Raw genomic sequence first — 127,780 nt, 5'->3', positions numbered from 1 at the left:
TAGTCTCAATCTCGAGCAATCCTTATCCTTATTAGCGGACGGCTCAATTGACTAGGAACTGTTTAGAATATACAGTGATTATAAGATGTGTTTCATGATATTCATTCAATTCTACTATCACATCTTACATGCACTCTAGTATATTCAAGGTCTTTATCTAAACATCGTATAGTACGTCACAACATAATATGATAAAAGATAAAGTAAATGCCAATATAAAAGTGTAAATTATATTAAATAAAGATTGTTTACACATAGAGTCACAAAAGCCCTTAGCCACAAGTTTGCTAACCGGGCACCCACTCTTTCAATCTTCCACTTACCCTAAAGCCAACTAGTCATACTACGTAGTCTCATTGCTTCGCGATGTTTGTCAAATAATGGTCCTGGCAAGGGCTTAGTAAGTGGATCAGCGATATTGTCTGCAGAGGTCACTCTCTCGACAATGATGTCTCCTCTTTCCACGATCTCCCGAATGATGTGGTATTTCCTCAGTATGTGTTTGGATCTTTGATGAGACCTTGGTTCATTTGCCTGAGCAACGGCACCAGTGTTGTCACAGTACACCGGGACTGGACCAACAGCTTCAGGAATGACCCCCAACTCTTGGACGAAATTCCTCATCCAAACGACCTCTTTAGCAGCAGCTGATGCTGCAATGTATTCTGCCTCAGTGGTGGAATCCGCTGTGGTATATTGCTTGGAACTCTTCCAAGAGACAGCACCGCCATTGAGCATGAATACAAATCCAGAGGTTGATTTTGAGTCATCCACGTTGCTTTGGAAGCTAGAGTCGGTATAGCTTTTCAATTTCAATTCTTTTCCCCCATAAATCATGAATACATTCTTAGTCCTTCTTAAGTACTTAAGAATGTCCTTCATAGCTTTCCAATGCATTTGACCGAAATTGGCTTGGTATCTGCTCGTGACACTCAGAGCATAGGCCACATCCGGTTTGGTAAATATCATCCTATACATGATACTCTCTATGGCTGACGCATATGGTATGTGTGTCATTTTCTCTATCTCTTCGTCAGTCTTGGGAGACATAGGCTTGGATAGAGATACTCCATGGCACATAGGTAGATGTCCTCTTTTGGACTCATCCATAGAAAACCTTTTCAATATGGTGTCGATGTAGGTTGCTTGAGTGAGTCCTATCATTCTCTTAGATCTATCTCTATAGATCTGTATTCCTATAATATAGGACGCCTCACCCAAGTCCTTCATCGAGAATCTACCTGATAACCATATCTTTGTTGACTGCAACATCTCTACATCATTTCCAATGAGTAGGATGTCATCAACGTAAAGTACTAAGAATGTCACAACATCCTTAACTACTTTCTTGTATATGCACGGTTTCTCCGGGTTCTTGATAAAACCAAAGTCCTTTATTGTTTCATCAAATTTTTGGTTCCAACTTCTTGATGCCTGTTTGAGACCATAAATTGATCTCTGAAGCTTGCATACCTTATGCTCGCTTTCCATGGATGTGAATCCCTCGGGCTGCATCATATAGATCTCTTCTTTAATGTTTCCATTAAGAAATGCAGTTTTCACATCCATTTGCTATATCTTATAGTCATACCAAGCTGCTATGACAATAAGGATTCTTATGGATTTGAACATTGCGACTGGTGAAAAAGTTTTATCATAGTCAACACCTTGTCTTTGAGTATAACCTTTTGCGATCAATCGTGCCTTGTAGGTCAGTACCTTACCATCAGGCCCAAGTTTTCTCTTGTAGATCCATTTACACCCTATTGGAACAATTTCATCGGGAGGATCTACTAAAGACGAAACTTGGTTTGTATGCATCGAGTCTATTTCCAACTGCATTGAAACGACCCTAACTCTCTAATATAAATAAATATGCGGAATTTTTTTTTTTTTATACTTACTAAGTAAAAGTATGTACATACATGCCCATACATATATGCACAGAATAAATATATTTAAAAATAAATAAACTAAATAAAAATGCAACCTTTAATAAATTAAATATCTGAGTCAAACATTTAATAAAATACTGACATAAGCAAAAATAAATAAAATTTGCATGCACTGAAAATATTTAAATAAAATATTCCATATTGTCAACCACTGAAAATAAATAAATAAATATATAACATGCTAAAATATTCAAAACATGCATAAAGACTCAGACGACTATCACGGTCACGGGGTCACTGCATGTCCGCTCATACGTCCTCGCCGCCGGTGGGTACCACATCCTCCTCTACGTACTCATCTGCACCATACCAGTGTAGTGAGCCTAGAGGCCCAACATGCTAACATAACCAGGGTTTAAAATAATTTAAATCACTTTAATAATAATACATAACATATACATGAATGAGCATGCTTAAAAAAAATATCATGACATAACATAACTTAAATTAACTTAAATATCATAATCATACATAATACATAAACATTGTTGAGCAAAGTATTTTCTAACATCGCATGGTTGTATCCATAGTGTAACCTTAAATCATACATTAAATACTGATCAGCGTGAAAACCAACGTACGTGGCGGTGACGAATCACCTCTTAAATTGGCAGTAAACTGCCCTTCAATAGTTCACATATGGGGACGAATCCCCCTCAAATTGTCACACTACTTCAACTTCCAACATAAAAATTATTTTTCTTTTGCTCAACCTTAAACATTAAATCATGCATAAAAATTATTTCATGAATGCATGTACTTAAATAAAATGTGTGTCCTTCATATATATTTAATTTAATTTTTATACTAACATATAAATACTAAAATAACATTCATGCATAAAATAATTAAATATATATTTAGGACACATGCAATTTCTCATGGTTTGTACTGAACTGCTGGCCCTAACACTCAAACCCATTTTCTTAAATTCTGGCCCACTAATACTGAGACTGACTCATTAACATACTTAAACCCAATAATTAATTATTCTAAGCCCACTTAATTAATTAAAGCCCATTAATTTAATTAATCTAATTAGCCCAATAAAACACTTAAACTTAATAATTAACTTAAAATTAAAAATACCCGAGCCCAATTAACTTAACCCGGACCCGGACCCAACTAACTTAACCCATGACCCACGGACTTGACCCGGACCACTAACCCGACCCGGAACCCACCTGGAACCCTAGAACCCGTCGCCCTATTCCTGTCTCGGATGCGGCCGTGAGCAGCAGCCACTCCTTGGCTGCTGCCGGCCTGCTTCAGCCGCCCCTGGCCGGAGCGCCGCCGCCCAGACGTAGCCCACGTCTGGGCGGACCTAACCTGCACCAGCCCCCAGCCCCATGCAGCCTGGACCCCCATCACCGAACCTCCTTCTCAAAACCCTAAACCTGCGCACTCCTGGAACCCGATCAAACCTAGCTTGCCTCCTGGGCTCTTTTGGCTCGAACCACTCGAGCCACTCGAGTCCAGACCACCCTCACACCACCTAGGAATCCTTGGCCAGCAGCTAGATGCACCCATGTCTTAAAAACGTGAGCATGATTCCACAAAACATGAATAAAGCGCATACATCCAACCAATTTCAATTATTTTCTGAAAGTCCTTGAATAAAACTGATGTATACACACACATACACATGAACACTGATATAGTACAATAAAGCGAAAGGAAACATGTCTTGCATCGATAAAAGAAGAGGTAGGAGCGTGTAGAACGAATTCGGGACGACTGGGCGATGAAAATCAACTTGGAAACTTCAAAAACGTGGCTATGGAGTCCTTGGGGATGGCTGGTCGATGAAGAAGGTGATGAACAAAGGAGGGGGTGGCGGCCAAGGCTTGAAAACGTGGGGTTTAGGGTAGATTTAGGGTGTAAATTAAATAAAATAGGGGTTTGGTTAATTAAAATATTAATAAGGATTTTTAAATATAAAATATATAACTTAAAAACTCTTAATAAGAAGTAAAATCTGATAACTAAATTAAAATCCCGAAATATTAATTAAGGGAATTTTAAAAATACTAAAAAGTCATTATTTTGGCTTATTTTGAATAAAAACGGACTCCTAAAATTATATAAATTAAATACTAAAAATATTGAGGAAATAAAACTCAAAATAATATTTTTGGGCTCTAAAAATGCTCATGAAATAAATTGGATAGAAAGTTGTCATCTCGTCCGTCCACGGTCCCGTCTACGCAATCAAAAACAATTAATTTCCATAAATCGTGAAAATCACTAATTATGGGTTAAATGCTTAAAAATAACTTAAAACATGCACAAATAATTTCACATAATTATTTAACCCATAAATCTAAAATTTTAAATAAATAAATTTCTTAATTATGCATGCGAATTTACGTATTTAAAAATACCGGGTGTTACATGCATAACTTCAAGCCATAAGTTCGAATCAGCATCCAATGTCGGGTTCACTTTGATCCCCTTCAAGAAGAAGACCATGTAGAATAGGAGGTCTAGAAGTCCTCTCGGATCTTCTAGGAAGAGGCGTGACAATTATTGGTTCCAGAGGTGCAGGATCGTTATTTTGTATCTCGGGTTCTTCTCGTATTTCTTCGAGTTCCATCATCTTTCCTTTCTTATCAAGTAAGAATTCCTTCTCCATGAAGGTGGCATTCCTCGAAACAAACACTTTTGTTTCGGTATGATGATAGAAATAATATCCGATTGAATTCTTCGGATATCCTACAAAATAACATAAGGTGGATTGACTATCCAACTTATCTCCCACTATATGCTTCACGTAAGCAGGACATCCCCAAATTCTTAAGTACGAATACTTAGGAGCTTTGCCATTCCATAATTCATATGGAGTTTTGTTCACTGCTTTAGTGTGGACATTGTTTAACAAAAATACCGCCGTTTCAAGTGCATAGCCCCAAAACAAAGGCGGGAGCTCAGTGAAGCTCATCATAGATCAAACCATGTCCAACAAAGTTCGATTGCGACGCTCCGAAACGCCATTTAGCTGAGGTGTCATAGGAGGAGTCCACTGAGAGAAAATCCCATTCTTTTTTAGATAGCCCAAAACCTCGGTACTCAAGTATTCTCCACCTCGATCTGATCAAAGTGCTTTAATACTCCTACCTAGTTTGTTTTCTACTTCATCCTTGAATTCTTTGAACTTTTCAAATGATTCAGACTTATATTTCATCAAATATAAATACCCGTACCTAGAATAATCATCAGTAAAGGTAATGAAGTAGGTGTGACCATATTTAGTACCAATACTAAATGGGCCGCAAACATCTGTATGGATCAAATCCAACAGATTTTGACTACGCTCAGGTTTTCATTTGAAATGAGTTTTAGTCATTTTTCCTTTTAGGCAGGACTCACAAGTTGGTAGAGAGTTAATATCAGACATATCAAACATGCCCTCTCCCACTAGCTTGTTCATCCTCCTTGAGGAAATATGACCTAGCCTAGCATGCCACAGGTTTGCCGGGTTTTTACTATCATTTTTTCTTTTATTTGTTGTTACCGGTTTATCAACATAATTAATTGGTACGTCTTTTAATTTTAAGTTATATAAATCGTTTTCAAGTTGTCCACATCCAATCAAACATTCATTCTTGTAAATATTGCAAATCTCGTTCACAAAATTGCAAGAAAAACCATCTCTATCAAGCATAGAAACAGAAATAATGTTTTTAACCAAATCTGGCACAAATAAAACATCTCTCAAAAATAACTTAAAATCGTTCTGCAAAACTAAATAAACGTCTCCCACAGCTTTGGCTTCAACTCTAGAACCATTTCCGAGCCTCAACTGGGTCTCACCCATCCTAAGCTTACGACTTCTTGTCATCACCTGCAAATCATTGCAAATGTGAGATCCACATCCGGTATCCAATACCCAAGAAGTAGTACTAAGTGAAACATTTATTTCAATATAAAACATACCCTTTGCAGTTCGCAACTGCTCGAGATATTATTTGCAGTTACGTTTCCAATGATCGGGTTTCTTACAGTGATGACAAACATCTTCATATTTGATCACGTTTGAAGCCTTTGTCTTGTTCTTCTTCTTGGGTCCAGTTTTCTTGGGTGGGGCAGAATGTTTCTTACCCTTTGCACTTGGTCCCTTCTTAGAGTTAGAATAGGAGCCTACCAAGAGTACCGGTTTATCCTTCTTTAATGTGGCCTCATATGTGACAAGCATATTGACCATCTCTTCAAGGGTGACCTCTGTCTTGTTCATATTGAAGTTCATCACAAAATCGTCAAACGACGAAGGAAGAGATAAAAGTAACAAGTCCGCATTCAGTTCGTGCTCCAATGTCAGATCGAGTGTTACCAACTTTTTAATGAGCCCAATCATGTGTACCCCATGCTCACGGACCGAAGTCCCATCTCGCATGCGGCATGTCATGAGCTCTTTGACAGTCGCATACCTCTCGGATCTCAACTGAGCTCCAAAAATATCCTTAAGGGCCTTGTGAATGTCAGCAGCATTCACTGCATCCTCAAATCGCCTCTGAAGTTCATCAGACATCGAAGCCTGCATGTAGCTTTTTGCCTTGATATCATGGTCCCACCATTTATCAAGTTTAGCCAACTCTTCCGGACTCACATCAGCCGGGGCTTCTTTCGGAGGAGACTTTTCTAACACGTAGAAAGCCTTTTCCGAACTTAGAACAATCTTTAACTTACAGAACCATTCCGTATAGTTTGCGCCAGTCAATTTGTTTTGTTCGAAAATAGAATATAGTGGATTTCGCGAATTCATCATAATGAAATACTGAAAAGAAACAGACAATAATCAGTGATTGCTTAATTAATTTACTAAGACATAAAATAAAGCGATGTTAATTTTATGAATCACACTCCCACTATTTTAACGATTTCACTACCCTCTAGTAAAAACGAAAAACTGGTTTCCTTAGTGGGAACATGGAGTCCAATTGACAAATCATAGTCCCGAATAATATCAGCCAACCATAATTTTCAAAAGGTAAAGCCCAATTGCTTCCAAAGCAACCCCCATGTTTTTACCTCATGTCCAATAAGGACCCAATAATATGACGATGTTTATTGTGACATGTCAAGATGACCCATCAATATTAAGTTGTGATGGACGGTCGCCATGTGGATCCCCAATAATATGAGCCAATCCCATGGGAGTTCCACCCAACTTACAACGTGTGTCGATCTAATGTACAACTTTCCGACGAACAGGCCCCCCCAATAATATGAGTCGGACAATGCCTGTAGTGACCCTTACCCGGATCACCAACTAAACAGAACTTAGGCATGCAATTAACTTAATAAAATAGATATCAGAATAAAACTGCGGAAACCATAAACGTTATACAATCCCAAGTAAAGGAATCTGTAATTTATCCAAATAATATACAACCAAATCGAATAGCTGTATCAACCCAAACAACAGTAATAAAACCTAGACGAAGCTCCAGCTAGCCAACCACTGACTAGCCCCTCCTGGATCCACCCTCCTCGTCCAATCGCAAACCTGCCCCATGGAATAGGGTGTCCAGAAACACAGAGTACGAGACGTGAGCATAAAACGCTCAGTACGAGAGTATGAGTAAACATGCATGCAAAGTGAACTCCCTATAAACTTGAGGTCAAGGATCAGATAACAGAGACAGACCGGGCCCTGGTATGTAGCACGTTGTGCCGTCGCTTCAGGAGGTGGCTCCCATACCATAATACCAGTGGATATGCCGGACCCAAATCGATGGAAGTCCAACCACTAACATGATAGGGAAAAACCCTACTAACAGACATCTCGAAGGAGATAGCTCAGTATGCAAATGAATGCAGCATAAATCGATGAGATATAAACCATGCAGTCACATAATACATGCATACTCAGTCAGGATATCTCGAACAGTACTTCCGTACCTCAAAACAGTGCAAGCTCACGCCTATAGTCTGCTCTACACTGCCAAATGATACTACTGTCATTAAAGTGCTCTAAAAGCCTTAACTAAGCTATTGCATACTCCTAAATATTTATAGGAAGCAAAAGCTATACCTTCGTTCGTCGTTAGTCCTTTGATGTCGATGCCTCCAGAACTTGGGCACAACTCCGCTACGACTACCGAACGCCTCGCCGACCTCCAGGTCAAGCCTAGGAAGGCTAGTATCATTTGAACAACTCGAATAGACTAGAAAGGAGAGGGAAATACTCGGAATTGGCAATTGGAAATGAAGCCTCGGCCCTCTATTTATAGACAATGATCGGAACTTCCGATCCTCGATCGGAACGTCCGAACCTCGATCGGAACGTCCGATCCTACCATCGGAGCTTTCGAAGATCCTGATCTGCCACGTGTCAAAATATCACTTGTTGACTCCGGATAGGGGTGATCGGAGCTTCCGATCTAACCATACGTCATGCCTGACGTAATATTATCGGTGCCTCCGATCGCTCATCGAAGCTTCCGATCCTGTTCGGAGCTTTCGATCGTGCCTTCGGAGCTTCCAATCCGTCCGATACCCAATTTATTTAATTAGCATTAATCCTTTAATTACTCAATTAGGGTACGGGCTACTACATTCTCCCTCACTTAAGATATTTCGTCCTCGAAATCAGATCTTAAGTACCGAATGCAATACAGAAATCAGAAACATTCTTTATTCAAATCAAACGTTTATAGAGTTTGCAACTGAATACAACTTAAAGAATGAAATCAAAACAACTCAGGATGGTCTTCACGCATCCTGTCCTCAAGCTCCCAAGTATCTTCCTCAGTTCCTCGGCGCTGCCACTGAACTAAAACCAAAGGAATGACTTTGTTCCGTAAAACCTTATCCTTATAATCCAGGATACGAATAGGTTTCTCAACATAGGTCAAATCCTTGTTCACCTGAACCTCAGAACGCTGCAGAATATGAGATTCATCCGCCACATACCGTCGCAACAGAGATACGTGGAACACGTCGTGAATACTGGATAGATGCGGTGGTAAAGCTAGTCGATAAGCCAAATCACCAATGCTCTCCAAGATCTCAAACGGACCGATAAACCTGGGAGACAACTTGCCCTTAAGGCCAAATCTGAGAATCTTGTGGAAAGGTGACACTCTCAGAAACACTTTCTTCCCGACATCGAACTGCAAAGGCCTACGCTTGATATTAGCATAGCTGGCCTGACGATCCTGTGCAGTCTTAATCCGTTTCTTGATCTGATCAACAATGTCTATCACCTGCTGGATAAACTCCGGTCCCTCAGCCTGTCTCTCCCCCACTTCTTCCCAGAAGAGTGGAGTACGACAACGTCGCCCGTAGAACGCCTCAAAAGGTACCATCCCAATACTAGTGTGATAGCTGTTGTTGTACGCGAACTCGATCAACGGCAAATGATCCTGCCAGGCTGAACCAAAATCCATGACGCACGCTCTAAGCATATCCTCCAAAGTACGGATAGTGCGCTCTGACTGACCATCTGTCTCCGGATGATAGGCAGTACTCAAACTGAGAGTAGTACCCATCGCACACTGAACACTCCCCCAGAATCTAGAAGTGAACCTGGGGTTCCGATCGCTGACAATGCTCACAGGCACTCCATGAAGTCGAACGATCTCCTGAATGTACATCCGTGCCATGCGATCCACAGAGTACTCTCGGCTATAGGCAATGAAATGCGCTGACTTGGTGAGTCGGTCCACCACAACCCAGATAGCATCACAGTTCCTCGGGGATACCGGCAAATGGGTCACAAAGTCCATTGTGATAAACTCCCATTTCCATTCAGGAATAGATAGACTGTGAAGCAATCCTCCAGGTCGTCGGTGCTCTACTTTGACCTGTTGACACACCAAACATCTCGAAACAAACTGATAAACACTGTGTTTCATTCCCTTCCACCAAAAACGAGTACGTAGATCCTTGTACATCTTGTTGCTCCCAGGATGAATACTCAACTTAGTGCGATGTGCCTGAGACAAAATCTCCTCTCGCAACTCTTCATCCTGCGGAATCACAAGCTTACCAGACAAACACAGAAAGTCATTTGACTGATAATGAAATCCAGACGAGCTACCCTCGTTAGCTAGACGAGCTAAACGTTGGGTCTTCGAATCAGACATCTGAGCATCTCGGATCCGCGAATACAAGGTTGGCTCAGATAATATTGCAAACATCTGGATATTCTGCATACCTTTCTTATGCTTGAAGGTATAACCTGAAGTACAACAGTCACTGATCGCACTAGACATCGAACAAGTCTGAAGTGCGGATAGTCGCACCTTACGACTCAAAGCATCAGCGGTGAGATTAGCAGCTCCCGGATGGTACTTTATCTCGCAATCATAATCCTTAAGCAAGTCCATCCAACGTCTCTGCCTCATGTTCAACTCAGCCTGAGTGAACAAATACTTAAGACTCTTATGGTCGGTGAAGATCTCAAATTTTTCGTCATACAGATAATGACGCCAGATCTTCAAAGCGAACACAATGGCTGCCAATTCCAAATCATGGACTGGATAGTTGTCCTCGTGAAGCTTTAGCTGTCTAGAAGCGTATGCGATCACATGCCCATTCTGAGTCAGGACACAACCTAACCCCTGAAGAGAAGCATCCGTGTAAACCACATACCCTCCAGATCCTGACGGTAATGCCAACACCGACGCAGAAGTCAACCGCCGTCGAAGCTCACATAAATTCTCCTCACACTCGGAGGACCACTCGAAATCCACACCCTTGCGGGTAAGCTGCGTCAAAGGTCGAGCTAGTTGAGAGAAGTTCAGAATGAAGCGACGATAATACCCTACTAGACCCAGAAAACTACGGATCTCAGCAACTGTCGTCGGACGCGACCAATTAAGTACCGCTTCAATCTTGCTTGGATCAACAGAAATCCCCTCCCTGGATATGATATGGCCAAGAAAGACCACTCTATCCATCCAGAACTCACACTTGCTCAGTTTGGCGTACAACTGCTCATCTCGAAGAGTCTGCAGTACCAACCGCAAGTGAGAAACATGTTCTTCCGTATTACGCGAATACACCAAGATATCGTCAATGAAGACCACGACAAACTTGTCCAAATACTCCTTGAATACACGGTTCATCAGATCCATGAATATAGCCGGCGCATTAGTCAAACCAAATGGCATTACTAGAAACTCGTAATGCCCATAGCGAGTACGGAATGCAGTCTTGGCTACGTCCTGATCACGGACTCTCAACTGATGATACCCAGATCTCAAGTCAATCTTGGAGTAAACTGACGTGTCCTGCAGCTGATCAAACAAGTCATCAATACGAGGCAACGGATACTTGTTCTTCACAGTGACTCGATTCAGCTGCCGATAGTCAATGCACAGCCGCATCGACCCATCCTTCTTATTTACAAAAAGAACAGGAGCTCCCCAAGGAGATACACTAGGACGAATGTACCCCTTGTCCAAAAGATCCTGTAGCTGATTCTTCAACTCACGCATCTCTGACGGAGCCAAACGATACGGTGCTCTAGAAATAGGCGAAGTACCTGGCATCAACTCTATGCCAAACTCGACTTCCCTAGCAGGAGGAAAACCCGGAATCTCATCAGGAAAAACATCTGGAAATTCATCCACAACAGGAATGCTATCTATCCCAATACTCTCAGCGGACAAATCAACTGCATAGATAAGGTAGCCTTCCCCGCCAGACTCTAGAGCTCGACTGGCTCTCAAAGCTGATACCAAAGGCATCGGGGGTCGCGCTCCCTCACCATAGAAAAACCAGCTCTCACTCCCCTCTGGATGAAAGCGTACTAATCTCTGATAGCAGTCCACTGAAGCTCGATAGGTAGTCAACATATCTATTCCCAGAATGCAATCAAAGTCGTCCATCGCCAGGACCATGAGATTCACTAACAGAATGTTCCCTTCGAACTCTAAAGGGCAACCCATCACTAGACGCTTAGCCAAAGCAGATTGTCCCGTCGGAGTAGAAACAGACATCACTACGTCTAGTGCAATGCATGGTAACTTATGTCTCTTAACAAAACGTGCAGAAATGAAGGAATGAGATGCACCAGTGTCAATAAGTACAAGAGCAGGTATACCATAAAGCAAAAATGTACCTGCGATGACTTTCTCATTCTCCTCCACTGCCTGATCATGCCTCAAGGCAAACACCTGGCCAGAAGCTCGTGGCCTCAAATGAGAACCCCCAGCAGGCTGTCCCTGCGACCTTTGCTGAACGGTGGCCTAAGAACCCGATCCTGAACCAAAACCAAAACCGCCTCCCCCAGACAGTGGACAATCCCTCCGGATATGACCAGTCTCTCCACAACGGAAACAAGCTCCAGAAGCTCTACGGCACTTGTCGGATGGATGGTTCTTCCCACAGTGATCACACTTGTCCTTCTTACCGTAACGGACAACACCAGCAGAGCCAGAGGAAGAAGAAGTAGATCCAGACTTCTTGAAAGTTTGGGCACGGGGACCCAAAGAACTAGCAGGCCTCGACTGAGGGAAAGACCTGTTCCGCCGAATGCTGTCCTCCGCCTGGTGACAACGACTCACCAAACCCTCGTAGGACATGTCGTCGCCAACCGCCACACGGTCATGAATCTCAGGGTTAAGGCCCTGAAGGAACAGATTATACTTCATCTCTGAGCTATCAGCAATCTTGGGGCAATAGGATAGCAGATCAAAGAACCTCTGCTGATACTCATCAATAGACATGGCTCTCTGTCGCAGACTCAGTAGCTCGCCTGCCTTCGACTGACGGAGTGCAGGAGCAAAATACCGCTTTTGGAAAGCTGTGCGGAACTCGGCCCAGGTGGCCACTCCTCTCGCCGCAACAAAAGGTGCAGAAGTAAACCTCCACCACCTGCGCTCACGTCCATCCAGAAGATAGCCAAGGGTCTCCATCTTCTGCTCCTCGGTGTAGTGAAAAGTCTGAAAAGTTGTCTCCATGCGGTCTAACCAATTCTCCGCATCCTTCGGAGACTCACCTCCAACTAAGGGCTTAGGACCCATAGCTAAGAATTGACGCACAGTGAAACGCTCATCGTCATGATGACGATGACGCCGTTCTCGACGAGGCTCCCGGTCGGCATCACCCCAACGCCCACCAATACTGCCATGAGAACTCCGGTCGTCACGATCTGCCATCTACAAAAATACCTCACGGTTACCTTATGCAGAGTCTAAATCCCAAGAATACTATGCATGCTCTGATACCATAAATGTAGTGACCTTTACCCGGATCACCTACTAAACAGAACTTAGGCATGCAATTAACTTAATAAAACAGATATCAGAATAAAACTGTGGAAACCATAAACGTTATACAATCCCAAGTAAAAAAATCTGTAATTTATCCAAATAATATACAACCAAATCGAATAGCTGTATCAACCCAAACAACAGTAATAAAACCTAGACGAAGCTCCAGCTAGCTAACCACTGACTAGCCCCTCCTGGATCCACCCTCCTCGTCCAATCGCAAACCTGCCCCATGGAATAGGGTGTCCAGAAACACAGAGTACGAGACGTGAGCATAAAACGCTCAGTACGAGAGTATGAGTAAACATGCATGCAAAGTGAACTCCCTATAAACTCGAGGTCAAGGATCAGATAACAGAGACAGACCGGGCCCTGGTATGTAGCACGCTGTGCCGTCACTTCAGGAGGTGGCTCCCATACCATAATACCAGTGGATATGCCGGACCCAAATCGATGGAAGTCCAACCACTAACAGGATAGGGAAAAACCCTACTAACAGACATCTCGAAGGAGATAGCTCAGTATGCAAATGAATGCAGCATAAATCGATGACATATAAACCATGCAGTCACATAATACATGCATACTCAGTCAGGATATCTCGAACAGTACTTCCGTACCTCAAAACAGTGCAAGCTCTACCAACTCTAGGTCCACGCCTATAGTCTGCTCTACACTGCCAAATGATACTATTATCATTAAAGTGCTCTAAAAACCTTAACTAAGCTATTGCATACTCCTAAATATTTATAGGAAGCAAAAGTTATACATTCGTCCGTCGTTAGCCCTTTGATGTCGATGCCTCCAGAACTTGGGCACAACTCCGCTACGACTACCGAACGCCTCGCCGACCGCCAGGTCAAGCCTAGGAAGGCTAGAACAACTCGAATAAACTAGAAAGGAGAGGGAAATACTCGGAATTGGCAATTGGAAATGAAGTCTCGGCCCTCTATTTATAGACAACGATCGGAACTTCCGATCCTCGATCGGAACGTCCGAACCTCGATCGGAACGTCCGAACCTCGATCGGAACGTCCGATCCTACCATCGGATCTTCCGAAGATCCTGATCTGCCACGTGTCAAAATATCACTTGTTGACTCCGGATAGGGGTGATCGGAGCTTTCGATCCAACCACACGTCATGCCTGACGTAATATTATCGGTGCCTCCGATCGCTCATCGGAGCTTCCGATCGTGCCTTCGGAGCTTCCGATCCGTCCGATACCCAATTTATTTAATTAGCATTAATCCTTTAATTACTCAATTAGGGTACGGGCTACTACAATGCCCGCGGGTAGCATCTCATACATTGATCGTTGATAGAAGGTAGGAACATTTAAACAATATTTAAATTCCCTTTTGTTAATTTTGATATCAATTTTAAATCATATTTAAAATGAGGGATTTTAATTTTGAAAAATTGTCTCATCATTTAATAATTTGTATGCTTGCGGGATTCATGCAATTTAGTCTAAACATGCATACAATAATAATATCAAATATTATATAAAGGATGATCGATGCCTAGATCTTATCGACCCGTGGTTGCCAATCACGAGTCTAAGTCCAATCCTAGGTGATATGTAAGTATGCAATGCAATCCTATTACATTGAACTTCCAATTTACATTTCTTCGGTCTTTATTGTCTGTTGGGCCCACCATTGTCTTCAAATCTTTATCTCCCAATAAGTCTAATAAATTTACAATAAATTTCGATGACAAGTAGGGGATACATGTTTAAGGGTGGGAACGGGCCATAAATCAGGCCCACTTTTATTACAAATGATAAATCAATTTGGGCTATAAACCAAGCTCATTAATAAAACCCAACAACAATAATAAAAACCAAATGTAAACAACCTAACATACACCTACAAAATTGATCATGACAATTGATCATCATCTTATTCAATAATTAATTCAATAATTAAATCATTGGATAACATGCAATGGCAACATAATTAAAAAAATAAAATCAAATTTTATCTAATATAATCATAAGATCATATATATCTTATCATCAATTGTACCAAAATAATTAATTTTTTAAAATCTAATTTAACGGATAAAATTTATAAATTTTCCAAAAATTTAAATTTATCCAAAAATCAATTTTAAAAATTTCGGACTCAAACAATTTGACCCGATGCCTCGTGATCTAATCAAAAACAATTTTTAATCGGACCAAAAACTAAAATTTCAAAATTTTAAAACTCTAAACACAATTTTTAATTTTCCGGGCTGCCCGGGAAGTTCCCGGGCAGCCCCGCCCCCACGTGGGGCCTGGGCAGCGGTGATCGCTGCCCGTGTTGCCCTTAAAATTTAATTTAAAAATTTTGTTTTGTTTTTCCAAAAACCGAGGCCAAAATTTTGTACAATCGATAAATTTTAATCGTTTGATCTGATAACAACCTGTCTCTGACGCCACTGCTGGAACACGTTTTCAGATCAGTCAGATCTGATACCCGGAGCAGCGGAAGTTTAAAATTTTTTCTTTTCTGATATGGAACGATTCCATATCATGGGTATCAAATCCTTACGATTAAAATAAACAAGTAAAATAATAATAACAATTAATATTTTACCTTTTCAAGCTATGGCTTGATTAATGGACTCGAACAAATTAAATCTACTCTTCTTGTAAATCCCAGTAACTGATGACTTGCTCGATCAACTCCTGAATTAGGTCCACGAATAGAAAAAAGAAACCCTCTGATTGATTGCACTATAAATCAATCAGATGTTTATCGAAGAGATTTACAGATTTGATCTGTCAATTCAGAATGTAATTTTTCAGGAAAAATCACAGACCGAATTCTCTCACAAAAGGGAGAAGGAATTCGAAAATTCCAACTTAGAATAATATGAGATTTTCGAAAATTGCAAGATAAGCAATGTTGTGTTTTTCGAAAATCCCTATGTATGATATATATAATTTCTGTACTGGACTAAATTATATGTCTAATAAGACACTAACTTCTTAGGGCCCATTAGTCATAACTTAAGCCCAACAAGTCAAGCCTGTTATTATAGAAATTAATATAAAATTCATCATGACTCCGATTGATAAACTGATTTCACCAATGTGCACAGAAACCATTTCTGCACCTTTTAAAGTCAAGATAATTTTTCTGAATCCGAATTCAGTGATTTTCAAAAATGTCCATCCCTATGTCATTTTAGGAAATTCCACTCCCTTTACTCAAGAAGTACAACTTCTCTTTCCTAAATTCAACTCTTTAAATTTAACTATCTCAACGGGAATTAGTAATTCATTACGTGTGTAACCCTCAATGGTTCAGGGATACAGCTAGCCGTGGGCTCACAACTCCTTGTGACTCGGAACAATAATTTCCGACTTACCCATCGAATCATGGTAAGAGTGCCTAGCAACATCGCCCCATGATTCCCTAGGTATCACTGATAGTGCCTGCAAGAACTAGTAGGTTTTGGTTAGCGTACAGTACGGTCCCTTCATCCATATATCCCGATCGAATCAACAACCATTGGTACATCGAGAGTCGTTTGAGATTCGATAACTATGCAATGCATCTTGAAGATCAAATAGTGACATCGCATGTGCTAATAGGAAACCAAGTAACCTAAAGCACATCATGTACTCTGGCCAGATATTTGTCACAACTCCTCAGATCGCATAGGATATCCACACTCACAAGCGTGTGGTGAATCCTTGACAACAAAGTATTGACTCCTATATGTGTCGTAACTGTATCCAATCTCGACACCTAATGACCCTCATAGAGTCGGTAAATGAGTCAAAGTACAGTACTAACATATAGAGTCTCCATGATGTTTCAAGTAGTAAGGACTAATGGTGTACAACGAAAACCGCAGACTTATCCACTCAATTAATGATAACCACTTGGAAAGTCCGAATATGGTAGTTCGATCATCCATCATATGAATATCCATTTGCATGCTTCGAACATCTCTATGTTCTATACCAATGAAACGTGGTACTAGGCATCGCAAATGCTAGTCTTAATCTCGAGCGATCCTTATTAGCGGACAGCTCAGTTGACTAGGAACTGTTTAGAATATACAGTGATTATAAGATGTGTTTCATGATAGTCATTCAATTCTACTATCACATCTTACATGCACTCTAGTATATTCAAGGTCTTTATCTAAACATCGTATAGTACGTACAACATAATAATGTGATAAAAGATAAAGTAAATGCCAATATAAAACTGTAAATTATATTAAACAAAGATTGTTTACACATATAGTCACAAAAGCCCTTAGCCACAAGTTGGCTAACCGGGCACCCACTCTTTCAGACATTCCATCCAAAAATGCTTGCATAGTGGGTGGTATAACCCCATAGGTTTATAATTCAATCGTTATCAGTTTTGATATTTTTCGTGAGACAATTATCACATATATTGTTTTCAAAACTAAGATGTCAGTTTATTTTTATTTTAAAAACATATATAATTATTGTTGTTGATGCCAAAAGATACTGAAATGATTAGATGAAAGTTATAATCCTATGTCCTATAGTTTCCACCAGAACACAATCAAGTGAGGCTCGATGACGATGCGATATTTGACTTACGTACCAACAGATAATGTGGTGGTAGTTATTCATAACAACCTTGGCATGGTGGTGGGAGCAAAAGTTAGAGTGATTTGGCATAAGGGATCAGTAGAAAGGACGTGACTTGAAGCTATTAGATTTGGTATGAAATTCTGCTTAAATCTGGATGTGACAAATGTTTGTGTGTTCTCGAATTTGCTTTTGACGGTTCAAACAATCTCCAAACCTAATGAGGATATCGGGACATATGATATCATTGCTGTGGATATCCGAGATCTTCTGAATTCTCGTAGGTTCACATTGATTCGACATATGGGGCGTCTGGAAAATTCGACAACCCACTGCTATGCTAAACGAGCTTTGATCTCGCGATCGATTTTGGAATGGGTCAATGGTGGCTATCCACCTTAGTTGTACAATGTTGTATTGAACGATTGTTCGCATTCTCATTAATGTATTTGGTTATTCTTAACAAAAGAATTTGATCATCCGACCCACAATTTTAGCCCTTGTTTATGTTGAAATGTTTAAGTGACACTTAATATATAAAAATCATGTCAACTACGGATAACTATGGGTTGGGTATGAGTTAAGTCTACCATAACTCAAAACTCGACCGGTCAAAATTTCGAAGAATCAATACCGATTGAACCCGCTAAAATTTAAATGTACATTATACTAGACTCATGTCCAAAATTCAATCGTCCAGTAAAAAAAAATAAACATAAACAAAACAACTAAATAAATACCATACCACACAATTAATTAAGTGAAAGTAGTAACTCAAATATAGCAGGAGAAGCTGATATATTTTTCATGTTCGAATAATCAACAACAAATAATCAATAATATTAATTTTTTCCAAAGATCTAACTTTTATATATGTATATTGTTATAAGTCATCGTTTGATTTGATGGACGTAACTCATCATCAGGGACGGATCTAGGAATTGGAGTAAGGGTAGGCTTGAACTTAAAGTAATAAATTATATATTATGTTAAAATGCATAATAAATTTTATTCATTATATATTTTGAAACTCATCTAAAAATTTCATGAATTTAGAGTAATGCTACAATAAATAAGACTCAAAATTTTCATTTTTTCCAACCACTACAATTTATTTTGATGCAACAATGAATAATTTCATTATTCAAATAATATATTTTGCTCTCAAATCATGAAAAATATCACTTTTCAATACATTCATATCACACAACTATTATAATTTTAGAAATTAATATGAAAAAATATATTTCATTTGTATCTGTATTTGAGACTTGAGAGACCGAAGTCATAAACTAAATTTTATAAAAAAATATAAAAAACAAGCATACAAAATTTAAATTTACTATATTAATAATTATTTTGAAATGATATATATATATATATATATATATATATATATAAAACCAAAAAAGGGCAGTGCTATATGTGGATTCATCCATGCTGATCATATTTGTATCACCTCATGTTTTATTTAAATATTGTAATAATTCAATTTTAAAACACAATTATCTTATATGTATTTTATAATTTATTATCAAATCATAAAACAACATCTAAAAAAAATATAGGCAAAACTCAAAAACATGTTTATCGCATGCATTATTACACAAATAATGACGAACACAACATGACCAAAAACATAAACACGTAGTGATTGATATATACAGACATCGATATTTAAAAATATATAAATGGATTCGATATGAATCGGATACTATAATGCTCGTACCTCGACATGTATTCATACATGTTCAATATTCAACACACATACTCGACCGAACACCCCAACATGCAACTGTACACGTTCAATATTTAACACGCATATCCAACCGAACACCCATTTTAGCATACGTATGCTTGACGAAAAAAAGGTTCATGTACGTGTTGAACTCACTGTACATTCATGAATCATCATCAACGCAAACTCCATATCACCGTCATCACGCGAGAAAAGACTAAAATGGAAGAAAAAAATCAGATCAAGCTTGAAATCTCACAAAATACACAACCAAAAATCAACATGAACTGATAAAATGGCCAAATGGTTCTAAATCTGAAGTTGTTTTCACATTTTTTCTTATACAAAATACAAATATTATCATCGATTTTTTTTTTGGATGCAATATTATAATCCATTTTGGTCACTAAAAGCGAAAAGGAGCCCGTTTGTGTGTCGTCCGAGACTAAGGAGACCTCGTCCTCTCTCCTCCGCACCTGTGTCTGTCAACCAAGACAGTATCCCCAAGTCTCCAATCAGCCTCAAACCCAAAACCCTATTTTTTATTTTTTTTAATTCATCTCAATTTCCCAAGTCTTCCTGACCCACCTGGTACGTTGATCATTTCGGTGTATTTCTTACGTCTGTAGTCATCATAGCCTCTATTTCTTTATTTTCAAAATCATCATAGCATTGCATGTTCATTGGGCTTTTCTTGATCTGAAGTATATCGGCCGCTGTTCAATCGGAATCGAATAGGCTGTCAAGGATATACAATATCGGGCTGCCAGGGCGAGGAAGTTACGCAACGAGGAGCAGGAACCATTTTCGAGAAACTGGTGATTTGATCGAGGGGAGGCAGACCCAGGTGGGTTTTTTTTGCTCCGGTAATCTGTAGTATCTCTTCGTTTAGTTCCTCTGAATTTGAGCTTTTACTGAACTATTTTGTTTTTCTCACATGTTAAGTTGAGAGCGAGATGGAGAATGGGGATGGTGATTTGGAAACTAGATTTTCTGGGTTGGGGATGAACGATCACAGAAATGTCAATGGCAACGATGGGTTGTTTCAGGTGATGAAAGCTGTTGAAGCTGCTGAGGCCACCATTAAACAGCAGGTTTTTTTCCCATTACACATCTCTCATCCCATTCAGTTGAAAAATAACCATTTTATGTGTAGCTTGTTATTTTAAGCCATAGAACAGTTTAATCAGATATAGATGGAAAATTTGCTTGACCCCGGAACAAAGTATCTGTTGGTAACTCTATCGTGACTCTGCACTACTTAGAAAGGCTCCAATTCCGTGTCTGCAATTCAATCAGCCTTGAATGATTAGTGTACCGTTCCATGAGTATATAAGTTACCAATACGAGCTAAACCGTGTAGTTATTTATAGTAGTTTTATATGAGAAAGTTACGTTTGAAAATACGGCCGATATGAAAGTATTATGTCATGGAAACTTGGGGCAAATACTCTTGGCATTCTCTTCTGAGTTCTTATCTTGTTCTTACATGCGGATATGCGCTGTCTTAATTCCAATCGTACAGTTCTTCTATACTTGGAATTACAAAATACAATGCCTCAACTTTTAAGCACAACAAGGTTGAAAGTGAAAACGATAAGATTGTGAGGAGGAAGGAACGTTCTTTAACATATGCGGCATCAATTAGGAGGAAGGAACGTTCTTTAACATATGCGGCATCAATTCTATTATAAACCAAATTGCGAAGGAGCAAACCCTTATGCGGGTGCCGTCATTTGTATTGAACTTTATCCCGGTAACTTGGTACCTGTTTATTTTAAACTGCAATAAGAAAGAAGGATTCCCGTAATCTGAAGGTGATCGTACTTAAATGTCTCTTTTTATTAGTTTGTAGCGGCTACCATCTCAATCACATAGACAGATTTAGACACTCTAAAAAGGTATATCTTCTATATATTATATAACTAGTAACTAGTAATTACGACTTCAGATTCTATTTCATTTATGCCTATTCTTTATCATGCCCACCCCCTTTTCTTTTGACAATCCTTTTATGCCTCCATGCAAGCACCTAGAGAACGTGTTATTTTTGTCCATTTGTCTTTGTTGATTTTATTTTGGAATTTCCTGTAAAAAGAAACTATTAAAAGTGGTAACGAAAGGAAACTCCCTGTAAATGGATATATTTTTCCATGTTTTCCGTGCTTGCATCAATATTTTTCAGATCTCATAATAGAATAGCAATGGATTAAAGACGTTTAGTATAAAAGGATTGCAAGATGAATATTATTGTTGCTGTAGGGAAAGTGAACTCCTGGAGAATGTCGTCGGTGGTTCATTGTTCTGGCCGTCACTTCCTTTTATTCATGTTCTCACTATTTTATTATTAGGTCTCTAAATCATGAGATTGAGCGAGATACTCGAGTGGAATACTTTTCAATTGTAGACTTGTAGTTTGTGAAAAAGCTTCATGCAATCGATATCGTCATCAGTCGTCGGGGTTATCATAGGTTCGCTGTAAGCTTCTTCCGGGAATGATATCATCTCAAGATGATCCTCGCCCATCCCTGGACCTGGGAAAAAGAATAGAGCCTCTTAGTGCCATGAACTTTATGGTTAATTGGATCCGTTGAAGTTATCTGATATTAGTGTACTCCAGACAACTTTGATTTTCTCTACAACACATTATGCTTCTCCACCATGTTCCTGTGTAAACTGGCATAGTTCTGAGGACTTTGAGGGCTGCCTGCTCATATCTGTAAAAACCTTAAACTACCTTTTTATTTTGTGTGGTTGAAAGGCAAGTTTTTGTGGCAGCATAAGCTAACGTAGTTCTCAGGATTACGAAAACTGCCCACTGACAACTTTTAAAGCCTTGAATTGCTGTTCCTTATCTTTTGTGTGGTTAAATGGCAAGTTTTTTTGTGGCACCACTGGATTGCTGGTCCGAGCATATCCCAGGTACAACCTTTGTTGGTTAGTGCAGTTTGGTCATTTATGCAAGCATGATAGCCTCAAATGTTCAGATTCAATCAAAATTTGAAGCGAACTGAAAAGGAACCACAGTCTGCCAAGTTATCGTCACTTCAATTTTGGCCAGAGTGCAAGCTTTATTTGGTCCCTACTTATTGTTCCCATTAAACCGTCCTATCTGTAGTTGTTACTCATTTGTTATCTCTGTAAAATGGAGTCACACTTCTTTAAAAATAAACGAACCATACAAATGATTATCTTGAATGGCCAAAAATAAGTTTTATTGGGATTTTAGTGGAGGTGCTTAAACTCCTCCATCATTTGACCTAGGCAAGGTAGACCTGTCACTAAGATAAGATTATCTGACTCTGATGAAGCTACTTGCTATGGCATTCCTTATCATGGTTTGAATTGTGAATTCCTGCTCTCTGATGAGTTTTTATCTACTCGCATGAGTTCATGATAATTACTGAAACAGACGATCGATGATTCCCCTTATTATTTGTAGGTGGAAGAGAACAATCGCCTGAGATCTGAACTCCAGAGAAAAAACGAGGAACTTGAGAAATTTGTGAGAGTTCTTGCTGTCATATGCTTCCTGTTTCAATTTTTTACTACAATTTGACGGCAAAATTCTTCTGCTCCAGATCCGCTATAATATGCATGATTATAGTTTTTTAGATTTTGGTTTGATTGGTGTGTATGGAAACATACCTGACTGGTTATTTGTGTAAAAAAGAAACCATCTCAAGTATCTACAGTGCCTACATATTTCAGAATCTTGCCTTATCTATTGTTCTCCGTGCAGAACTTAGGCTATCCAAGAGATCAAAATTCACAATCAGGTGATCAATTGGTTGAACATGTTGAGGAACCTCACAGAACTAATCAGATAAATCCGGGGCCTCACAATCAAATGAGTGGAATAAGAACTATGGATATTAATTCTGGACGTGATTTATCAAATCCTGCTCTTCAAAAGGATTTGAATCAAAATGATATGGACCAGACAACACACACTTATATGGAAAACCATTTTGATTATAGCATAAATGGATCATCAAAGTATATCCGGGGCGGTGAGAGAGCATCAGATAATTTCGGTGCTTCACAGATTGTGTCACCATTGAATACATCATTTTCCCCCATCAAGTATGTCATATGCAAATAATCTAGAGAAATAACATGAACTGAATATTATTAGTTGTCTTGATATGTTTTTTTTTTCCATTGCCTGCTTTTACAGGTACCAGCTAGAAGGCAGTTCAGATTCACAGCTAAAAGTATCTGGACAGGGTTTGATTTCAATGGGTGAAGTTAATATTGGTAGTCAAAAGCAGGTAACTCTTCTAATTATGCTTTGGTAAGTATCATTTCCTAAATCTACTAATATGGGCAGGCTATAAGTATCAATGTGTGTTGAAATCAAACAATAACTCAAACCTGTAACGTAGAATCAAATTTCAAAATTTGCTTTGTGTGAGCATTGTTCCTAAAATTCGGCAACTGAGGTTGTTGAAAATAAATAAGAGTTCATAGCTATAAGTTGCTTTTATTCATCTTTCCTTTTTAGCATCTTATGTTTATATGTGTGTAGGATCTCGTTGCAAAGGTCCGGGAACATGAAGAGGAGATTTTGCAATTAAAAAAACATCTTGCAGAGTACTCCATAAAGGTGCGGTAGAAAGTTGTATATTGAGATCTTAATGGCTGTGTAAAAGTACTTATATGTTCTTATTGGTGTTGTGGCTTTTGTTTTTTAGGAAACACAAATCCGGAATGAGACATACGTTCTGGAGAAGCGCATATCATATATGCGTATGGTAGGCAGTATTTGCTCTACCACTTATTAAGATAGTCATTTTGTTCTGAATCTTGATGTGAATTCTATGTTTTTTCACTTTCCGAAGGCCTTTGATCAGCAACAACAAGAACTTGTTGATGCAGCATCTAAAGCGATTTCCTACAGGCAAGACATTATGGAGGAGAATGTGCGGCTTACATATGCATTGCAGGTACTTCGACATAACAATATCCCTTGAGTGCCTCATGTATCAAACCAGTTTTGATCCTTTTGGCTTGATAATGGCTGCTTTTGAATGCGTGCAACTTCAATTTACCTACCCTGATGCGAATTAAACTTGTTGAGAAAAAGATAAAATTTTAGTGTAATGAAATCTCATCACTGAACATGCTATGCTTTTCCCTTGTGCTTTCACAAGTTGGTCTGTCTGATATTTGAGGAAATTGGATTTGGTTTTTTCTTGCCCATAGATGTTCATGTGATCTTGATACAATTTTTTTTGACATTTGCAGACGAAATTTATTATCTTGATCATATGCAAATAAACGTTGTGTTTCCAGCATTAATTCTAAACATCTTATTTGCATCTACCAATCACTTTATTTATCTTTTAGTCATACTTTATATGCGATGATGATTTATGTGGACGAATGATATATAAGACATTATTTATCTAACCAATTATTTAGTAAGGTGTATGCTGAAGCTATGGAGTTGCTCTTTCAGGCTGCACAACTAGAAAGATCAATGTTTGTATCTTCTTTGATGCCTCTTCTTGCTGAATATTCTCTTCAGCCACCTGTTGCTGATGCCCAATCGATTGTCAGTAACATCAAGGTTACTAAGCACTATTATACCCTCTTTGATTCTTGCAACATATAAGATATTATCTAGACGTGGTAATTTATGTTGCTTGCTGCAGTTTACATTGAGTAGTTGTGGGTGGTTTTATTCAGATTGGGGTTGGCGGAGTTGCGAATTTGAGGTTATGTTAGTATTCGGAGTTAAAATTAGTAAGAAAGGCTTATGAAAATGAAACAAAACCTTAAATTTAAACTGGTTACTCATACGAGATTCAATAGTGTAAAAATTTGACTTTTCCACTATCTAATATATTGACCTTGTTGAATGATCAGTACCATTGCCTACCAAAAAGATGATGAGCCACTATCATATCTAGATGTGGGTGGGATGAATACAGTCATGTCTCTAGGGGTTTTGTGTTTATAGTTGTCCCATTAAATTTTATTTTTTTTGGGATTTCAGGTTTTATTTAGACATCTGCGGGAGCAGCTTCTTGTGACTGAGGTATGTTGTAGAAACTTTAAAAAAGCGAATAAAATAAAAGTAGAGAGGGATTTTTTTTTTGAATTTCTTTTCAGTAGAGAGGGATTTATATTCAAGTGACATCAACTGATGCTGCAATTGGGCTTTATTTTTCAAATTCTTGCATCACGTGTTAGTCAGTTGTTTTCCAGGGAAAGCTCAAGGAGTCACAGTACCAACTAGCTCCCTGGCGCTCTGATGTGAATCCTTCAAACTTGAGTCAATCGCCATTTCATCCTATTGAGGTCGGGTTGATCTATACTTCTTCGTTTTAGATACTTAAATTTACTGCTTCCAGCTTTTGGTTTCATCTCTCTTTATTATGCCAATTAAATAGTAAAAAAGTTAAAATTGGTTTGGTGATATAGGATTATGTTTAAAATATATAAATATAACGGTAGCAGAAATGCAGTTTTCTCTTTGATGAAAGAGCTAACATTAACTTTCTTTGAGAGTTGGATGGAATTCAGCGACAGTTATAAATTTACAGTGACCTGAAGCTTGGAAATCAGCTTAAACTTTTGTGAAAAATTACTGTACCAACTCTTTTCTTGTGGATTTTGGCTTCTAAATGTATAATTCATTTGAATACTGGCCTCATGTGAAATATATTGATTCTGTCAGATGAAAAATGGGCTGGAACTGGTGCAGCAACCCACATTTTCTAATGGAAGTATGCCATCTTCAGATCCTCGAACAACACTTGATGAAGATCCACTGGGTCGACCTCAAAGAGGTCTGAATGATGCTGTGAAGAACTCGGAGCACAATGAATTAGGGAGGTATCCACATTTTGCTAACAGGTGAGTCTGGTCGAATGGAGACTCTGAAGTTGATGATGAAATGAAATGCACTCTACCCGGTACCTTTTTGTTGCAGCTCTCGATTTCTTAATGTGTCAACAGGAATCATTTACTGATGGCATTTCCAGCTTGTTATTTAGCCAGTATGAAAGAAAACTGATCTCTTGCATTCTTGAATAGTTTGATCGACTTCTTTTTGGTTTTCACTTATTGTATAATCTTGTTTGCTTCAGGTTCAGGCTGTTAACCAAGTTATTTCAATTTGTTTATTTATTGAATTTCTTGTTAGTGATGTTTTGTTTGTTGCATGGTTGTAATTCAAATGACAGATTTGAAGAATTTCAAAATACTAGGATGAGTCAGTTTTAAAAAAAAAATTACTAGGCTGAGTTTGTATTAGGACTGGGTTAATGTTATGGACTTTATCATTATAGACCATAATATGTTGGACATAGGCCCAACAGTCTTAAGCCCATGGAAGAATTTAGATGTGTGAGGGAAGGAGAATAAAATGTTGAGCCGTAGCTTGTTAGAGGCATTCGGTTAATTGTTTACTAGCTTAGCTAGGGTAAGGTGGAGAGAACACCTGTACGGAGGAAACTCTGGGCTATATCCTTTTATAGTTCAATACAGATTCAACTTACAGTTTAATGGCTTCTTTTTGCACTGTTCATTCGCATTTCAATGACAAATTATTTGAGGAGTGCAACAGTTAATAGTGCTTGTACAGTTAATTGGTCTCCCACTCACTACAGATATTACGAAGTGAGTATATCTGAAGTCCACTTTTCACTGACTAACACCGGTTTATCTGGTACGTGGAAGATATTTTTTCATTGCACACTGTCGGTGTGCATCTGTTGTGGTGGTCAGTGGCCTTGTAAAGCACTGGGAGCGGTGATTTTTTTAGCTTTCTCAATGCTTCTGAATGAATATCAACACAAAAAAAGAAAAGAAAGAAAAAGGAAATGTCATTAGCTAGTGCATTTTACTGCTGAAAGGGCACTACCTTGATTTGGATATAGTAATTGATGTGCAATGAGTTTCAGTCGGTATAACTCATTGTTAGCTACTTCTCAACGCATATCCTTCTTGCTCTTTAGGAGTGCTGCATCCCAGGAAGTACCTGCACAGTTCGCTGTCAACCAGGCTGATTCAAATTTTGTTCGAAATAACGAAGAAACTGTGAGTAAAAAGGTCACATTTGGTGATCTGGTTCGAAGTAGTGGTGTTGATGAACCTGACATTCAAGGAAACCAAAGTGATAGAGAGCCTTCAGTTAATTGGACTTCTAAAGCTTCTGCGTACAGCACAACTCTTGATGACCCTAACTCCTCATATTCTCCTTATCTAGCACCAGTTCTTGAGGAACCATCATCCTCTTTCTCTGATGGTCAAAATTCTTGTCAACATTTTTCACTGCTTTAAGCATAATTATGGTGTACAAAATTCTAAATCTTGTAAACTTGACCAGCTGCAGATGATGATCCACTACCTGCAATAGAGGGTCTCCAAATATCAGGCGACGCTTATCCCGGACAGCAACTCCGAGCTAGTGGATATTCTATTAATGGAACTACCAGTTGTAATTTTGGGGTTATTATCTCTGGTTTCTCCTATTTTGTTACAGTTTTATTGTGAATACTTAATATCTGTCACTTTCCTTGTTGTTGACTAGTTTTTTTCCCTCCACAGTGGTTACGGCATATGGAAGATGGATCTTTTAATTATATCGACGGTATTTTTTTATTAGTTGTTTTCGTATTAAATTTTCTGGTGTTATTATTTCTTATTTCTGGTAATTTTCATATTGCTGATTACAGGTGCAAAGCAACCAGATTATCTTGTTTCCGCTGATGATGTTGATACATATCTTGCCATTGAAGTACAGCCGCTTGATGACCGAAAACGGAAGGTATCCACAGATGTGTGGGTTGATGCGTGCTTACTTGTATATGCGCCGCATACAGCTCATGTTTGTTGTGCTTTTATGTTTGCTATTTAACTTCAGCTAACAAGGACAGCACTAAAAAGGATGGTAATGCGGGAACTATGATGATGACACTCTTAATTATCTGCTGTGAATGCCTGTTTTGACTCACTTATTTTGCATATTTTAGAGTTGAAGTGATATTAATTTTGAAGTCATTAGATTTAGCTTAGATCAGATTTTCAGTTGAATTAATGAGAAATGAGGTATTCTGTGCTACATTAACATAGTAGTTCTAAAGCATCATGAAATCATAATTTTTACTCCTTTGTATGTACTTCTCTATCTTCAGCAGACAGAGAGCAATGGAAGGACACTGATAAAGTGGAGTCTACTAATGGACTGGTCATTTTTGTGCATAGCTCACTTGATAATTACTTATTTGAGCTGTTTTCATACTATCCTCGATCAAAGATGTTTAGAAAATATCTTTCATATCCTGCGATGCGAAATTGTCTTTTCAAAATTACCCTGAAACTTGGACACTCTCTAACTAAACAACTACTTGTTGGCGCAAATATAAAGCATGTTCAAATCACAAATTTAACTTTCATTCTGAACTCCAAGTTTTAAACCTAACCAGCGAGAGGAAGTATTAGATTATGAACGATTGGATCCTTGCCAGCAACTTTTTACGATCAAGGATATCATGCTGCCAGTGCGTGTACATTTTCGTCAAGATAAAACTAATGAGCCTGTCATCTTGTGTGGCCTTAATATGATTTTATTTTGATTTTAATATGCTAATCGAAAATTTAACAGGTTGATAAGCAAAATAATGACAACTACATGATTGTAATGTGGATAGAAGGCTGCATGGCTTGGATTTGTCTGAAAAGCACATTGCATGTGTTGAATGATTGAGAAAGAATGAGGAAGAAAAAGTTGATGTTTTCTAAAAAATATAACATTCACTGATGATTACTTCAAAAGTATTGACAATATATATTTCTTTTTGCATCTTTAAGACTTCCCTGCTTTGCTAAGCAAAGATGAGCTTGGATGGGTCTATAAAATTTCAATTATTTTGTGATGTACAACAATTTGTGTGGCAACAGCATGGATATATTTTCTCTATCTACTCATCAAAACCTCAGTTACCTTCGGGATCCTCAGTCCCTGGAAGTACATGGCTCAATTGCATTTGCACCATTATTAGCGATGACGTGCTTATTATCTGTTACTGAAAGCAGAATATGGTTTAAGGCATGTTTATCTGATCATCGTCTCTCAATGTCTTATTTACCGTATATAATTCACGCACCATTGAAAAATTACTTAGTCCTTTTACGTGTGCTGTGCATGTACGGAGACATGCTGCGCTTGAAATTTTATCCACACCTTTAAACCTTTAGATTTAGATTAGTTTAGTATATAGCTAGTTGAGCGTGATTGAAATTCTAATACTTTGGGTTATGTATGTATTTGGACAATATACATAAGCTTTGTACATTGTATGAAACAACATACTTCATATATGTATATTAGGATTGCCACTGGGTTTTAGATGAAAATTGAGCAAATTAAGAGTTTGAAATTTAACTTTTTTTTAATCCTTAAATCGTGGTCTTGATTGGTGGATGTCACATCATGCATTCATGTAGTAGTACTTATGTAAAGAAATTTATATTTCCTATAACAGGATGGGAGCATCCATTTTTTTTTATAATTGTTGTGTTTATACCATGTCCTTTATTTTTTAAAAAAATGTCCCATGACACGATCATCACGATGTCAGCAAGAATTGCTCTCTTGCAGTTTCTGAATATTGTGTTTCGTTTGTTTCAGGGTGACCTTGTGAAGGTCTTTGCCAATGAGCATAGGAAAATCACATTAGGTAACAAATTCATAATTATGACATATGGTGTATCTTCGTCACAATATTCAGTTATCTTTATCATACAACACCTTCAATCTACATACTACTTGTTCTACATTTGTAGAGACAATCCTAGTGGGAATTTTCACATAGATTTCTTCTTCAAGATCACTTTTTAGAATGCATTATTGACATTATATTGTTGCAGTTTCCATATCAAATTTGGCAACCAATATTTCCTTAGACTGTACTTCAGCAATATGAGCTTCAGCCTATCTCCTTCTCTCATTCTCCTTTTGCCTTGCAGATCCAGAAATGCAAAATTGCATAGAGAAGACTCTTTATAGTGGTCATGCTTCATATAAATTATCACTGTCGGTGAGATGGCTCCTTAGAAATGATATTTTCTTCAACCTCGTTATTTATTGCAGAACAACACTTTTAACTCATATCTTGAAACTGTGGCATTGATTTACCTCGTGCTTACTTTTTCTCATTGACAATGAAGACTGCTTATCTTGATATATGGGAATCAGCTACATTGACCATTAAAAGGGATGGTTACAGCATAAAGTACAGTGGCCCTAGTGGTGATGTAATAACTGAGAAGTTTTCCCCCTCCACAATTGTGAGTTCTATGTCCATTTTCACCTTTGTCTTTTATAGTTTTATATAATGATCGAACTCTACTCTGTCCTACTCAAAAGCTCCAAAAAATAGCAACTGCCAGAAACATATGTTCAACTGTATGTCTATTTTTTGTCCATATCTGAATTATCAAGTATTTATCCTCTCCAGATTTATCTAACAAGTCATTGTTTATTTGATATTGATATTCTGTCTAAATCATTTAGGTCTCGATTCCTTCTGGAAGTGTGAGCGAATTTTCTATTAGTGATTCGAGCGGGACTGAACGACTTTTGAGGGCAGAGAATAGCTCGACGGATGTAAGTGGGTAAGTTGAAATTACTTCATTTGCTGTGTCTTACCTGGTGTGATTGCTGCTGTCAAATGTGAGATAATCTGAATGCTATCTCCTTCATTATGGTATGATACGAAGAAGTTAGAGAATACAGCTAGCAAAACTTGTTCAAAGTTCAAACTAAATAATGAAACTGCATCGCATGGATATGATCACGGATTCACAAGAGTTTGGTTGAATGGGTCAATGGGCTATTCCTCTCTATAAGAAAACATTTGGGTCTCATGAACCAAATGGGGCCTCAAATGTTTCTACAGGCCATACTAGTGTTACAAATTGGATTCAACCGACATCTCAGGCTGTTCCTTTCTATAGACTAGCGTTTGCTAAACAATCCGTTTTTTTATAATAAAATTATATTCCAATTAAAATTGTCAAATAAAATGATTGTACTATTTATTAAATACAAAAATTGGGAGGAAAAATGGGAGAAACAGTTAAATGAAAAAAAGAAAAGAAATTGAGATAGTGGAGGGAAGCGGTTTATGTGTGTGTTTTTCTTCTTATTCTATATTTTTGTGGGCATACCAAGAGATCAACCAAAAGTCTCTTACCTAATAGTAGTAATAGATAATAGATCTGCTTTGTTAGGTTCCATTGGTTTATGGACATTCTGGAAGGAAATGCCTTCCATTCTGAATCAAGTTAGAACTTAGAAGTAGAATCCTAGTTCTATTGTTTGTTGCCAATTATGAAAGGCACATGTCCGTGGCATTGAAAATTTTCTTTGAAGAACAATTTTGTTTAGATTTCTTATAATTGCAAAACATTTTATCTGACACCCACACCCCACAAATTCACTTTAACTTAAAGACTGAATAAGAAACAAACATTTCAATTTCTACCCGTAAAAATTTTCGACCAAGCTTAAAAATCAAAACCATCCCAAGCTTCATTCTTTTCCAAAGTACCAGTTGTGACGGGGTACGATGGACTTCAGGGGATGGTATACTAGAGGATTCGAACTGATCTGTGATGATGCTAATATTTTTGAACGAAAACTTTTGACGTAGACTTGTAGGTTGCCTATTTGGTAATGAGTAACAGAAGTTGCCGAAAATGTTGGATATTGGTGAACTTTCAAGTTGAGCCGTGCGTGTTTTGATTGCATTGAGTGAAATTTTGTTGAACAAACGGAGCCTCAGTTGTGCAATTTTACTGTTGGTAGTAGTGAAATTAGATGCGTGCAGGAGAAGTGAGATGAGTCTGGGAATAAAAAGAGGAGAAGATTTGGGGAGAATGGTGATGAATATAATTGGAGAGCTGATTGATGATATTTATGGTGGTGATAGTCAGAAGATTGTATTTGCGACAGGAGAAGTGGATGAATTGTGGACTTTATGGAGATGGGCAGTTGTTTTGGTGTGAATCTGAATGAGTGAAAGCTCTCTTTCTGAGAGAGCCAATTCATTTTGGGATGATGTTATGCTGATCTTTGACTTATATTCAGTTCATAGATTTGGAGGAGCGGTGTTTTCGGGGTAGATGATTTATTATGACTCTGATATGTTTTTACCCTTACACACAAGTAAATATTTGTGTCTTCTTTTACATATCTTGGACTTGATCACAATGTTACTATTCTCACTGTATTTACAAAGTGTGTTTTTTATGCTAGTCTAATTTTATCGGAGGAACACCTCCGAATCAGTTTCTTTCAGTACTTTCTCGTAACTATGTAATTTGCTTTTATTTTTACAGTTGGAGGGATACAATCGTACTTACCCTAAGGTTATTCATTGTGAAGGTAAACTTTAATATCATGCAAATGTTATGCATAAATCAAGTGCAATAAAGGTGTGCATTATCCTCGCTAAATTCTTCGATCTCAAATTGAATAATTGATTTCCTATATTACTAGTCAAGGAATTTTTGATGTAAAAATAAAGCTATTCTTCGTTGGATTTCGAAATTTCAGTCTTTGTACATCTACACCATTCATCTCCCATTCAGCTTATGCATAGCTATTCTTCCCTTTTTCGGAACAACTTCTAGTGTTGCGCCTATGCAGGACTCTCACTCATTATGCAAAAAATACTAGACACGAAAATCTATCAAAACATCTGTGTATGATATAGCATGCAAAGAAATTCCAAAACAGCCTTGAGATTTGATCATATTGACTTGGTGTGCGGAGGTTTTGTTAGTATGCATGAATTGCAAGAGCCACGCATCCGATTAAATATGAAGCTTATGTTTGTATCTTCTGCAGGCTAATGAAAAGAAGAAGGGGAAGAAAAAAGGTCTGTTTTTCAACAAGTAAAGAATCACATAAACCTTTCCAATTGCACACCCCACCCCTCAAATCAAAAGACGGGTTTTATGTACATTTTGTTAAATTTTGCTTCAAGGGTTTTGTTCTAGGTTGTACAAAATCAGGATTCTTTAGTTAACTTGTATAAAGTTGGAGCTATTTTTTTTCTCCTTTTTTTATAATTTTTTTTTGACAAACCAATCTCCTTCAAAAGCTCCGGCGAACAGGGAAAAGTAGTACACTTGTGTTGATGCCGTCTGGAACACATAATTTGTACTTTGCAGTGTATTTCTTTCTGGGATTTTGGTGAGTGTGTGAGAAAATGGTGCATTCAATCAACGATTAACATTAATTTTATTCTATTCTTTGAATTTAATTGGACCCATAGGCCATAACCCATTGGGTTTAAACAAAGATAGATGGACAATTGCATATACTTTGCAATCGATTCATGTATCAATGAATTGGATTATATGAAAATTAATTTATCACATAAATGTCAAATTTTTACCCCCCCAAAAAGAGGAACATATGGAGCCAAATATGTTACAAAAAGAATCTCAATCTTATCAATCCTCATGTCTTTCGTGAGATGAAATCAACCATCGGATAATAACTATTTTCGAATCTCGCGTTTTTTTCGTCATATTATTTATTTATTCATTTATTAATTATTAATTTTATATCAATCAAATCATTAATAATTTATTTTGCATCAATCAAATCGTTTAATGTAAATTATTATTTTGTCCCTTATAAATAGTATTATTCATATTTTATTTATTATTAAAAAATAAAATGATAATTTATCATTTTTATATAAAATTTAATCAATCAAATTAAATAAACTATAATCTATCAATCAAATCAAATAATATATTAACTATCATTATTTATTTATTTTATTACATTGTATTATTTATCTATGTATTACTTATATCATCACTCAAACCAAACAGAGAAATATAATAGTTAACCGAAGTAACTATCTTGATAATTTAATTGATGGACAAATATACCATGTATTTCATCCAATAAAAGATGTTAGAACAAACATATTTTAAAAATTTAGAAAATAAATTATTTGTTAATGGTAATCAAGATTTTCTTTAAAAAAAAACCTTAAAAGATTTTAAAAGCAAATCTGTCTATGCAAATTATCGTGGTTGGCTAGAATATATATATATATATATATATATATATATATATATATTAATTTTCAGCTGCCCAACCATTTCAGCCCAACTCGTTCCCGACTACTAAAACCCGCTACCGTTTTTTAGTTGTTTTTTTTTTAAAAAAACTACGTATCACTACCGGATTTTAGTTGAAGGGGATGAGTTGAACATCATTGGTTGGGCAGCTGAAAATTTATATATATATATATATATAAATATAAATTTAAGTTGAAAATTGAACATATATAAAATCACATACATACACGATACACAGCAGTACCCACCCAGCCTGTGGTGTTGTACGATGAAGATGAAACGAGCTTCCTTCGCTTTTGCGTCCCTCAATATTCGCGGATCCGCAACCTCAAACGCCTTTTTCTCTGTTTCTCTCTCTTTTCGTTCTCACACCCTCATTGCATTGCAGCAACACGAAAAAGATTCAGAAAATTTAATTAAATGGAGGAAAAGTTCTTCGCCCTCTGGTGGAGTTATTGATTCTATCCCAAGGTACATCATTTTTCTAATCGATGTCAGACTAATGTATTTTGTTAATTTCAGATTGATGAAAATTTCTGGTAGAAATCACTTCCGATGGATCTCATTATCAAAGGAATAATGGAGAACGTATGCATGCATCTTATGATCATAAATTTAATCATAATAGCATGTTTGTTGTTCTTGTTTGGATTTACAATATGCGGAATCGCTGTTGCAAAGATGTGTAGCTAGATAGCCATCGTGTAGAGATATTGTGATGGGAATAGAGATAGAATGCTGTGGCAGCCAATATAACATCTACGCAAACCATGGAGACATAATTGCATGTTAATGTTCTTGTTCTGAATTGACGTGCTACAGTTTGGTTTTGTGCTTTGAGTTATATGTTTTGGTTATATTCTCCAGGGAATATTGACAAGTACAGGGGAAAATGTCAAGTTTTGTGGGCGTTGTTATTTCTGATCCTTGGCTTCAGAGTCAATTCGCTCAAGTCGAGCTGCACAACCTCAATTCCAAAGTATGCATGGGCTATTTATGTTTTAGTGGTGTTGTGTCACTTGTGGTTTTTATTATAATGAGGTCACGGATGTCATACCTACAGTTTCTCTCGGCGAGGAAGCAACATGGGAAGGTTACATTGGAAGTTTTACCACCAGTGATGGTTAAGCTGAAGGCTGTTGCATCAACCTTGACACGGGATGAAATTAAGGACATCTTAAGTGAGTCCTCTTCTGATTTGGGAGATGAAATTGATTTTGAAACATTCCTTCGGGTACGTAATAGAATTTTAGATTTAGAAAACATCCATATACTAGTTGTATCCTAACTAACCAAAAACTAAAGCATTTTTGTAGGCATGCTTATCTAATATCTATCGTGTTTGTTTGCACTGTTTCACGGACGATGGATTGAATTTATGATTCAGGTATATCTGAACCTACAAGCTCGAGCCACAGAGAAAAAGGGTCATTCCAAGACTCCGTCTCCATTTTTTAAAACTTCATCTTCATTCCTCAAAGCTCCAACAACTACTCTTCGTCATACAATCAGTGAATCAGAGAAGTCCTCTTACGTTAGCCACATCAATAGCTATCTCAAAGAAGATCGATTCTTGAAGAAATATCTTCCAATTGATCCATCTACCAATGCTCTCTTTGACCTTGCTAAGGATGGTGTTCTGCTATGGTACTTATAGAGGATCCACCTAGTATTTTTTGCAGGAATAGTATCTTTCTAAATGCATCCATACTTGGAGATGCACCCAAATAAGCCGATAAGAATGGCTTCTGATTTTTTTTAACCCATTTATGCAGTAAGCTCATTAATGTGGCTGTTCCTGGTACTATTGACGAGCGAGCTATTAATACCAAGAGTGATTTAAATCCATGGGAGAGGAATGAGAACCATACATTGTGCCTCAATTCTGCAAAAGCAATTGGATGCACTGTCGTAAATATTGGCACACAAGACCTTGTTGAAGCAAGGGTAAGCAAGCTACTGCTAATTACTTTTAGGAATTTCAGCAAATGTTACTCATTTGTGCAGTAAAATTTGATTACCATAATCTTCTCATTTATAATGCAGCCCCATCTAGTTCTTGGGTTGATAACTCAAATAGTCAAGGTAAATCAAATGATCTCATTAACACTAATCATGAATTACACAAAAAATATCCAGACATTGCATATCAAATTCCATTGCTTTAATGTTGTAAATAACATCAGATACAACTGTTAGCTGATCTTAATTTGAAGAAGACTCCTCAACTTGTTGAGCTGGTGGAGGATAGCAAGGTAAAAAGCTGACCACGTGTTTTGACTTTATTAACCCATCACCTGATGCCCAAACCACGCTATTATTTTGTGTGTCTCAAAGTTGGTGTTGCAATGTGTAGGATGTGGAAGAGCTTATTAGCTTGTCGCCGGAGAAAGTGCTGTTGAAATGGATGAATTTTCATCTGAAAAAAGCAGGATACAAGAAGGCGGTTACTAATTTTTCATCTGATTTAAAGGTAGTGAATGATTACTGATCCATTTTTCTTATTATATATCTTCTTTTTGGTTCTTTGCACAAAAAAAAAACACTAAATCTGCATTGCCTGGCAAAGCCTTATCACTTTGAGGACATATACATAGATTGGAATAGAATTCTGTTAGTGACTTGTGCAGGGTCTTCCTCTCTGCCCTATGAGCTACCGAGCTGCCCATTCCTGAAGCACCTGAAGGATAGAATAGCAGCTCTTGGTTTTGGAATTAGTTTTTCCAACTTATAGTTCATAAATAGCCTATAGATCGAAGAGAATGTGTGGGGATGGCGGGGAGAAGGCCCAATTTAACAATCACTCTAGTGTCTTAAGAAGTTCCTTATGTATTAACATTGCCGACAATGCCAAGAAACTGCATGATCTGCTGAAAAATATGCACATATTAGTGATTATTACTGGAAATTGAATGATTATATGCAATTTGCAAGTGTAGATACTTACATCTTTATGGTAAATTTAACATCAAGACTTTAGATTCCTCGATATGGTAAATAGAACAGCTAACCATTAGCATGCAAAATTCTCACGAAACTCTGTTTTGGCGATGACATACTAAAGGGTAACTGGATTCCTGAAAATTAAAGATACCGGAGGTTGTACTAGACAATATTCAATGAGTTTGATTCCCACCAAATTTAGTACAACTATTACTAAATATTGAAACTCAAATAACAAATCTATTTGATCTAAATATCATTCAGCATCAGATTATATTCTCACTTGTTAGAGATTGCATGTATTTTATAGATACGTCTGCAAGTAGCATTTGTTGCTTTTTAATCACATAAAAATTTATAGGCCACATCTTCTTCTGTGGATGCAAATGTACACTCATTTGGTTATCACTTACATTAAAGGGCTCCTATCGGCTATTATCGCATATTAAATAATTTTGATACTTTCTGTCTAAGATGGTATCAGTCTCATTTTATTTTTAGGATGGAGAAGCGTATGCACACTTGCTCAATGCTCTTGCCCCAGAACTTGACACTACCAAGGCACTGGAAGCAAAGAATCCTAAAGAAAGAGCAAGCTTGATACTTGAGCAAGCAGAGAAACTGGACTGTAAACGATATGTTACCCCAAAGGACATTGTTGAGGGCTCGCCAAACTTAAATCTTGCCTTTGTGGCTCAATTATTTCAACACAGGTTAGACTAGAGGTTAATAAATGGTACAACGTGGAAATTTTGCTCCTATTTGTATTTCCAGTTATTTTGGGCAATGTCATTTATTTTTAATATACCATGTACGCTTTTGTTTGAGAAGAACCCCTTCCAAGATTCAACATTAACCACAACAATCTTCACAAATTATCTGTCACAATAAGTACAATGGAACCGTATAACGTATGGTTCACACTTGTTTTAGCATGCAGAAATGCTTGTGCCAAAATTTTCTATTTTCAGTACAAATTCCTGCTCCAAATTTCTTGTAACATTCTCTTTCATGTGCCTGATGATTATATGTTTAACATGCAAGCACATACGTATTTAAGACCAATTGTTTTTTTTTTGCTGCTCATTGTATTTTTGTTAAAGAAATGGGCTCTCTGTGGACACCAAAAAGATTTCATATGCGGAGATGATGGCAGATGATGCTCAAACTTCTCGGGAAGAGAGATGCTTTCGGCTGTGGATCAACAGCCTTGGAATTGACACATATGTCAACAATGTATTTGAGGATGTCAGGACGGGGTAATGCTTACATTTTGCTGTTGAGATGCTGGTATTTTGCCATTTTGCTTTATGTTCATTCCTCTTGCGTGCAGATGGGTTCTTTTGGAAGTGCTTGACAAAATTTCTCCTGGAACCGTAAATTGGAAACAGGCTACAAAACCCCCTATTCTGATGCCCTTTAGGAAAGTTGAAAACTGCAACCAAGTAATAAGCATTGGGAAGGAATTGCGCTTCTCCCTCGTGAATGTAGCCGGAAATGACATTGTGCAGGGAAACAAGAAACTCATATTAGGTAGGCTGCTTGAACTTGCTATGTTGTTCGAAGTGGTGGAAATTTTAGAATGTCTGTAGCTTTTATTTTTCCTGGATATACTTAGCTTGATTTGAAGGGGTTCGGGATGCTGCATACACTTAAAACTTCTGATAGAAATGAAGAACATGAGGACTGATTGATACTTCGTGTCTTCTCATTTCTATTTGGGAAACTTTTTTTGGAAACATGCCTTTGTTCAGTTCATTTATCAGAAAACTTGATAAAATGCAGTTCTCAGGTCGTGGTTCGATCTCATGGTACTTTTTGTTTTTTGATAAATATTGAACACCTTGTGTAACAACGCAAAGAAGTAAGCTTTGAGACCTGCTCCTCACTACACTCTTCACGAGCTTTCAGTATCGAAGTTAAAATGGACACATCCAACCTTTATGAATGTCATTTTGGATTTCATCAAACGAAGGGAATGACTAAATAACGTACAAAGACCAAAATTTTGAAAGCGTGCTTGATTCTGTAAGAAAGTCACTTGGCATAACCAATCTACTAATTTTAGCCTTTTTAACACCTGATTTGCACCAACAAAAATTAATATGTTCTCTTTCTGCTAGCTTTTCTATGGCAGTTAATGAGATTCACTATGCTCCAATTGTTGAAAAATTTGAGATCTCATTCCCAAGGAAAGGAGATTACAGATGGTGACATACTTTATTGGGCAAACGGCAAAGTGAAGAAATCCTGTAGAGAATCACAAATTGACAGCTTCAAGGTAACGAGTCTAATGACAAAACACCAATCAGAGAAATGGTATCAGTTCTCTTTACAACAACACCTTTATGTAAATCTTTTTGTCAATACTGTCAGGATAAATCCCTTGCAAACGGGATTTTCTTTCTTGAGCTGTTACGTGCTGTGGAGCCTAGGGTCGTTAACTGGAGCCTTGTAACAAAAGGGGAAACCGGTGAGCAATTTCTTTTCCATCGTCCTTGTAACACAAGGCAAAAAGTGTATAACTGAAATTGTTTCATGGATCTGAAAGTGGATATCATTGCAATGCAGACGAGGATAAGAAGTTAAATGCAACATATATAATCAGTGTTGCTCGAAAGCTTGGATGCTCCATATTTTTATTGCCTGAGGACATTATGGAGGTTATTATATGTGCTATACAGCCTTTATGTGCAATTAGTTCAGTTATTCCAAATGACACAACCTATGCATACCAAAGTTTTATGGCAGAAACAATATATTTTTGTGATATGCAGGTGAACCAGAAAATGATATTAACTTTGACAGCAAGCATCATGTACTGGAGCCTGCAACGAAAGGTTGATGGATCTGATCCCTCAAACCCCACCAGTGGAAGTGACAAAACTCCAGATGCATCCATAGGTGGTGATAACCAAGACACACCGACGAGTTAACATTTGTAATTCAGCATCATCTAGAGAAGATACAATTTCTCAACGAAGTGCAGCCCTTTTTTGCACTATAAGATCGTGTTAGGTATATTTGTCCCAGCAGAGCTAACGGGGCAAAAAGAATGAAATCCAGCAAATTTAATCATATGTGACTATATATTCTTTACCACTTTTAGAAACAGATCAGATTTAATCCATTACTTCCGTATAAACACTCTATGCAAAAGAGAATCAGATGCTATTCACAGTGTTATGTGAAATTTATTTGCTATATGTCGATAAAATATATCAGATTATTCCACATTTCAAACGAAATATTTCATTTATAATTATATTTGTCTATATTTTTTCCTAAGCAAAGTATCTATGGACTATGAAAGAATATAGTCATTAATTCTCAACCGTTTCTATCAAGCAGATTAAAACAAAAGTTCCAAGTATTTTTTTACAAACATAAAATATCATTTGAACTTATTCACTTGATTTCTTTCCTACAACAGAATCTATAGTTTATCCATGAATATAATAAAAACTTGGGAATAAGTACATCACAGTTTGTATACTTACATTTCCCGGGCTTAACGATAACCCATGATTTTGTCAAAAAATTTAACTGGACAACCCAGGTTCACCAATTTTCTCATTCTCTGCCATAAGCATCAGCATCTCGAGTCGCTTGTCGAAAAGCAATGCACTTTCGTCCCTCTTGTCAAGTTCAGCACCTTCAGACTCGAGCCATTTCTCTCGCAAATCATCGAGAAGATTTCCTTCAACTGTGTTCACCTCAGCTCCTGGAGCACTTGGAGCTGTCGTTCGAAGTGTAGAATCTCCAGACGGAGCTGGAAGAGTGAGGAGCATTGCACGAAACTCCGGAGTCTCAGCAAATGTCTCAAAGTTGTTCGCCATGGCATCTAGACAATATTCACGAATCTTTGACACTCCATACCTTCATAAGAAATAAAATTTGCTTCAGAAATATCAAGATTAGATGCATGATTAATAATTTCATATGCTGCATATAATAAAAGAAATTGGGTCTAAAAATGAGATTAGACATGATTGGTGGACATAGAAGTTTTCGGCATATCCTGATGATAACCATGGCATGCATCCCCAACGAACGAATAACCCATGTGGTTAGCTTTTCAACACAAGAGTCTTCCCGAGGGAACTCAAACTTAGGATGATGTTTAAAGGATCTTTGGTTAAATTCTGATAGTGTCAGGCACAGCTGGGAAGAGAGTGCGATCAGCCCTCTTGATACGAAAAAAGTCGATATTTTATATCTAGCTCATAAAAGTAGTGTTCTACCAGCCAAAAGCAGAAAATCAACCCACATTTTGCCTCCACCAATTTGTGGGTCTTTGTCATTCAATTAATGGATTTAAATTCATAAATGCATTCTATGCCAATCATATATTATTTGATCTGTTTACTGAATGCTGCTGACACATATTTGTGTCCAAGAAATATATTAAGGTCCATGGGGGTACAAGGAATGACTTTATGTCGACACTTCTGTGATGTATAAATATAAAGTCAGTCCAGTGTGAATTGTACCGTGAAATAGACACCTGCTTGTATCTTGGAATATTTTTCCAGTTCATGACCTAAATTCTTCATTCAACATTAGCAATAGAAATGGTGTCCCAGTGTCTTTTACTACATTTATTTTTGTTCTTGAATCCTTAAGAAACAGATTGGTATTTATCGATGTATATTTCATTATTTTGTCCAATGATGATTAAAAAGGAGAAGAGAGACAAAAACAACCTCACGCAGTATATGCATCAAGAAACTTAGAGAAAGAAAAGAAAAACGAGGAAACATACATCTCAGATAATATCAACCAATGGCACAATTCTGCTGGTGAAACCATTTCTAGTTGTGGGAGCAACACATCAGCTACCACACGTTTAAGAGGAAATAGCAGATATCTCGAGGCAGCATCAAGAATTTCTTCAGCCTGCAAAATTAAATATTAAAATAACATGGTCGAAACATAAAAGGTCCAGCAACTAGAAGTTATGATTAGCTTATTTTGTCCTTTTATTTTCTTTGAGAGGTGTAGGTGAAACACACCTGGTCAAGGTCTACGCCCGTCAGAGCATCACTATACCTGGATGAAAATAATATTATCAAGATGTAAGTCATATAGATCAACAAGGAGAGGGAGAATCAAGATCTTGACAATATACTTCTTCTTTGAGAATTGGATTTATATTGAATACCAAATCATTTATAAAGGTGATTCCTGTGAGGAGCCCACAAAAACGCATAGGATGATGACATGGAAGGCAGAACAATTATCAGGAGCATTAAGGTAAAAATGCAGTTGCTACATATAATCGATTCTGCAGAGAGGATTCGATCAAAAGGATGTACAAAGAAGTGCAACATAGGAAGTCAATTCTTGTCCTCCACAGTTGCGACACATCATCATCCATCACACCAGTAAACAACAGGCCATGAATATACACTATTACTAGAGTTCTATTATAATTATTATATTTTTCTGGCAACTATTTTACTAGAGTTTGACCTTTGCCTCAAGCATATTTGAGTGCAGCAGATGAACTTAGCACAGAGAACAGGCAGAAAGAATGAGAAGAAAAACCTACATGTATTCTATTATTTTCTCAAAAGCCTCTGTGCTCAGATCGTGTTCTTCAATACACGGTAGATTACCAGCATTTAACTGACCCCTCTCTTCAAGAGAATAAGTCATGCGAGATAATCGTGCTTTAAAGTATTCAGATCTTGATGCTAAGATGGCTTCATGGCAGCGGAATAACTTCTTCTCCACCCTCACGCAAACATCTGCAAGATCATCTTCTGAATCATCCACATCTGTTGAATCAACAAGAGATACATCACCATTAACAGTATATTCTTGGTATTGTCCACTAGATGACTTGGCAAGACAGACTTGAAGGAGTCTACTCAATGCAGCAGGAAGCCGATCTTCTTCAGGAAGGGAAAGGCCCTGCAAGAAAAACCTTTTCTGGGAGTTGTCTATTTCTCTGAGGGCTTTGTAATCAGCATGCCTCTGATGAATTATTTCTATTTCAAGAAGTCCTTGTAAAGAATGGCACTTGGAAACTCTGCATATTCTAACAAGATCTTCCATGTCATCCACGGCAATCTCCAGCCTATCAGAATAAAAGAAATGGAGAAGGCTAAAAAGAGACGGATAAGAGAGCTTTTCCCGTGACAATCGAACTTCTTTTTTTCCTTTCCAATCAGTTTGAAATTTTTTCCTAAAGAAAGGAGAACGTGCACTCAAGATGACTCTGTGCGCTTCAATAGGCCTTCCTTGCACATAAAATACGATATCTGGGGGAGAGTAGCTGGAACTCGATGCCCCATCGGATGAATTACCTACCATTCCATGTTGAATCACTAAAAAATAATAAGCATTCCCGATCTATATAAAAGTTTTTCCAATCAGAATAACAGGACGAGTTTAAAATTCATGATTTTAGAATTATAAAAAATAAACTGCATATTTCTACAGAGCTGAATTTCTTACAAAACTCAAGAGCACTGAAGCTCAACTTTTGATCGCATAAAACTGTAGGTTACTAAAAATAGCTTCTGAAATATGATAATTGGAAAATCACAGCTACCAAAAAACAGAACAAGATGCTGTAAAGTTGTAAGCAAATAGTTCAATCACAGAAAAGGACTCATTGGAAGTTTAATCCAGCCAAAGGTAGCGTTCTAGAAGAGAATAGTAGCCGAAATATTCATCTAAGAAACAGAGCACCGTCACTTCAAAAGCACAACCATTGTAATATACCTCAAGTTGTTGCTGCGAATGTTTACGTTAATTTCAAACGTAAAGTTTTCCACTTGAAACGCACAATCATATTCTAAATACACGAGCTAATGTAACAAAGATACAATCTTTAACTCAGCCAAACCTGGAAAAGGAGTAGAAGGATTGAGATTGTCAATGCCGTTAGGCTTGCAAGCCAAGAAAGTGTCTCTCAATGCAGCCTGCAACGGTTGAAGAGGCGGCGGTCGTGCCTCAAAGGCCTTCAGCAGCTTGCGAACTTTGAGGTTAAGAGCCGCGTAGTGGCATCGGTCGCCATCAAATGTGTGCTCGGAGCAGATAGCACCACTCTCTAAAAGCATCCGCGCCGCATCCAAATGGCCCGCAAGGCAAGCGTAATACAGCGCCGCCGAATCCCATGGATCCCGCGCGTTCACGTTCACCCCGCACTCCAGTAGATACCGGAGCCGCTCAACGTCGCCAGCTCGAGAAGCCTCGAAAACGTCGCCGTATGGAACCTTCTTCAGTGGCATCGAGGACTTGAAATCTTCCGCCTCCAGCTCAATCTCCTCCAGTAGCTCCGACATGTTTGTTTATGGACAAATATTCCAACAAATTTTCGATTTTATTCACAAATTTATACCTTAATCAACTGAATGATTTTATTGTACACACGAGCTGACATAATTTATCCTTAAAATCTCACTAAAAGCATCTTAATTAATATCTCGCAATATTTTACTCGATATTTTACTAACTTTTCTCAATTTTTTTTTGCTAATCCAACTGTGCAGATCTGAAGCTCAAAAAAAAAAAAACTCAAAAGATCTGAACTCACGAATTCATTTTCCCTCTTTCCATTCCTCTGTTTTTCATTTTTTGGTGTGACCCGTTCATCTTCCGATCAGTCATCTCCCCGTCTCCAGCAACCTCCCTCATGTCTAAACCAGGTAATTTTAGTATCTTCAGTCTCATTTTTACTTCATGTTTACAGATTTAAATTGGAAATAATAACAAAATAAAAATATTTATATTGATTTATGATGAAAAACAAGGAGGATTTAATATCTAAGCAAAACAATCCCTCGAAAAACCCAAATGAGTGGATTGTGATGGTTGTGTTTTCATTTCACCTTTAATCGTGTAATTTTAGTTTCTTTGTTTTGTATTTTTTTTATATTTTTTTATTTATTACGGTAGTATGTTGAGAAAGCTAAATAAACCACCTCGGTTAATTAATCTATGATTGCTATAGCTTTTTCTTGTAAATATGCTTGATTGGTTGTAAAATTGGATTTTACATCTCTGATGCTAGAAATTTTTTTATTACATAATAATTTGATTCAATGATATTTGCCTCTTGGAGTTATTTGGACTCATTATTCAATGAATTTTTAATTTATTATTATTATTTTTGGAGATTTATATCTAAAATTAATATTTCATTTCACAAAATTCTTCTGCTTGTAATTTGTACTTGTTGAATCTATTGGTTATTGGTTATGAAAGAACTACGGGTATTGGCAACTCTTGAGTTCTTATGTTGTTATTTTGTTCATTCCATCGATCTGTGTTTTCCTATTCCTCATAGATTATACTGGCCAGTAATCTTTCCGTCTTCGCCAACCTCCCTGATGTCTGACCCTGATAATTTTTGTATCTTCGATCTCATTTCTACTTCATGTTTACAGGTTTAAACTGGAAATAATAACAAAATAAAAGTATCTATATTTATTTATGATAAAGAAACAAGAAGGATATAACCAAAACCAATCCCTCGGATCTCCCAAATGGGTGTATTATGATATTTGTGTGGAAAGGCTGTTTGATTGGAATTTGCAGCAGATTTAATATGGATTTGTCTTTCAATAAATCTAAAAAAACTGGATAATTATTCATAAATAAGAAAGACTAGGATCTGGAAAATGGAAAGTTTAGAAATTAGGTAATTAGATAAAACAGCATACATAGGACTAATTGTTGGGTATTTCAATTTTTTTAAGACAGTTTTTCCTACTGTGAAGAAAGGAGAAGAAGGGGGTGTAGACATATGTGTAAAGAAGACGCTGATGAAGTAGTCTTTGGTCATAAATCTTATACATAATGGATAGTTAGGAAAGTAGCAAAAAAGTCAAGCGCAGACCAATTCAAACCTTTATCTCTTTTCCCTGCTACACTTTCTGTAGAATAATGGAGATAGTTAGTGGCATTATTTAAATATACTTATATGAACTTGATGCATGTTTTTATGCATGTTTTGTATAGGTGCTTTAAACTCAAAAAACGATGGTGTAGTGAACGATGTACATTTGTTTGCAGAAGACATTGAGATTGAGCCCAAGGTTGGAATGAAATTTGAAAATGAGAATGAAGTTTTTGACTTTTACAAAAGATATGCATATCATGTTGGTTTTTCAGTTAGAAAAAGAACTTCACGGAAGAATAAAGAAGGGGTTGTCCCGTATATTGCATTCACATGTGGCCGAGAAAGCCGCATAAATAGTAATACAAGCACTACAATGAAGCCCCAACCAACCGGTCAAACAGGCTGTAAAGCTAGACTGACAGCTTGTTCAGATGTTGCTGGAGAATGGAAAATTACCGGTGTCCATCTCGAACATAATCATCAAACTAGTCCAACCAAGTCTAGAGCATTTTGATGTTATCGTCAGTTGAATGCTCACGTGAAACGACAACTAGAAGTGAATGATATAGCAGGTATTCCTCTTCATAAAAGTTATAACTCAGTTGTTGTTGAAGCAGGTGGATATGAAAAGATGACTTTTATTGAAAAAGATTGTCGAAATTATATTGATAAGGTCAGAAAATTAAGACTTGGAGAGGGAGATGCAGCTGTCATTCAAGCTTATTTTTCCAAAATGCAGTCACTTTCTCCTGGTTTTTTCTTTAGCTTGGATTTGGATGATGAGGGTTGATTAAAGAATATATTTTGGGCAGATAATAGGTGTCGACAAGCTTATAAGGAATTTGGAGATGTAATAACTTTTGATACAATATACTTAACTAATAAGTATGACATGCCATTTGCTCCTTTCGTCGGTGTTAATCTTCATGGACACTCAACACTGCTTGGTTGTGGTTTACTTTCTAGTGAGGATACAGAGACATTTGTGTGGTTGTTTAAATATGGCTAGAGTGCATGGAATTTAAGTCACCTCAAGGGATAATCACCGATCAAGATAGGGCAATGCAAAATGCCATAGAAGCAGTATTTCCCAACTCAAAATATAGGTGGTGTTTATGGCACATCCTTAAGAAATTACCTGAAAAATTTGGATATCATTGTCAAAAGGCTTCCATACTCTCATCTATACATGAATTGGTGTATGAATCACAAAGCACAAATGAGTTCGAACAGGGTTGGTTTTCTATGCTTGATATGTATGAATTGCAAAATAATGATTGGTTGATTGGACTTTTTAGAGAGAGAACTCGTTGGGTTCCATGTTTTCTCAGAACTTCATTTTGGGCCGGAATGTCAACAACCCAACGAAGCGAGAGTATGAATTCTTTTTTCGACGGGTATGTCCATTCCTAAACATCTTTGAAACAATTTGTGGAGCAATATGAGCGAGCTCTGAGGAGTAAAGTTGAGAAAGAGTTTCAAGCTGATTTTAAATCCTTCTCACAGATGGTCCCTTGCGTTACTCTATTTGATATAGAGAGGCAATTTCAAAGTGCTTATACAATTGCAAAATTTAAAAAATTTCAACAAGAATTAACGGGAAAGATGTATTGTGACATTGAATCCAGTGAAGATGGGTCTTTTGGCACGAGATATGTGGTTACAGAAGACTTTACAGCACATGAAAGAGTTAAGGAAAAAATTTTGAAATTATGTTTGAGAGAGATAAATGCATATTTTCTTGTAGTTGTCATCTATTTGAGTTTAGGGGAATAATTTGTAGGCATGCTATTGCAGTTTTGATCCGTAACAAGTTTTCTGTCGTTTCTGAGCAATATATACTTCGACGTTGGAGGAAAGATGTGAGTAGATTGTATATGAGAGTGAAGATCAATTATAATGGATGGATAACTACTTCTGGTCAGTTAAATTATGAGAAGTTGTGCGAGGCATTTACAAATGTTGCAGACATGGCTGCAGATAATGATGAAGAAACTCAAAAGCTTATCGAGTGGATTGAAAGTAAAGCAAGTGATCTTGCTATATCAAAGTTGCGATCAGGTTGTGGTCGTACTTTGATATCACCACAGAGCATGCAAGTACAATCCGATCATGTTGATGATACAACTCAAGCTTCTATAACTACTTGCAAAGTTCTTGATCCAAAGTACACTAAAACAAAAGGAGCCCCTAAGAAGCTTCGAAAGAAAGGTCCGTTGGAGAAGTGTTCTAAGAAATCGAAGGTAAAAAATATTCCTCATACATCTTTAATTAATTAGTATCAATATAATGCATCAATATAAAAATTAGTATCAATATAATGCATTCTATTCATACATATGTTGGTTTCATAGGTATTGGTGAAATCAAGCAAAGAAAATAACTTTCAACCGAAAAACATTGAATACAATAATGTGATTATTCAACCAGGTGTTCAGAATTCTGTTATGAATCAAATTTCTTTCTCACAGCAATTAATGGTATGCCATTTATGTTTGTGTTGTCATGTTGTTAATCATATCTATATATGTTTGTTTCTTACATTTGGCCTAATAATCATAGGGTGTTCATCACCATCCTTGGAATGTCGATTATGGAGTACGTTTAGTATCAAACTATGGAGTTGATCAAGAATTGACAACACTATGCTCATCAAGATGGTGTTCGAATGAGGATGAAGTGATCGGATCCAACGGTGTAATCAATAATGAAGCATGTTAATTGGACATGTGTAAGGACCCGATATTTATATGTATTATGTCCAGTTTAGATTTCTGCTGGGGAGATGCCCCAAGTAGGTGTATTATACACTTTGTTGATGTCTTGAATTTGATTTTGGAATGATCGAGCCTTGTCGGCTCTACACGTATTTAGTCCTGGCCAGTGCGGCTGTAGGGTTTGTGTTGTTGAATATGACTCTATTTTCGAGTATTAACAGGTTGTGTTGTTTAGATTTTTTGGGATGTTCTATTTACGAGGAGGTAATGTCGAAATTTTTGTAGGCTCAAAAGAAATTTTTTTACTCGTTCTCGCTGTTTACATTAGTTAATCCTATTTGTTTGATGATTAAATATTAATCAAGAGAACAGGCTCTCACAACATACAATTAAATGTACTTGAATTTAAAATAATTTAAATATGTTGGAAGAGTCCGAATTTGAAATTTTCATATTTATTCCACCCAATTTGATATATTGTGGTTTTTATATTTAGTTCATGCACTTTGTTCAGTTGTTGATTGAATTTACTAGGAAATATATATATTTATAAAAAGTAAAATTTAATGTGTGCACTTACTGAACTTGATAGGCCGAATGCTAAAAAAAAAAGAGGGAAAAGAATGAATCATATTAAATCAAAATAATTAATATTATTTGGGAAGTATAAATTAATTTTTTTGTGTAATTTAGTCTCTCAACATGAAATTTGTAGAAATAGACAATACAAAATTATATTTTCATTAAAAATATTTAATTAAAGCAAGACAAGTAATTGTTTATAAAAATTAATAATTTTTTAAAGTGTTTTGAGATAAAAATAATATTTAATAGTTTTTGTTTTGAAAAAAAATAATATTTAATAGTTGTGTGTAAGACTATGTGTACAACTGGATGTACACATAGCATGGCCCTTTGGAATGGTGGCTAAGATTTTCGGCGCCGGAAGGGCCAACAAGGAGAAATGGGCCAATGGACTATTTAATCTCATCCTTCTTATTTTCACAAGCTTTTCTAAAAATTCATAAACTAGTTTTTTTTATGGTGACTTTTTCTTTTTCTTTTTATTTTATTACTGTGACTTGTCCATAATTGAGATCAATCGTGTAATATAATGTTTATAAAATTCATAATTTTAAACCATTAACAAAACATAACAAAAAAAAAAAACATCTTAATTTATCTCTGGCTTTTATTTAAAAATCACAAAAGTTGAAGCAAATAGGTATGTCTCATGGCCCTTCCATCCAATAAAAAAACAGTTCTTTCTAATCAGAATCCAGCTAATCAAGTTCTTCCAAACACTCATTGAATATGCCTCATAATGAATCGATAACATGATGTTTATGCACCTGGCTCTCACGAGTCACGACCCTTGTGAGGCATCGAGTTTCCAATCGAGTGGTGGTGAAATGATCGCAATAGTGTTGTTCTCACTTCTTATTAGTGATGGCCACACGTACGCCACGAGTATTTTCTTGAATTCTTACAAAAAAATCACTGATGTGACCTCCAGAACATGCCTGCTCGATTTTGGCGGGTTGGAAGTAGCGACTCCAAAGAAAACTAACTCGTCGAGCGACGAAGTAACATGGTTCGACGGAGAGTATTCTTTGGGGCGGGGAAGTTAATATATACAAGAGGAGTTGAATGGAGATAGGGCCGGGGAACGTAAATGCATTTGTTGGTTAGGCCAATTGGCAATTACCATGTCTTTGGGAGAAAATAAATAAACTATGTGCTCTGGCCTAAATGACTCGGAACGCCCTTTTTGTTAAAATAACAATAACAATAACAATTGGATTGTTAACCCATTCGCAAAAAGTGAAGGGAATATTCTTGGTTCCATTTCATTTCATGTACATATCATTTTTATGGCGTGTTGCTACGGAAAGTTGGGGATTTGTTTTGTCTACCCATTCAAGTTGACCATTAATTTTAATTTTTTTAATTTTACCACTAAATCATATCAAGTACCTTGGTCAAAAAATCAATTTACTTTCTTGGGTATGTTCGAGTCATTAGGAAAATTTAAGATAAGATGATAGATACTTCTAATTTGAGATAGTACTTCTAATTTGAGGTGTACTCAATTCAACCAAAAATAACTTGAAGAAATATTAGATTTTGATTTCTTGGATCTTCAAAGATGAAATCTTTTAATAAAACGGGCTTGTTTAAACGAGACGAGTGGTTGAACTATTGAATAGAAAATAATTACTTCTAAATGAAGCTTTCAACCTCGCACATAATTACAACCTAATATGGACAAAAATCAAAGCAACAAATGCATTATAACTCTATAAAATCCATGATATGCTAATACAAATATCCCATAGAAACCTAACTATCGATGTGATGTAACCCAAAAACCAAATATGGAAACGAAGAAAAATAAAAAGTAGCCTCCTAAATATGTACCTAACGTATAAATGTAAGTTTCTGTCCTCGAACAAGCAACTCATCGAACAGGTTGTATGCGTACCCAACGAGTCACATCAAAATGGCGTATCGCATGCTGTCCCTGACTATGAGATGATTGAGCTCAGACGTCTGCGTCAGCTCCGCCGAAACCCACATGCCATCGGTGCCGCTTATTTGTGGGTGCTGCGACACGCAAGAAATCAGCGTGAATGAAGCCCGTAAGATGCCGCAGACGATCCCAGACAGCAGGCCATGGCTCCAACGCGATCTCGACGGTCTTCCGCCAATCCCGCCGCCCACGAAGCTCTCGTCAACCACGCGGGACGTTTTCTTCATGCTGGGGGGAAGATTCTTGAAACGGGGCGCAACTAGTAGAATGGAAGTGAACTGAATCCGGTAGAGGGAATGATTAAAGAAGAGGGATGTGATAGTGCGGTAACAAGTTAGTGGTGGGATTGATAGTGCTGGTGCTTATCAACATCTTGTTGCCTAATTGATTGATGGGTGGATTAGCTTTATTAAGGACCATATTTCTTGATTTTTTTTTTCCTCGTTTGCCTCATTAATTTAATTTAAATTCAAACCTTTTTGATACAAAAATTATGGTCAATCTTTTATTTAGTTCATCCCCACCAAAGTGATATCAAATCATGTCACTAGTTAACAAATTAAGCATGATTGAATTCCATAGTTTGTATTAGCTAATATTGGTGTGATGACAAACAGGAGTTACTTAAGTTTATTAAATTTGGTTAAGGTTTTGAGTTTAAATCTCAAAAATAATTCTTACGCGTTAATCAGTACATACTCGAACGATAGCGATCGCAAGTTTCACCTCGTCACATAATTTACGTGTAATATTCATTGCTGCAAAACCCTTTTATATCCTTGGCGTAAGTCAACAAAAATGAGATAACAAGTGTAGAAAAATGTGGAACATTCTAAAATCACCCCTCTTCCTTTCCATTACACGAAGTAATGATTAAACACGGGAAAATGTACTCGAAATATTTTTACAAAATCAATCGGATTGAGCCTGGGCCGCACACGAAGTAATAATTTACTTCACGTTTTATAAGACGTGAAAAGAACGACACCCTTCATATTTTTTAATTTGAATTTTTACAACATTAGTATTTACCGGATTAATTATATTGAGATATTATTGTAGATTTGTTCCACACTAATATTAAATTGCTCAATGAGACTCGACTTGTAATTCAATTGGTCTCACTTGTCCGCCAACGGAGACTCATCACACCTTCGTAGTAAAAAAAAAAATATTTATCAATACTTCAACATATTTTACACGCATACATGCACAGAAATGCAAACATTCATATGTTTGTTGCATGGATTTATAGGCAATCGTATCTGAAAATCAGATAAAATCCAAGGAAAAACATAACTGGAGTACATAAAAAATTGGTCCTTTATTTCTCACAACCTCTACATGCATAGTCCACACATGGGGCATCTAAAAACATCTGCAGTTCTGAATTAGCAAGTGATCAACGGGTATCAGAATGTTGAGTGAGAGCACATGTTTTTGTCAAAATTTGATGACTCTGACCACAATAATATTTTGTGGGTTATGGATGAGTAACAGTAGTAGTACCGATCAGCTGATGCAGTTCCTTACTCGTGGATTCTGTTATCCGTAATTCCAGAGTAACCTGTGCAACATACAATGGGACTTCAAGTTCGACTACTTGTGCGATGTAGAAGCTTTAATTCTATCAGCTAACCACAACCGAGTGTATATTATATTTTATTCCTAGTAAATAAAAATGCACTCTGTGTAAAGCGCAAACCACCATTGATCAATTAAAAATGACGACAACTCAAAGGCTGACAAACTCAAGAAAGAAACATAGAAATTAAGTGAAAACTAGTCAATTGCCATGATGATGATTGCAGAATAATAACTAATGAATTCACGTTTTTGCTGAAACAAGTAACATATGATAAACAAGTATAGTCACGTCATTTAAAACTGCTCAAGATGCAGATAGAATTTCAGTGCTCACCTCTTTGAATATCTCACTATATGAAGTCTTCTTGAATTCCTAGAGAAGCATGAAATATTACGTTAACCAGCCATATATTAACAAGGTAACGGAAATTTTGTATATCTGTAACTAGACAACATGATATAATCTGCAAAAATTAGATGAAAATAAGTAAATGTCTCCCACAAGTCCATTATATTGCTACTTCCACATCATGTCTTCTTGTTAGTGTAAAAGCCTGAGTGCATCTGGAGTATGTACGTGTATTTTAACTGAGAGAGACTCACCAATATTTGAAATAGATTAAGAGAAGCAACATTTGATTCTCCAATCTTTGCACGAAAGATGAGAATGCCAAATTTTTTAACTGCAAATGCCATCATAAGCAGGACTGACTCCTTCGCAAGTCCTTTGCCACGACTGTAAGAGAAGTATCTTGTGAAATTTATAGAAATTTCCAAAAATACGCTGCACAGATTAATATGCTAGGAAGATGAATGTAAATGAACCATGTATAGAATCCATGATAAATTATTTCAAATTTACAAAGAGAGTAATTGCAGAGAGAGAATGGGAGGGAGGAGTGGAGAGAGTAAATAAAGTTGAGATTAAGAATTACAGCAAACATTTGCTGAAAATTAAGGTGAAAATTATCTTAATTCTTCTGTTATCCAAGTGGAGATATTTATAGAAAAGTGTTACCTAATACGACAAGGAATACTTACCTTCATTCATATTTCTCATCTACGAGAACCCTTTACTTTCAGTTTTAAGGTTATGGAGATGTGTCCATGACCATCTCTCAAATTTTAAGCTTTTAACATTATTCATATTTCTCATCACTGGGAACACTTTACTTTTCACTTTTATGGCTATGAACAAGTGCCAATTTCTTAAAGTATTTGCTCTACCAAAAATTCAACCTCATAATCATGCCTTTGACGGAATCTCAACACCTATGACTCTTCTTTTTCTTTCATATGCACCTTTCTTCTTTAGCCAAACTAAAGGCATATCAATTTCCAACAGAAAGAGATATGCATAAATATCCACTTGAAGAGAATGGTTACAATAAGTCATTCATAAATACTTATACTCCAAGTACCATTGTTGTGGACTCGGTCAAAGTCTTGAAAAAAAAGGATAAAAACAGAACTTAAAGACTTATTGATTTGTAAAATGCAAAATAAAAGAAGAAAAGAATTATACCTTTTGCTTTCAGCAATCATTATTTCAATTTCCGCTATGTGAGAATCATCCAAGTCATTCAAGAATATATTTACATCACCGACCATGGCTGAAAAAAGCAATGTGGAAAGTAAGTGCGCAATACTAGGAAGATTTAGGGAAAGGGGAGCGGTTAATTTTTTTAAAAAAAATTTGACCTTCCCCAGTGTATTTTGGGTAAATTTTTAGGACACAAGCCCTCTTAATGAAATGGCCCGCAATACTAAGCACAAGAAAAGAACCAAGGAAAATTTCAAAGCACCTCCACCTATCAATCTCAGATTTGAAAGTGTTCCTATAGAATTCTTGGTATGATTTCTTGCGGATAAAAAAATCTATAACCAATTCGGCACTACATTCATTTTCCTAAGTCATACAATATAATTCTTGAAAATTGCTTTATTACATGCCTTTGACACAGTTAAGCGACACTTACAAGGACTTTCTTTAAAACAAACAAAAGGATGAAGCCAGCAATACTATCCATCATGATCACACAAGTGCCTCAGATGGAATAATTTAAATAATAATCAATTACAAAGTACTATCCTGACAAGTATTAATCCTGAAACTCCGAAAATAATTTTGCATCAACTTTCTAAAGATAAAAAGGGCAATCACTGAATTGAATAATATCATTTGAAATAACATAAAGACCTTGTGTATAGGGTTGTCCATGAATAAAATCTCCAACCATCAAGTCTTTGTCCAGCACTATGAAGGTATGCTCTGCAATCAAGACCCCATTACCAAAGATCATTTTTCCACCTATTCTTCACATGATGTCAACTAAATATAAAAAGTAGATGTAGACTTTACATCACTAACCAGTAACCAGGCAACAAGAAAATATCTACAAAGCACGAACAAAAATCATTATACTTGAAGAGTGAAATGTGACTGTACTTGAGCTATCTTGGGTCCAGGAAAGCTGCATTTCATATTCTTGGTCCAGAGTGAGAGGCTCAGATGCCGTGGCTTGAAGGATTCCCGGGTCTTGCATCCACGCATGGTACTTGGCCACATGCTCTTTCATGTACGGCACCAGTATCACTCTTTCTCCAACCAAGCTCAGCTTCATTTTCTACTCTTTTTTTAGAAATCATGCACCAGAAGATAAAGAATAAACTCTAGGTTTGCGATTGGATCAGTGGAATCTGAAATGCAGAAACTGCGTTCAACTTTAAGGATTCTTGGTGCCAAACTCTAAGTCAGAATTGTTAGAAACAATTCAAATCCAATAGACATCTTCAGCTGAAAGAATAATTCGATTAATTTAAGCGGGGCGTTTCATCGAACAGTTGGTATACATGGCGATGGGAGAAAATATTACCTTCAGACGAACTCTCTAATTAGATATTCCACAGAATACAGTTATTGAAAGCCTATCGGCTATCAGATATTACCTTCTGCCGCTCCGGTCACTGAAAAACGGTTAAAGTTTAAGAAATGGCTTTTACATATACTTCCTCAAGCAAGGAGCCGGTTCTGGCTCGCTAGAGGTTCAACAAACCGGTGTCTTGTGAAAAATCTTTTAATTCTCTTGCTTTTTATATTCAAAAAATTATTTTTTTAAAAAAAAACAATTATCTCTCGATTTTTTAAAAATGTTTTAAAATTTTTTCCATTCATAAAATTATTATTTGTTTTTAAAGTATTTATTCAAACAAAGTTACAAAGTTCTAGATTTGAAGAACATATTTTTTACTCCCGTTTCACTGTTTACCATCTCATTATTTAGACTTGTACGTATTTTCACGCAAATTGAGAAATAATTTTGAAAAGTAAATTTTGTAAAGCAATTTTCATTTTACACTTGTTTAATGAAGATTTTAATATAATAGAATGATTGTACAAGTTATTGATGAAATTCATTTAATGTGATAAATTGGTAAAATAATGTGAATATAACGGGAAATTCTATGTCATCTCATGGACAGTAAATTTCCATTTTACACTTATTTAATGAAGATTTTAATGTAATAGAATGATTGTACAAGTGATTAATGAAATTCATTTAATGTGATAAATTGGTAAAATAGTGTGAATATAACGGAAAAGTCTGCCCTTGGGATGGCGTGACAATCCGTGATTGGTTAAAATTAGTGGATCCCACATGCTTTTGGGATAGCATAGGCTTCCCCGAATATAACATTGAATAAGTATGAAAATGAAATGCAACATAAATATTGAGTGAAACGAAAGGAATATTTCTAACGGATACTCGCGCTGAGTTTGGTAAGCAATTGCTACAACAAAAAAAAAAAAAATTACTTTGATCATGTCAATTTTGCTACAGATTCACCTATAAAAAATAATTTAAAATACCAAATTAACTCATATTGCATACATCCATGACATCATCACACGAAAAACCTACTGAACAAATAATGCATTACTCGAGTAGTTTGGTAAGCAAATGCTACAACAATAACACAAAACTATTGTTTCACAAATCACTTTTGTTGGACAAAATCCAGTTCGACTTATAAATTGTTTTTTAAAACCAAGAAACCAAGTTAACTTATATCACATATGCATGCGAGATCGTCACACGACTAAACTCACATGTATTTTTAAAGTAAAAAACCAGTACCGAATTGGTAATTGCACACGTTACGTGTTTGTATAGTTTGTTTTTGTATATACATTGCGTACTTATACAATCAATTTTTTATTAAATCATTGTAAAAAATAAAAAAAATATTAAATTATTGTGAAAAAACAAACAATTTCCCTCCAATTTCCAAATATCTATCAAATCGATGCCTTAATATAATGGTCAATGGAATAGATAATGGAGTGATAATTTGTCCGAAAAGGAGGCGGTAGGATTATTGACTTATTGTGCGGTGCAAGCTTCATAAACAGACATTAAATGTTCCCTCCAATTTCCAAATAATTAAATCCCTCCAAAATTTCAATTATTTAAGCACATTTTTATTGACTTTGCCTTTCATCATTATCATCTACCATGGCTCCACCTCCGTTATCCTCTTCCAATGGAGTCGATCTGCTTCTGGGATCCGATCACCGTCGCCCGGGCGAGGTCCATGTGATTCTCGGACCCATGTTCGCCGGTAAAACCACCGCCCTACTCCGCCGTGTCATGGCTGAAGCCAACAACGGCAGGTCCTTCTCATTCTCCGTGAATTTCCCGAAATTAATTGGGTCTTTTTCAATATTCGTGCAGATTTTATCATTTATCGAGTAATTCATGAACTGTAGGTGCGTGGTGATTATCAAATCTAGCAAGGACAACCGATATGCAACTGATGCGGTGGTGACGCACGATGGAACGAAGTTTCCTTGCTGGGCTTTGTCCGATCTTTCGTCGTTTAAGCTTAGATTTGGTGCGGATGCCTACAGTAAAGTAAATGTTTTCGAGACCCTTCTACATTCTACTTTAGTTGTCACATTTTTTGTCTGTGATTCGAGTGATCTCGTTATAAAAAGATTTGCAATGTGTGGATCTGTAGAACAATTTATCACGGATTTGGTGTACATTTAAGTTTACTTTTTGACTTTGGATGTTGGAGTTGAACATCATTGGCAGAGATTATATTTAGTGGTTTGACTCTTCTGCAATTTATCATATTTCTTGTTATTTAATTGTAGAACTTAATTGAGAAGTGAGTTTTATCTTGATTCTTGAGGCAAAGTTTGTCTTGAGATTTCCATTGTTGGATCAAGAATACTAATTACTAAGCATTTGTTGAGATCCTTTGTTTCTACGTTTGTAATTGGGAGTCATCTTTTTGCAGTTGGATGTGATTGGTATCGATGAAGCTCAATTTTTCGGTGATCTCTACAATTTCTGCATCGAGGCAGCTGATTTCGACGGAAAAACTATAGTGGTAGCTGGCCTTGATGGTGATTACTTGAGGTATTGCTCCTCTTACTCCACATGCCTTGGTGTTTAATTTTGAAATGTATACAAGGTTTTGTCCGTGTAACAAAAAACTCGAAATTTGCTATGGCAGGAAGAGTTTTGGCTCAGTTCTTGACATAATTCCACTAGCGGACACGGTGACAAAACTAACAGCCAGATGCGAAGTATGTGGCAAACGGGCCTTCTTTACCTTGAGGAAGACAAACGCCACCGAGACAGAACTCGTCGGCGGCGCAGATATTTACATGCCCGTTTGCCGCCTACATTTCAGTACCAACGGGCACACTTTTAACATGGAAGCAGCTGCAAGAACTGTTGTCGGGACTTCTTTGGTTCACGGTTCCCCGACTTTGGAGGCAGATGTAGTTGTGTAGCATGCTTATATTATCATTATTATGGTTTATTACAATATAAAAATGGATGATTGTTGATAATCATGTGTTATCTTTGAATGATTTGGTGTACCTAAACCTTATTGTTCATATATTGATGATATTGGTATTTTATTACAATTATTGTACATCTTTTGAAACATCATGGTTTTTTTGTGTACAAGATTCCCAAGAAAGGGAACAACGCATGTGCGACCCGTTGTAATTTAACTACCAACTAGCCTGTCTAATATCATACATAAAATATTATTAAAAAAAATATCTTTTTTGCACCCTCGTTTTAAGAGACGGACGGAGGAGAGCATATTATCATATTCTATTGACGGCATTGCCGGCATTTACATCTTGTTTCCTGCGTTAGATACCTCACTTCATGATACCAACCATTTACCAGCCCGACACGGATATCTTGGATATAAATGTTGCATATCATAATATATTTGTTTTTCTTTTTTTGAAACCATCAAAATATATTTGTTAGAAAGAAATTAAATGTAATCCGTGAAATAGCTATATTATTAATGATACAATATATATATATATATATATATATATATATAATATCAGAAGGAGATATTTTAGTAAAAAGATTGAATCTTGGAATGGTTTTTATACATAAAGATATCATCATCTAAATCTTCACACAATGTCTTTTGATGATCAATTTTATGAGACAAATGTCCCATAAAAAATATTATTTTTTTATATTAAAACTATTATTTTTTATGTAAATATATAGAAAAAGTTGACTCATCCAACATAAAATAAATGATTTTACGTACATTAGTGACCAAAACAAGTGATCTCGTCTTGAGATCATCTCACATATATTTTTTTTCTGATATATAAAAAATGGGACCAATTTTGATCGTGAAATAAAGTTAATCGGTTAGATTAACTCGAGGTAAGCAAAGTATAGAGTAGCCACCCTATAAGAAAATGCACCATTGAAGTCCCATTTATGTATCTATATATATAATATCAACATCACACAGTAATAAAAAAAAGTCAAACAAGAAAACATGGAGAGGATCATCCACAAGAACTTGAAGGTGAACGGCATAAACATGCACGTGGCGGAGATCGGCGACGGACCGGCCGCGGTGCTCTTCCTCCACGGCTTCCCAGAGCTGTGGTACTCGTGGCGCCACCAAATGCTCCACCTCTCCGGCAGGGGCTACCGCGCCATTGCTCCCGATCTTCGCGGATACGGCGACACGGACGCTCCGCCGTCGTCCGAGAGCTACACGTTGCTCCACGTCATCGGAGACCTGGTGGCGCTGCTGAAGGAGCTGGGGTTGGAGCAGGTTTTCCTGGTGGGGCACGACTGGGGCGCCATCGTGGCGTGGTGGTTCTGCTTGCTGAGGCCGGACATGATCAAGGCGTTGGTGAACACGAGCGTCGTGTTTCAGCCCAGACATCCGGCGGTGAAACCCATCCAGGGTTACAGAGCGGCGTTCGGGGACGGATTCTACATTTGCAGATTCCAGGTTAATTAATTTATTCATTTTTATACTCTTCATTCTAATATTTTAATTAGTGTTTTACATATTGACCCATTTTAGGCAGTGTTTTGTAGACCTTCATTCTAAAAACTTGAAGGTTAAAATTGAAGTTTTATTTTACAAATTTCCCCAAATTTTGTAATTAGTTTAGAAAGTATTCAAATGATTGATCACTTGATCGTGGGAATAATAATTTCTCAATCACGTGTACTAACACATGTTTGCCAATTGGAAATGAAGACAGACCATACGCCCATATAATTCTAAATGAAAATGTTTTCACATTATAATTAAGAGCAAGCGAGTAATTGGTAAGTGATCATGAATTTGATTTCTCACTAATATTTTTTTCGCAAGTCTGTCACATTGGATTAGTCTAGTTCTAGTGTTTACCCCATATATATAAAAATAGAAGCCGGAGTTCGTACTTCATAAAACAAATATATATATATATATATATATATATATATATATATAAATTATAATGTATTAGACACAAAATGAATTGACTTCTCATTCACGAGAGAAGAACGTCGTAATTTTATGATTGTTGTTAGGGAAAAATTTCCACATAAATTTAAACCCAGAATCATCATGCTAAATCATTAAGATTAAATACTGTAAACTGAAGCGGAAGCGTACCTTAATTCTTAACAATTGATACCGATGTAGACCTACATGGTTTGGCCTTTCAGATCAACACGATTTGCCTTGAGAGTTCCTTCAGTTCTCTCACGCTCTCTATCTATCGATGGGAATAGAATAGAATGACTGTGTCGATTAGACGTCGTGTGATCTGGGGACCATAACCCTATATTTATATTTTGGGATTCTATTTAAGCTCATCAATCAAATAGAAAAGCCCACTAGTATCTACACATTAAAGGTCACACCCTATTAGATACATTAAAGCTCAAATAAACCGAAACATTATTTAGATCACTTTTTATGGGCTAACTTTATTTGACAGTCCACAACACATAATTATTTACATATAAGTCCAACGTTGAATTTATGATCCAACAATCTCCCACTGAGCTATATGTGAAACTTTATAATTATGTTTTGCAAAATAACCAAATGAGCTCAACTTCGCTGTCATTACCGAAATGTATCTACTGCTAATCTGGTCCATCAATCATACTAACATAGGATCAAAGAGGCCTTTGTCACATTTATCGTAACTCGACCCATCAATGGTCACATATGCCAGATAATTGAACGACATGGATTATGATGTGGATGTGTAGCATAGAAATTTCATGTAATGTGATCTTAACATGCCTATTTCCAACTGGTCCACCCTTAAACCTTAGTGAGATCAACCGTAATAGAGTCAGAGTGTGAATAAACCAAAACCTTTATTTCTGCAGAAATAACTTTTCCTTATATATCCATAAACCAAAAACCGAATAACCGAAATATGTCTATAAAAGCATTTAAAATTACAAACTCCCACTGAAACTGAATATTCTTGATTGACAAAACACCCATACAATTAATGTGCGCACAAAACCATTTGGGTGATAGTCCCATAGCAAATGGATCCACAATCATGGAGTTTGTACCGATGTGCTTTATAGACATTATTCACTCTGAACTCTTACTTCAATAATCATAAACTTGATTGGATGCGTTATAACACACTATAAAATCTACTGTCATTACAAAAGAGACTATAACAAGTGACTTTTTAGTACTCTTTTGTGAGATAACATCATTTGGCAGTAGTTTAAATAGTCCAACATAGTTTTCACACTATCTAGACATCCCTTAAATCAGAGTCAGTATACCAAATGATCTCAAAACTGATCTGACCTCTGATATGTGAGCATATAACTCCTTCTATTTTCTGTAAATTTCATAATACGTAATTGACTATTTTTCAATAGTCTACTCCTAAATTATTTGAATATTTGTCCAACATCTCATTCACGTATATAAAAGCTTTACGTGTATATACCTTAGTAATACATTAGATTCTCTACTGCTAAGTCATAAAGAATCTTTTGTATTTATTTTCTTTAAATCATTATTAAGGCAATGATTAAGACTAAATTGTCTCCCTCAACTTAGGGTATCAACTGGTTTACAATCTTGCATCCCATATCGCTTTACAACTTTCTCGATATAGCTTTTCTGTGATAATCCAAGAATACATCGAGAGCGATCCCAATGTATCTGGATTCCCAGTACATAAGATGCATCACCAAGATCATTCATCTCAAAATTCTTAGCTAGAAATCTCTTGGTGTCATGAAACATATTTATATCGTCACAAGCGAGCAGACTATCATTACATAGAAAACCAGAAAAATATTTACTCCCACAGACCTTATGATATATACAATCATCGACCAAATTCATCTCAAACCGAATGAGATGATCACATGATGAAATGTAAAAATATCATTTATTAATTAAAATTCAGTACTATGTCAATATATTCCTGAAGAGTCTTTCAAATAAACCAAAGAGAAAAACCTTTACAATTATATCATCTTACTGTGTAAAACCTCATTGATGACAAGACGAGCCTTATATCTTTCCACACTACCTTTTGAGTACTCATGGTTTTAAATATCCATTTAGAACCAATGAATTTCACACTTTAGGCAATGTGTCAAGATATCAAATGTCATTGTCTTTCATAGATTTTATCTCTTTATATTGACATCAATCCATTTCGAGAGTTAGAATTTTTATGACTTGATAGAAATTGATAAATCATTTTCTATCATGTCATTGTTGACCTTATTCTCTTAGAGAAATACAATCAAATTACCTAAGAATGTATTTCTTCTCTCTCGAGTGGAACTCCATAATGACAAGGTTATTGAAATGTAAGAGTTTGTTCTTTAAGAATATTTCTTGAATGAGAGATTTTCCTAAATTGTCTTACCGTATTATGTTTTTGAACAAAGTCAAAAATATAATTTTGATCAATGTCAATAACACCTGTAAGAATATTAAAATATTATTCCTTAAAGACAATTTTCAAACTTTATCTCCCCCACAAACTCGACATCCTCAAAAACCAAGCATTTTCCTAACTGAGAATCAAATTAATTGTGGGACCATAAAACTTTTACCCCTTAGATCTTTAAGAATCACTTTAATCAACTTTGTTAAGGATATATGCTGCAGTCATTAGTATTTATCCATAAATGAGATATAAAAGTCATATCTAAAATAATTATCTATGAACGTTATAAATTATTGTTGGTCATTCCAAAAAGCCATATGGAAGACCCACTAATATCCATATTTATAAGTTCATAGACATCCAAATTCTTGTTGACTTCATATCTCCTTTAATTTGTTTGTTTTTCCTTTATACATTTAACACAAATATCAAAATATGTTAAATTTAAAGGATTGAGAATTTCGTCATACATAAGTTTCTTTATTCTCCATCTGGAGATATAATATAATATCTCATGTTACGACGTAACTGAATTATCATTTACTGGAATTTTATCTTTGAGACTTTTAAATTTAATTGCAGGGACTCATTAAATGAAACAATTGTATCAACCGAAGAAAGATTATTATAACGAGATGAAAAACCAGAGCCAACCAATTTTGAATCATGAAACAACCTAAATTTCCATTTCCAAATGAGCAAGAGAAACCAAATTTGCCCAAAATAGAAATAAAAATTATTTTGCCTGAAAGTCGGTACAATAAATATTTCATTCAGATTCAAATAAAACTCAGGTTTTAATAATAATCTAAAATTTTCAATTATTTCAACTTTAACTGTTTTGCCATTGTACACCGATGAATCTTTCATCATCATTTGAACTTTAGCAATAATAATAATAACCCCGCATAGACACACTGATGATAGCACCAAAATCTATACATCATATATGACATCAAAGATAAATTAACCTTAAAACAAACCAAATTTAGAAACTTTATTTTCTTGAGCCTTTTAACTCTATAGAAGAAACAACTATTATTTTCCGATTAATTCGGTTTCTTTTGTTGTTTCTTTTGAAGTGCTATATCTGCAGCTTACTTTATCCTTAATCATTTATCTTTATACCTCATTGAAAGTGAAGTTGTCAAGAACGTACAAAATTCACAATTCCATTCTTGACAACCATCAATTTCAATATTCTTAAGGTGATTCTTAACTGTAGTTATATCTTTTCGACATATTGCCCTAATGATTACTAAATGACTACCGTAGTGATAATCAAACATGCAATTTAATTTATCATACCTTTCTATCTCTCTCCTTTCAAAAGAGGTACTCTAGTTCACAAAGGTATACTCGAATCAATCTTTATTGCAATATCTTTGATCATTATTCCAAAAACTATCAAGATGTTTACTTTTCCATAACTTGAAGTAACGAGCATCTTTGAAAGTAAGAATAAATTTGATGTGGACAGCAAAACTAACAGAAATATTCAAATAATAACTGAACAGAAAATTATCAATAAAGTAAATATGCTCACAAAAAATGCCTAAATAAGTAATATTAAATTCAAATAAAGGCAATCCCCATCTCAAGATACCGGACACTCCATTAATATTCCATCTTTGGATAAAATATTAACTTGTAAATGGTATCTTGGTGTAGTAATCAAATACTGATCATAATAACATATCAAATAATAAATCTTCCTTTGGGCCGATTTATTATTCATATGTAAAACCAAATAATAATCACATATTTATTACCACAACTGCACATGTAATTTTGTTAAATAATAACCTTCCTTTGGGCAGATTAATTATTCACATAAGTTACATGTACAAAACTTTTTATATTCCAAAATAAATTAATTTCCACAATATAGGTCACTTTGGCGACATGTTGCTTCAATCAATTTATTTCAAAATATATATACCTTAACTATTCCTTTATTCAAATTTAATATCAAAGAAAATTGACCTTTTTCTTAAAAAAAAATAAATTTTAAGTATTTTGGTCAAAATCAATTATTTAACCATTGATCGTAAGATCAATACCGACTGGCAGGCAAATCAGGCAATTTACTGGTCATGGGTGATCTTTTCGGGTTGAATTCCCGTATATTCAAAAATTAACTGATCCATGTATATTGACCCGATAAACTTAATCCATATAAAATAATCAATTAATTCAAATAATGCAAACCTCATAAGGGATACCGAAAATTGATAGTAAATAACATGTCAAATAATAATCTTCCTTTGGGCCGATTATTATTCACATGAAAACCGAATAACTATCACAATTTTGCCCTTATATAAACACATTTGTAATCATATTAAATATTAATCTTCCTTTGGACCGATTAATACTCATAAAATTACATATACAAAACCTTTTATATTTCAAAATAAATTAATTTTAATCAACTCATTTTAAAATATATAAAATAACCTTATCATTATTTGAATAATTGAAAATTTAAATCTTTAAACCCAAAATAAAGATATTGAGTTTATAACCAAATTAAACTTTATCCAAAAATATGTGATGGGTTAGAAAAAATTTACCAAAAATCTGAATATTTTCGTTTTCTTAATTTAAATTTTTTTTTTTTTTTTTTTGGAAATTTCGAAAAATCGAAAATTGCCCAAAATAAAACAAACCCTAACCCATCTCCTTCAAGATGCCGCCGCCGCCGCCCTTCCTCCGGCCAAATTCCGACCGAAAACTGGTAGCCCACAGGTCGGCGACAACCACGGCACCATCACCGGTTCCCATTGCCCAGAAAACGTCCGGAATTACGTCCAATATCCCTCGAAGCTCGCGACCAAACCATTCACGACTGAGACTTCGAAATCGAACGATTGTGCGACTGAATCCGGCAAGGTATCTGTACTATCTTAGGCGCCTTGAGGTGGGCAACAAAACGCTTTATGTATCACCGCCGAAAACGGCCTGAAAGCCGGTCGATTTGGGAGATTTTCCGGCGGCCCTAACCCTAATTCGAAAAATTCGAATTTTCCAGTTTTTTTTTTTTAAAAAAATAAATCCAAAAATAAAAAATTAAATTCTGGACTGGAAAATTCGAATTTGATTCGAACACTGTAATTTTCTGTTTTCGATTAGACCAATTCGAATATAAACCATATCTCAATGATTTAAACATGAGTGGCTCTGATACCACTTGTTAGGGAAAAATTCCCACATAAATTTAAACCCAGAATCATCATGCTAAATCATTAAGATTAAATACTGTAAACTGAAGCGGAAGCGCACCTTAATTCTTAACAATTGATACCGATGTAGATCTACATGGTTTGACCTTCCAGATCAACACGATTTGCCTGGAGAGTTCCTTCAGTTCTCTCACGCTCTCTATCTATCGATGGGAATAGAATAGAATGACTGTGTCGATTAGACGTCGTGTGATCTAGGGACCATAACCCTATATTTATATTTTGGGATTCTATTTAAGCCCATCAATCAAATAGAAAAGCCCACTAGTATCTACACATTAAAGGTCACACCCTATTAGATACATTAAAGCCCAAATAAACCGAAACATTATTTAGATCACTTTTTATGGGTTAACTTTATTTGACAGTCCACAACACATAATTATTTACATATAAGTCCAACGTTGAATTTATGATCCAACAATTGTAACTAGAATAATTTATGTATTGTATTAAAAAATTTTGCTGACTTATTAAATCATATGGTAATTTGGTGGGTGTGGTTGAATATAGGAACCTGGAAAAGCAGAAGCAGCATTTGCATCCGTAGAAACCACAGCAGTGTTCAAAACATTTCTAACCACGAGGGATCCAAATCCTCCATGCGTCCCTCCGGAAATAGAGTTGGCTGCATTGTTTCAGCGCCCTCCGCCCACGCTTCCGCCATGGCTCACCGAGGAGGATATCGAATATTACGCCTCCAAGTTCAGTAAATCCGGCTTCACCGGTGGTTTGAACTACTACCGAGCCATGGATTTGTAAGTTTTTTTCACACACACATGCATGACATATGCACATATATATATAGGTCACTTGATATATAGTTTTTATTTCTATATATACGAATTATTTTAAGTACATATATATATATATTCGAGATATATATATATTAAAATGCAATATATGATCATGAATTTACATACAGGAGTTGGGAGCTGACCGCAGCATGGACCGGATCACAAATAAAGGTCCCGGTCAGGTTCATCGTGGGCGACTTGGACTTGACCTACAATTTCCCGAGTGCTCAAGAATACATACACAAAGGTGGCCTGAAAAAACATGTCCCTCTTCTGGAAAAAGTCATAGTGATGGAAGGAGCCGCACATTTTCTCAACCAAGAAAAGGCCGATGAAGTTAGCCAGCACATCTATGACTTCATTAACAAATTCTAGTGCACGCATGCATTTCGAATATATTTAATGTTATAAAATATTTCGAGTTCATTATGAAGTATATAGTACTTCAAAAAATAATGATGATATTGGTTTTGCTCGTACCATGCATCCACGGGATTGTGTGATTGTATTTGTTTTACAGTACTTGTTAAGGACATTCACGGCAGTAACAGTTTACCGTGAGCTTTTTCGTACTTCTCATTCCGTCACATTGTTGCCACGTCAAAAACAAAAAACCTCATCTATTCTCCACTATAACAAAAAACTAAAACAACTTTTTTATGGACCACACACTCAATTCAAATATTTCAACTATTAATTTATTTTATATATTTACATATACATAAGTTATATAAATGTTTAATTTTATTAATAAAAAATGATGTATTTTTTATTAACAAAGAAAATAAATATAATTTTTATTGATATTTAATAAATATATTTCATAAAAAATAAATATAACTTTATAACGGAAATTTGTGTATATCTTATTTATTACAAATAATTCATATTATTAAATATAAAATAGTTAAAATATTCAACATTAAAAGTAACGATCAATTTAATCACATAAAGTATATATATACATACATACTTAATATATAATATAAATTAACGATGATATAATACATATATATTATTAAATAATAGATTTAAAAAAAATTGAAAAAAAAGTTAAGTGCACCGTCAGAGCGCCCTTTGCACTCTTAAAAAAAGAGCTCCTCTCACTATGGGAGGAGCTCTTTCCTTTATGTCATGTCATTCCAATGGCAGCTCAAAGAGCTACTACCATTGGGGATGTCCTAATTCAGTACGATTTACTTGACTGATATTGGTCGGCTGAGGAGGATGAGTCCTAGATGAAGAATTCCATGAGCTACACACGTCTCCTATATATGTGGAAAAGCAGCTGCTTTTTAATTAGAACGAAATATTTTATTTATTTTTTTGAATGAAAATATATTTATAAATGTATTGTTTAAAATTTGATCTTATATTTATTGTGCTTTAATAATTTTGTTTAATGTTTGATTAAAATTATAGTAAAATTAAATACGTTTTTTTTTACTCTTAAGCTAATACTAAGCTCGATAAAGCTAAAAAAATTTGAAACTTGATCTTCACATTTCGACGCGTTTCGTGCTTAGAACTTTGATTATGGTAATATCCAAATAAAAACTAATAATATCTTTTAGATTGAGAATATCTATTAGATATTATTTGATATCTAAAAAGATATATTATATCTTTGATGATTCGCGGTCGCGCGCGTATTCCAAATTCTTGATTTTTAGGATTTGTGAAATCCTTCAAAATTAAAAAGAAAGGAAGTTTTTGAGGAAAAGAGAATTTTGAGAAAATTTTTCATTTCCTTCCCTATATATATATATTTTTTAAAAATGATGTTTTCTTTTTATTTTTAAATCGTTTTTTAAAAAATTGAAAGGGAAAAGAATATTGTGATATATTCTGTTCTTGTGTTTTGAAAATTTGAATTTCGAAAATCTCTTTGCTCATCTTATTTTTATATATATATATTGAGTAAGATATATTCATAAAGAAGAGAGTTAAAAAAATTAGAGAGACAAGTCGATCGTCTACTTTATGTTTCCATACGTGGATGTGATTTTTGTGTTTATCATATTCACAAGAAGGAAACTACAAGATATTAGTTTTTTATAATATTTATTTATTTTCAAATTTAAATCCATCATTAAGTTATATTCATTGTTCGATTTATGAAATTTATGAATTCGTTTCTATTGTAATTCGAGAATATATAATATTTTATCGCCAAAATTATTCTGAATGCTCTATAATTTAGGAACCTTGGCTTGTCATAATTTATTTGTGCATGTGCATAACTTAGACATTAGTATTTAGTATGAACTCTCGTTCTTGTCCAGGGACAGATCTAGCGTAGGGCGAACAAAAGATCTAGCATATATAGGGCCAATGAGCGCCACGACCCCTCACAAAATTTTTAAATTTTTTTTAACTACATCTTAATTTTGAGAATGTAAATATATAATAAAATGTCCTCTTAGATAGTTGAAAAGAACATGTGACTTGGTTGTAGAGTTGGTTTATAATCCTTTGACACCCTGGTGGCTGGTTCAAATACCATCCACGAACAAATTTTTTCCTCCTTCCATGTCCGAAAGAATCCACGGGTCAAATATCTAAATTATTATTTATTTAACGTCCGAAATATTTAATGGACTTAGCTAGTATTTGTGATTGATTCTAAGAAATACTTTTAAGTTTTTCTTACACAAAATTAAAGTGGTTCTTTTAAGTATTCCTAATTCTTAGTCCACTATATAAACCAAATATTTTTAGTCATTTATCTTGCAATTCGATCATATAAATCTGAATTTGAATAATCTCATTTCATAAGAGGAACGATATATATATATATATATATATATATATATATAAATGTCACCACATTATGAAAGAATATCCCACAAAAAATCTTTGTTTTTATTTTTAAAAATATTTAACAAAATCTAGATCATTAAACATTTCTTTAAAAAGGAAGGAAAGGTTCTTATGGATTGGGACTACATGCATATTATAAGGCTAAATTGTGAATGTATGTGCTTCCAAATTATTAAATGACGAGACAATTAACGAATTAAGTCTAAATATGTTTTTTTTTTTTTACAAAAGAAAAAAACTACCGTGATAAATATAAAACAGGCGGGGATTTTTTTTTTTTTTTGGGTTAAATAGAGAATTTAATTCACTCTTCAACTAGAAAAAGATGGGTTTTTTTACCATTCACCTCCCCCGTACAGTTACTTATAATATATTGTATTTCTTATTTAAATACTTATATTGTCACATTAATGTATTCATGTATGTGTACGTAACGAACAAGATATAAACTTACAGAAATCTATTTTCATGATAAAGTCAAACAAAAATTCAAGAAAACCATTCAAGGCAATTGTCAAGGGCGTGACTGATTATTCTTAATTAATTAATTATCGCGCGATCCCATGGATTGATGCATCATTCATCATTTTCATTTAACACAAATGCTACAGTTTTGGCTCAATTTAACTATAAAAATGCATGATTTGAATCTTTTCTTTATCATCATCCATTACAGCCAGTTTGCGCCTGAATTGATCGGAATCCTTTTTGATACACATGGAATCAAGTTCAACCAAGGCTTGTTTCCTTTTTTGGGCTCTTCTTGCTTCATTTTCGTCGCTTAATTCTGTGCACTGCCAAGGCAAGATCTTCAGTGTAGTAAAATTTGGCGCAGTTGCAGATGGAAAGACCGACATCGCCCAGGCATATTTTATATTCAACAAATTGTCCATAATTTTGCATGCTGGTGTTATATGGAGACGGATTTATCAGTCTCTAATCAGCGTTTTTCTTGTAGTAAAATATGATTCGTGACGCATTCGTGCATGCAGGCGTTGTCTAAAGCTTGGAAGGGAGCATGCTCAAGTATAGGAGGCACGGTCTTTGTCCCCAAGGGTACGTACTCAGTGGGTGACATAACTTTCGAAGGGCCATGCAATGGGGCGACTCACTTTCGTCTGGAGGGGATGCTGGTTGCTAATTCTAACTCTAACAGCCATTCATCCGGTCTAGATTCTTGGATCGCTTTCCACAATATCATCGGCTTCACGTTGTATGGAAACGGTACTTTTCAAGGCCAGGGAAAGTCGTCCTGGGGACGACCTGAATCCAATGGTCACCGTAAAACAGTGAGTGCAGTGAGTCTGTATATTATTTGATATATATTCATAAGATAAGTTGAACTCTATCGATATATTATAAATATATATGATGCATGCACGCAGTCTTTAAAGCTTCGGATTCAACACGGGGTCGTCCGGGACATCCACTCCGTCGACAGCGAGATGTTCCATTTCCACGTCCACGATTCCGACGACCTGTTGCTCCAGAACATACACATCACGGCGCCGGAGGACAGCCCGAACACCGACGGGATCCACATCGGGAACTCCAAGGACGTGAGGATCGAGGGGGCCAGCATAGCCACCGGGGACGACTGCGTGTCCATCGGCTCCGGGAACACGAACATCACGGTTTCCCGCGTCGACTGCGGCCCGGGGCACGGCATCAGCATCGGGAGCCTCGGGAAGTACGAGGATGAGAGGGACGTGAATGGGATCATCGTCAGTGACTGCACGTTCAGAGATACCGACAATGGCGTCAGAATCAAAACATGGGCGCCTTCGAAATCCGCCGCCACTCTCTCCGACGTCAAGTTCATCAATATCCAAGTCGAGAACACCAAGAATCCGATCCTCATCGATCAATATTACTGCTCCAACTACCCTTGCAAGCACAATGTATGTATATGTACATATATAGTGTTTTGATCACATGGACAATCACCGTGGGTAACTATATCAACAACAACTAACGTGATAACTTGTAACTCCAGCGAGTGATTGTTACGGGCACATGTAATCATGTACTTCTTGAATTTAAAGAATCTTGACTTCTTTTTGGCTTATAATTATTTTGCAGGGCGAATCGAGCATAAAGATCAGAGATGTGAAATTCATAGGAGTGAAGGGGAAATCGGCTTCGGAAGTTGGAGTAAATGTTCAGTGCAGCGACAGTTATCCATGCGAGGATATCGAGTTCACAGGGCTGGACTTGACTATGGCTGGTTCAGGTGCACCCACCACTGCCTCTTGCTCTAATGCCGGTGGAGTCTTTCTCGGACCTGGCCAAGTTCCTTCCAACTGTTCTTGAGTGGATCAATATAACTAATTAAACGTTGAGTTTTAGATAATTACAATTAGTAATATAATTTGCCTGTATTTAGTACTAATTAATAATTAAGTAGTGAGCTTTCCTTTGGATATCTTGTAACGCATTATTATCATCAAGTTACAACCGATGAAATGGAAGATTCTCACTTGAAACTTTTGTCTCGTTCACATGTTATAGTTAATTTGACCTTTCTTTGAAATAAAGAAGCCATCGAATTTAATTGATTTAATTGTCACCGTGAGAATCTAGTAAATATAGCATCTTCCAATTGGTGTAAAATGAAATTTACGAATTCTTTTTGTTTTTGTTTTTTAATTAGCCAATAAATAGGCTTCAAGAGCCAGGCCAATTGGCCATGTATAGCCAATAATTTTTAGATATTTAAAAAGAAAAAGGGGGAAATGTTTTTTTTTCCAATAAATTGTCCATTTTTGGTTTTGGTCCATTAATAACTTTTCAAATTTTGATTTTTGTGATGCTGCAGTTAGACACATCGTCATTTTTCGATGTCACGTTAGCAGTTAAACCAAAGTACCTGAAAACTAAAAGTTAGTGTACTAAACAAAAAATTGAAAATTTAATGAATAAAAAAAAAATAGATAAGTTAATAGACAAAAAAAAATTATTTTTCTAAAAAAAACAAAATTTCAACTTGACTTTTCAAAGAGCCGAACCGGGGTTTGTAATCCCGACCGGCCCTTTAGGAAAGCGGGGTCAATTAAAAAACCGAAAAAAGGTCATTGCCTCTTTTGCCCTTGGTCAAATGAACGTGTCATTCGGGGCGAGGCAGATCCGGATGCCCATCGCAACAAAGTTTGGTACGAATAACTCCTCCTGGGTTTAGGTATGATTTCGTACGGCTTGGTCAAAGTCAATCCTTCTGCTTCTTTCTGCTAATGTAAGCCCCTGGAGTGGAGCGCCACCGTGCCCCCCCGCCGCCCGCGGCCGCTTTTCCTTTCCTGAATTTCGGTAACTAGGCCTGAGGCAATTCGTCTCTTCTTGTGTTTCTTCGGTTGTAAGTTGAACCGTGCGAATCGAAGCTCAAAATTTCCTTTTATGGATTTCTATATGTTTTACTCTAGAATGTTCTTCTGTCTTTCTTATGGATTACGTGAGCTCGCTTTGGAATCGGTTATGCCTTTTTGTTCTTCTGTAAATGATAAATCATAGTGATTATTGAACCGATACAGTAAAAGACTTCTTTTTTTGAGAAGAAATACTGTTGTTGGGACTTATGGAATGTATAATTTAATCTTCTCTGGCTCTTATGAATTCTTTGACATAATTACTATGTGGATGCGAAAGAAGTAAGGAGTTTGGAAAGGGAAGTGGTGTGAGGTCTCCTTGAAAAGTTGTTTGTCAGTGTGGAGCAACTAGGAAATCGGGACATACTCCTGGTGCTGATTTGGGGTTTGCAATTTACATGAATAGATGCAGCTTTTTGTTATTTTTAGTAACTGTGTTTCGTTCTTTCACTTGCGATATTTCCTCGATTCTTCATGTGTGCAGTAGTTTGTTATGCTTGGGAGGTTAAATTACAGTTTCTGCTCCAGAAATGATTAGTATCCATTTTTAGTCATTTTTTTATTTTTCCTGTTAATTTTGACTCTGGAGATTGCTATGGTGCTGTCAGATGAATTGACCGTGTCTTCGATTTGCTACTTCTATGTAGACTGCTGCAGAAAACATGTCGGATACTGTTGTGCCAAAAAAGAAAAGTTGCTGCTGCAGAAGTAATAATCCAACTTTGGATTTCATTAACTGGCTCTAAATTTGATGGGAAGCCAGTTACAAGAGTATCGTTGATGATGTATCAAATAAAGTTCTGTATAAACTGAAACCAGAATTGAAATTGGAAACATCAGAATCTAATCAAGAGGAAGCTTTGTCCCTTCATATCTCCGAAAGCATGCAGCAGAGTCAAGATCTACAAAATGACCATCATTTATTGAAGTTTGATAAAGAAGAGTACTCCTCTGTGGTGCATGATGTAGAATTGGGTAACTCTTCTCAGAAGGACTTGGAGATTGTAAACCACACTTCAATATTGGATACTAACCCTCAAGCAACCACACATGCTGATTTGCATCTGAGGCAAGATGCTGATGCTGATGTGTCAGAACACCACAGAGAAGAAAGAACTGTGTCTCTTATGGCAAAGAAGGATTCAGATTTATCGAGGCAAAAACCAAGTGCAAATCAAGGAGTGATAGAAAAAAAAATTGGTCAAAACCAAGTCTCTCACAAAACAAGGCATGAGAATTCTGATAAAGTACGTGTCCTCCCCGTCCAAAAGTCTGAAATTTGTGACAAAGGACAAACGTATTTGGTAAAGAGGGAGATAGATTCATATAATTTGCAGCCTGTCCAAAGTTCTAGTGTGATTCCTGCATTAGAAACTCAAGAAAAAACCCACACGCCTTACATAAAACCTGAGAAGACTTGGGAAAATTTGAGGGCAGGGAAGAATGTACAAGTCGGAGGTTTTAGTTTGCAATCTCATCAACTTAGCATTTCTAATATTCTGTCTGAAAAATTGGTGGCTTTCCCAAAACAAATCGTAGCCAAGGAGGAATATAGACAGTCCCTGGATGATGGACTCTATGCTCCTGATGGAAAAGAAGATAGCTTTTCTGTGGAGAAGCAAACAGTTTCCAAGGATCTAGTACAAATGCCTAGGTCATGTGTTGGGGAAACTTTATCACCATCAGATCAACAGGGTTTTGCATATTCTATGAAATTTGAGAAAGTTGAGAAATTGCAGCCAAGGCGAAACCCTGATGCTGGGGTTCAAGGATCCCAATCTGAGGTGGAAAGCACTCCCTCTAAAGTAAGTGAGAAAATATTGGATGATGGCTATAGCTGGAGAAAATATGGGCAGAAGCTTGTGAAAGGAAATCAATATATTCGAAGCTATTACAAATGTACTCATCCCAATTGCCTTGCAAAGAAACAAGTGGAGAAATCACATGGTGAAATGAAAACAGATATTAATTATCTTGGGGAACATAAGCATCCTAAAGCACAACATAGTTCCCAAGTTGCCTCCAGTTCTGAAGTAAGAGTACTGGAGATACCTATTGCAACTTCATCCGAAGGTAACTAATAAAATCTCTTTAACTTTTCTCAAATTGTTGATTCTGTGAACAGTTCATGAATTTTTACATCGGACTTTTCTCAGCTGATGCTGTGTCAATTGTCACCCGTGGCGAAGCATGTCAATACAGCCCACCACCTGAAACCGCAACGCCATTGATGGTTGTGGGAAGTGGTGATAGCGTGACGGGTGTGGTCTTGTCTTCAAATGTTGAAAGCGATGACAAGGATGATTGTCCTGACTCTAAACGGCAGTATGTTTGTTCAAAAGCTTAACATAGTTGTAGTTCACTGATATTGCTTTGGCTGCTGACTAATACAGTACTGTGTTTTGTACCCTTACTGTAGGAAGATATTAACTTCTTGTGCTGATGGCAATTTCCTGACTAAACCTGATAATGAATTAAATTCTTGTGCTGATGGCAATTTCCCGAGTAAACCTGATAATGAATCACGGCATGTTGTTCAAACTTTGAGTGTGGTTGACATAATAAATGATGGCTACCGCTGGCGAAAATACGGACAGAAATTGGTGAAGGGAAATCCTAATCCAAGGTAACTCAGTATTTTAAAGATGCATAGTAGTGATTTGCATGCCACATAGTTCTCCTGATACATCATATATATGTACAAATGGAATCTTATCATAAACGTTAGATGGAAATTCCCGAATGGATGCTTCTCTCTGCTCTGTGAATAATAGTTTGCTGATTTGGTCGAGTTCGGGGAATTTCTAGGCTTCAGTTCTATTTCCATAGCTGCACTTACTGCTTCCTGTGGAAACATGACTGCTGTTCTTCCCCTTAAGTCAAAGGTTTTGAAAGTAGCTACTCCTTGTTTCCATATAAGAACTCTTGCAAGTTCATTGTATTTCTAGTTATTTGGCTGCTTCCTTAGATTTAGGGTTGGATATGACCATCAGGGTAATCAGAAGATGCATAGAGGGTTGTTCTGGATTGCACAATAGAAGAAAATAAGTTGTCAAGGCAGGACTTTTTATATCTGTAAACTGTTGTTTTTTATTTGTCCTGATACTTCTTAGTGCTCCCAAACCATACTTTCCCCCATAATGCAACTGTCCGAACAAATTTATTTGTTCTAAACCCATCATTTTGAATTAGATTTGTACCGAATTTTCTCCTTATGTCTATCCTTCTTTCCCTCAGCTCCTCCTCCATTTCTCTCCCGATCAAGGAGAATTGGTTAAGAACTGATTTCTTGGTTGTGAATCTACTTCCTTACGTATTTTTTATTTTTCTCTATGAACTTTTGTTTCTCAGTGTACTGAGATTCTAGATCATTAGTAGATGCTCTGATTGAGAGAATTAAATACAGTTTTTTGACAATGCCAATGATCAGCCAGAAATTGTTTTTGACTACCATCATGTTTTCGCACAATGTCGTTTTTCAATATACATCAGCCATATATCATCTTTTTTACTTGCGATATACAACAAACAAATGACTTTTCTGAACTTCGCATGTGTCTCCTTTGTTTGAACTAATTGGACTGGAGCTGCCTGATCTCTCTAATTTATACTGTTTTCTATGTCATTTAGGAGTTATTACCGATGTTCAAATGCTGGTTGCCCAGTCAAGAAACACGTGGAAAGAGCTTCCCACGATCCACAGCTTGTTATTACAACATATGAAGGAAAACACGATCATGACATGCCCTTGTCCAGGACTGTGAACCGAAGTACAGCTGACAAAGATTCTGTTATGTCAAAAGCTAAAGGTGAGTCGACATCAAAATCAAGAGAGAACAAGTCTGTTGGTCTTGAAATGGTCGCTCATATTCATGCAAACTGAGAAATCCTACCGTCGGATTTCAAGCTAAAACATACTACATTGTATCATTCGAGTCAGTACATTTTCCCCTACTACATTCGTATTTTCGAGTGGTGGGGTTAGTCTATTTCAATGTGGGATTAGTTGTCGTAATAACATTTGAACTTTGCATATAGTGGAATAACCTATATATTGTATAAAGTACTCGTTTCAAAAAAATTACGAGGAGATGTTGCAATGTATTCAGGCTTTGGCGTTGCTTGTGTAACTGGTCAGATTACGTTCTTTCATAATACATGAACTTTTTACGTATTTTCATTCGCTTTGAGGATCACACAACTTTGGCCTCATTTAAAACAGAATTTTATTTTTTTTGTTTAATAATTTTAAACCTTGCCTACGATCATAGAACATTCCAACTTTCCGAGTACTTAATTTAGGGGCTGTACATTTAGTAGGTGTTATTATTATTCGCCGCTTCTCCTGAAAAATCTACTATTTATGACATAACATGGTTGCAAATCTTGTATTCAAGCACACCATTACGGGAGACAAGCAAAACATTGAAAGCTATTTCCTCCCTCCATAAGTTTTAGTAGAAAATATTTGATGGCTTCGTGTGGCAACGGTAACAATACAGAAAGAACAATTGGAAAGACGAAGCGTATATTTTTGTATTTTTTACTACCCTAAGGGTCGTCTTTCAACCCTCGTGCGAGCATACTGGCTCCATCTTGTTTGAATTCCTGAATCCATCTCCAGGTTGAGTCAACTACAATGGATTTAGGAGCACTCCTTTTTTTGGAAAAAAGAAAACAGGGCAAAAGAAAACAAAATTATAATGGCTGGCTACAGAGCTTTCACTTCCAGGCACAAGAAGCTATCAAATCTCTGTCCATCCAACCAAGATACAGAGCTCCATCCCTTTCTTCAAGTCTATACTTGTTGCAGTAGTTTTCAAGCAATGATTTGATCGTAGCATTTACCAGAGAACTCAAAGGATACGGACTAAAACCGGCCATACCGAACCGGGATCGCCACTTTCCTAGAAGTTCGTGCCTTTCAACCCTTTCTGTTCCCTCGCATGCCATAATGTTAACTACCTCTCTTGCCAAACAGTGTTGCTCCACGCTGATTCGTGCCTTATGTTCCCTTGGAAGAGTCACATCGATTGATTCGAACATAGCAGTGTAGTAATCCAATGCTTCTAGAAATCGAGGGTAAAATGCAGCAGTGTTCGTGTTGAATTCTTGCTCAACTAGTGTCACCACCTTCGGATTCAAGCCTTTCACCATCCTCAGGATTCGGTCTCGATGGTTTTCCGTGTTGACACTTTCATCTGGCATTCGGTGTAACACGAAAGCAAAGTTAACTGCTACGGCCTCATCGGGACGGATTCCAAGATTTTCGAAGTTAACCTCAGAGCCAGATACGGAAGCACCGTGGAATTCGAAAGGAACTTTGAATGTCTTGGCTAGCTTGGATAGCCTCCTTCCCACTATATTTAGTCCTCCCCCACGAGCATATGCGGAAGTCAAATCGTCAATGCCCGTTATTCGAATATGAGGTGGCCCTCCAGGCCGGGATGCAAAAGCCCGGATCAGAGAAATCCATTGGCTCCCTTGACCGATCTGGAAATCAATAATGTGAATCTTATCCTCATCTTTTGTGGCTTCTGCAATGGCACCATTTGCTGACATGTATCCGAATTTGAAGTAAGGGCAAATTTCAAAAAGTATGTGCATATAAGAGAGTAGCTCAAAACTAGCTGGTTCTTTGCATATCAAAGATTTATAAATGGAACTTCCAGAAGAACTCAGCTTCGCCACAAGCCCTTCTAACATGTACGCTCCTAATCGCTGCATTGGTTCACCAGAAACTGACACCAGCTGACGTAGCTCCGACATGAGCCATTGTGCCGTTAGTATATCGTTGTTTGATATCGCTTTTGCACATGCAATGAGTAGCTGCTTCAAGTCCTTCTTAGGTATGACCTCCATCATTTGTCTCAGGCTATCAAGAATCTCTGCTGAAGCCATGCTGCCCAACACCGTATAATCATCATAAGTCTCAATATCTGGTCCAAGCATCACAGTCTCAAGTTCTTTCAACTTGTTCCTAAAGTTATTCGCATCTTCAGTAATGCAAGAAACGCTGGAAGGTGAGCCGTAGTTAGTTTCAGGAGAGTGACAAAGGTGTGATTGAGATTCTTGGTGGGACGAAGAAATTTTGCTCGGGGAATTGAACATAGTAGGGTCTTTTTTGACACTTAATGAGGATGACTCAAGTGTGCAATACCGGTATTGAGAATTCTGGATGGAGGAATGGCTATTTTTATTGTTATGAGCATTGTAATTGGAGCTCGAGTGGTGGTCCAAAGGTTGAAAAGTCAGTGGAAGAGAGTAAGGCGAATCTAGGTACCGAACAGGTTGATGACATAGAGCATTGGACCTGTTCAATTTGATCCTACGAGGTTCAAAATCTTGCATCGAAAGGGTACTTCTTTGTTAAACAACCAAAACTGGATGATGATTGGAAACAAGGGCTTTCAAACTTCCTTCGCCTGCATATAACTGGATTGCCAACATAAGAGTCCGTTCAACAACAGTATAAGCGAAATCTAACGAAAAACAACGAAATATACTAACTTGATTTCAAAATACAATGGTATGTAAAATTGGTTAAATTTAAAACAATTACCACAACAGAACATGCAACAGGACTTGTTTTACCACTGGAAAGGACTAAACACACAAAATATTCCCTTGAAGCCAACAAACGAATACAGATGTCTAAGAAAAACACGAGAGGTATAGAAAAAGGTCACTCTTTTTTCCTTTTTTTTCTTTTTTGCTTCCTCTTTTCTACTTCTGGGCGACCTGAGCAGTCATATAATCAAATATGCAATACTGACAAAGAAACTTATAATTAGGTTATTGGGTCAAAATCTTCTTTAGTGTCAAGGTAATAGATATGACTAGTCAGTCATCCACTTCCGAAGAAAAGGTGAATAATTGGAGTAGACTACAACACTTTCACTTTTAATTTATCAAGAAACCGAAACTTTCAAACCCCTCCACCAGACTTTTTTCCAACTTAAATTTTGAATTACTATTCATAATACTGTTTTCCTTCCGGCAATTCACTCCTATTTCGAATGAAAATTTCAGTCTCTAGCCTCTGCTAATTCTTGGCAATTATACACCTAACAGTGTCAAGAAAACAGCATGTCTCAAGATAAATTAGCAGCAGCAAATGAAGTACGAGAAAATCAGAAAACAATAAATTAAGAAGTGAAACCATAGTACAATTGAGAAATCCAACCTCTGGAACTTAAAGATCTAGCTCCTATCCAGGAAAATTCACATATATTTCAGACAGATTACACATCAAACAGCCGCATTAAACCCTCAAAAATCTCTGCAGTTGAACGGAAGGGGAAAAAAAACCCCATCTTGGTAGCTACCAGCTAAAATATAGCCCAGAAAAAAGAAACAAGAATTTAGTGCGAAACCCACCAACGTAAGAACTCTAAAAAGTTCCAAACTTATCTCTTCTTAGCTGGTGGAATCGATTTATTGCACTGTCTCAAGTTAGTAGAGAGAATGGGAAATGAAATTATGCCTCAACAAAGACGGGAGCGATGTTTTCAGTGTCAGTGATGATATATTCTTTAAAAAAGGATCATTACGATATAAAAAGAAAGGACCCTTGCATTTGTCCAAATCACTGAAATGCCATTGACAATGAGGGTGATAAATATATTTAAATAATGGTCTTCACTCTTTATTTTATAAGTTTTAACTTTTAAGAAAAAAATTTATTTCCTTCGTAAGGTATATACATATATTTGAATAATGGTCTTCACTCTTTATTTTATAAGTTTTTTTTAAAAAAAAATTCCTTCGTAAGGTGTATATATATATATATATATATATATATATATATTGTAAAATAGTTTTACGAATATCTATATGTGTGAGATTGGTCGATCCGATCAAATCTACCATCGAAAATAATATTTTTCATATATCGGATAAAATAGAAGATCCATCTCACACAAATGACGAATTGACTCGAAAATATTGGATGATGAACAAGTTCAATTAGAATTATTATTACCTGCTAAAAAAAGTGATTAATTCCATTCATCCATGATCCAACCAATTTTTTGTAATGTAACCTTGACATGCACACAAGGTTTGTGTTGCGATTAACTTTACTCTCGTGATTTATAGACAATTATATTATCTCGAGGTTTAGTTAGTGTATATTGAATGACAGCGGATGTAATTCCAATCGTCATAAACAAATATATGTATAAACACACTTGTCTATGATATAATTATTAGTAAAAATTATATTTTAAAAATTTATTTTAAATCTAAATTATATCAAGATGCATTGGATATATTTTTAAATAACAAAATAATTTGTAATCATACAATAACTTAAACCTTTTAAAAAATATCAATCACGTTAAAAATTTGTACATATGAATTATCGGGGTATGTATTATTACTACTAGTAAAAAATGCACACGCTTTACGTGTGTAAAAGAAAAGTTTTTTGAAAAACATATAATGGAATTAGAGAAAAGTTTTTTTTGGTAAAATATTGGATAGAAAAATATAATTATAAAATAAATTATTTTGATGATCTCAAGATAATTACTATAACATACTTATCTTTTATATAAGAGAATAGATATAATATCAAATGTTGCGCTGGGGACCTATGAAGAAAATAAATGGTCTGTGATACATACTACGAATCTACGATTGCTAATGTAGGCCACATTTTGTATTTATGGTGTCAATTAATTTCCAAGAACCTAAAAAATATTTTAACCCTTGCTACATACTACGCTTGCTAATGTAGGCCACATTTTGTATTTATGGTGTCAATTAATTTCCAAGGACCTAAAAAATATTTTAACCCTTGCTACTTAAGCAACACAACTCGTCATTTTTAATTTTTTAAACTCGGTTTTTAGACATTTTTTAAGGCAACTGATATTGTATGTACTCGTTCAACATTCTTCAATACGTGTTGATAAATTATATATATTAGTAAATGGTGCACATGCGTTGCATGTACACAAAATATATATTATTTAAAATTGAATATTATTTTATAAACTTGAATTTAATTATAATTTTTGTTTAAATGTTAGGATAATGTGGGTTAGGAAAATGTGGATAATGAAACAAAATGTGGGAAGTTTTTTAATAAGAAATTTACTTTTTTGGACCTCCATTATTAAACATCTTAGAATAATGATAAAGGATAAATTTTAAAATACATTAAAATGACCAAATATTGTTTTTTATGGGGTTTATGTATTATAATATAATAAAAATATGGATATATAAATTTATTTGTTTATTGACTCTCAAGTGCTAGGTATAAAAATGTATTATTTTTACTTTTTGTTTTTACATACAAAAACCAGGGATAGATCCAAAGAGATCAGGTGGTTGCACCCGTCGCTCTTTTACTTTGTCTCATTTCTAGTATAATACATTTTTTTTATGCCCACACTACAAAAATATAACAAATAATTCTCTTTTTTTTTTGGAATAAACTAAAAATTCTCGTTTTAATTTCAAATTTAATATGCTTTCCATGTTATCCCAAACTTTGGCAAGGTTTTACAAATTGGGCTCCTCGCCAAATTCCTATCTACGGAAAATTTTGGCTCCTTAATTAATGTATTTTATATATAAATATACGCAGTTAATAGTTTAAATGGAAGAGCTAAATTATGGAATCCAAATCCATGTATAAAAATACATCATTTAAAGCGCATTAATTCGTTACATTTATTTATGTAAACCACGTGGATTATTTGTTGTTTTTATTTCTATTTTTTATGTATTTTTTTTTATAAAAAACAATAAGTTATAACAAGATAGATTTGGCCGGTCCGGTTTTGAAATATGAGCCATAACAACCAAATCAAATCAATGTATAAAATACGTCATTTAAAGCGATTTATGTGTTACATTTATTATGTAAACCTAGTGGATTCTTTGTTGTTTTTAATATTATTATTTTATCAAAAGCTATGACAAGTTAAAATATATATAACATCACCTAAAAATGAAATTTGTGTATATATAATTCTTCACCAAAATCGACTTCCAACATTTATAGCCTAACTCGCTCATCCAACCTCTTGAAGATGGACCATAATAAATTATATAAAAAACGATTTAATTAATTCTATTGTATTATACAAAACTAACATAATTTCAGATAAACAAAGCTCAATGCATACAGAAGTTGTATCTAATAAACCTAATTGTAACAATCCTCTCTCTTAACTAAAAAAAAAATGAAAGTTTTATATAATGAGTCACGTAATTTGTGATGTCATGACATAAACAACTTTCAACATGAGATGATGATAAAAAAGTCTCACTCGGACCGATCTTATTAAGATATAAATATTACAAGCATGTCTTTTATATATATATATATATAAAAAGTTTGTATTAATAATTTACATGCTGTAATGCGATCGGTTTAATTATATTTTTGCGGTTAATAGATATTAAATAATAATAATGATGAGGATAATAATAATAGCAAGGGCAGAGTTGAGAATTCATTATAAAATTGAAATGAATGAAGTGACCCACACGGCAAAAGAGGGGACAATGCCTTGTAAACTGAGATGAGATAACTCGAGAATCCCACTTTACACGCCTATAATGCATTGCATTTGTCCCAATAAGACATAAAGTTATTCCAAGGTTTTGTACTTGCAATTATAAAGCTTTGCTAAAATTTATTATACTTCGTGTAATATATCGTATTTTACTCAGATATATCGAATCAAATTCAACTTTCAAGATCACCTTACCACGTATGGTCATCAACGTGTAATTAGTTATAAGATAAACATGAGCAGTAATAAGTGATATATATTATTATTAAAATAGTTAGGTCTCTGGAGAGAAATTCATGAACGGATCTGATACAAAAAAGTAATATTATCATGATCAATTAGGTCGATGCATAACATATCTCATTAATCCGTGCGATAATCTCACATAAGTTTTTGTTATTATTTATCGTACATATCCAATAGACATATACAATAGTTTGAAGATCAACATACATTATGTTTTATTGGCTATATATATTGGAATGATTATTCTTTCGAAAAGGAATTTTAATGCATCAATACAAGTATACAACTCAGAGAAAGATTAACAATCATGACAAAGTCACCGAATAATCACCAATCAAGAATGTAATGAACTTACATAATAAGAAAACGCTCGCATTAACGATGATTTAATTACACTAAACCATCGTTGATTTAACAAATAGTAACTAAAGCTTAAAATATAGTATTATTACCAATTTTTAAAGAAATGTTACCAAAATCTTAGCAGCTAAACATAAAACACGAATTCAGTTGATTTCGTGGTGAAACTAAACATTTAATTTGATCACAAAGTTCGGTGAAATATTGGCATGTAAATTCGATTGGATTATGTATACGTATTTACATATTTTATTATTATTATTATTATTATTATTATTATTAATATTATTATTATTATTATTATTATTATTATTATTATTATTATTATTATGCGTCGAATATTGTATTATTCACATCAATTAACCAATAAAACTTAAAATTTGCTTCTTCATAAAAAAAAATATTTTGGATGCTACTCAAAAAAATTATTAACAAGACGATCACGTGTGCGTGCGTTTTGTATTCTTAATCAACTTATAAATATTTTTTAAAAAAAAAAATGCACGCGCGATCCAACCATGTTTCCCATTTTTAATTGCCTCGTTGTCTTGTATATATAATATAGATAATTGGCATGCCTACACTGATTAAGCATGTTATAATTTCTATCATTTGTACTTCTTATGTAGGCCATGCCTTGTCACAAATTGAACTTATTATCAATTATCATTATACAAGCTCCCATTCAAATAACTATTGATTATATTCATTTATTCTGTTAAAATTAAAAATTGAAATTTTGACTCTACTTATAGGTACCTATTTTACTCTGTAAAAATTTATAATTTTGAATATTTTTTTAAAAAAAATTATACCATCAAATCACTGGTTGTATCCCAAAGACTAAAACCGTTGTAATTGTAATATGAACAAATTTGTCAGATGTGACCAAATTCTAAAAGTTCCGGGAAAATACCATGAAAGAATGAACACTGGCAATATTTGAAACCTGACTTTTTTTGTTCCTTCAAGGTCACCAAGACTGACAAAGTTGTTGGCTTTTTTCAGTAAAATAATAAAACCAGTCTTGCAAAATGCCAAAAACCAATACAATTGTAGTCTAAAATTTGTCTAAAATTGAAAATTTGAAAGCAACTAAAAAAAATCAGTTAACGGTGGATCTAAAGTAACATTATATATATTTATGTTTTAATACAATATATACAACTGATCATAAACATATTATAAGCTCGACATATTTTTATTTGAGCTTAGATGATCGATTAAATATATTCCAGACGAGATATTATATACGATTGGTTTACCTAGTGCTGTTTTGTCTTATTGTGGTCTCAAAAGTTGGACAAAGTTTTACCAACAAAACATCTTTTGTTCGGTGATTGTATGGTTATGTAGGACCCCATTTCACTTCTTTTACTTCATATTCTTCTTTGTTTGTTTCCCTCATGTCTCCTCGGGTTTAGGCGACCGGGGGCATCGCCAAGTTTATTTTCAAAGTCATTAAGGGTCCGCATGAGAGAAGAGATTTGGGTTGATTTGGATTTCAAATCTTCAGCTCAAATCTCTCGTGATTGCTTGGAATCCTAATGGATTTGAGTTTTGAAATCCATAGATTTATACGTTTGGATTTAAATTTTATTTTTTTAAAATCTTAAATCCACTCGTTATCTAGGTTATTTCAGAGTCATTTATTTGGTATTACGTGTGGTAGCTTCATGATGCATATGATTGTCAAAACTAGGTAATTTTTCTCCTGAAACATAAAAAAAAACAAAAAACAAAATTAAAAAAACTCTAATTTAAATAATTATTTAGAATTTGATACGACGACTTCTAAAACAGAACCATAATCGATTGAGTAGATCTCTGGTGAGATAGTTTTATGAATTTATGTCCGCGATACGGATCAACCTAATCCATATATAAAGTGTGAAAAGTGTTGAAAAATTGGTTTGTGTACCCATTTGTAATCGATAAAATATTTGTGATTAAATTATTTATTAATTTTAATTAGGGTCAAAAATAAATTAATAAAAGTTCACAAATAATAGTTAGAATTTTATCGGATGAAAAGAGTAAATGAAAAGATTATATGTGTGTGTACATACATATATGCACACACACACACACACACACACACATATATATATATATTGGGAAAAAATTAATAAAATAGAGTTCTCACGGCCATCAGCCCGCCGTTTGAATTGAGAAGGGTGAACTCAAATTGTGAATTGGTACCTTATCAATGAAAGAGGCACATCATTTCAAGGATTTGGCGGAATCATCATGTATAAGCACGAAGGATTGTACCATTTAAGTAAATAAGCATATTTTCATTCATGAATTTTCTGTCTCTATAAATAGATCTCATTTAGAATGAAAAATAATACACACGTTGAAATTCGAAAATAAAAAGAATTTGTGTCCATCATATTCTGCATAGCAGATTTTTGTTCAACATTTTTTGAGGGTTCAAAAAGCATTTTAAAGTTCATCGGGTTTTGTAATTTGGAGTGCTCCTATTACAAAACGAAAATCGTTGTATCTTGAAAGACGATTAACGTATTCCATAAGCACCGTGTATGAGGCAAAATCATCTTAAGGAGGTAGAGGCTAAACCTAGCATCGACTTTAATATTTTGTTTGTGTTTTCATCCGGTATGTGTCGGGAGATATTCGGGAATCAACTAAAAATTTCAGTTTTGAACATAATCCAGATCAAACAAAAAATAATACTTTGTATATAAAATGTAATATTTTTTCATGGATCGAGTAGAATAAAATATTCATCTCATAAAATTAATCTGTGAGACGGTATCAAAAAATTTATTGTGTAATAGCATTTTAGCGAGAACGTTTTGAATCTATATGTTTCAAACCCTTGTATGTGTGAAATAGAGTTAGTTATACGACCAGATCTCGATATAAAATCATACATATCACAATTGTATATTCTTCATGGGTACTTAATTTATTTCTTAGGCCATCTCCAACGTTGCGCCAAAATAGTACAAAACACCATTTTGGCGGAGCATTCCATCTTCAATGGGGGGAGCTTTGCGCCAAATTTGGTGCAAAATATTTTTATTTTTTCTTTTTTAATAATTTTTATTTGTTTTTTATATTTATAAATAATAATTAAATATTTATTTTATTGTTTTAATAATTAAATATTCTAAAAACATTTATTTTAATTATTTATATTATTTAATCAATAAATATTTATTTTAAATAAAAAATAATATTTATTTATTTAAATAATTAAATGATGATTTAAATAATTTTTATAATCTATAAATTAATTTATATAATAATAATTAAATCATAAACTATTTTTTATATAATTATATATTTTTTAATTAATAAAAATATTAATTATATAATTTGAAAAATATTTATTAACGAAAAAATATTTTTTTATAAAAACAATATTAATTATATAATTTGTAAAAATACGTTGAATAAAAGTAATTAATATATGTGAAATAAAAAGAATATTTCGAGAATATTCCTTTTGGTGTAAGATTTGGTGTAAATGAGTTGAAGATAGATATTGTATTTGGTGCAGAAATTGTACTATTTTAGTGCAAAACTTGCACCAAAATGGTGTTTGTGGTTGGAGATGATCTTAGACTACGTTTATATACGTCATCACTTAATTAGAAAAAAAATATTTTATTTAAAAAAATAACTTTGGGGTGAATAGGAACTGATTTTGGTGAGAGTTTTTTTTAAATATATAAAATAATGCCTTAGTTATTTTTTTTTAAAAAAAAATTCAAACTTCGTTTCATTTTTTGTATACTTTTTTTTTACAGATTTTCTTCTTTTATAATTTAATGACAAAATTTATGAAAAAAAATTAAAACAAAATAATGATTGTATAAGTACGCAACACGTATTCCGATACTCTAGTATTTATAAAGCAAAAACAAAACAAAAAATTTTTTCACGATTTTTTGAAACATCTCCGTTTTAAATGCATGACTACAACAGGCTTCCTCAATCAACTCCAAATATTAGGATATGTTTAACCATTCGTAATCTGCATACTCTCTTATTTTGAATACTTTAGCTTATAAGCCAAATATTACCAAAGTTCGCAAGAACTATACTCCATTTTCTGTAATTATATTGGGACGATGTTTTATTAATATATGAATTTAAGTTTCTTCATATTGAAAAATATTTATGTCTACACCACATGAACGCTGACCAAAATTACTCATTTTTTGCAAACTTGAGAAGGTGTCCGAATTGTATAATAGATAGGTTTTTTTTTTTTTTACCAATGATCAGAGTTCGATTCCTCATGTCAACACTATTTCGAATAAGTCTATCGCATAATGTTTGCTCAAACCTCAATGCGGTTTACTTGAAAAACCATATTTTCTAAGTTATCAAGTTATCCGAAAAGTTTATTCAGTGCACGTCTGAAGGTGTTATATATCTTCGTTAAAAAAATTGTCGTAAGCATAGAACAAAACAAATTAAAGGCCGCCTGTATTTACCTCCAAGAGTTATGGAGAAGATAAGTTTTTAATTGGGCCATCTTATTCATAAAGAGAAGTTTTTAGTCGGTTCAAATTATTAAACTGGGCCGCGAACTGATTATTAAACTTGAAGAAACTTGCCAACAAATATATTTAATTGAAAGACGAGTACCCCCATTAAATCCATCACGTACAGAGCTAAGTCACGTTCCACTCTGGTGGAATAGAATAGTTTGGTTGCTCTTAGGAATCATACAAATTACACGATTAAATCAAAATGAAAAACCATGATATTTGCAATTTGTGAGTCATTGCAAATACTACGTTTCATATTTTTAAGTAATACAACGTAATCACATTAGCAAATAGATCAATTTTTCATAATAAGATATTGGATTCAAGTTTCATCCACGATTAAAAAAAACAAATATTATGAGATTTTACACACTATCAATAATTCAATTTGACTCGATTGTCTTACCTCTCACACAAATATTGTCAAGCTTGCAGCAACAAAAAAATGTAGTGTTTGTGAAAGCTTTCAAAAACCACTTCTCGGATCTTTTTTCATAAAGTCTAAAAATTTTGTTAAAAAAAATGAGAAGTACTTCCTAAAAACTGTCCCGAACATTATCGAAGTCAATCTTATAGCTATGGGAAGAAAAAAGTGGTTGCCAACATAGCACAAGAATAAAGAGAGAGAATTCTAACGTTAATACGCCAAAAATTAAGTTATAAAGTTAAAAAATACTTGTTGGAGGTATTGAATAAAAAAAAACTTGTATAAACTAATTCAAACATAAAAACCCCTTGAACTATTGGTTTTCGAACACAAAATGTTATCTTCTTATTTATAATTCATAAATAAATCTAAAAAAATTAATGACATTAAAATAATATTACTTTGTGATCACAAATATGAAATTTTTAGCTACAATTATAAAATTTTAGTTCTATAGGTATGTCTAACATTTATTTCTACTATAAAAATATGAACCATATGAAATTTTTTTGCATTATCGAATTTCATTATTGAACCAACTTTGTATTTTAGAGTGTAAAATATGATGCGTATTTTGGATAGTTATCTATTTATATACTATAAACGTATGTATGACAGACAAAATTTTTTAGAGTGTAAAATATGATATATATATATATATATATATATATATATATATATATATATATATTGGACAGTTACAAGAAAAAGAGAAGGACAATGAAGAAAAAAATTATTTAGATGTAGAACAATTATATATTATATTTAACTCTATTAACATTTGAATACCATTTTAATCTACATAAATGTTTGTATTATATATTTTATTGTTCCGATTATATAGTCCTATCTTTCACACTGATTAAGAAAAATCTTTATAAAATCAAATTCTATAAGTTGAGAAGGGGATTGAAGGTTGTAGATCCATGTAGAAATACTTGGAACATTGTGAAAAAATACTAGGGTTCTAGATTTGTGCGTAAAGAGGTAGAACATTATGAACAATATTTAAACATTATAGACCTAAACTATTGTGGAACATTTTGAGTCTATAAGCTTATGTGACATTGTAGCAATATGTGAAGACATTGGGAAAAAAAATAAAATATACTACAACACATGTAGATATGTAAGATAATCTATAATACTCTATAGTGTAGAATAATATGGCATACACTAGAAATATCTAGATGTTTATGGCTTGTATATATATAGATGTATGATGAAATAACTGTTGCATATGAAATTATGTTCAAAACAAGGAGAAAAGAAAAACTGGAAAACATTTTCAAAGCACGTGTTTCAAACTTGTAAATATAAAAGGATGTTTGTAAAAATAGAAAAAGAGAAAAAAAACGTAAATAGAGAAGGAGCTGGGATTTGTATTTAGTTGTTGAGTTTCCCTACTATTTCTCCTTTTACTCTCTCATTTGATCTCATTTCTTTCTCTCTTCTATTTCTCTGGGTTTAGGGTTTGATCGATTCAAACTGTTCGCAATTGCTTCTCTGGGTTTAGGGTTCGATCGATTCAAACTGTTCGCAATTGTGGAATGACATTAACCAACAATGGCTTTGATGGTAAACAAAAATGACTATGATTTTAAGAAGTTTTCTATCGATCCATTTGAAATTGAGTCAAATAACTGTCGTTTTCTGTCAATGTCTTTGAAAATAATTGTGATTTAGTTTTCTGACAATGCCTTTGATTGTCGTTGAATTTTTTTTCTTGATAAAGTATTGCCATTAATTTTGTTTCTATAGATTATGTTTACTTCAGAGACCTAGAGAGAGATCTTGATTTTTATTTTGGGTTTTTGTGAGTTAAATGAGATGAGTTATTGTGGAAAAAGAATTTGATAATCTGCTTGTTAGCGTCGCTGAGTAAGGTTTAGGCTTCCGAATTGCCTATTCAGTGCTTGTTTGCTTGGCTTTTAAGATCAATTCTCTTCACTTCAAGTGGAATTTCTTTGTGATTGACTATGTTCTGAATCTAAGACACCGTTCTGATCACCATATTACTAATATATGTATAACTATTCTCATCTCATCTCACGTTCTTCTCATCATATTATTTATTCATATATTAACTATTTATTTTACATCAATCAAATCATTAATTGTTTATCTTACATCAATCAAATTATTGAATTTAAATTACTATATTACCCCTTATAAATAATATAATTTTTATTTTATTTATTGTTAAAAGAACAAAATAATCATTTAACATTTTTATATAAAATTTAATCAATAAAATCAAATAAACTATAATCTATCAATCAAATCCAATACTATTTTAAATATCATTTTTATTTATTTTTTATTTTATTATATTACTTATCTATATATTACTTATATTAGGGGTGGAATAGGGTCGGGACCCGTCCCGTAAACCCCCTACCCAACTCCCGTTCCGAAAAAAATTGGGAAACTTTTTTTTCTCCGGATCCCGTACCCAAAATATTTCGGGACCCGACTATTCGGGATCCCGTCGGGTTGGGAGAGAAAATCCCGAATTTTTTTTCATATTCAAGATTTCGTTCAAAAAATAAAAAAATGTAATAATTTTATTAAATATACTATTTAGAAACTTATATTTATAAATAAAAATAAATATTCAACTTAAAACATATAATATTAAAATATTCCGGATAATGTTTCAAAGTTTGTTAAGAGAAAAAATGTATCGGATAATTATTAATAAAATGTTCGGATACAATTTCTAAATAAATTTTGTTAAATAGATTGTAAAGTTAATCTCTTGAGTGTTGTTCTACATATTTGTTCTAATTAGATAATTATAAATATGAATTAATTAAATTATTAATTTAATTTTTTAAAAAATACACAAAAATAAAATGACATTTCATGATTTTATAATTTGATCGTTCCAACAATAAAAATTATGCGAATTAAGTCCACAATTAAGTGTTATATGAGTTGAAACCTAATAATATTTAGCTTATTATATTAATAAAGTTATTAATAAAATATATTATTATATTATTTCGGGACGGGTCGGGAATCCCGTGGGGATAAGATTTTATTCCCGATCCCGCTCCCGATATTAATCGGGATGGGAAAAATCCCGAAATTTCGGGTCGGAAAAATTTCGGGTTGGGATTTTTTCGGGACGAAAATGGGATGGGATTCGGGAAGGATCGGGATTTCGGGAATTTTTGTCACCCCTAACTTATATCATACCTCAAATCAAACGGTGCCTTATTGTTGATTATTTTTTGTATATATGTGGGGTCCTCAGGTGCTAATCTCTAGGGTGGAATAGGGTTGGGACCCGTCCCGTAAACGCCCTACCCAACTCCCGTCCCGAAAAGAATCGGGAAAATTTTTTTCTCCCGATCCCGTACACGAAACATTTCGGGATCCGACTATTCGGGATCCCGAATGTTCGAGATCCCGTCGGGTAGGGGGAGAAAATCCCGAATTTTTTTCATATTCAAGATTTCGTTCAAAAAATAATTAAAAAATGTGATAATTTTATTAAATATACTATTTAGAAACTTATATTTATAAATAAAAATAAATATTCAACTTAAAACATATAATATTAAAATATTCCGGATAATGTTTTAAAGTTTTGTTAAGAGAAAAATGTATCGGATAATTATTAATAAAATATTCGGGTACAAATGTACAATTACTAAATAAATTTTGTTAAATAGATTGTCAAATTAATCTCTTGAGTTTTGTTCTACATATTTGTTCTAATTAGATAATTATAAATATGAATTAATTAAATTATTAATTTAATTTTTAAAAAAAATACACAAAAATAAAATGACATTTCGTGATTTTACAATTTGATCGTCCCAACAATAAAAATTATGCGAATTAAGTCCACAATTAAGTGTTATATGAGTTGAAATCTAATAATATTTAGCTTATTATATTAATAAAGTTATTGTTGAATCCGACATTTTGGTGATAACAAACAACAACTCATTGTATAGGAATGTGCTGCCAATCTTTTGTATTTCAGGAATCTACTACAACTCCTACCGCAACCGTCTAAACCCTTCAAGTTATCTACCGGAAGCTTGTCAACCGCCTTTGTCTCTCGACCGGTTGCAGTCACAAGCCTATCGACTGGTTATTCAAACCAGCAGAGGATAAATCTATCTACCGGTAGAAAGTCAACTGCTTATCAAGATATCTCAAGACAAATACTTGAGACAAGACGTTCATTGCAAGATCTTTTATCAAAAGCAGAACCGGCGTATCAGAAGATCTGTTGACTCTTGCATCGAGACAACAGGTTGCACTAAAATGGCAAAAACGCAGAATGGCTACAGATAAAGCATTCGACCGTTTATACCAGTTTTGGACCCTGGAAGTTGTCTGCATTTAAAGAAGTGTACGATCTTCATGCAGAATCATCAATGCATTTATGAAGCATTAAATGTGCATTCAATGCAGCATCAGAACGTTCAAAATAAAGACGTTGATGATTGACCTATATAAAGGGAAGATTGCTCAAGAAGTGACCAGAAGACAAGCAACACGAAAAATCTCAATCAACTCAATCACTTGAATACTATCAGAAGTCCTCATCTGATATACTGAAGCAATACTTGAGCACACTTACAAGATCATTCACTTGCTGCTCAAATAAACCCTCGCCTACAGTTTACATATCTGATCTTCAAGGATCATCCTAGGGTTTCCAAGCCTCTCGACCGCTCTGCAGTTTGAGAAGCTCAACCGGACTGTACTCATTATTGAAGAGACTTGAAGCTACTCTAAAAGCTTCCACCAGTCTGATAAGAACTGAGAATCTTATCTGTGTAAATCTAGGAGTTTCGGATTAGGCATTGGATAAGTCCTAAGTCTGAAGTGGGTGTATTGCAAGACGTTGTAATAACCAAAGTCTTCTAGTGAATTCCTTCCTAAGTGGAAGAAGGGGAGACGTAGAAGGATTAAGCCTTCGAACTTCCATAAATCGTGCCTTAGTCTTTACTGCTATTTATCTTACATATTGCTCATACATTGTGTTATAAACTTTGCATCACTAAAACCTCTGAACTATTTCCGCACTATTTAAGTTGTTCAAACCGTTTTAGAAGTTGAGAAAACAGATTAAGTGAACTAAACTTCACTTGATCATTTTGAAAAGAAAGAAGAAAAGTTTCAGAGTGTATTCACCCCCCCCCCCCTCTACCCTCTGAACCGATCCCAACAAGTGGTATCAGAGCGGGTTCCTTTCTCAACTTCTGATCTAAAGTTTTAAAATCATGACTTCTTTCAACAAAATTCCTATGTTTTCTAAAGAAGATTATGATGACTGGAAAATTCGCATGCAGGCACATCTTGCAGCACAGGACGATGACATGTTATATGTCATAACAGACGGTCCTATCAAAATCATGAAGGTCAACCCAGCTCTAACCGATGGTGCAGGACAAATGATTGAGAAACCAAGAGCTGAGTGGACTACTGAGGACAAAAAGAAGGCCAATCTTGACAATGTGGCCCGGGACATCCTATACAAAACACTGGACAAGAACATGTTCAGCAAAATCAAGTCATGCTCCACAGCAAAGGAGATTTGGGAGAAGCTCACTCAGCTGTGTGAAGGAAATGACCAGACCAAGGAAAACAAGCTCACCATGGCCATTCAAAAATATGACAATGCCAAAATGAAGCCAGGGGAAACCATGGCTGAATTTGATGAACGGTTCAGTAGTATCATTTGTGATCTTATTGCTTTAGGAAAAACTTATACTAACCGTGAAATTGCTGTGAAGGTTATGAGAGCTTTGCCCAAAGAATGGGAGATCAAGACAGTGGCCATGAGAGAGTCAAAAGACTTAAGCAAGGTTGAACTGCATGATCTCTTTGCAGATCTCAAAGCCTACGAGTTTGAGCTCAACATGAGGACAGAAGATGAACCATCTACCTCTCAACCAACCAAGGCCTTAACCTCAACGGTGATACGTCCACCGGTCGAGGAAGCTCCAAAGAGATCAGCTGAGCAAATCAGCAACGAAGCCATGACACTCTTTGTCAAGAAATTTGGTAGATTTATGCGTAAAAACAATTCTAAATTTAAAAATTATCATAAATCAGACCATACAGACAATGTTCCTACTTGTTTTAACTGTGGCAAGCCAGGCCACTTCATTGCAGATTGCACCAAGCCTAAGAGCAATGATCAGAAGCAAGTCTTCGAAAGAAGAAGGGGCAAGGAGGACAAGAGGACGTTTAGAAAAGGAAGAGACCAAAGGGTTCTAGTAGCAGACGAAAGCAAAAGCAAGTGGGCTGAGTCTGACTCTGACAACCCCAATACCGGAAGCTCTTCAGATAACAGCGATGATGAAAAGGTGGAATGCCTTATGGCTGACATCGAAGAAGAAGCTGAGGAGGTATTTGACTTTGGTTCACCTGAATTTACTCACAGTGATCTAGTTACTGCTTTACACGAAATGGCTAATGAATACAAAGCATTGTCCAAGGAATTCGAGGAGGTAAAGGCAGAAAGAGCTGACCTAAAAGATAAGTCAAGCGAATCAAGCTGCATGCAGCGAAAAGAGCTTGATGGTCTTAAGGTCAAGCTAAGTCTGCTGGCTACTGAGAATGACACCTTGAAAAGAGTGTTCCAAGCAACCTTGACTGAGAACAAAAAACTACTTGAAACAATTAAGGCTTGGAATAAATCTTCTGAAACCATTGACAAGATTCAAGAAATCCAAAGACCGGCACATGACAAAACCGGTCTAGGGTTTGGAACAAATGAACAGTCTATGGAATCTTGTATTCAGTCAAGCCTGGACAAAGGCAATCTTAACAAAATAAGATTTGTCAGGTCCAGCACGATATATGAACATGATGAGTGCAGCTTTGACAAAAATCAGAAAGTATCTAACGAACGAAGCTCTAAGCATAGAGGGCTGGGATATGTGGATCCCCAGATCTCTAATCAAAGAGGAACTTGGATTAAACCAAAACCTAATGAAAGAAGAAAGGGAAACCAATCTAATTTCAAAAGGCCATGGAATGAGTCTAACTACTCTAAGAGAAGATGGTCAAAGGAGAAGCCTTACCAGTACTTTAATTGCAGGCCAGTTCAAAAGAGGTACAGGCTAACTGATAAAGATCAAAAAGGCAAGCAGCACATAGCAACCTCACAAGTACACACATTCACTGCTTATCGACCGCACAGATTTCTGGACACACATACGGGCAAACCTGTAAGGGTGTTCCAGGTGTGGGTCCCGGAAGGGCTAATCCGACCTGGACCCTACTAGATATGGGTACCAAAAGTTCTTCACTTTTTGCAGGTACTAAAATTCCAAACGGGCGAGAAGACCACTTCTATCAAGGACACTACCCGGTACTTAGATAGTGGTTGCTCACGGCACATGACAGGGAATCCAGAACTTCTAACAGAAGTTGTGCTGTGCAAAGGACCAAAGATCAGCTTTGGAGACAACTCCAAAGGTAAAACCGTGGGTAAGGGTAAGATTATCCATGGTAACATCATTATTAAAGATGTGTTGCTTGTTGACAAACTGTGCTATAATTTGATAAGTATTATTCAACTATGTGACAATGATCATTCGGTCGAGTTTCACAAACACACTTGCATTATCAAAAATGACAAAGGTGAGACTCTTATGACCGGTGTAAGAGACCTAAACACCTACAAGGTAAACTGGTCTTGCTCACATACTTCTTCACCTACTTGTCTTACTGCTCATCATGATAAACATTGGTTGTGGCATAAGCGGTTAAATCATCTAAATTTTAAGTCCATCTCTAACTTGAGGAAGCATGATTTGGTTTCTGGTCTGCCTGAAGGAGATTTTATAAAAGACAAAGTTTGTCCTGCTTGTCAACTAGGAAAGCAGGTGAGAGCAACCTTTAAAAATAAAGGGTGTATGTCTTTTTCCAAATGCTTAGATTTACTTCACATGGACCTATTTGGTCCTATACCAGTAAGAAGCATAGGGGGAATGAGATATGCTCTTGTTGTTATAGATGACTTTTCTCGATTTACTTGGGTCATCTTTCTCTCTTCAAAAGATCAAACTGCACCTCACCTGATTAAGCTTTTTAAACGCTTGCAAAATGAACAATCTACTGTGATAGATAGAATCAGGAGTGATAGAGGGACTGAGTTTTTAAACACCGCTTTTATGACTTATCTAGATGATCAGGGAATCAAGCATGAGTTGTCAGCTGCTAGATCCCCACAGCAAAATGGGGTGGCTGAAAGAAGGAACCGTACTTTAAAAGAAGCAGCCAGAACTATGATTGCTGATTCAAATGTTTCTCAAAGGCTTTGGGCAGAAGCAGTTAACACAGCTTGCTATACTCAAAACAGATCTATGATTAATAAACGATTTAACAAAACTCCATATGAGATCTGGAATGGCACAAAACCTGATATTTCATACTTCAAAATTTTTGGGTGCAAATGCTTTATCCACAACAATGGCAAAAATCATTTGACAGCCTTCGATGCCAAAGCAGACGAAGGAACTTTTATTGGTTACTCAGCCGTTAGCAGAGCTTATCGAGTGTTCAATCAAAGATCACTAACGGTCGAGGAAACCATTCATGTTGTTTTTGATGAATCTACTCTTTGTACAGAACAAACTTAAGGGAGCATAAATGATCTGAGTCATAGACTGGAAAACACAAATCTACAGGAAGAGAGTGACAGTGATCCATATCCTCCAAAGAAGGATGATCCAGTTCCCTCTACCGTGTGTGATCAAACAAGGCCAGAAGAGGATCCACCGGTTGATAACGATCCTCCTGCCAATGATGATCCAGTAAACGAGGACGTTCGTCAACCAATTGATGACAACCCTTTAGGGAATTATTTTAGGTGGAACAAAGATCATCCACCTGGGTTGGTCATAGGTGACCCTTCTGCTCCTCGAAAAACACGTGGTCAAATGATTAATGAATTCTTGCATGCAGCTTTCATATCTCAGGTAGAGCCCAAGAAGATAGATGAAGCTCTATCAGATGCCAGCTGGATTGAAGCTATGCAAGAAGAGTTGAATCAATTCACCCGCAACAATGTTTGGCATCTAGTTCCTCGACCGGAAAATCAAAATGTGATTGGAACTAGATGGGTGTTTCGTAACAAGCTCGATGAACATGGCACTGTTGTGCGTAACAAAGCTCGACTTGTTGCCCAAGGATTCAGACAAGAAGAAGGCATAGACTTTGAGGAATCCTTCGCGCCAGTTGCAAGACTAGAAGAAATCCGCATCTTTCTTGCCTATGCAGCTTTCAAGGACTTTAAAGTTTATCAAATGGATGTCAAGTCTGCATTCCTCAATGGTCTACTTCAAGAAGAGGTGTACGTTGAACAACCACCAGGTTTTGTCAATCCTACTCATCCTCAATATATCTATAAACTTGACAAAGCCCTCTATGGATTAAAACAAGCACCGCGTGCATGGTATGATACATTACTAAAATTTTTACTGGAACATGATTTCCAAATTGGAACGGTCGATAAGACCTTGTTTAAATTTGTAAAAGGTGATCATGTGTTACTAGTACAAATTTATGTTGATGACATTATATTTGGGTCAACTAACCCCAAGTTGTGCTCAAAGTTCTCTAAGATGATGCAGGAGAAATTTGAAATGAGCATGATGGGCGAGCTAAATTTCTTTCTTGGATTGCAAGTGAAGCAACTTGAAACTGGAATATTTATCAATCAATCCAAGTATGCCAAGGAATTGGTAAAGAAGTTTGGAATGGAACAGTGCTCAACTGTATCTACCCCCATGAGTACATCAATCAAGCTTGATAAAGATGAAGGGGGAATCCCGGTCGAGGTAACAATGTATCGAGGCCTTATTGGCTCATTGATTTATTTGACTGTCAGTCGACCGGATATCATGTATTCAGTTTGTTTATGTGCTAGATTTCAAGCAGCACCTAAGCAATCTCATTTCATTGCCGCCAAACGAATAATTAAATATATTAAAGAAACTACTAATGTGGGTCTTTGGTATCCCAAAGATTCAAATCTTAATCTTATTGGCTATTCAGATGCAGATTATGCAGGTTGTAGAATTGATCGCAAAAGTACAAGTGTCACATGTCAATTCCTTGGAGATAGACTAATTTCGTGGTCAAGTAAGAAGCAGACATCAATTGCTACCTCGATCGCCGAAGCAGAATACCTCGCTGCTGGCAGCTGTTGTGCTCAAATACTCTGGATTCAACAGCAGCTTAATGATTATGGAATCCGGTCGAGTGAAGCTCCAATCTACTGTGACAATACAAGTGTCATAGCCATCACTCACAATCCAGTGATGCACTCTATGACAAAGCACATTGATGTCAGGCATCACTTTATCCGAGATCATGTCTTAAAGAAGGAAATCAGGCTGGAATACATCTCTACCGATCAGCAAGCAGCAGAAATATTCACCAAGCCTTTACCGGACGCTAAGTTTTCATATTTTCGAAATATTCTTGGCTTAGTCGATCTAAGTTAGTATGCATGTTTTTAGGGGGAATGATTGCTAGTATGACGTTAATAGCTTAGCTGTTACATTACCATAAATATTGGCATATCATCCGCCTTTAGCTAGTCTCTGACAGGCTCCGTACTAGCAGCTTTGTGCTTTGAACCAAATGACATTAATTGGGCGCGGTGATTATACTCTTCAAAACTTTTTGAATTTCAAAAATACTTTTCATGACGTCATCCTATGGCCCATAGGTTCCTATATATACTTCTTTACACTCGTATACCAACCTTTCACCGTTGCTAAAGCTTTCATATTGCATTAAAAGTTCTATCGTATTACTATCAAGCTTTTGCTTACTCTCTGCTCGAGTTCTTATCTACAGCTATCATGTCGATCCAGAAGACTTGTCTTGCAATCAACTTTGATTCCGTTATTGAGGCAAACAATGCAGGAATCACTGAGGTCTTCACCATGCTTGAAGCCTCTGGACTGAAGAAATTTTTGGGAAGCAGCGCCATCTGCGATCTGCCTGTCTTGAAGGAGTTCTTTGCAACCGCTCAAATCGAGCATGGGACTGTCAAATGCTTGATCCGGACAGAATCCTATTCCTTCAATCAAAAGTTCTTCGCCAGCACATTTGATCTGCCCTCCAGGGGTTTGACAAAATGCGCGGATCTTCCCGATGGTAACTGCTCATACTTGTTGAAGGAATTCTCAACTACTGATGCTCCGATCAAACTGCCGGCTCAGAAGACATCTCTTAAAGCTCCATTCAGGCTATTGACCAACATCGTGGCCAAGAATCTTCTTGCCAAAGCTGGATCGTACGACAAGGTGACGATGGAGAAATTCCAATACATGGCTTGTATCGCCTCCAAAATCAACATCAACTGGTCAGACATATTGTTCACTACTTTATGTGAAATGATCAGGGGAAAAGGGCAATCCGAGGGATTTGCTCTGCAAATTTGCCACATCTTGAGTATCCTTGGAGTAGACTTCTCCAAGACTGAGCCTCTGCATCCCACCAAATGGCTCAACAAGTCTACAATCTTCAAGTTTCTGAACAAGAAAGAGGTTGCGGTCGACATTCTGCCTTCAACCGCAAGTGTTGTTGCTGTCACTCAACCGCTTTTAACAGTTCCGGTAGCGGCCAAACCAGCCCATACCAAGAAATCTGCCAAGCGTCAACTTATCATAGAGTCTGACTCTGAAGACGAATCACGTGAGAACGTTCCACTGATTCAAGCCTTCAGCAAGTCATCTCCTTCTGTCTCCAAAGCAGCTGTGCCATCCATGCCTGCCGGCGAGAAGAAGAGGCAGCACAAGAAGTTAAAGTCCCTTTCTGGACTTGCTCCTACCGTTCCAACACCAATTCTGCCAACGGTCGAGACTACTACCACTGCTACTACTGCTCCACGACCTACCAAGGGTGTGATAATCAGGGAAGGTGCCTCATCAACTCCAAAGGTCACTCTCGCTGATCCCAAGGACAAAGGGAAAGGTGTGATGATCTACTCACCTAAGGCTCAACCAGCAGCTACTGTAGAGCTCAACTTGATCATCTCACACGTTCTCCGCACTGTCAAGCATCACCTACAGCGCTTTGACAGATGGCATCATTCCCGTACTCACCTGACGCTTGCTCAAATATTTCCTAAGTGGAAAGCTCTGAACGTTATTGAGCAAAAGATGCTTCTTTTTGCTGACACTGAAGACATCGTGGAGGCTCTGGGAAGAAGACAGCTCATCGATTTGAAGCTTCGAGGAAGCCTGTTATCTCTGCTGATTAATGAGCGTGTCAAGAACTTCAAATCCAAGAGTCCTACCGCCGCCGATGACTTTATGATTTTGACTGGACTACAGAATAGTCTGCGTCAAATCACTCAACTACTTCAGCACTTCCAAGCTCTTAACAACGTAAAGACGACAGCTTCAGCAGCTTGTTTACAGGCTTATGGACTGGAAGCACAGGTGATGATGAAGACTTTTCTTACCCAAGATCAGGGTGAAGAAGACGTCTCTGCTATTACTCTTTCAGATGGGATTCTGACCGGTCTCATCACTGCTGACCTGTTTCAATCATCCGCTCTAGGATCGATTGTGGGAGCGTCTTCATCGGTCGACCCCGCCTCAACCGCAGTCCAAGCAGTAATTCAACCGGAAGCAGCTGTAACTGCTCACTCATCTCCAGCGGCGACCGCTCACACCTCTCCAAGTCGTCCACAAGATTCTTTCGAAGTAATTGAACAAGAAATTCCTGTCACCTATGTGACAGAGGATCCTTGCAGCAGTGAAGCAGTAGTGCCCCCATCAGAGATACCAAGCACTATTGTATCACTTGCACCTCCAGAACAGCCAGTGACTGATGCTGACCTAGCACTTCAACCGTCTCCATCTACTGAAAAGTTTGTGGAAGATCTCCTAATGGATGAACCGAGTGCTGATCCTGCTACTCCACCAACCATCTTGGCTGCAGTCGAGACCCCTACATCTCCAACTGTACCACTATTGGAAGGTCCATCAGCTAGCTCACCAGCCAGATCACCAGCACCACATCATCTTGAGTCTGGCCCGGTTTCACCAAGGAATGACACACAGAGTCAAATGCTTCAGACTGATGACTCATTAATTGAAGCCATGGCCGCAGCTCTGGATCACACTTTGATAAATAGGCTTCATGAGCTCATGCAAACAGTTCGATCCTTTTCACAAGACATCACAAACTCATCCTTATCGGTTGACAATTCACGCCAGACGATGATTCGGCATTTTGAGACCGTGTCTCGAGACCTTGCTCATCTGTCCAAAGAGATCACTGCCCATCATCGCACTCAAATCAAAACGCTCTCTACCGTCTCCGAACAAGTTGTCAGATCCGAAAACCGCCTTCATAGGCAGTTGAATGATCGGATGGACACTATGCAAGCTACTCTACTTGCTCAACTAGATGCAAAAATTGATACTATGCAAGCCTGCCTTGGCACTTAACTCACTGAGATCATCCTTCGACTCAACCAAGGTGATGCCAAAAAGGGGGAAAAAGAGCAACGAAGAGCAGCAGAGGCAAGAAGACGTGAGGAAGAAGCCGACAGAAGAAGAAGAGAAGGCGATAGGTCAGGAGGAGCCAGTTGGTTCAAAAGATGAACAACTTGTCTCTTCTTTACTTATCGCAGCTGTATCTCATTTTGTTTTTCTTCAGTAGGTGTAATAAGAATGCTTATTGTAATTAATGAAATTCATTCTCTCAATGAAGTTCATTTTAATGCTTTCATATTGTTCTTGGAGCACTTAAGTTTTGTCATCACCAAAAAGTGGGAAATTGTTGAATCCGACATTTTGGTGATAACAAACAACAACTCATTGTATAGGAATGTGCTGCCAATCTTTTGTATTTCAGGAATCTACTACAACTCCTACCGCAACCGTCTAAACCCTTCAAGTTATCTACCGGAAGCTTGTCAACCGCCTTTGTCTCTCGACCGGTTGCAGTCACAAGCCTATCGACTGGTTATTCAAACCAGCAGAGGATAAATCTATCTACCGGTAGAAAGTCAACTGCTTATCAAGATATCTCAAGACAAATACTTGAGACAAGACGTTCATTGCAAGATCTTTTATCAAAAGCAGAACCGGCGTATCAGAAGATCTGTTGAATCTTGCATCGAGACAACAGGTTGCACTAAAATGGCAAAAACGCAGAATGGCTACAGATAAAGCATTCGACCGTTTATACCAGTTTTGGACCCTGGAAGTTGTCTGCATTTAAAGAAGTGTACGATCTTCATGCAGAATCATCAATGCATTTATGAAGCATTAAATGTGCATTCAATGCAGCATCAGAACGTTCAAAATAAAGACGTTGATGATTGACCTATATAAAGGGAAGATTGCTCAAGAAGTGACCAGAAGACAAGCAACACGAAAAATCTCAATCAACTCAATCACTTGAATACTATCAGAAGTCCTCATCTGATATACTGAAGCAATACTTGAGCACACTTACAAGATCATTCACTTGCTGCTCAAATAAACCCTCGCCTACAGTTTACATATCTGATCTTCAAGGATCATCCTAGGGTTTCCAAGCCTCTCGACCGCTCTGCAGTTTGAGAAGCTCAACCGGACTGTACTCATTATTGAAGAGACTTGAAGCTACTCTAAAAGCTTCCACCAGTCTGATAAGAACTGAGAATCTTATCTGTGTAAATCTAGGAGTTTCGGATTAGGCATTGGATAAGTCCTAAGTCTGAAGTGGGTGTATTGCAAGACGTTGTAATAACCAAAGTCTTCTAGTGAATTTCTTCCTAAGTGGAAGAAGGGGAGACGTAGAAGGATTAAGCCTTCGAACGTCCATAAATCGTGCCTTAGTATTTACTGCTATTTATCTTACATATTGCTCATACATTGTGTTATAAACTTTGCATCACTAAAACCTCTGAACTATTTCCGCACTATTTAAGTTGTTCAAACCGTTTTAGAAGTTGAGAAAACAGATTAAGTGAACTAAACTTCACTTGATCATTTTGAAAAGAAAGAAGACAAGTTTCAGAGTGTATTCACCCCCCCCCCCTCTACCCTCTGAACCGATCCCAACAGTTATTAATAAAATATATTATTATATTATTTCGGGACGGGTCGGAAATCCCGTCGGGAATCTCGTCGGGATAAGGTTTTATTCCCGCTCCCGCTCCCGATATTAATCGAGATGGGAAAAATCGCGAAAGTTTGGGTCGGAAAAATTTTGGGTTAGGATTTTTTTGGGACGGGAATTAGATGAGATTCGAAAATGGTCGGGATTTTGGGAATTTTTGCCACCCCTACTAATCTCATCTTATAGGACGATTAATAACTAGAAATATTAAATCTGTAATACAGGACATTTGGCGCCGCAAAACCTTACATTTGGCGACGCAAAAACTCGTCGCAAAAGGATCAACAAATTTTTTTACTAGGGTTAATTGATATATATTAACAAAATTGCAGTTTAGTCCCTGAACTTTTGGCTATTTGCAATTCAGTCCCCGAAAAAGCGATTTAATTCAATTTCAATCCTTATTCATTTAAGAATATTAGAATTTAATTCTAAACTCTAAATATTCCCAAATTAAATATTCTCGTATTAAAATTAATTAATCCTGAGCCTTACAATATACTTGAAATTTAATAAGCTGGTGTGCTGAAATAAGGAGGAGGGACCGACGAGAAAAGCAGGTGAACTCGAGAATAGAAAATTTCAACCCGAATGGACGTGTTGGTTATGGAAATGGCCGATATCACATCCATCAGTATGATGCAAGATTGTGGGAAATCACTACGCTTTGACCTGGGCAGGAGTGTGAGAGATGCTGACAGAGTGTCGATCGAGGAAGCTGTCCAGAAGATCGGGATACACCATCTGTCTTCTCATAATCTAGTCTACTTGGATGGAGAAAATTTTCAGGCTCACACGGTGGTTGAATCAGAGGCTATAGGTTTGCTGGTATAAATATATACACAATGTACCTGTCAATAGAACTGTAAGTGTCGATGGTACAGATTGAACACCGAATGTAATGTTTCTTTCAACTAACTAGTTATAATTACTCTATTCTAGGGATGACAATTTTCCCCTTAGGTTCGTAGATCCGCGGGAAAAATTCGAAATAGGGCAGGTATTGGAAAGATTTTTCGGGTATAGGTTTGGGTTTGGGGATTTTTAAAAATCCCTGAATCATATTGGGTAAGGGTGGCAAAAATCTCCAAAATACCGACCCTTCCCGAATCCCATCCCTTTCTCTTCCCGAAAAAATCCTTGCCCGACATTTTCTTGACCCGAATCTTCAGGATTTTTCCCGTCCTGATTGATATCGGGAGAGGGATCGGGAATAAAACTTTATCTCGACGGGATTCCCGACCCGCCCTGAATAATATTATAATATATTTTATTAATATTTTTTTAATAGATTGAGCTAAATATTATTTTGTTTCAACCCATATATTAATTAATTGTGGACTTAATTCGCATAATTGTTCATTGTTGAAAAAATCAAATAGTATAATAACAAAATGACATTTATTTTTGTGTATTATTCAAAATATTAAATCAATAATTTAATTAATTCATATTTTTAATTATCTAATTAGATGATGGATTGCTAGATGTCTGAAAGAACAAAATTAACTTTGATTACTGACATTCCCTTTTATTTTGGCTTCAAATTTTTGTTAGACGTTGTATTGTCCCCAATACTCGGCTTTCTCTCCTTATTTTTTTTTTTTGCAATTTTTTATTTGCTTTGGAGTATTTGAATGGGAGAAACTCGAATATGATACTCAAGGGGTGCTTCTTATATTTGTGATGTACTAAGGAGTTGTTTGAGATTCTTCATGGATTTATGGTAAGTTTTTATGATTTGATGTTGTTATTCATTCATGCTCTTTCGTATGAGAGGTTTTATTTTTAAAAAACTAAAATCCAACTCCCCTTTACCTGTTACCAGGTTTCATGCTCTTTCGATCGATTAACAGTTGCATTCACCAACAATCAACAAAGGCTGTGATGGTATGACTGTTGTGATTTTAATTACTCCATTCACATGATATTCTCACAGTGTCCAGGGATAGTAAGCACATTTTTTTCACTGTTACATATTCCATGTTGATGTTTGATCCCCTTAAGATGTTGTTATCGTGAAAATAATTTGATAATTGGCATATTTTTCTTATGAAATATAGTCCAACTTTAGGGAATGGTGCAACATCAGGATAGCCGTGAAAGAGCTGCTTTTCTGCGACAATCTGTTGTACAAGGCACAGAAAAGCCATGATGATGCAAATAGGCTGTTGCAAAAGAGCCGAACAAAACAAGAGTCGAGGAGCGCACGAAAACAGGAAAAATACATCAAGATTGTCCACAAATTTGAGGCTCAACAAGCGGAAGCAAAGATTGTTGTTGACCTGACTGTTCATGAAACTATAAGCAATCTAGAAAATTAGTACTGGCGAGTCGGAGAAAGGACCAATGAGAAAAGAAGGTGAACTCGATAATAGAAAATTTCAACCCAAATGGACGTGTTGGTTATGCAAATGGCCGATATCACATCTATCAGCATGATGCAAGACTGGGCAGAAGTGTGAGAGATGGTGACAGAGTGTCGATCGAGGAAGCTGCCCGAAAGATCGGGATATGTCATCTGTCTTCTCATAATCTAGTCTACTTGGATGGAGAAAATTTTCAGGCTCACACGGTGGTGGAATCAGAGGCTATAGGTTCGCTGATATAGATATATACACAATGTACCTGTCAATAGAACTGTAAGTGTCGATGGTACAGATTGAACACCGAATGTCATGTTTCTTTCAGCTAACTAGTTATAATTACTTCATTCTAGGGATGCCAATTTTCCCCACAGGTTCGGAGACCCACGGGAAAAATCCAAAACGGTGTGGGTATTGAGAAGATTTTTCGGGTATGGATTTGGGTTTGGGGATTTTTAAAAATCCACGAATCATATTAGGTAGGGGTGGCAAAAATCTCCGAAATCCACACTCTTCCTGAATCCCATCCCTTTTCCTTCCCGAAAAAATCCCCGCCCGACATTTTCTCGACCCGAATTTTTGGGATTTTTCTCGTCCCATTGATATCGGGAGGGATCGGGAATAAAACTTTATCTCGACGAGATTTCCGACCCGCCCCGAAATAATATTATAATATATTTTATTAATAATTTTTTAATAGATTGAGCTAAATATTATTTTGTTTCAACTCATATATTAATTAATTATGGACTTAATTCACATAATTGTTCATTGTTGAAACGATCAAATATTATAATAACGAAATGACATTTATTTTTGTCTATTATTCAAAATATTAAATTAATAATTTAATTAATTCATATTTATAATTATCTAATTAGATGATGGCTTGCTAGATGTCTGAAAGAACAAAATTAACTTTGATTACTGGCATTCCCTTTTATTTTGGCTTCAATTTTTTTTAGATGTTGTATTGTCCCCATTACTCGGCTTTCTCTCCTTATATATATATTTTTTTCCAATTTTTTCTTCGCTTTGAAGTATTTGAATGGGAGAAACTCGAATATGATACTCAAGGGGTGCTTCTGATATTTGTGATATACTAAGGAGTTGTTTGAGATTCTTCATAGATTTATGGTAAGTTTTTATGATTTGGTGTTGTTATTCATTCATGCTCTTTCGTATGAGAGGTTTTATTTTTTAAAAAATAGAATCCAACTCCATTTTACCTGTCACCAGGTTTCATGCTCTTTCGATCGATTGACAGTTGCATTCACCAGCAATCAACAAAGGCTGTGTTGGTATGACTGTTGTGATTTTAATTACTTTATTCACATGATATTCTCACAGTGTCCAGGGATAGTAAGCACATTTTTTTCACTGTTACATATTCCATATTGATTTTTGATGGCCTTAAGATGTTGGTATCGTGAAAATAATTTGATAATCGGCCCATTTTTCTTATTAAATAGTCTAAATTTAGGGATTGGTGCAGTATCAGGATAGCCGTGAAGGAGCTGCTTTTCTGCGACAATCTGTTGTACAAGGCACAGAAAAGCCATGATGATGTAAACATGCTGTTGCAAAAGAGCCGGAGTGAATTGGGATTGACTGATACGAAGCTGCAATGATACCGAACAAAACAAGAGTCGAGGAGCGCACGAAATCAGGAGAAATACATCAAGATTGTCCACAACGTTGAGGCTCAACAAGCGAAAGCAAAGGTTGTTGTTGACCTGACTGTTCATGAAACTAATAAGCAATCTAGAAAATTAATGCTGGCGAGTCGGAGGAGGGACCGACGAGAAAAGTAGGTGAACTCGAGAATAGAAAATTTCAACCCGAATGGACGTGTTGGTTATGGAAATGGCTGATATCACATCCATCAGCATGATGCAATATTGTGGAAAATCACTACGCTTTGACCTGGGCAGGAGTGTGAGAGATGCTGACATAGTGTCGATCGAGGGAGGTGCCCGGAATATCGGGATACACCATCTTTCTTCTCATAATCTAGTCTACTTGGATGGAGAAAATTTACAGGCTCACACGGTGGTGGAATCAGAGGCTATAGGTTCGCTGGTACAGATATATACACAATGTACCTGTCAATAGAACTGTAAGTGTCGCTGGTATAGATTGAACACTGAATGTCATGTTTTTTTCAACTAACTAGTTATAATTACTCCATTCTAGGGATGGCAATTTTCCCAACAGGTTCGGAGACTCGCGGGAAAAATCCGAAGCTGAGCGGGTATTGGGGAGATTTTTTGGGTATGTGTTTGGGTTAGGGGATTTTTAAAAAACCCCGAATCATATTGGGTAGGGGTGGCAAAATCCCCGAAATCCCAACCCTTCCCAACTCCCATCCGTTTCCCTTCCCGAAAAAATCCATGCCCGACATTTTCTCGACCCGATTTTTTTGGATTTTTCCCTTCCTGATTGATATCGGGAGAGGGATCGAGAATAAAACTTTATCTCGACGGGATTTTTGACTCGTCCCGAAATAATATTATAATATATTTTATTAATAATTTTTTAATAGATTGAGCTAAATATTATTTTGTTTCAACCCATATATTAATTAATTGTGGAATTAATTCGCATAATTGTTCATTGTTGAAACGATCGAATAGTATAATAATGAAATGATATTTATTTTTGTGTATTAATCAAAATATTAAATTAATAATTTAATTAATTCATATTTATAATTATATAATTAGATGATGGTTTGCTAGATGTGTGAAAGAACAAAACTAACTTTGATTACTGACATTCCCTTTTATTTTGGCTTCAAATTTTTTTTAGATGTTGTATTGTCCCCATTACTCGGCTTTCTCTCATTATATATTTTTTTTGCAATTTTTTCTTTGCTTTGGAGTATTTGAATGAGAGAAACTCGAATATGATACTCAAGGGGTGCTTCTGATATTTGTGATGTACTAAGGAGTTTTTTGAGATTCTTCATAGATATATGGTAAGTTTTTATGATTTGATGTTGTTATTCATTCATGCTCTTTCGTATGGGATGTTTTATTTTTAAAAAACTAGAATCCAACTCTCTTTTACATGTCACCAGGTTTCATGCTCTTTCGATCGATTGGCAGTTGCATTAACCAACAATCAACAAAGGCTGTGATGGTACAACTGTTGTGATTTTAAATACTCAATTCACATGATATTCTCACAGTGTCCAGGGATAGTAAGCACATGTTTTTTTTTCACTGTTAGTCTGTTACATATTCCATGTTGATGTTTGATTGCCTTAAGATGTTGTTATCGTGAAAATAATTTGATAATTTGATAATCGGCCCATTTTTCTTATGAAATAGTCCAACTTTAGGGAATGGTGCAACATCAGGATAGCCGTGAAGGAGCTGCTTTTATGCGACAATCTGTTGTACACGGCACAAAAAAGCCATGATGATGCAAACATGCTGTTGCAAAAGAGCCGGAGTGAATTGGGATTGATTGACACAAAGTTGCAATGATACCGGACAAAACAAGAGTCGAGGAGCGCACAAAAACAGGCGAAATACATCAAGATTGTCCACAACTTTGAGGCTCAACAAGCGGAAGCAAAGGTTGCTATTGACCTGACTGTTCATGACACTAATAAGCAATCTAGAAAATTAGTACTGGTGAGTCGGAGGAGGGACCGAAGAGAAAAGCAGGTGAACTCGAGAATATAAAATTTTAACCCGAATGGACGTGTTGGTTATGGAAATGGCCGATATCACATCCATCAGCATGATGCAAGATTGTGGGTAATCACTATGCTTTGACCTGGGCAGAAGTGTGAGAGATGCTGACAGAGCGTCGATCGAGGGAGCTACCCGAAATATCGGGACAATGATACAGAAAGGCTATTTCAAACGAGAATGCGTGAATTTGAATTGATTGACACAAAGCTGCAAAAATATCGGACAAAACAAGAGTCGAGCAGCGGACGAAAAATGAGAAATATATGAAGATCGTCCAAACATTTGAGGCTCAACAAGTGGAAGCACAAGCTGCTTATGACCTAAGGATGGCAATGGGGCGGTTCGGGGACGGGGATGCCTTCCCCATCCCCATCCCCGAATACAAACTAATAAATAATATTATTTTTATTTTTAATATTTAGAATAATTTTTAAATTATTCAAAGATTTTTAAAATTTGTTAAATAAAAAATATTTATACTTTATTATTATTATTATTATTATTATTATTATTATTATTATTATTATTATTATTATTATTATTATTATTATTATCGGGGCGGGTTCGGAGATGAAGATATCATCCACATACTCATCCCAATATGATTCGGGGATTTTTAAAAATCCCCGAACCCAAACACATACCAGAAAAATCTCCCTCATACCCGTCCTGTTTCGGATTTTTCCCGCGGGTCCCCAAACCCGTGAGGAAAATTTTCATCCATATTATTACCTGGCTAATCAGGAAGCTGTTGAGCAATCAAGAAAATTGACACTGGCGACTCGGAGGAGAGAGCGACGAGAAAAGAGGGTGAACTCGAGGATAGAAAAATTCCAACCGAATGGACACGTGTTGGTAATGGAAATGGCCGATATCACAACCTTCGATATGATGCGATACTGTGAGAAAAAAGATATACTTTGCCCTGGGAATAAGTGTAAGAGATGCTGATAGAGTGTCGATTCAGCGAGCTTCCCGAAAGATCGGGTTACGCCATCTAGCTTCTAATAATCTAGTATACTTGAATGGAACAACTTTCCTGGCTTTGACGGTGGTGGAATCAGAATCTATAGGTTTGATGGCATAGATATATACTGACAGAGACACTTGTATTTTCTCACACGAGTTTTGGAGAACAGAGTTTTAAATTGGGCCAAGTTTTTGTTGGTCCAATTTATAAAATTCACTATAATTTCTTGTAAAAACTTGCCAAAAAATGTTTCTAATAGTTGTTGGATTTATAAAAACTATTTTTGAGTGCACTAACTTTATTATTCTTTTTTTTTCCTTTTCTCTACATAAACTGGTTTTTGTTAGGTTTGGATTTTCGAATTAAGAATAGTATTATTGTTGTGAAAAAGTAAAAATTTATGATAAAAAGTAAAAACTCCAAAAGTCTAAAATATATGAAACTCTAGCTAGCTCAATGGTACCAAAAATCATAAAACTTTGTACTTAAGTCTGGAGGTACAAGGTTCGATTCTTGGGGAGGGCAAAACCCACTGCCAGGAGTGGGGAGGTCATGAGTGCGATGCCCATCGAACCATGCGGTTCGAGCCCATGCTATAGGCTGGGGAGGGATGCGGTGGAAGGACGTGAGTCGTTACAAAAACTTTGTACTTAAGCCTGGAGGTACAAGGTTCGATTACTGGGGAGGGCAAAAACCCACTGCAAGGAGTGGGTAGGTCATGAGTGCGATGCCCGTCGAACCATGCGGTTCGAGCCCATGCTATAGGCTGGGGAGGGATGCGGTGGAAGGACGTGAGTCGTTACAAAAAAGGGCGCTAGTTCAATGGTACTAGGAATCATAAAACTTTGTACTTAAGCCTGGAGGTACAAGGTTCGATTCCTGGGGAGGGCAAAAAACCCACTATCAGGAGTGAGGAGGTCATGAGTGCGATGCTCGTTGAACCATGCGGTCCGAGCCCATGCTATAGGTTGGGGAGGGATGCGGTGGAAGGACGTGGGTCGTTAAACCAAAGATCTAAAATATTTGTGGTGCCGGTTGCGGGCTTTTTCTCTGGATAATAAAAACTATGTTGGAATTTGGGCTAATATCGATGATGCCAGTTGCGGGCTTTTATTCTGGATAATAAAAACTAGGTTGGAATTTCCACTAGTATTTATTTGTGCCGTTTGCGGGCTTTTTTCTGGGCAAACAAAAAAATATGTTATTGGGGGCATTTGGGCTAATTTATTAATTTGTGTGAATTAACACTTATTAAACACAATTAACAGTATGTTATTGATTTATTGTTTTTCGAACAAAAAAATTGCGTTATTGGATTTGGTGTGTGAAGAAGACACTCCAATTTTTATTTTTATGAGCTAATTTATTAATTTGTGTGAATTAACACTTATTAAATACAATTAACATTATGTTATTGATTTATTGTTCTTCGAACAAAAAAATTGCGTTATTGGATTTGGTGTGTGAAGAAGACACTCCAATTATTATTATTATTATTATTATTATTATTATTATTATTATTATTATTATTATTTTATTTTTAAAACTAAGGAACCACTCTATATAGGTATAATCATTTATCGATTACCCATTTAAAGGTGTTATCATCATTTTAAAAAAAAACATGTTCATCTTTCTCTACCCACGTAAGCAACAAATAAAACAAATTAAAAGACACTTGTATTTTTCTTTTACAAGTTTTGGAGAACATGAGTTTTTAATTGGGCCATCTCATTAAGAGAAGTTTTTTGTTGGTCCAAATTGTTAAAGTGGGCTGCATATGAAAATTCAATATAATTTCTTGTGGAAACTTGCTAACAAATATCTCTATTTCTTTATAATAGTTGAGTGCTTTATAAAAAATATTTATGAGTACAACAATTTTATTCTTCACTTATTTGTCTTTACTCTACATAATCTGATTTTTTTTATTTTTATTAGGTTTGGACTTTCGAATTTTTATGCATTCTTATTTTTGAGGCAATGAATAGTATTATTTTGTTGGATTTTTCATTCGAAAAACATATAAAATTATGTAATATAATTATTCACATAGTATATTACACATGCAACTCGTGTGTGTCGATGACTGGTTTAATTGAAATAAAGAGTCCCCATTAAATCCATCATGTAGCTAATGTGATTCACACAAATTACACGATTAAATCAAAAAATTGAAAAAACACTGTATAAAAAAGACTTATTATGTTTTATACTTTACAAATTTGTGAAATAAATAAATAATTTTTAAAATAAATAATCGCAGGACTACCTTAATATTTTTAATTTTAATTAATACAACTTAATCATATTAACAAAGAGATCAATTTTTCATAAATCATAATAAGATATTGGATTTGAGTCTCATCCACAAAGAAAAAAAAACATTATGAGATCTTGTTAAAAAAATGATTTGGACCTAACTCACATTAAAAGCTAGCTCAAAAGGTAAGAGTTGTCCTTGTCTATATATTATACTTCCAGGTTATTTAGTCAACCAATGTGAGACACAAATTAATACCAACACACCGGGCTTTGATACCATGTTAAAAATTTACTTGGACCTAACTCACGCCAAAAGCTAGCTCAAGATGGGAGGTTTGCCCATGTCTATATAAAGGGCTCTCAGGTTATTTTGCCAACCAATGTGAGAAATAAATTAATACACCAAAATGAAACGTCTGGAGCGTAGAGATATTAACGGGTAGCCAACTATGATACGGGGGAGACCAACTATGGGCCGTCCAACACATAACTATGGAACCTGAACTCTGATATCATGTTAGAAATAAGACATGAATCTAACCCACCTCAAAAGCTAATTCAAGCGGTGATGGTTGCCCTTGTCTATATATTAAACTCACAGGTTATTTAGCCAACCAATGTGAAACACAAATTAAAATCAACGGATCTTACACTATAATAATTCAATTTGGCTCGATTGTTGTTATTTTGCGTCTCACGCGAATATTGTGAAGTTATAATTCAAGAAGTCAATCTTGTAACTACAAGAAGAAAAAAATTGTTGTCAACGTAGAGGAAAAGTAAATAGAAAGAATTTCAATGTGTTAATGCACCAAAAATAAAGTTAGAGAGTGTCACTAAACTAAAAGGATACCATTTGGATATATTGAATAAAAAAAACTTATTTGGACTAATTTAAACATAAAATCCCTTGAAATGTTGCTTTTCGAACTCAAAAAATTTTTATCTCACTCTTTATAAATCATAAATAAATCTAAACAAAATTAAAATAAAATAGAAGAGGAGGGAAAAAAACGTGAGTTCTCCTACTCTCTTCCTTCTACTCTCCCATTCGATCTTATTTCCTTCTTTCGATCGATCAACTTTTTGCAATTGCATTCAAACAATGGCTTTGATGGTAAGTGATTTTTAGTTTTTTTTTATCACTGTTAGCTGTGATTTTGAGTGGTTTTCTGCCAAATGACTTCTGCTTCTCTGGGTTTAGAACTTGAATCGACTTCTCTTTTCTTATTTGGGCTTAGGGATTGAATCGAAAATTTCTGTGATCATTACGTATTTTTCTATCAATACTTTTTGAAAATGTATGCTATTGTGATTGTAGTTTTCTGTCAATATCGTTAATTTTCTTTTATTTTTATGTCCTTCTAGATTATGTTTGGGTTTGAGTAGTTTTCTTTCAATACTATCGAAAATGACCGTGAGTTTTTTGCTTGATTTTATTTTACTGTCATTAATTTGTTCTCTAGTTAGTTGGGGTTGTTGTTGGGTTGTTGCGAGTGAAATGAGCTGGATTCTTGTAGAGTTTGATCTGATAATTTTTTTGCTTATGAGATAGAATGATAGTAGGCAGTGGAATAGCATCCGGATAGCTGTTAAGGAACTCCTTTGAAGTGAAAATATAATGTTCTGGGCGCAACGAGGGTGTAATGCAACAAATGATCACTTGATACAAACACATGGTGAACTCGAATCCATAGAAAACGAATTGACAGATACAAAAGAAAGAAAGCATCAAGGAGTGGAAGAAAACAGAAAAGATGCATGAAGCTTGTCACAGACCTTGAGGCTCGACATGTGGCTGCATGCGCTGACGTCAACCAGGCTTCTGAAGGAGCTGATAATCAATCAAGGAAACTGAAACAGGCTCGTCGGAGGAGGCGCCAACAACAAAAGCTAGTGGAGTCAATGATAAAAGACTTTCACCCTACTCGCTATGTGACTGTTAGGGATGACAATTTTCCCCACGCGTTTGGGGACCCGCGAGGAAAATCCAAAACAAGGCGAGTATGGAGGAGATTTTTTGGGTTTTAGATTGTGTTCGGAGATTTTTAAAAATCAACGAATCATATTGGAGCGGATATGGGGATGTTATCTCCATCCCCGAACTCTCCCCAATCATAATAATAATAATAATAATAATAATAATAATAATAATAATAATAATAAGGATATAAGGAAAAAATTGAAATTTTTTTTCAAAGCACGTATTTCATACTAGTAAATATAAAAGAATCTTTGTAAAATAGAAAAAAGAAAAAAAAACATAAATAAAGGAGCTGGGATTTGTATTTACCTGTTGAGTTTCTCTCCTATTTTTCCTTCTACTGTCTCATTCGATCTCGTTTTTTTCTCTCTTCTACATCTCTGGGTTTAGGGTTCGGTCAATTCAAACTGTTCGCAATTTTGGAATGCCATTAACCAACAATGGCTTTGATGGTAAACAAAAATGACTATGATTTAAAGAAATTTTATATCGATCTATTTGAAAATGAGTCAAATGACTGTTGTTTTCTGTCAATGCCTTTGAAAAATAATTGTGATTTTAGTTTTCTGACAATGCCTTTGATTGCCGTTGATTTTTTTTTTTTTTATAAAGTGTTGTCATTGATTTTGTTTTTATAGATTATGTTTACTTGAGAGACCTAGAGAGAGCTCTTGATTTTTATTTTGGGGTTTTTTGAGTTAAATGAGATGAGTTATTGTGGAAAAAGAATTTGATAATCAGCCATAAAATATCTGACAATTTTTGTTTATGAAATAGGCCGAGCTTAGGTAGTGATGTGGCATCCGAACAACTATGAAGGAACTTCTTTCCTGTGAAAATCTATTGTAAAGAGCGCAAGAAGCCTGAATGTGCAAATAACCTCCTGCAACAAAGACAAAGTGAACTTGAATACACCGACAACACATTGCAGAGATACAAAAGAAAACAAGAACAAACAGTGCAAGAAAACAGGAGAAACAACTCAAGCTTGTAGCTTGACATATGGCAGAAAACACTGATGTCAACTGGATTTTTCAAGAATCACAAAATTAATCAATAAATCTAGAACACATGCGTCGGAGGAGGGGCCGACGACAAGCACCAGTGGAGTCGAGGATGAGAGACTTCCAACCAACTAGCCATGTGATGGTCATGGACACTGATTATATCACCTCTATCAGTGTCTCGATTGAGACAGCTGCACGGAACATCGGGATACGTCGTCATTGGGTTATAGAAGGCTAGTTTAGAATTATACCCCTGTCAAATACCTATAAAAAACTATAAATGTCAATAGTGTGACAAACTGTAGCGTCAATGGATTACACCACCTTACTTTACGCATGCTTGTCTTCATGTAAAAATACACTTTTATTTGACTGGATTTCCATCCGTTCGAACACTATTTTTTTGTGTTGATAGTTTTCTTGAATTCTTGATATATGACATTGTTTTTGGACATTTAAACTGCATGTAAGTTTGCATAAATAATTTTTTTGTTTTTTGATAAATTAGCATGAAAACGTGTCGGTTGTTGTCTGCGTATATGCTCATCTCAATGAAGATATGAATGCACAACTGTAACCAAGAGTGTTGGGTCAAGCGTTCAAGGTTAAGAGTAGTGCTAAGATGGGTAAGATCTTGAGAAGCTCTAGTACGTCATGTTGATTGAATCTTGTTGGCTATGTGGGCCGTAAAAAGAGGGTCACCACATATTAACGTGTAATACTGCCTCTATTGGGGACATGTTCGATAGCAGAGAAATTATAAGAATGATCTCAAAATAGATACTAGACAACCCCAACAGTAAGATATACCCCTCCCTAAACTCATGAACTCAACAAGTGTTGCCACAAGTATAAGGAAATAAAGTTGCGCCTTGACTAACAACTATAACTTTTGGCTTAGGGGTAAGCGTTTGATCCTAACAACTATTTTCAGAGCCAAGGTCATGGATTCGAGTCTCTCAAGAAGCATATAACTATACTTCTTGGGGGAATGTTGGGTTAAACGTGCAAGGATAATCTATGAAGGAACTTCTTTCCTGTGAAAATTTATTGTGAAGGCGCAAGAAGTCTGTAATGATGCAAATGACCTTTTGCAACAAAGATAAAGTGAACTTGAATCCATTGACAACAAATTGCAGAGGTACAAAAGAAAACAAGAATAAATCAGTGCAAGAAAATAAGAAAAACGCCTCAAACTTGTCAACCAATTCGAAGCTTGACACGTGGCAGCAAGCGCTGATTTCAATCGGACTTTTCAAGAAACTCGGAATCAATCAAGAAAAATAGAACATGCACATCGGAAGAGGGGGCTACGACAATCGCTAATGGAGTCTAGGATGAGAGACTTCCACCCGACTAGCCATGTGATGGTTATGTACATTGTTTATATCACGTCCATCAGGGTCTCGATTCGGAGAGCATCCTGAAACATCGGTATACATTGTCATTGAGTTATAGAAGTCTATTTTAGAAATATACCCCTTATCAATATAATTGTCAAAAACTATAAGTAACAATAGTATGACAAACTGTAGGGTCAATGTTTTACACCACTGTACTTTACACATGCTTGTCTTCATGTAAAAAAACACTTTCATTTGGTTGTATTTCCATCCGTTCGAACACTATTTTTTCTGGTGGATAGTCTTTCTTGAATTCTTGATATATGACATTTTGTTGGACATTTAAACTGCTTGTAAGTTTACAAAAATCATATATATTTTTGGATAAATTTGCTTGAAAACATGTTGATTTTTGTCTGCGTTTATGCTCTTCTCCGTGAAGATGTGAATGTACCACTGAGCAACCAAGAGTGTTGGGTTAAAAGTACAAGAGCGAGAGTAGTGCTAGGATGAGTGAGCTCCTAGGAAGCTCTAGTGAGTTAATCAGTTGACATTCTGCTGCTTGATCTGGTTGGCTAGGTGGGACTTAAAAAGAGGGACATCATATCTTAACGAGTAATAATTTCTAAGTTGGGGACATGGCTGGTAGTATAAAAATGATAAAACTTATCTCGAAAGAGATATGAGACAACACCAAGATAGACGACCTCCTGCGAAGCTCTAGTGTGTAGTACTAAGATGGGTGACCCAGGCGAAACTCTAGTTCGTCAAGATGCTGACGTTGAGCTACCTGATCTGGTTGGTTAGGTGGGCCGTAAGACACACTTTCCTCAAACTCACGGGCTTAACAAACTAACTTATCTGCTCTGCCACAAGTAGAAGGAAAATAACATTGCACCTTGGCTAACAACTATAGCATTTGACCTAGTGGTAAACACTCAATCCTATCAACTGATATCGGAGTGAGGTCATGAGTTTGAGTATCACAAAAATCATATTTCTATAATATTTATTTGGGGGATATTTTTGGGTTGAGCGTGAATGAGTGAAAGTAGTACTGATGTGGATTGTAAATTAGTTAGAGTAGTACTGATTGGGGATTGTCTCTGTTGGGGACAAAATTTGTTGTAGGAAAAGGATAGTACTGATGAGGATTGTCTATGTTGTGGACAAATGGGATTGTCTTTGCCAGAGATAGAGCTGGCTGTAGGGGAAAAAATATTGATCTCGATGAGATGTGAGACATCATCAATAATAAAACATGTCCCTTACCTGACCTATTACACATTGACTATGATCTATAATTTTTGGTCTATTGATGAGTACTTGATCTGACAAATATTTAAAGAAATTTAAGAAGTGAAGTATCAATATAAAGTTCTGTGCAAGAATTATGTTTTAAAATATCTTTTTTCTAACTAAAATAAATTTTTTATAAATAAAATAAAGTTTAATACATACTAATTGCTTACCAAAATATGACGACATGAAATCGAAAACTACAAATTTATCTAATGATACATCAACAGTAACATATTTTTTCCTTCTATTCTCTTGTTCGATCTCATTTTTTTCTCTCTTTCACTTCTCTGGATTTAGTGTTTGAACGATTCAAACTGTTCGCAATTGTTGAATGTCATTCCCCAACAATGACTGATGGTAAACGAAAATGGCTATGATTTTAAGTAGTTTTTTGTCGATGCCTTGTCTGCCATATACACGACATGCTTGATATCAGATCTCAGGTCATTAGTGAAATGTTGCAACCTCTTCTCTTCATTCGCAATCAAGGGTACAAAGTGACATGTCCTCTCAACAGATCTGTCCCCTTGCCGGAGACTCATGAAATCCTGCACCAGCTGGCTATGTACCTCCTCTACGAAATAATTCTCGAAGAAGTTCTTCTTGAAGTTCTCCCAATTCAAATCAGCCAAATCTAAACCAATCATTGTGGAATACCACCAAAGAGCGGCATCATCTTTCAACATATAAATAGCAACACGAATCTTGTCAGCATCCTACAACCCCATATACGCATAAATGGTCTCTAATTATCGGATTCACTCCTCAACCAATAGTGGATTAGTGGTGCTTCCAAACTCCTTGGATCCCTTATTACGGAACCACTCTACAACATCCTCCTCGTGAGACCTCTTTGGTTACAAAGTCTGGTGCTCAAGCTGCCTAGTAATCCCTGCCAGCATATCAACACTGGTCCTCTCAAACGGTGTGAGCTGAGGTGGCGGAGTTGGGTTCCCACTAGTTCCCTCTGGCCCGCTACCATCCGAACCGATGTTCTCACTGTTGGTCTGGCGTGCAGTTCTTTTGGGAGGCCTACTGCAATTTTCATAAATCCCTTACGTAACCGCCATACATAACTAAGCATTTTATTTTAAAACTTTCATACTTAAAATTTTCATAACATACAATTCTCATAACATAAATCATGTGCCCCATACATAAAACACAACTTAAAACATTTAAAACTCACAGACCGACAGCGCGGCTTTTGAGCTCCACGTAGCAGGCTAGTCACCCTCCAGGACCTTGCTCTGATACCAACTGAAACGACTACTCTCTAGAATATTTTTTTATAATTATATATATATATATATATATATATATATATATATATATATACTATACTTAAAATAATCTTAACATAAAATAACTTACATAAAGTTTATTTCATGCAATTATACAAAATTAACTTAAATACTGTTCTCATAATAAAATCTCATGCATACAAATATCGTACTGAAATACTCATAAAATTTTCTCCTTAATCCATGCATAACATATAGTAGTATTCTCAAAACCCATAAAACTAAATAAAAAACTGACATATGTGGAATAATAATGATAAAGTATAAAACTCTTATAAACAGTGAAAAAAAAAACTGAGCAGAAGGTCATGGGCGGACTAGCTGCATGGGCGCTCAGACGTCCTCACTGCCAGTTGAGGCAACATGCTCAACTCCTAAATCTGACTCACCTGCACCCATTAGATCTAGTTAGCCTAGAGGCTCAGAACGTTCTATCCTTACATAACAACATGAAATCACATGCCACCATATAACGTAAACAATATCATAATTCATGTATGAATGCATGTTCATAAAACTTGTACTTTGTTAATGAATCATATTCTTCTCATATAATTTATCATAATCATAAACTTAAGCCTTAAAAAAATGAGTCAAATGACTGTGATTTTAGTTTTCTGACAATGCCTTTGATTGTCGTTGATTTTTTTTTCCGATAAACTATTTCCATTAATTTTGTTTCCCCCAGATTATGTTTACTCAATAGCCCTAGATAGTTAAATGAGATGGAGTTATTGTGGAAAAAGAATTTGATAATCAACCATAAAATATCTGACAATTTTTGTTTATGAAATATACCGAGTTTAGGCAGTGGTGTAGCATCCGAAAAGATATGAAGGAACTCCTTTCCTTTGAAAATTTATTGTACATCGCGCAGGAAGCCATTAATGCTGCAAATGACCCCTTGCAATAAAGATAAATTGAACTTGAATCCATTGACAATGAATTGCAGGGATACAAAAGAAAACTAGAATCAATCAGTGCCAGAAAATAAAAAAAAAATGCCTCAAACTTGTCAACCACTTCGAAGCTTGACACGTGGTAGCAAACGCTGATTTCAATCGGACTTTTCAAGAAACTCAGAATCAATCAATAAAACTAGAACATGCACGTCGGAAGAGGGGCCGACGACAATCACTAGTAGACACTGGCGGTTCCAGTAAGGGGCAAGGAGGGAGGGGGGGGGGGGGGGGGGGCCGCTGCGCCCCCTTGAATTTTTTTTAAAATTATTAAAATACCCTTATATTTTAAAAATTATAATTGATGAACATAAATTAGGAATCAAACACGGAAATACAAAAAAGAGGTCAAAAAATTTAAGTTAATCTTCATCGTTTAATGTGTGCAAAGTAATCCGAAAATTTATGGCCCGTAATATTTAATAAATTGTAGTCTAATCACTAAGTTTTTAAACTTAAAAACAAACGAGTTTTAAGTTTTTTAAACCTAAAAACAATTTGTTGAAGCAAGAATTGTTAACTTACAAGCTTGTGAGCTTGAATTTTATTTTACCAGTCGCAACAACTGTAGTGAAGAGAAAATTTTTTGCTGAAAAGATTATTACGAATATTAATTAATTATACTGATATATATATATATATATATATATATATATATATATTAGTTTATCGAATGAAGTTATTATTAATTATTTTCAGAAAATGAAAAGTCGTATGGGTAAATTGTAAGTGAAATTTGAAATCTAAAAATATTATTTAAATGAGAGTACTATATTTAAATTTTGTTATGTGGTGATTATATATATATATATATATATATATATATATGTGATCTTTTATTCTGCCCGGCTGCCCCCTTCATAAAATTCCTTCATCCGCCCCTGCTAGTAGAGTCTAGGATGAGAAACTTCTACCCGACTAGCCATGTGATGGTCATGGACACTATTTATATCACCTCCATCAGGGTCTCGATTGAGAGAGCATTCCGGAACATCGGGGTATACGCTGTACTTGACTAATAGAATCAATTAATGTTAATACTTATGGAATCATAAAAATTTGTGTGACAAAAAGTAGAAAAACACACTAAACTCAAATCTATTTTTATTTCAGACAAATTATTCTTATATCTAAATTACTTAAATTATTGAAATGATTGATTATAAAAGTTTTTAACTTTTTAAAAATATGTTTGTTCATCCTCTATATATATATATATATATATATATATATATATATATTCATATTTTTTTGTCTGCTCAATTTTATTGCAAAAATTATGACACTCCAAATATAAATGTTTTTTATGGTATGTACAACAACATGTACTTTATATGTATATAAAATCTAAAACAACTCGGTTGGATTATTATTGAAGAAATTAAGCAGAAAACATATTTGAGTCTTTTTTTTTTAGATCAAGGCATTGCCGTATAAATTAATGGTTGAAAATCCAGAGATAATGGTGTTAGACAATATATAATTATTCTCTTCATATACTTGATTAAATATTCAAAAAATATAAATATAATATATCTAGACTATAAACTATATTATTTGTGATAACAATAGAAATAAATCATTTATTTCTATGACTTAAAATATCGAATAGGAAGAAAAAAAAAGATAATTTAAAATAATATCACCAATCCCACCAAAACTAATTACTCTAAGAGTTTTTTGAACAAAATATTACAAGATTTGAACAAATAAAAGTATACATAAATATATGGATTGACTATTGCTGTTGCATATTATATGAATTTGATTTTTGAAAATGATATTTATCACATATTAATATGTTAGATATAAAACAATAATTTGATGAACTTATGAAACAAATATGTATATATATCATTAATTAAATAATTAATTGTATAATTAAATTACGTTTGAAGTCAAGCAAATAAATTTATTCAATAAGATTAAAAAATATACGTAAGATGAATTTGAAATGTTAGTGTTAAGAATTATGGTATTCTTCTTTTATTAGTGTCAGTCATCTTGATTCTTCTTTTATTTTCTCATTCTCTTATTTGCTCAAGTTTTTGCATTTATGGTTTTTTTTCTCATTCATTCCTTTCTGTAAAGTGAGCGAGCTGAACTTGGACCGCCTATATATATATATATATATATAATATAATATATATATATATATATATATATATATAATATATATGTTTGTCCCTTGTGTTGCATGCCTTTAATGTGGTGCCCGCATATTTAATTTTGAAGCTCCGACTTTTTGTTGTTCCGCTGATAAAATTAAGTTTGTTTTGCCATGTGTGTGAACCAAAACCAAATTTTTGACAATTCAATAGACTGAAAATCAGATTTAGACAAGTTAATGAATCTCTCAAATAAATTACTATTTTTTGCTTAATAATCAATAGAAGTAAAACTATCATTTAACATATTTTTTTTATGTTGGGGTGCAATAATAATCTTTAAGAGCAATCGAAATATGACGCTTGAGATTTTGTATTTTTTAAAATATTTGAGTCGTATTGTTACCATAAACTATAAAACGCGTCCGATTATACGATTAATATCGGAGTCAATGTTATGATTTCGATTCACATTGATTGAAAGTACAATTATTAACAAGATGATTGTTTGGGTGTAATAATTGTCATCCTCCTGGATTGAACAATTGAAAAATGTTTTTATTTGAATTGTTGTATGATTTAAAATATTTGAGTTGCACAATTACTACCAACTATACTTTTAGTGAAACACAAATATCTTGAACCTACAGTTTTTAACATATATATATATATATATATATATATATATATATATATATATATATATATATATATATATATTATGATTTTCAATAAATATATAATATATGTTATTACTTTAAAGTTTTTAGCTAAAAAATAAATTAAACTCAAGGTATAAACATATAATATCACTACAAGAAAAATGTCGAACGAAAACCGAAAAATATCACAAAAAGAAAGTTAAATATGTAATATTCTCGCTCTCGTAGCTAATTATATATTGAATCATAGTCACTAAAGTTTGAACTTGTCCGTAAAAGGTATAACATTTGATTTTAATAAAGCCAAACATTCGAAATCGATAATATCGATCTCAATTAAATAAAATTATTGTTACGTGTGACGCACGTGCAAATTTCTAGTTCTATGAAAAAGATCATTACGATTATAAAAAGAAAGAACCCTTGCATATGTCAAAATCACTCAAATGCCATTGAGAATGAGCTAGGGAGATATAAATATATTTGAATAATGGTCTTCACTCTTTATTTTATTTTATAATTTTAAAAAGAAAATATTTATTTACTTCCTAAATATAATATATATATATATATACATATATTGTGATTGTGAAATAGTTTTACATACATATCTGTGTGAGATGGGCCATCCGATCAATTTACAATCGAAATTATATTTTTTTCATGTATCAGGTTAAATTGAATATATGTCTAAAAAATTTGGTATATGAAACAAGTTAACTCGACTTATATTTACAATAAAATTTAATATTTGTGACATAAAATTTTTTTTACAAGTTAAGGTTAAATAAGATATCCGTCTACAAAATTAACATGTGAATTCGCATGTCTTGTAGAGTTTTGTGTTGTATTTTAAGTAGATATGCATCCATGTTAATTAATTAAACAACAATATAAATAAATATATATATATATATATATATATATATATGTGTGTGTGTGTGTGTGTGTGTGTGTGTTCCTTTAAAAAAAGAATTAAGATTGTGACTAAATAATGACGAAAACTCTTATGAGACGGTCTCATGAATCAATTTTGTGAGATGAGTTTTTTTATTTGGGTCACCCATAAAAAGTATTGATTTTAATGTCAAAAGTATTATTTTTTGTTGTAAATATGAGTTGGGTTGACCCGTCTCACATATAATGATATAAAAATTCGTGAAATCATCTCACAATAGACATACTCATACATAATATATATTTTATCAAAAAAAATTAATAAATCAAACTATGAAATGTTCGAGTTGATGAATGAGATAAACACTCGACTAATGATTATGAATTCTATTTATCCTAACAATTAAGATATCACTGGTATTTATTCAGTCGACACATTATAAACTCATCATTAGAATCTCGGATAACCGCTGCACCCGCAATCATTCGTAGCTCCATCTATGTTAAATTTCATAAAATCAGATGGCGGTCGTTCCCATTGTCATCGCTTGATGATATGCATCTATATCACTTCGATTCGCAAGCCATTGTTTGAGCAAATCGACTGTTAGACAAATATTGACACCAAATTATTTTGACGCAACAAAACGAGAAATGATATGATAAGCAATTATCGTGAACATTCATGTAAGCATCTGTTGGCGTGTCACTCACCTATTAAATGTGCATAATGACACATCAACAAGTGCTCACGATGGTTAATCACAATATTATTTCTCCAACAAAACAGTCACGGATTATATTTTTTTTAACTTTTAAATGACAAAATACATTTATCCCTATTTTATTTATGGTTAATTAATAATAAAAAAATTAATTAATGATCCTATCTTATAGGAGCATATGGCCCCACTCTCGAAAGAGAAACCCCACCCCCACCCTTTGCTTTTCTTTATACACGAACAATAATGGCTTGCCGCACTCTTGAGCTAATGCATCAAAGAATCACAACCCTTTAATTACACCATAATTTTAGGGCTCAGATTTTTGCTGAAGCAATTATTGGAATCAACTATTTTCTCACTCACTATGCATACTGGATTATTGTCAGATCATAAGGATTAAAATGCTCGCAGCTTTTTATTGATTGTGATTTTTTTATTTTTATTTTTTGGGTTTTTTACGTCCAAAAAGAGGCCTTCGAATCTGTGATTTCAGTGATGAGCAAGGATAAAGAGAAGCCGCCGGAGCCTCTTGATTTCTTCATCTGGACTGTCGAGGTAATTCGTTTTTTTCCATCTCTCTTAGAGTTTCATTTAATTTGTCTTTTGGTTTTTGTGAATTGTGATCTCTTGTTATTTTCGGATCTTATACTGTTTCAGATTTGAGTTTTATTGCATGATTTTCTTGTAGCCAATGAGTTTCTGATTTTAGTATTTTTATAGCTAATAACTGTGACATTTTTTCTGAATTTTTGTGGAAGGAGTTACAGGAAAAAGGTGTTCTTTTTCAAATCGAAAGCTCTGTGACTTCCTAATTTGCTGTTGCAATTGTATATTTCTTCTTTTGATTTTCAATCCGGGGTATTTTTTTTTAATTTTCATGAATTTAGATTTTATCTGCAATATATATGATTAAGTGCAGTAAATTGGAGTCCCGAGTATTTTGAACAATGTTTAGAGTCAAACACGGGCAGAACTGCATATTGTTGACGGACGACTTATGTTATGTTTTCAGATATAAATTGCTAATTTTAGTGGAAAAGAAATACTTCTTTTGGGTCTCAGTGGTAATTTGCTAAGTGAATCGAAGGATTGCAAATCTTATTAGGGAGGGGAAATGTACAATTGTATTTCTGAGTCCAATATAAATTTGACAAGTTGATTTAGCTTCTTTTACTAAATAGGTTTAGTTCGATTTAATCAAACTAAATAAACTCCAC

General features: G+C 35.5%; 12 protein-coding genes across 21 annotated transcripts in view; 8 read left to right on the top strand and 4 right to left on the bottom strand.

Moving 5' to 3' along the window:
* Positions 1-19,915: 19,915 nt before the first annotated feature.
* On the top strand, positions 19,916-33,708 carry LOC140880190 (uncharacterized). Of its 3 annotated transcripts, none has more exons than XM_073284402.1 (23): positions 19,916-20,084; positions 20,199-20,340; positions 20,439-20,587; positions 22,936-22,998; positions 23,236-23,579; positions 23,674-23,767; positions 24,025-24,102; positions 24,191-24,250; positions 24,338-24,442; positions 24,958-25,068; positions 25,498-25,539; positions 25,710-25,802; positions 26,182-26,360; positions 27,464-27,753; positions 27,841-27,956; positions 28,056-28,098; positions 28,184-28,275; positions 30,139-30,187; positions 30,477-30,547; positions 30,678-30,797; positions 31,024-31,124; positions 32,853-32,898; positions 33,364-33,708. In XM_073284402.1, the coding sequence occupies exons 3-23, from the start codon at positions 20,450-20,452 to the stop codon at positions 33,412-33,414; spliced, it is 2,286 nt and encodes a 761-aa protein (XP_073140503.1). In that variant the 5' UTR covers positions 19,916-20,084; positions 20,199-20,340; positions 20,439-20,449; the 3' UTR covers positions 33,415-33,708. The 3 variants fall into 3 exon arrangements, with proteins under 3 accessions (XP_073140503.1, XP_073140502.1, XP_073140504.1); XM_073284401.1 differs by having other exon boundaries at positions 27,835-27,956; XM_073284403.1 differs by lacking the exon at positions 22,936-22,998 and having other exon boundaries at positions 27,835-27,956.
* Positions 33,709-34,897: 1,189 nt separating this feature from the next.
* Positions 34,898-40,721, top strand: LOC140884987 (fimbrin-5). The gene is made up of 15 exons (XM_073291895.1): positions 34,898-35,090; positions 35,487-35,598; positions 35,683-35,853; positions 36,007-36,266; positions 36,395-36,566; positions 36,666-36,704; positions 36,806-36,874; positions 36,976-37,092; positions 38,064-38,275; positions 38,666-38,821; positions 38,896-39,095; positions 39,686-39,843; positions 39,939-40,035; positions 40,134-40,225; positions 40,340-40,721. Exons 2-15 carry the CDS (start codon positions 35,512-35,514, stop codon positions 40,496-40,498), a joined length of 1,989 nt encoding a protein of 662 aa, XP_073147996.1. The 5' UTR covers positions 34,898-35,090; positions 35,487-35,511; the 3' UTR covers positions 40,499-40,721.
* On the bottom strand, positions 39,906-45,374 carry LOC140884988 (BTB/POZ domain-containing protein At2g04740). Of its 2 annotated transcripts, XM_073291897.1 has the most exons (6): positions 44,422-45,374; positions 43,117-43,876; positions 42,578-42,614; positions 42,328-42,461; positions 41,063-41,441; positions 39,906-40,013 (listed from the first exon to the last, which is right to left on the bottom strand). In XM_073291897.1, exons 1-5 carry the CDS (start codon positions 44,858-44,860, stop codon positions 41,105-41,107), a joined length of 1,707 nt encoding a protein of 568 aa, XP_073147998.1. In that variant the 5' UTR covers positions 44,861-45,374; the 3' UTR covers positions 39,906-40,013; positions 41,063-41,104. The 2 variants fall into 2 exon arrangements, with proteins under 2 accessions (XP_073147998.1, XP_073147997.1); XM_073291896.1 differs by lacking the exon at positions 39,906-40,013 and having other exon boundaries at positions 40,892-41,441; positions 44,422-45,373.
* A 949-nt stretch (positions 45,375-46,323) lies between these two features.
* On the top strand, positions 46,324-47,209 carry LOC140878290 (protein FAR1-RELATED SEQUENCE 5-like). The gene is made up of 3 exons (XM_073281890.1): positions 46,324-46,357; positions 46,539-46,877; positions 47,037-47,209. The coding sequence occupies exons 1-3, from the start codon at positions 46,324-46,326 to the stop codon at positions 47,207-47,209; spliced, it is 546 nt and encodes a 181-aa protein (XP_073137991.1).
* Positions 47,210-51,330: 4,121 nt separating this feature from the next.
* Positions 51,331-52,196, bottom strand: LOC140884831 (uncharacterized). Its single transcript, XM_073291704.1, has one exon. It carries the CDS (start codon positions 51,894-51,896, stop codon positions 51,630-51,632), a length of 267 nt encoding a protein of 88 aa, XP_073147805.1. The 5' UTR covers positions 51,897-52,196; the 3' UTR covers positions 51,331-51,629.
* A 625-nt stretch (positions 52,197-52,821) lies between these two features.
* LOC140884989 (GCN5-related N-acetyltransferase 9) lies at positions 52,822-56,304 on the bottom strand. 3 transcript variants are annotated; one of them, XM_073291898.1, is made up of 7 exons: positions 56,133-56,304; positions 55,706-56,053; positions 55,457-55,528; positions 54,782-54,869; positions 53,860-53,992; positions 53,591-53,629; positions 52,822-53,236 (listed from the first exon to the last, which is right to left on the bottom strand). In XM_073291898.1, the coding sequence occupies exons 2-7, from the start codon at positions 55,878-55,880 to the stop codon at positions 53,153-53,155; spliced, it is 591 nt and encodes a 196-aa protein (XP_073147999.1). In that variant the 5' UTR covers positions 55,881-56,053; positions 56,133-56,304; the 3' UTR covers positions 52,822-53,152. The 3 variants fall into 3 exon arrangements, with proteins under 3 accessions (XP_073147999.1, XP_073148000.1, XP_073148001.1); XM_073291899.1 differs by having other exon boundaries at positions 55,706-55,956; XM_073291900.1 differs by having other exon boundaries at positions 55,706-55,956; positions 56,206-56,277.
* Positions 56,305-57,707: 1,403 nt separating this feature from the next.
* On the top strand, positions 57,708-59,278 carry LOC140881306 (thymidine kinase a). The gene is made up of 4 exons (XM_073286498.1): positions 57,708-57,931; positions 58,028-58,172; positions 58,564-58,685; positions 58,783-59,278. Exons 1-4 carry the CDS (start codon positions 57,774-57,776, stop codon positions 59,063-59,065), a joined length of 708 nt encoding a protein of 235 aa, XP_073142599.1. The 5' UTR covers positions 57,708-57,773; the 3' UTR covers positions 59,066-59,278.
* An 800-nt stretch (positions 59,279-60,078) lies between these two features.
* LOC140881305 (epoxide hydrolase 1-like) lies at positions 60,079-68,091 on the top strand. The gene is made up of 3 exons (XM_073286497.1): positions 60,079-60,573; positions 67,273-67,517; positions 67,685-68,091. Exons 1-3 carry the CDS (start codon positions 60,106-60,108, stop codon positions 67,929-67,931), a joined length of 960 nt encoding a protein of 319 aa, XP_073142598.1. The 5' UTR covers positions 60,079-60,105; the 3' UTR covers positions 67,932-68,091.
* Positions 68,092-71,096: 3,005 nt separating this feature from the next.
* Positions 71,097-72,692, top strand: LOC140878289 (exopolygalacturonase-like). The gene is made up of 4 exons (XM_073281889.1): positions 71,097-71,243; positions 71,372-71,668; positions 71,765-72,280; positions 72,462-72,692. Exons 1-4 carry the CDS (start codon positions 71,097-71,099, stop codon positions 72,690-72,692), a joined length of 1,191 nt encoding a protein of 396 aa, XP_073137990.1.
* Positions 72,693-73,498: 806 nt separating this feature from the next.
* On the top strand, positions 73,499-77,876 carry LOC140881021 (uncharacterized). Of its 2 annotated transcripts, none has more exons than XM_073285969.1 (5): positions 73,499-73,682; positions 74,386-75,811; positions 75,895-76,063; positions 76,158-76,364; positions 77,369-77,876. In XM_073285969.1, exons 2-5 carry the CDS (start codon positions 74,623-74,625, stop codon positions 77,619-77,621), a joined length of 1,818 nt encoding a protein of 605 aa, XP_073142070.1. In that variant the 5' UTR covers positions 73,499-73,682; positions 74,386-74,622; the 3' UTR covers positions 77,622-77,876. The 2 variants fall into 2 exon arrangements, with proteins under 2 accessions (XP_073142070.1, XP_073142071.1); XM_073285970.1 differs by having other exon boundaries at positions 73,499-73,728.
* A 388-nt stretch (positions 77,877-78,264) lies between these two features.
* LOC140880123 (scarecrow-like transcription factor PAT1) lies at positions 78,265-81,244 on the bottom strand. Of its 4 annotated transcripts, none has more exons than XM_073284255.1 (2): positions 80,925-81,244; positions 78,265-80,173 (listed from the first exon to the last, which is right to left on the bottom strand). In XM_073284255.1, exon 2 carries the CDS (start codon positions 80,087-80,089, stop codon positions 78,461-78,463), a length of 1,629 nt encoding a protein of 542 aa, XP_073140356.1. In that variant the 5' UTR covers positions 80,090-80,173; positions 80,925-81,244; the 3' UTR covers positions 78,265-78,460. The 4 variants fall into 4 exon arrangements, with proteins under 4 accessions (XP_073140356.1, XP_073140357.1, XP_073140358.1 ...); XM_073284256.1 differs by having other exon boundaries at positions 78,265-80,163; XM_073284257.1 differs by having other exon boundaries at positions 81,119-81,237.
* Positions 81,245-126,782: 45,538 nt separating this feature from the next.
* Positions 126,783-127,780, top strand: part of LOC140882708 (uncharacterized) — a 3,522-nt gene continuing 2,524 nt past the window's right edge. The window contains exon 1 of the mRNA XM_073288863.1: positions 126,783-127,118. Coding sequence (XP_073144964.1) covers positions 127,059-127,118 — 60 coding nt within the window. The 5' untranslated portion in view covers positions 126,783-127,058. The remainder of the gene's footprint in view (positions 127,119-127,780) is intronic.

The sequence above is a fragment of the Henckelia pumila genome, chromosome 2 (genome assembly GCF_033568475.1).
Source record: "Henckelia pumila isolate YLH828 chromosome 2, ASM3356847v2, whole genome shotgun sequence".
Classification (NCBI taxonomy): domain Eukaryota; kingdom Viridiplantae; phylum Streptophyta; class Magnoliopsida; order Lamiales; family Gesneriaceae; genus Henckelia; species Henckelia pumila.
This window is presented reverse-complemented; position numbering and strand designations above follow the sequence as displayed.

What these genes read in the sequence shown, in the direction of transcription:
- LOC140881305 (XM_073286497.1), top strand. Translation starts at nt 60,106, where the DNA reads ATGGAGAGGATCATCCACAAGAACTTGAAGGTGAACGGCATAAACATG. An exon ending in TCTACATTTGCAGATTCCAG is followed by an intron (nt 60,574 to 67,272) that starts GTTAATTAATTT and finishes GGTTGAATATAG; the next exon opens with GAACCTGGAAAAGCAGAAGC. An exon ending in TACTACCGAGCCATGGATTT is followed by an intron (nt 67,518 to 67,684) that starts GTAAGTTTTTTT and finishes ATTTACATACAG; the next exon opens with GAGTTGGGAGCTGACCGCAG.
- LOC140878289 (XM_073281889.1), top strand. Translation starts at nt 71,097, where the DNA reads ATGGAATCAAGTTCAACCAAGGCTTGTTTCCTTTTTTGGGCTCTTCTT. An exon ending in CCAATGGTCACCGTAAAACA is followed by an intron (nt 71,669 to 71,764) that starts GTGAGTGCAGTG and finishes GCATGCACGCAG; the next exon opens with TCTTTAAAGCTTCGGATTCA. An exon ending in ACTACCCTTGCAAGCACAAT is followed by an intron (nt 72,281 to 72,461) that starts GTATGTATATGT and finishes ATTATTTTGCAG; the next exon opens with GGCGAATCGAGCATAAAGAT.
- LOC140884988 (XM_073291897.1), bottom strand. Translation starts at nt 44,860, where the DNA reads ATGTCGGAGCTACTGGAGGAGATTGAGCTGGAGGCGGAAGATTTCAAG. An exon ending in GAGAAAATAATAGAATACAT is followed by an intron (nt 42,615 to 43,116) that starts GTAGGTTTTTCT and finishes ATTTTCATCCAG; the next exon opens with GTATAGTGATGCTCTGACGG. An exon ending in CGGGCGTAGACCTTGACCAG is followed by an intron (nt 42,462 to 42,577) that starts GTGTGTTTCACC and finishes TTAATTTTGCAG; the next exon opens with GCTGAAGAAATTCTTGATGC.
- LOC140884831 (XM_073291704.1), bottom strand. Translation starts at nt 51,896, where the DNA reads ATGAAGAAAACGTCCCGCGTGGTTGACGAGAGCTTCGTGGGCGGCGGG.
- LOC140880123 (XM_073284255.1), bottom strand. Translation starts at nt 80,089, where the DNA reads ATGCAAGATTTTGAACCTCGTAGGATCAAATTGAACAGGTCCAATGCT.
- LOC140881021 (XM_073285969.1), top strand. Translation starts at nt 74,623, where the DNA reads ATGCAGCAGAGTCAAGATCTACAAAATGACCATCATTTATTGAAGTTT. An exon ending in TATTGCAACTTCATCCGAAG is followed by an intron (nt 75,812 to 75,894) that starts GTAACTAATAAA and finishes GACTTTTCTCAG; the next exon opens with CTGATGCTGTGTCAATTGTC. An exon ending in TGTCCTGACTCTAAACGGCA is followed by an intron (nt 76,064 to 76,157) that starts GTATGTTTGTTC and finishes CCCTTACTGTAG; the next exon opens with GAAGATATTAACTTCTTGTG.
- LOC140878290 (XM_073281890.1), top strand. Translation starts at nt 46,324, where the DNA reads ATGTGTAAAGAAGACGCTGATGAAGTAGTCTTTG. An exon ending in CGCTGATGAAGTAGTCTTTG is followed by an intron (nt 46,358 to 46,538) that starts GTCATAAATCTT and finishes TGTTTTGTATAG; the next exon opens with GTGCTTTAAACTCAAAAAAC. An exon ending in TGGAGAATGGAAAATTACCG is followed by an intron (nt 46,878 to 47,036) that starts GTGTCCATCTCG and finishes TTGTTGAAGCAG; the next exon opens with GTGGATATGAAAAGATGACT.
- LOC140881306 (XM_073286498.1), top strand. Translation starts at nt 57,774, where the DNA reads ATGGCTCCACCTCCGTTATCCTCTTCCAATGGAGTCGATCTGCTTCTG. An exon ending in GCTGAAGCCAACAACGGCAG is followed by an intron (nt 57,932 to 58,027) that starts GTCCTTCTCATT and finishes CATGAACTGTAG; the next exon opens with GTGCGTGGTGATTATCAAAT. An exon ending in GTGCGGATGCCTACAGTAAA is followed by an intron (nt 58,173 to 58,563) that starts GTAAATGTTTTC and finishes ATCTTTTTGCAG; the next exon opens with TTGGATGTGATTGGTATCGA.
- LOC140884989 (XM_073291898.1), bottom strand. Translation starts at nt 55,880, where the DNA reads ATGAAGCTGAGCTTGGTTGGAGAAAGAGTGATACTGGTGCCGTACATG. An exon ending in TGGACAACCCTATACACAAG is followed by an intron (nt 54,870 to 55,456) that starts GTCTTTATGTTA and finishes TGCTTTTTTCAG; the next exon opens with CCATGGTCGGTGATGTAAAT. An exon ending in ATAGTGAGATATTCAAAGAG is followed by an intron (nt 53,237 to 53,590) that starts GTGAGCACTGAA and finishes TATGTTGCACAG; the next exon opens with GTTACTCTGGAATTACGGAT.
- LOC140880190 (XM_073284401.1), top strand. Translation starts at nt 20,450, where the DNA reads ATGGAGAATGGGGATGGTGATTTGGAAACTAGATTTTCTGGGTTGGGG. An exon ending in ACGAGGAACTTGAGAAATTT is followed by an intron (nt 22,999 to 23,235) that starts GTGAGAGTTCTT and finishes TTCTCCGTGCAG; the next exon opens with AACTTAGGCTATCCAAGAGA. An exon ending in AGCAGCTTCTTGTGACTGAG is followed by an intron (nt 25,540 to 25,709) that starts GTATGTTGTAGA and finishes GTTGTTTTCCAG; the next exon opens with GGAAAGCTCAAGGAGTCACA.
- LOC140884987 (XM_073291895.1), top strand. Translation starts at nt 35,512, where the DNA reads ATGTCAAGTTTTGTGGGCGTTGTTATTTCTGATCCTTGGCTTCAGAGT. An exon ending in AAGGATGGTGTTCTGCTATG is followed by an intron (nt 36,267 to 36,394) that starts GTACTTATAGAG and finishes CCATTTATGCAG; the next exon opens with TAAGCTCATTAATGTGGCTG. An exon ending in TGATAACTCAAATAGTCAAG is followed by an intron (nt 36,705 to 36,805) that starts GTAAATCAAATG and finishes AAATAACATCAG; the next exon opens with ATACAACTGTTAGCTGATCT.